The sequence below is a fragment of the Monodelphis domestica genome, chromosome 4, assembly GCF_027887165.1.
Source record: "Monodelphis domestica isolate mMonDom1 chromosome 4, mMonDom1.pri, whole genome shotgun sequence".
Taxonomy (NCBI): Eukaryota; Metazoa; Chordata; class Mammalia; order Didelphimorphia; family Didelphidae; genus Monodelphis; species Monodelphis domestica.
Window position 1 is genome coordinate 360,855,744 of NC_077230.1, and position 122,616 is coordinate 360,978,359.

Genomic DNA, 122,616 nt, shown 5'->3' on the forward strand with positions numbered 1-122,616 from the left:
CATCCTACCCTGATGAAATAACTCACAAGGTCGATGCAAGGATGACATGAGATAACGCACACAACTCTGAAAGCCTTCATTCCTCATAACAACAATAGCCTGTGGCTCAGCTTGTTGGAGCTCCCTGGAGTCTGAATCCTGGATTGAGCTAGCCCAGGTAGAGGAGAAATGAAACAAACAATACAAAATCAATAGGCAATCCAAAAATCTAAATATTTCAGGAACATATTGTCATTAGTTGCAATCAAATGAGATAACATGTAAAGTGCTTTGCAAGCCTTAAAGGGTTTTATAAATGCTAGATATTGTGATGTATCTGCATCCACTTTCTGCAGCATGCTTTCCAGGTTACTTACAATAGGAGGGGAGAGAACCCTCTGTCTTTTGCTTTGCTGCTGGGAGCATCCCTGCTGCAGATGCTTCATATTCACCAATGATTCTTCTTTCACAGAATCTCCTCTGATTTCTGAGGAAGAGTTGGATGTTTTCTTGCCATGATGGATCACTTTTTACCTGTGCTTTCCACCCCATCCCTTCTTGTCTTTTTCATGAACCTACCCCACAGAGCATCCCTTCTCTCTCATCTTCAATATCTATCTCTTACTTAGCTGTTCAGGTCTACCCCATTCACAAAAACCTTCATATGACCCTGCCATATGTTTCTATTCCTTGATTTGGCTAGAAAGAATTATCTGTGCTGATGCCTCAGTTTCCTCACTGTCCATTCCTCAACCCTTTGCAATCTGGCTCCAGGTTTCAGTTCAAAACTACTCTCTCCAACGTTACCAAGGATCATTCAGGTGTTCAATTCCATATACATATATGCAAATTCATGTATGTATATTGTAAGAGAGGAATCTATCCAATGTGTGCAAGGAGAAATCTCTGGCAGAAGTCAGCTGCAGAGAGAGAGCCGGGGAGATGCAAGAAGAAAAAAACTCCGGATTCCAGTCAGAGAACCAGAAGTTGGAGAACTCATACTGGTAATCACTCCTGCACTTCTTCCAACTAGGAGCCAGGAAAAAGAGGCAGTTCTCTAAGGCTAGAAAGAATCTTGGGTCTCCCTGGAGATCAATTATTTCCCTGTGAACCCCTGGATATATCTCAATAAGCTCTCAGCAACAGCTCAGAGTCATCAGTGAATATTGTGGACAGGGACTTGAAAAAGCCATCCACTGAGATCCCCTTTCTCAAGGATCTCATTTTCCATCTCTCTCCCTAACTTGTTCCTGGACTCCAATACTCAAGCTAGTTACCTTAAGAATAGGGACCAAGCCAGCAGCTGGCTGGAAGAGAGATCAAGGTCGAGAGCCTGAACCCTGAGACCTTGGCAGGGGAGGGGGTGTCAGTCTGCCAGAGGGAAAAAGTCAATAGGGCTTGCTGCTCACCCACTTCCCTTACCTGACATCCTTATCTCTCCTTCCCTGTGTGAACCCAAATAAAGTGTCTACTACTTTAGAATTAGGTCTGGCTAGTTTCTGATACTAGGAAAGGGGGTTGAAGAATTGGGGAGAACCATACCTCTCCCCCAAAGAAGAGGGTTAGCTTAAGATCCCAGGGATCCAAAACAACCAGATCCAAGGACCAACCCTCTCTCCTGGGCTGAGGAGTAACCCAAGGTCTTGGGGGGGGGAAGTGGCAATTGGTGTACCTAAGGGATCCAGAGGCAGAAGAGTCCATTCTGCCTCTCAACAATAACTGGGACCAAAGGGGAGGCAGTGTGTCATCTTACCAAAGCTTATCTCTCTAGTTATTATCCTCCATCTCCCAGAACCATTCTCTGAGGAGATATACTCACTCTCTCTCCGGGAAACAAGACCTGGTTACCTTTCCCCAAAGGAAAGAGAGGGAAAGAACAATCTCTTCACCTATCCACCCTCTCAACTCTTCCCCTCTCTCTCCCTCCATTTCCCCTGTGTGTATTCCCTTCCAGCCATATATTACAATATGTGTGTGTCTATATACATATGACTATTACCAAGGGTCACGTAAGTTTTCAATTCCATGTCTATAGAAAGAGATCCTCCACAATCAATGGCCAAGTCTTGTTGGTTCTATTTCTACACTATCTCTTGCACCTGCCCCATTCTCTCCCTTAGTTCTGGTCTTCTATACCACTTAACTTTTGTAAAAATTGGCTTCCTGACTGATCTCTATGCTTCCTCTCTCTATTATCTCTACTCCATCCTCCATGCAACTGCCAAAATTATCTCCTGAAGGCACAATTCTGATTGTTTCTCTCCTTCTTGAAAACCTTCAGTGGTCAACAGGATAAAATACAATCCATCTTTTCAATATTTTCATTTCTCTAGGTTTCCATGACATTACTCTATCCTGGTTCTCTTCCTACCTGTCTGGCCACTCTTTCTCTGTCTCCTTTGTGATTTTTCATCCACATCATGTCTGCTAAATGCAGTTCTCTTCCAGGATCTTTCCTTAACCTTCTCTATTATTTCACTTTAATCTCCCATAGATTCAATGATCATGTCCATGCTGATGATTCTCAGATCTACTTAGCCAGTCCCAAACCTCCCTCCTAACCTTCAGACTCACACCTCCAATTGCCTGGTGAGCCATCTTAAGATGGATGTCCCATGGACATCTTAAACTCAGTGTGACAAAAACTGAACTCATTCATCTTCCCACTAACCTTCTACTCTTCTAAAGTTCCCTATTACTCTTGAGGGTATCACTAATATCTCAGTCGCTCAGGCTGGAAACTAGTTGTCATCCTCCACTCCTTGATATCTCTCACTCCACCCCCACATCCAATCTATTGCCAAGTTCTTTCAATTTTACCTTCTCTAAATTCAGATCCCCAGACTTACATATAGAACTCCAGATGACCAGGATAGAGAAAGGCAGGAACTATTTCTGTACACTACATGTCTTTATTAATGCAACCTAAGATCCAAAGAATATTTTTGGCTGCCACCTCATAATGCTGACTCATATTTGCCATAGGAGAGGGAAGCCCTTTCTAACTAAAACATTTAACCGGGCCATTAATTCAAGGAAGACTGCAGAGCCGGCTCTGCTTAGACTGGTACCAATAGAAAGAAAAGAGAGAGAAACCTAGAATGGAGATGACCAGATGGGGCATCTAGGCAGGGAGGCTGGGAGTAAACCCTAGACATAGATATCATACCCATTGAATTAATTACCTGCCATGGATAATTGAGATGACCCTTTCAGTTCCATTTGGAAATGTGGCTGAAACAAGGATATCTCCCAACCCTCCCCCTCTGAGAAATCCAGGGTCCTAGGGGAAGGGGCCCTTTTATGGAACTGAGGTCCATTGTGTAGTCAGAAATAACAACCATTGAGTACAACCACTGGGCGCCTGTTCTTCTCCCAGCAAGCTGCCAGCCCAGCACAATGACACATTGGGTCCAACAGCCATCACCCACCTCAGAGCCCCTCCTCCCCAGCTGGTCAGTCAGCTCCCAGTCTGCTCAAAACAATGGCCAGACCCCTAAGACCTGATAGCAGCCGTGGACAAAATTGTGTGAGTGTCCATTCACAGGAAGTAGCCTTCAATAGCCTGATAACTTCCTGTATCCTGACATTGTGAAGGCCTACTTCCTGACCACAGTCTCCTAAAATACAGCAAGGCAGAGTTGGGGCAAGATGACAAATAGGGCTTCTCCCCACTACTCCAGCTCCAGCCTTTAAGTCTTTAACTTGATGACCTGGATCCCTGTCCTACTCTATCCCCATTCTTAATCAGAAGCCTTCTCCTCACCAGTCATACATGTCAAAGGACTTTCCTAGAATCAGAGGTTATTTGGTTCATCCTCTGACTCCTGGCCAAGCTTCCACAAACCAGACCCAAATTGGTTCTGCTTCATCCAAGGAAGAGATTCTATAGCAGTCACTCTATTCTAGTTCTTTCATGTGTCTCTGTTAGAAATATCTTCTTTAGATCTAACTTAAATCCTTCCTGCTATACTTTAAGCACGATTCTCTTTGGTTCCTCCTCATCTAAAAGACGGGAAATGATCATGTTCTTCTATATAATATCCTTTCACAGACAAAAAAAAATTGTTGTCATCCACTGACCTTCTCCTCTCCGGGCACTGTCCAGTTCCCTCAACTTTCCTTGGTCTTATAAATATTAGAGAAAAGGAACCTATAAAAGGTCCTATAAATATCAGAGAATAGAAACCAAGTAGGCAAGGTCTCTGGGAAACAAAGCCATACTTCTTTGTACCCTCACATACCCCCTTTATCCATATCTCAACCACTTTGATATCCCTTCCCGTATTTTCAGTGTGGTTAAACAAACAGAACCTCAAAGAGGAGGAAGTTTCTCAAAGGTCACTCAATAAATCAGTAGAGAGTAGAGTTATAACTAGGAATATTTGTACATAGGATGTCAGGGAACCTGAGGATATGCCATCTGCTAACTTTGTTTCCTAAATATCTTGCTAAGTTCAGTTCAGTTGTTTCTATGGAATTATGGGAATGCAAATATGATCATCACCATGTAAATTTCAATACCTAGGGTAAAGTTCTAATAACTCTACCCCAGGCATAGTTCTAGAGGAAAATTTACAACATGAACCCAGGACCCTTGATTTGTAGAGTTACATCTCTACTATTTCCCCTACCCCTACCTACTAGTTCTTCATTCAAGGCTGAACCAAGTAGTCAAAGCCACCCACAACCACTCTAGTTCAGGCCCTTCTCTCCTAGATTATTACAACAGCCTTCTAATTGTTTTCTCTGCCTCAAGTATCTCCCCACTCAACTGCCAAAGAAATTTGCCTAAAGAGTGGGTCTGAGCATATCACCATCACTTCCAACGCAAAAAATTCTAGTGGTTTCTCTAGGATCAAATAGAAAATCTTCTGTTTGGTATTTAAAACTCTTGATAATCTGGCTCCTTACCTTTCCAGTCTTCTTATATCACATGTGTTCTAAAATTTAGCTCCACTACACTACTTACTATTCCTCAAACACAAAATACTCTATATCTCCAGGCTCCTTGACTTTGCTTGGCTGCCCCTCACACCTAGTAGGTTCTCTATCACCCCCTACCTCTGAGACGATGTTTCATCTTCTCTGAAAATGTCTTGGGTATATCTAATGGTTTACTTCTTGTCTCCTCCTAGATTGTGAGGTCCTTGAGGACAGAGCCAAGTTTCTGCTTGTCTTTGAATCCCCAAAACTAAGCCCAGTGTCTGGCACACTGCAGTCCCTTAGTTAATTCTTGTTGCAAACCTTGGGCCAGGTCATAGGATAAACTATTGGAAGAGAGGAAGAGAAGGAGGGAGAAAGAGAGCCCTGATTAACTTCACCTGCCCATCCATCTCTCCCATCTCAGATAAAGCTCAGGGCCTCCCCTCTCTTTCTGGAGTACCACTGACCATATCTAACATCTTAGACTTTAGACTTTCTGTTGCCCCTGGCTTCCCATCATCCTTCCATCTCAGACTTCCAGCCCTGAAACAAACTTTTTTTGTAGACAGAGTGAAAATAAGAGAGAGGAAGAAGAGAAGAGAAAGGGAAAAAAGAAGAATGATGAAAGGAAAGGAAGAGAAAGAAGATGCAAATAGAAAGGTACAATGAGAGAGAAAGAAAGAGAAGAGGTTGAAGGGAGAAGATAAAGAAAAATGAGCATAAAAGGAAGAGAGGAAAAGAAAAAGAAAAAGATAAGGGGAGGGAGGAAATGAAGATGGAAAGAGGGAAGGAAAAGAGAGAGAAAAGGAAGAAAGAGTGAAAAGCTGAGGGAAAGGAGCCAGGAGGGCCTCTGCCTCTGCCAGATATTGTTTTCTCTTTTCTATGCCCCTGGCACTGAGCCACAGGAGATCCATTGTACAGACTAAGGGAGGGAAGCCCTCAGTGGGCAGGGGCCCATTTATCCCCCTCCCAGCCTACTCCTTGGCCAGACTGGAGCCTGAGGAGAAGAATGTCTGGAAACGACGTTAGAAAGGGGGCAGAGGAAGTCTCAGGGGAGAGAGCCCAGTCACTTTCCCACCCTCCACCCAGGGCAGAGCACAAAGCTAGAGGGGGTACAAGGAGCCTGCAGCGCAGCTAGGGATAGAGCTTGGGGCTTAAAGGTGTTGTAGAAAGAGCAGTGGACTGAAAGCCAAGGGAGATCAAGGTTCACTCACCCCCTACTTTTGACCTATATTAACTGTTTGACAGGAAAGAGGCATCTGACTTCCTTTGCAGCACTATCCTTGCAGGGAGGTGATGAGCATCAAATGAAGCTATAGAAGACTTTGAACACCTTAAAGCTTACATAAATGTTCACTTTCAAATCTGGCCTCAGACACTTCCCAGGTGTGTGACCCTGGGCAAGTCACTTGACCCCCATTGCCTAGCCCTGACCACTCTTCTGCCTTGGAGCCAATACACAGTATTGACTCCAAGACGGAAGGTGAGGGTTTTAAAAATAAAAAAATAATAAATGTTCATTTTCATTCCTATCATCATTCCAGTGACTAACTTTGGGGTCTATTGAATTTAACCTAATCCAGAATACCTAAGGAATGGGGCTGACACCCCCAAGAATGAGGGGCTTGGGAGAGACACTGATCTGTCAGTCCATCTTCAGAAATAAATAGTAAAAACCTGAGCTCTTGGGTTCAACACCTCCTCTCTGGGCTTGCCACTCTAGGTCTCAGTTTCTCCTTCTGTAAGGGATAGAAGGAAATAGTCTCTCAAGTCCTTTCCTGCTCTGATGTGGATTCTGTGGGGATCTTTGGTTGGGTGCTAATTATAGAGGGCAGACATCCCAGCCTGGAAGGTATCTCTTCTCTTCCTGCTTCTCCCACAGCCTAAGGTCAGAGAGTCCCTGAGGGGATCAAGAAAACAGTGAAGACTCTCCCCTGCCCAGTCTAACTCAAAGTGTTGCCTATGGGCAGGAGTTCCTAACCATTTTTGAAGCAGCAAGGTAATAGAATGGTAAGAGTTCTGGATCCTGAGTCAAGACAGGCCTTAATTCACATTCTGCCTCATACTTATCCATGAGACCAAGAGCAGATCATATAACCTCTCATCCTCAGTTTCTTCTCTAAAACGGGGTGATCATACCTACCAACCAACCAACCAACCAACCAACCAAGAGTTGTGAGGATCAGATGAGATAGTATATTGAAAGCATTTTGCAAACTTGAAAGGGCTATAGAAATGTTAGTTATTAATGTATCATGGAATCCTTGGAGAAGCCCATGGATCCCTTCTCAGAATAATGTTTTTAAATTAACAAAATAAAATACAAAAGATTATAAGGGAAACCAACTATATTGAAATAGTCCTCAATTTTTTTAATGAGACCCAGGATTGAAAAACCCCTGTTTTAGGGGAGGAGGGGATATGACTGAGGAGAGACTCTAAATGAACACTCTAATGCAAATACCAACAACATGGAAATGGGTTTGAATCAAGAACACATGTGATACCCAGTGGAATCACACGTCAGCTATGGGAGAGGTGGTGGGAGGGAGGGGAGGGAAGAAAAGAAAATGATCTTTGTTTCCAATGAATAATGTTTGGAAATGACCAAATAAAAATTTTTTTAAAAAGGGCCATCAAAAAAAAAAAAGAAAAGAAAACCCCCTATTTTAAGGACTCTTCCTTTCTTAAAAAAGAGCAAGATCCCAGGCCCATCATCCCTTGGGAAGTTGCTCCCCAAAACAGGTAACAGAGACCCAAAAGAGGCCAGTAAGTCAGGAGTGCAACCAGGAACAAAGATCACCTTCCCAAAGATCCCATTCCCCCATGGACTCCCATGTCGAAAGAGACAATAGACTGGAAAGCTGGGTTTCTGGGTTTAAAGAACCCCCTAAGAGAAGGAGTTAGTGATGTGTCTCTCACTCTAAGAACAAACCGGGTTCTGGTCCTGCAGTGAGTCTCAGGTGGCTCTGCAGAAAGCCTCAGGAACTCAAGAGGCTGAAGGAGAGAATGGAGACAGCTCAACTGTTTTAGCCCCCTCTAGGACCCAGTGTGGGATGTGCATGGGGCTTCTCTGTGATGGGTTCTGGATTCTGTCAGGTGCCATGAGCTCAGGGATTGGAGACTAAGCCAACTATAATTAAGAAGGTAAATTTGCTGGCATCCACTGTTTCCTCCTCAACTGTAGAGATCCTCAAGAGGCTAAAACATAATAACCTACTGTTGCTGACTTTAAAGGCCAGAAGGCAGCTAGGGGGGGAAAGGGAAAAAAATAAATTTTTTAATTAAAAAAAAAACCAGCTGGAAGAAAGGAAGAAGCCTGGTCCTGATAAGGCAGGAGGGGAAAGAGGGAAGGACGGAGGTAGTGACAGGGCCCTTTGACTGTTCCTTCACCCTAGAGACCACAGCCCTAATCAACCTAGACTGACTTTCCGCCTAGGGCAGCCTTTCCTAGCTGGGTAGAGCTAGAGGTAGAGAGCCCCTCAGGGTCCACGTCTCCAAGACCAAGCAGACAGGTCCTCAGAGGGGCTTTCTCCCAAGGATTCCCCAGGGAAGGGCCCACCGGCATCCCTCTTCCCCCATGGCTCTCCCCATTGCACTGGGGAAAAGTGCCAAGGGCCCCCTTTTCCAGATGTTTCAGCTAAGAAGTCTAAAGTAATCCTCTTCTCTCTTGTCCCGGGATGCCAGGAATTCCCAGAATGGCTCCTGAGTGTGAGCCAAATGTGACTTCCTTCCAGTGCTCCCCTCCTCAAGCCAGGCCCTGGACACAATGGGAGAGCACCCTAGCACAGTGATAAGGCTGGGAGGAGCTCGCTGTGACCCTTGTGACCTGATATGGTTCTGTAGGTTTCTAAGTCTCCCCAGCGCTCCCCACAGACTTCTTTGGTCAGGGCCAATCTCCTGATCCCCACAAACCCAGGGGCCTCCCTCAAGGTCAATTAGAAACCTCCAAAGGGGGCTGAGAGGAGAAGGGGTGAGAAAGAAATGGGGGGAAGCAGCAGGGCAGAGCAAAATAGGGTTCAGGGTAGAAGAGATTTTGGAGTAATTTATTCAAGTATCTCATTTGACAGACAAGGAAACTGAGGCTAAGGCAGCAAAGGTATATAAGGAGTAAGTTGCAAAAGGGAAATTCAAGCACAGATTCTCCAGAGGAAGGTGGCCTAGAACCCAAGGAATTCCAGGGGTCACATCACACTCTTCCTCTCCCTCATCCCCCCCAAGGATCCTGGTCATGATCTTACTTTGTAAATCTGCTCTCCATCTACACAGCTATTTCCCATCAATACCAAGGAAATGTTTATGTCAAACTTCATCTTATGCTTGGGAGGACCCTCAACCCCTCTACCCCTAGCCCTATAGCCTTTCCATTCCCTACACTTCCCATTGGCTCAGCTTTTTTGTTCTTTTTTGTCTCTCATTAGGACTTTAAGAGTCTTACAACTGTGTGACTTGGGTAAGTCATTTCCACCCACAGCATACACACACACACACACACACACACACACACACACACACACACACACACACACACACCCCTTTCATTTTCCCCATTAGTAAAATGAGGGAGTTGGACTAGATGGCCTCTAAGGTCCATTCCTGCTTCAAATCTATGATTCTCTAAGCCATATTCCCAAGCCCAGGCAGAGCCCCCAACATGGTATCATGAAGAGAAAGGCTGGCCAAAGCCAGGCTGGGGGCTGAAGGACTAAGAGACAACATTAGGGGCCAAACAATCCCACCTTGTCATCATTGAGCTGAAATCAAAACACACAGGACTCATGCCTGTGGGAAACACGGTGACCTCCTGCCCTCTGGCATTCAGGGAAACCAGCCCAGAGGAACAAAGCTGAGGAGCTGCCAGGAGAGCTCATCCGTCTTTGGCCTGAAACAATAAAACTTCAGCCTTTGGGGGGCGGGGGAGGTCCTAGACAGTAGTTGTGGGGCATGCTACAGAGGACCTGGGTGGGGGATAGACAACAAGAACCTTACAAGGCAGCTGGGAGAGAGCTCTCAAGGCTCCTAGTCAGGGCTCTGGCATGGCTGTGGCCACCCACATATTTGTGGGTGGCATCACTGAGCACAGCACAGGGAGAGCTCAATGAGGCTTCTTCTGATGGCTGCTAGGCCAGCCAAGAGAGGAGATCAGGAGGCAGGAATTCTAGTCTGGCCTGGAGGCCTAACTCAGAGCCATAACTGGGAACTGATGTACCTGCAGCAATCGGAGCAGGACAAGTGCTATGGGATTGGGGGGAAGGCGGGGAGGAAACCCTGGGACATAAAGAAAGGGCTCTACAATGCTAATGCTTGGTGGTTGCCGTGGAGAGCAGGAAAGCAAGGGACAAGGGTTCCTACTGACGGAGAGAAGGTATGTGCTCTAGGATGGTGCTTAGGGACACCCCCAAAGGCCAAATCAGCTCACCCTAGTTACAGTTCTGTACTGTACTGTGTGTCCTTGGGCAAGTTGTTTCTCTTTGGAAGGCCCAAGTTTCCCCCACCATAAATTAAAAGGAATCAGCATTGTCCTCTCTGGAGAGAATGAATCTTTGAGCTCTTTGAGGGTAATGGTAAGCCAAGTTGTAAATATAAAGGAGTCAATCCCAGATTTCCTGAGGAAATGGGGAAACTAGAGGAAACAGGACCTGACCAAAAAACAAGGGTCTCAGATCTTTTCTTAGATTTTCTTTCCTATCGTAACATAGGGTGGATGGGTTAGGGGTTCCATACCAAGTCATTATATCTCCCCTACCCAGGAAAAGCTGATAATAAAAACACTGAGGCACAGAGATACAACAGAGACTGTTGACCAGCAATTTTCCAACCTCCCCACCCCTAGATCCCAGAACCAAAAGATTCTTAGCTTTGGGGAGTTTGAAAAGACCAAAAAAGGGCATCTAGGCCAAACCCTATCAGAAGAATCCCCATCCTCATAGAGTTTGCATAGCCCTTATTTGAATGCCTCCAGTGATGGGGAACTCACTACCTCCTGAGGCAGCAAACTGTATTCTTAGACATCTTTCATTTTAAGAAAGTCTACCTTACTTAACTATAATATGATTCCCTAAGATTTCCACCATGACTCAGACATTTACCACCTGGTAAATGCATTAGAAGTCCTCTTGGGCTCAGGCCCAGCTCCTTGCTGGACTCCTCGGTGTTTCCTACAACCCAGACCCCGCTGAGCTGCTACAGAAAGAGCTTTGATCAGTGCTACACGAAGGGTTTCCTGAATGTTTTCCTGAGGACATTGTTCCCCTCCACAGAGTCATCAAGGTCAAATTCATCATGGGCTTCACTGGCCCTGGTCTTACCAGCACCCCCCCAATTCCTCATCTTCAGGGAATCCACCCTCCATCCCCTGTGGAAACTATAATAACCTGGCTCTCACCACTGGGCAGCCCTGGAGGTCAGAGCCAGGAGCAAACTAAGCAGTCAACCAGCAGGCTGGCCTTCTAGACTCCATCCACAACCAACAGATTCAATTCAATGAGCATTTATCTAGTGTCTGCTGCATACCAAACCAGGCCAGGGGTTGGGGACCACTGACCTTCCTCAGCCAAAACACCCAGCAGTGGGCTCCTTCTGCCTGTCTTGAGGTTGAAATAATAGGAATATTTAAAAAACAAAAAATAAAAACCTCATTGTTTTGGAATATGCTCCATCAAGAGTTTGTGATGACTTGGAGACTTTAGTTTAGATTTTGCATTATCCTTAGAAAAAGAAAAACATTGTGTTAAGCAGACTGGAAATGTAAATCATAATGAAGTCCCAGGGACAAAGTTAACCTAAAATCCATTGTTTTGTTTAAAAAAACACTACTTCCATCACAATGACAAATCACACTATTCATTAAGGTAGGCTCTTGAAGGACTTAGCAACATTTTGTACTTACAAGTAGCCAAATTTCATTTCTTTCAAACTGTTTGATGATAAATATCTTGTCTTCTTAAACTTACATTCTTATTGTTCTTTTCAGATGATTTGATTTTACTGTTGATTTCATGTGAGTTAGAATCCACTTTATGCCTGGTGATTAAAGATTATTAAATCTTTTTTAAAATTGTTTGATGGACATCTAGATGGCTCAATGAATTGAGAGTCAGGCCTGGAGTCCAGAGGACATGGGTTCAAATCTGGCCTCAGATCCTTCCTAGCTGTATGACTCTGGGCAAATCACATCATCCCAATTACCTAGACCTTAACTCTCTTCTACCCTGGAACCGACACTTAGTACCAACTCTAAAACAGAAGGTAAGGGTTTTTTAAAAACAGAAAATAAAGAAAAAGAAAATATCAATAAAATAATTTTTAAAAATGCCAGAAATTTGCATCACTTTCCAAAATGCTTTCACAACCATTACTTCATTTGACACAAAAAAAAATGTAATTTCTTTGAGAGCAGGGGCTTTCATTTTTGCTTTTGTATCCCCAGCATATAGCACAGTGATTATGAGTCACCATTTTGGTGCATTGAGTTGGCAAACCACTACCCATTTATCTTATCTGACCCTGATGACAAATGTGAAGTTCCTGCTGTTATCACCCTCACTTTAATGATGAAGAAACTAAGGTTGTGGAGCTAAATGATCTGTTTGGAGTCCGAGTGTCCGAGGCTTCATTTGAACACAGGACTGTCTTCTTCCTCTTTTTGTATCCCTCGTGCTTAGCATAGTGCCCATCTAGCACATAGTGGGTGCTTAATAACTGTTTATTGATTTGCTAAGTCTAAGACTTATTCACAACACTCCCTTGCCACTGAATGAATGTCTGACACATAGGAGGCATCTGACAAATGTTTGTTGGGTCAAATTGGATTGGGTTGGAAGAACCCAAGATTGCCTCCACATCAGGAAAATGCATCAGTCAGGCTTTGGTGGAGTTTTCTAACTCCTAGTCTTAAAAAAAATTTTTAAATGACACACCAGAAAGAATTTGAAGGGTTCACTGATGATCATCATGCCGATAAAAGCTATGCAACCAATTGCTCAAGTCCAAGGTAGAGAGGACTCTTGTTCGGGTATATACTGGACCAAATGGCTCTTAGATTCTATGAGTGATTTTCTAAGTTATCCAGCCAACCCCATTTTCTAGAAGAAGACTTCTAAGATCTCAGAAACCAAAAAGAGGCAGATTTAAATCCAGGCTTCTGACTCTGAACCCAAAGCTTGAGACAAGTAAAGAAGAGGCTATTCCTTCAGGAGCCCTGCTATCAGTACACCTCTGCCCAGAACCCAGTCCAGGAAAGACCACTGCCAAAGGCTAAAGGGTTCAGAAACCAGCAGGGAGGTTTTGATTTCTGTGGCAGATCTGGGATGGCCACTGCCCAGTTCAGGTTCTCTCTTGCTACCACAGCAACCGGCACAGGAAAGAGGCCAGGGACGGTGGAAAAGCACCAGACACAAAGCTGCTGAGAGCGTGCAGAAGTAATTCCTGAACGCTTCAACAGGATAACCCCATCTGGAGCACCAGCTGGGACAACTGATGTACAGAGGGAGGGTGGGAGGAGGAGGAGGAGAAAGGAAAAAATCCAATAAACCAACCCTGATGTTTATCCAGTGAATGTGGCCAGACCTGTAAGAAAAAGAACAAGGGCACCTAGAGAAATCAACAGGCAAGAGAAAGCACATTCAGATCCTAGCTCATTCTCACGCAAACTTGGCACAGTGGCAATTTCAGCAGACATGGATAAACCTCTCCCAAATACTCCCTAGGTCTTTGGCCAAACTATTCAGCTACCATGGACCTCAATTTCCTCATCTATAAAATGAAGGGATCAGTGTAGATAGATGGCCTTTACTAAAAGCCCTTCTGGTCCTAGATTTCTGAGCCTGTGACTACTTTGTTCTCTCATGCTGCTTCTCACATAAATGCTACTTTACCCATCAGAACTTCGGGAAGGCTGTAACGGCAGCAGAGGATTCCAGCCAGTTCATGGGCCTGGGAAATCTTATTAAAGGATGTTATTAGTGGGGCAGTTAGGTAGCAAAGGGGATTGAATGTCAGGCCTGGAGTGCAGAGGACCTGGATTCAAATGTAGCCTCAGACACGTATATGTGTCTTATATATACACTTATATATATTCTATATGACCCTGGGCAAGTTGCTCATCCCCAATTGTCTAGCCCTTAACTCTTTTTGGGAAAAAATGTAATTAATGCAGGAGAGGTTTATAATAATTTGTATTTTTTACACAGCTTCTCTGGGCTTCAGTTTACCACTGTTAGAATAGAAAGAACCCTGGACTTGGGTAAAAGGTTCTATGTTTAAATACTGCCTTCACCACTAAGATGTATAATCTTTAGTTAGTTTGTTTGTTACATTAAAGTTCTCAAGTATTTCCCTCCTTCTCCTCCCCAAATCAGAGAAGTATCATTTGACAAAAAGATACATTTATTTATATATATGCATATATATATAAATTATGTCAGCCTTGTTTCTGTTTATCAGATCTTTTTCTGGAGGTGGCCATATACAAAAGTTCTTCTTTAAATAATACTTCTGTTGCCATATATAATGTTCTTTTGGTTCTCTCAGTTCACTCTTCATAATTTCATGTAGATCTTCCATGTTTTTGTTTAATTAACATGCTCTTCATTTCTTATAGAGTTGTCTTCCATCACAATCATATATGCCGCAACTCACTCCCCATCTCTAAGTCCCAGTTTTCCTCACCTGTAAAGTACAGACTTTCTATCATCTTTGCATAACCCCTCAGAATGGAAGGAGTAGCTGGGCAGATGTATGCTAGTTACAAAGGCATGGGGACCTAGCACTGTACTTTCACTGGAATAGGGAACTTCTGATGAGGAAACTCCCCCTCCCAGAGCTTCTCTGCAACTAATAGTTTGAGTTCCTTCAAGCACAGAAAGGCGATTGTCCTAGGGTCACACAGAAAATACATGATCCAGAGCTAAGATTCAGAGGTGGGACTCAATCCTGGCCTTCCTGGATCCAAGGCCAGCTCTCTACCCACTACATTGAACTGTTTTATATCTATGATCTCATTTGATCCTGTAGTACCCTGTACCCAATACAAGCATCCCCATTCTGTAAATAAGGGAAATTGTGGCTTTAAGAGGATTAAGAGACACTCAGTTATATGTGAGCAGTTGAGCAGGGACAAAAGGATATCTATAAAGAGAGTAGCAGTTTCTAGGAAATAAGATTCTAAAGGAACAGAATCTGAAGAAAAGAGAGAAGGCAAAATTCCAGTCCAGTAGGTCAGGATGGCACAGACCCATCTTTCATCAAGCAGTTAATCTAATGATTAAATCCAATGATTAAATAGATCATCTCTCTGTGTCTGTCACCTGGTGTTTTTTGCAGGTTCTCTTGATCACAGTGCTTCACTTAGGCTGGTATGCAGATGAAGTCAGTCATCCCTGAGCTCATACTCAAGGGGGAAGAGGCTGCCGGGATGTAGACATCTCAACTAATCCAAAACATGCCTTATAGAGATCTGGGAATTATAGCCTCTTTTAAGAACTAATGTGATTTAAAAGACATGGAATGAACCTCAGAACCAGAAAACTCTAGTCCCACCTCCAATAGGATTGGCTGTGTGACCTGAAGCAAGTCACTTAACCCCTCAGTGCTCTAGGACAGTGGGGTCAAACTCACAGAGAATCAGGGACCACTAAACCCTTCAGAAGGATCACTGCAGTCCCTCCAGTCAGGCACTGACTTAGAGGACCACATAATGACATTATCTATGTTTTGTTGTTTTTGTTTAATTAAATATTTCCCATTTATGTCTTCATTTCATTTGGCAGGCACTTGGGAGCATAGTGGGCCACATTAAACACCTCTGTTCTTATCACAAATTGCAAAGGTGAGAACTTGTATTGTTTAATAAGAGTTCCTTATATCAGGACTGCTAGGTGGCACAGTGGGTTGAGTCCCAAGCCTAGAAGTCCTGGGTTCAAATATGACCTCAGATACTTCCTCGATACATGACCCTGGGTAAATCACTTAAGCCCAAATGCTTAAGTACCACTCTTACTAGCTCTTACCACTCTTCTGCCTTGGAATCAATGCTTGGTATTGACTCTAAGACAGTATGTAAGGGTTGTTTTTTTTTAAAGAGAGTTCTCTATATAAACTAAATTACAGTCAAGCATTTAAACTGAACAGGCCCTAGAGAATGTCAGATTTTGCTCAATGTCCAGATCTGCTGCCTGATGAGATATAGTGGGGTGACTAAAAGAAAACTGAATTTTGAGTCAGAGGATTTGGTTTGGGTGAAGTTGGTCATGTCCCATCACCTCTAAGGGGCGCTGGAGCTAGGATCTATTATCTATCCTATGTGCTTCAGGGGGTCCATTTAAACAAATGAATGGTAAGCCTTCTGGTGCTCACTAACACCACCAGGGGGCAGCACCGACCCACTGCACGAACAGCCAAGGGTGAGGGATGTGGGTGGCTGGTACCAGAGAAGCTGTTCCTCTGCCCCCCCCCCCCAGATTTGCCCCTGGCCCTGGGGGCTCGAAAGAAGTTTCCTCAGCTCCCATCCCACTGCCCGAGGCCTCATCCAACTCTATTATCCCTGTGGAGCCCAAGGCCAGAGAACCTAAGGAAGTGGAAAGCTCTCCAGGACACATAACTCCCTAAAACTGTGATGAGAAGACTCCAACAACTGGGCCCCCATGCATCCTGTTTGAGCCTAGCTTTTTGCCCCCTAACGAGGCCAGCTTCCTCGGGGCAGACAGTGGCTCTGCCTCTTTTCAGGCACTTCCGAAGCCTGGCACAGAGTGAGGGCTTAATAAATGTTTGACAACCTAATGCTGGCCTCCTTCCTGGCCTCTCACCAGCTATTTTAAACTTTCACCCAAGTGGCAACAGCAGCATTTTCCCTTCCGAAGCCCACATCTCTAGGACAAGTGCTAATTCAGGAACAAGACAAAACTTTTAACCACCATGAAAAGCACAGTTGCCTTCCCCTGATTTCAACCCACCTCCCTTTCTTTCCAAATCTTTGCCATATGTATGAAGTGGCATCACTTGCTGAGTGGTCCCTCCACCCAAATAACTAATTCAGTCTCTGGAATGGTGAATACTGAAGAGCTAACATTAAATAGACGAGTGTTTATTTTATAAAGTCTGCTATCAAGTACAGCAATTTTTCAGTGAGAAACAACGCCTTCTATTGCCCCCAAATCTCTCTGACCCTTTCTGGTCCCTCCAGGCCCTGGTGGTGACCAAAACTGATCACAAGCACCAGAGTTGTGTCATCAGAGTAGTGTGGGAAAATCTGCCCTAGGGACATGCTAAGAGATCCCTGGGGAAACCGTGGCTGCTCATCCAGCAACTGAGAAACCTAAGCGATGGCTCAGGCTGTAGACCTTCTCAGTCATTGACAGTCTTCTCCCCGGAGCTTACCCCACCACCACACCAGCAGGGAGAATGGAGGCAGCATGGTTCTCAGGCTCCAGTTTAATTAGATTTGTACTCTACAGCAAAGGGGGTGTTTTTAAGCAAATTCAGCAGATAGATGCTCCCCCTCCCCGAAGCAGGAACAGTCTCCTTTTAACAGTCAACAGCAATCCTTCCCATGGGAATCCAATCCCCTTCCAGAGGACATAGGGAGGGATTCCAGGAAAAACAAGAACAGGGAATGGGATGGGATGGGAGAAAAACAGACAAGGCTTGTTTTAGAATTCACTCAAAAGCACTGCGGGCCCAAGAATGGCAACAACATCCCACTAGCCTAAGCAGCCTCTGAGAGGAGACAAAAAGGCTGATCCCAAATTCTGGCTGTGCTTACATGAAGCCAAACTCCAGACTTCCCCCAGGGACCAAGAACTGATGTTTCACTGGTCATCAAACAGTCCCAGGGCCAACTCCAACTTCTTACGGGAGGCATGGTGAGTAACCTGGCTCACCCCAGCAGCACAGTCTCAAGCTTGAAAGGCCTAAGCAGTTGTAGCCACCATGAGATAAAGGGATCCTCCTGGGAACCTGAGTTCTCTTTGATAGTCTCTCCACAGGCTGGACAGCAGCATAATCATAGGGTGGTAGCAGCAAAGTGCCCATGGAGATTGATGGAAACAACCTGGCAATCAAGGGGAGGAAGAGTGGAAACAGGGGCAGAGAAAATGAAGAGAAAGGGTCAGAACAAGGTGCAAAGCAAATCAGATGGAGGTTCTAGGAAGGGTAGGAAAAAGATGGTGGCCATGGACTGCCACTCAGACAGGTCCTTGGAAGGAACCATGGGGCCAGGGCCTTCCATTAACTCTTCTCAGGACGGTTTCTATTCAATACAGCTTTGGGAGCAAATTCAAGCTTGTCCTTAAGGCTCACCACCTGCGTGAGGTCCTTGCCTAATAGCTCTTCCAACTTTCGGTCTTCTCGACGCTCTAAGATGCTCTTCTCTTCCTCCACAGGCTGGGGCGACTTCCCCCTGATGAACCACTCCAGGTGGTAGCCCACAGCCCCCACCACAAAGGCCACAGGGAATGTGACATAGGGGGCATAGACACGAATCGCTGTCCAAAACACAGGCCACATGGCATCTGCAAGATGGTATGAAACAATGTTAGAGACAAACTGTCATCTGCTGAGGATGAAATAATGGATGTAAAGTACTTTGTAAAGCCTTAAAGGACTACATGTCAGCTGTGATAACTATTAATACTAGGGCTCCCAATTCACTGGACGGGCTCACTAGAAAGAAAACCATTACCCTCTAATTTAGCTGTCCTATATCTTCACATTTTCCAAATACTTGTTGATGACAAATTCCCATTTATAAGAAAATTCAAATCACAAGAAACTGGGTTAACCTTTTACACTGACTTTTTTAGACAGATAAATGAGAAGTAAACAGCTAAGGTTTATTCCAAAAATGCAATTTCCGAGGCATATCATATGGTCAGTAGCAATTCAATCTGATCCCAATTCCTACTTTCACAATACTGTCCAGTTAGGCTTGAATAGATCAGGGTTGGAGCCACTCAACTACTTTTACCAGGCATTTTACCAACCCCATTTTCCGTTTTCCCCAAGGAACTTCATCAATACATCATTCTCACTACTCCCTCCCTTGAGAAGTTCAAAACTATAGGAAAACAAAGAGTAGCTACTAATATATAATAGAGCCCTAGAACATGTGATCACTTTCCATTAATCAGAAGGTACCCTAACCTATCACTTAACCACTGTGAATATATTAATTTTTGCTAAATTTTTAAAAAGCAGAACAGAAGTATATTCAGTTGTATGCAGCACTTAAGCAACCACTCTCATACACCTAAATTAACTCATACTACATTAAACACTTGTTGGCCACCAAGGGACTTGAGACCCACTAATCAGTGCTAGAAGAAAGAGAAAAAAGAAGGAGGGAGATCTCAGGCTTTCCTAAAAAGAGACAGCCAGCCTCTATTCCAAAATAGGTCATACCATTAGTCCATCCAGACCACTATTTGTTTTCTGAGAAGAGGGTCTTGAGATGATTTGTTTGCCATGTCAATTACCTCAAAAAGTAAAAGGCAGTTTCCGAGCAACCCCAAAATTCATCATAGAGCCACCATCCGCTTACCTAAATCCTTCCTAAACATACATTTTTTAAATTTATATTGCTTGCTAAGGTAAAGATACCCCTATGTCTATCTCGTGTTTAGAAAATATTTTCTTCTGCCCTACCATCTGCTTAACCTAATGTTCCCTAGTTCTACTTTTCAGAACTTGGTGAACAAGTCTCATTTAATCCTGAAGAGCCTTCAATCGCATCCCCTTCTCCATCTTCCTCTTTTCAAGGCTTTTAATTTATCCTCTACAGATGCTCCTCTCCTTCCATAATCATTTTAGCTGCTTTTCCTACATCTTTTGCCAACCATGTTATATCTTTATTTAGGTGCAGCAAACAAAGCCATGCCCAATATTAAAACAAAATAATGTTATTTTGTTTCCAAGCTCTTTCCTGGGAATCTACAGCATTTTGCTAGCCTTCCTGAACCTCTCTGGCTATGCTATAGTCAGAAGAAAAATCAATAATGACTCCAAGATCTCCTTTCTAGGGCACATCAGCAGCAGGGTTTAAGGTTCCTTTCTCCCAACCCCACAAAGGTCACCCACCACTTCTCTGCTTCTCACAACCCTGGGAGACTTTCCTGTAATTTACCCCCCATTGGCTTGTATCCTGTAAAGGATCCTTCCCTAAAGGACAGAACATACTGAGGTCAGCTTCATGAACTCTCAGAAACCATCAGAGGGATTCCTACCTTTAGCTTCAAGATTTTCTCTTCAACTAGTACATAATTCTGTGATCTCTATCCCTGGGTCAAGACACCAAATCCTTGAGATCAAATCTCAATCCCTATCCTGTTTTTGCCTTTGTATCCCTGGTTCTTGGGCAGTGCCTGACAGAGTAAGTGCTTAAAAGATAACCACTGACTGGCTCCTTACTTGAGCTCTGCTACACAATGCCTGTGGAAATATTTTCATTTTTTTCTTTGTATTCACAGTATATAGCAAAAGGCCTGGCACCTAGTTTAAACAATGCTTGCTGAATTCAATTAAGTTGGTGCCAGATTCTAACACCCTCCCTCCCCACCCCCTTACTCTAGTCACTGCATGTCAGAGCACAAGAATAACCATGGAATTGGGGAACCATATTTTGTCATGGGTCAAGGATTAACAGATCTTTTTCGAGGTAAAGAAGTATAGATGGCAGGGTTTCCCAGACACCATCTTATTCAACATTTCTATAAATAACCTGGAAGGAGGACAAATGAAATCTCAAAATCTGGAGGGGATACTTAAACCCTTTCAGATCTGGATCCAACAAAGGTCTTTTTCACACAGGCAGTACTTTCCTCCTGGCTTCCTACCATCATTTTAAGGGGAAGGGAAGGAAGGAAAGGGGAGGAAAGGGAAAGAAAGAAGTATTTATATGGAGACCACTGCATGCCAAGCACTGGGCACCCCATGCCCAAAAGGGTCAGGTTTCCCCAGCTTCCTAAAGGAATGTGAAAGAAGGCACAGTTGAATAGGAAATGTGGACCCCTGGGATCTCTGTTGTCCTTCCCCCAATTCATCTCATGTTTATGGACACTCTGCCCCTAATCCTGGCTGCCCTAACCCAAGGACACCAACACAGTTTGCACAGCTGGGCCCGCCCACATTTATTAAACTGGGACTCCTGGAGAAGCATCACCAGCAGAAAGCTTGCAGGATTCAAAAGGCCCGGTGCCCACTTCTAAAATCCAGGACACTCAAAATCTGATTTAGAAATGGTCTCATTAGTCCTCTTGTCCAATCCCTATCCCGAGCAAGAATCTCTTCTATAAGATCCCCAGCAAAGGATAGTCCAAACTCCAGTTGCATACTTCCAGCGATGGGGAGCTCACTATCTCATGAGATCTCCCATTCCACTTGGAGGGAATTTTCTCCCCACAAGATCGTTAAGGACGATCCCCCAGACTTCTGGCTTCAATGTGTCCCTTTGCCAAATCTTGTCCCTTCCCAATCCCCCACTCCCCGACACGAACCTCCCACTGCTCCAGGCTCTAATCTCTGTCAACAAACATTTATTAAATGCCTAGGGTGCAACTCCACCAGGGAAGGGGGAGGGGGCTACGCTGAGGACCCGCAATGGTTCCACTAGGCAGCGACAAGGGCGGTCCCTGTCCCCAAACTAGCCCCAAGCCTTGTCTTCCTCAGAACTAACAAGCCCGACTCCCTCATGAGCCCCCCTAGAAGGAGTGGCTTGGGGGTGGGGTCACCCAGATCGCGCTCCGACCACCCCCGTCCAAGGGACTCGCACAAGCCACACCGTGATAAATCGAGGAGCGCGAGACATCCGGAATTTGCCCCGCCCCCGATGGTTGCCACGGTAACTGGGGCGGCCGGGTGAAAGGGCAAAGGTCACAGAGTGGTGGGAGAGGGAGGAGCAGCACCGGGGACCCTGGAGCCGGAGCTCCCTCATTCCCCAGAACCACTATCCCTGAGACGGAATCAGCACCTTCCATGGTTGCTATGGTAACCGAGTTGGGCAAAGGTTATGAGGCGTTGGGGGGTCGAAAGGAGGCAGTGTGGCTGCCGCTGGAGCATTCCCCCGAAACACACTCTCTACGTCCCTGGAAGCCCCCGCTCTCACCTGTAACTCCAGACCCCGCTTTGGGCCCCGCTGTGCACCCCCTCCAACCGCCACCAGGCCTTGCGCAAGTTTCCCCCCTAACCAGGCTCCCAGCGGCCCGCGGGGCGGGACCCACCCGCCGAGCCCGGATAGGTCGGGTTCCGGGAAGCTGCGGGGAAAGAGCGGGGCGCCTGCGCCTGCGCCGACACCGCTCTGAGGGAGGACGACAGCGCCACCTGGTGGTGTGGCGTCCGGGAGGACGAACCTTAGGAGCTCCAGGGATTTGTGAATGGATGGGCACGTGGTACATCCCTGGTAGCGGGGCACCCTGAACCTGAGAACCCTGGGCTGGAATGGGATTCCCCTGGGAGAGTGGAATCCCTGGCGCCTACCTAGTAAGCGCTTAATAAATGCTTGGTGCCTGTCTACTTACTAGCCGGGCAGGGAGTTCCCTCCGACTACCTTGTAACTGAATCGTGGTTACCCCGAGCCGCCGTAAGGGTTACCAGAGGTCATCAGAGGCAACTCCCTTGCTGCCTGGGCAAGGTTTGGCAGGGGCTGGTTTTTTCTGCGATCCTCTGCCCCATAGGAAAAGCACCAAACCCAGAACTACCTGCTTTAGCGAAAGAGTGTAGATCCAAGCCCAAAAAAAACCGAAATGGCCAGGTGTGCCCCAGGAACTTCCGACCTTGTGGAGAGCCCAGAATAAGAATGAGCATCTAAGCCATCTGTCACCTGGACAACCCAGCCCTCAGGATTCTGAAAGCATGTGACTGGCGATGTCAATCTGCACCCCTTTTCTCCCCCTGACAGCCAGGGTCTAACCCGGGTAGCTGCTGATCGGAGGCACAACCTGACTTCCTAAGGTGTCTTTGGTTTCTCTCCCTATTCTACTATCCCTTTCCTCAGGACTCCCCACCTGAACCCCATGCCTCTGTGTGTGTGTGTGTGTGTGTGTGTGTGTGTGTGTGTGTGTGTGTGTGTGTGTGTGTGCAGGCACATGCTCGCTGGCACACAGTCCCTGTTTTTCCCCATCCTTGTCTCTGCCTCCCAGCTTTCCCCTTGGGTCTCCCTGCTGTCTTCTTATTAGCTAAGCTCCATAGAATTCGATGCATCACGAGTTTCCCAAGGGCAGAGGACTCAAGGGCAGAGGCCTGAGTCTTTTCCATCTCTTCTAGCCCCATCCCCCAAAGGCAGCTGTGCATTCAGGAGACCTCAGCAAAGGTTTAGGTAATAGGAGAAATGTATTTAAAATGAAACCTTGTTCTCTTTAAACTCCTCCTTCCTGCTCTTGTTTGGTTTGGTTCTTATAAAAAAGAATCTATGAATGTTGGAGATGGAATACTCTGATTGTTAAGATGTGGAAAATCATAGTGGATAAGGGACTTACCAAAGTCACACAGCAAAGGGATATTAGCCAAGCCTCAAACCTAGGTCTCCTGAACTAGACCTGGGCAAGACCTTTTCCCACTGCACAAGCTGTCCCTGGCTTTGTCTGAACTGACAGATAAGGGATTTCATTCTCCCTGAGAGAGAGAGAATTGAATGGCAGCAGCAAGTTAGCAAGATCAGAGACTTGGGAAGAGGGAGGGGAATGTTTTGAGTGTCAAACTGGCTGAGGATGTGAGCCCTTTCCTACCTAGGCCACACTGGGCTCACTGTGACAGGAGATGGCAGTGTCCTTGTGGAAATGTGCAAGCTATAGGCCTTGGAGGGGAAGGGGTGATTTTTGGTAAAGGGACTTCTCGACTAGGGGTCTCAGAAACCAGCCTGGAGCTTAGAATGAGTAGGAGATCCAGACTTTAGCCTGAAGCAGGGATAGCCCTGTCCAGAGATCACTAGGATTGGAGAGGATGGAGGGAAGGGAAGAAAGGACATAGGTGGATTCCCATCAGGGAAAACATCTGGTACCCCAGCCCTTGCTATACCCCCTACAAACCCAATTCATACACACACACACATACACACACACACACACACACACACACACACACACACAGCAGATGCCCTCTGCCCAGATTCCCCAGGGCCCTGGAAAGTGGATATAGGCTTCTCAGTGAGGGAGGGAGGATAAGGAAGGGTCCCTGCTGAAAGACAGAGCATAAGAGCATGGCTCCTGTGCTGGGCGATGCTTCCACCGCCACTTTATTCCTCCTGGTATAGTCAAGGTGGGTCCAGGGAATGGGAGTTGAGGGGGAGGGGAAGCCTCCCACCTCTCCCAGCACCCTCCCATCCCTGCAGCAGGTGGAGAATAGAACATGGCATCTCCTGGGTTGGTCCAGCCACTGTGGTCCCCAGCAGGCCTTGGCAAGGGAGGGGGAGGATTGCTATCCCCGGCCCATTAGGGTGGATGGCTGGGTTTGGGGATTCCCCTCTGCTGGGGGGAGGTTCAGAAATCTTCATAAAAAGGGGGTGTTAAAAGCCACAAAGCTCGGTCCCCACGAAGCCCAGCCCCGCGGGGAGGGGGGGACACGGAGCCTGAAGGGCAGGGGGGCCTGGCCCGGCCCGGCCCAGCAGGGAAGGGGACAGGATGGCAGAGATAGTGCCTGAGGCAGCCAGTGGAGGAGAAAGCAGAGAAGGGGACCCTGGCCCAAAGGGGAAAGGAAGCAAGGGCAGGGGAATAGTTCTAGGTGAGGAGGTGGGAGGGAGGGTGACTCCCCTCCTCCCCTGAAGGAGTCTTAGCTTGGGACCCAGAAGGTAAAAAAACCAAACCCAGAAACTGTGATGGGGCCAGACCAGGCCAGGGTCTGGGAAGGCAAGGGGCCATGGGGCTTCCTGGGGGGGACACAGAGGGCTGGGCCCACCTCTGCCCTGGGGGGCCCCGATATCACAGTGACCTCTACGCTGTGTATGTACAGTACAGATAGAAAACGAGGGGCCGCAGGTGGCAGGCGGGCAGGGCCTTGGGCAGGGTCTGGCAGGTCACAGTCTGGTCTGGGCCTCGGGGATATAGATCTCTATGCTGTCCGCACTTTCTGTGGCTGAGCTGTGGCGGAAAGAGGCTGCCCGCTTGGCTGCTAGGAGCCTCTTCCGAGCTTCCTGCCGCTGCCGGTCCACAGAGTCCAGGGATCGATCCTTCACTGGGACCCCCCGCCCCCGAGAGGGCTTCTTTGGTATCGGGGGAGGGACCTTCTTCTCCTCCTGTGTGGGAAAGAAAACATGTCTTGAGAGGCAGGGATTGGAATTAGAGATTCTTGAGAGAAAAGATCTGAAAGGTGGTGGAGATCTGAGGGGCAGGGACGACAGAGTCTAGGAAGACCCAAAGGAGAAAAGGAGAGCAATACCCAAGAGGCAGAAGTGGACAGAAAGCAAGAAGATCCAAGGGGCAAGGAGGAAGAAAGAGCTTAAAGGCCCAAGGGGAAAGGAAGGGAGAAAATGAATAGGAAAATGTGAGAGCAAGAATTGAATGGGAGAGAGAGCAGAAAGTCCCACCAAGGGACAGAGACAGTGAAAGATTGAGACCTGAGATATAGGGATAGCATAGAACCAAGAGTCAAAGAAGGTAGAAACTAGAAGCTAGGATGGAGAAAGAAAGCATATACATGCAAACCAGGAGGGGGGTGGGGGAGAACAAGGAGAAATGAAGAGAAAAGAGGGAGAATTGGAAGGTCAGAGGGACAGGGAGGAGGGTAGACCACAGGAAAACCTAATGTGAAAAGAAAAGAAGACAGCAATATGGGAAAGGTAGGGGCAAAAAGATCTGAGGGGCAAGGACAGCAAAAATCCAAGGGACAAGGAGGGAGAAAAGAGACCACATAAACACCTGAGTGACAGAGATAAGATGAAAGCAAGGAAGCCTATGAATCAGGGATGGGAGAATAGAAAGAGCTAAGGAGCACACATTAGAGGGAGAAGACCTGAGATATAAGGAAATGGTGTGTTTGGGGGGCACAGGGTGCAGATATGAGGGGTAGGAATGGTAGAATTCAAGGGGGATGGACATTGCAGACATACAAAGAGAGGAAAGTAGCATGAAAGACATAACCCAGCACAGAAAAATATAACAGATGTTATAAAATGAGAGCAATAATAGACATATTGATCAAGGGTCTCTCAAAACTATAATAATCCCATGAATGAAGCAAGCCTCAGATAGTGGCAGGAACTATCCTCATTTTGCTACCAAAGGAATCCCTTCTCCTATGTCTAGAGTGTGACCCAGAGTGAAGGATGACTCTAAAAAAATGAACTTGAGACACCCCCAAATGAGTAGCTGTCAGTGGAAACCTTAGACCCTAAGACAGGAAGGGTATCTCTACAACCTTCCAGTCAAGTGCAGGAGTTACATGTATTCCTATTATTAGTATCCCATTAGATAGCTCCAATTTTTAATAAGTGGGAATTTACCTACCTATAACTTCTACTATATAACTTCCCTTTGGAGCTACACAAAATAAGTCTGATCCCTTCATCTGTCCTTCCCTACCCCCACCCCAATACCTTCACTCTACCATTACCTTTCATTTATTTACACTACATATATCTCGTATATTTGGTCAATTGAATGTTGTCTCCCCCATTAGAATGTGAGTTCCATGAAGGTAAGCACTATATTTTTGCCTTTCTTTGTACTCCCAGAGTTATCACATAGTAGGCCTTGAGAAATGTCTGTTGAAGGGCAGTTAGGTAGCATAGTGGACAGAGAGCCAGGCCTGGAGTCAGGAAGACCTAGGTTCAAATCTGGCCTCAGACACTTCCTAGCTGTGTGACCCTGGGCAAGTCACTTAACCTCAATTGTCTAGCCCTTGCTACTCATCTCTCTTAGAACTGATACTAAAACAGAAGGAAAGGGCTAAAAAAAAAAAGAAATGCTCATTTTTGACAACAGATCTTTGACTTTTTTTTTCTCTATCAATTGATGTAGACTGTAGGAAAAATCTGGCGCTACCAGGAAACAGACCTCCTTCACCCAAGAATCCTAGGGACCAATGGGAATTGACTTAGTTGAGGGCTGGAGACCAAGACAAGGAAGAGCAATGTCAAAGAAGGACTAATAATCAGATCTTTCGCAACTAAGAACTAAAAGTTGGCCATAGTCAAGAAAGGGGTGTCCAGTGAACACCAGGATATGATTGCCTTTTGTGACCAAGGGCAGGTCCATTTGTGACCATTGGGCAGGTGGTGACAATCTATTTCTCATCTCTGTACCACTTTAAGACTCATGAAGCTCTCTCCTCGCCACCTCTCTATGAGGTCAAAAGTATACAGATCATTATCTCCATTGTACAGATGAGGAAAACTGACTCTCGGGAATTCAGCTACAGTCACACAGCTGGGAAAGATCGGAATTAGAATTTTACTCCAGGTCTCCCGACTCCAAATCCAGCACCCTCTCCCATCACACTATCCCATTAGAGAGACAAGAGCAGGTGGATGTCCAGCCCTAAAGAGCTTCCAGGAGCTGCCCCCTTTAAGTCCTACAATGAACTTTACTGGGGTTAGTTTTTAGACAAACACAATCCTACAAATCAGTCTCAAAATAATGGGACACTAGGGCTGTCCTCTCCTTGGATGCCTCTTATCTCTGTAACTCTGCATGTTTCCTCTATGTTAACATTATAGGTAAAGCAGGGCTCTGTTCTGGACCCACCTCTGAGCCATTCTTAGCCATGACCTGAATAAAGGCATGGGAGCTCCTAGATTCTAAACTAGAAGGAATCTTGGAGGTTGGACTAGATGACAGTTAGAGGTTGTCTATTCCAAACTCCTCATCTTATAGAAGAAGAAACTAAGACCCAGAGATGTTAAGTGACTTGTACAAGGTCACACAGGTGGCAAGTAGCAGAGCCAAGTATTTGAATTCAGGCCTTCTTGGCTTCAAATCTAGTAGTCTTCAAACTGTACCATATATAGATGCCAAGTTGATCAAAATTAGGATGACAGGATCAGGTGTGGGGATGGGGGGAGGGAACCCCATTAGGCTGAAATCTTGAACTAAATTTAATAAACATACATGTGTGACTTTACTCCAATAGTTCAAAGACTCATAATTTATCAAGGGTGGCTGCTTCCCCCTCCTCCACCTTTAAGCACAGATCTTTACCATTGTATGCTTTCATAGACAGTTTTCTGGTTGGTCCTCCCTGGACCTGGACCTAAGTCTTTCCACCTTGGTAGGACCTATCAGAGTTTTCAACCGTCTAGGTTCTCCTCACCCATCAAAACAGGATATAGAAGGAATTGGGATTTAATAAGGATACATGTAACTCCTGCACTTGGCTTCGAAAGAAATAACTGTGCCAGCAAAGAGTGAGGCTGATTTAACTGGATAACAGTTCATGTGAAAAAGATCTCAAGCTCCTGTTGGATCTAAGGTACAGTGTGACTCTACTGAATGGTGTGGGAGTCAGAGGAGCTTCATTATGTCCAAAAGGAAGGGACTATTTAACTTAAAGGTAAGATGACTAGAGAAGTGAGGATAGGGCGGGGGAAGTTACCAGAAAAGCCTAGGCCATGTCCTTATTATCTTGTCCTCTCCCTCTGGGTAGACCCAAGACAGCACCTGCAGAACAGAAAACTCAACTCCCTCTTCATATGAGGATCAGGTGCATGAGGAGAGCTTCCAAATAACACCCATACCCATGGCTAAAAACAGCCAGGGATCAACCTTTGCCGAAGAGACACAGGAAGAAGTTTCTACTAACAGAGAGACTAATCAGAAGGAAACAAAATAAGAAAAGGTCTCAAGCGAAACTGGATCCAGATGAGATGCATTAAGGTCAAAAACAGTAATGGGATCCAAAGGCATAGATCACTGTGTTCTAAGCAAAGAGCACTGGTCTTAGAGCCAAGAGAACTGATTCTAGGTCCTGGATTCAACACTTAGCAGTATGACTCTGGACAAGCCATCTATCTGAATCTTATGCTCTTCATCTCTAAAATGGAGGTGGAATGGTATGGTGCCAGGACTAATCATCTCAGAGGGTGAAGTGTATGGAAATATCCTAAAGCCATAAAGGGTTGTCATCACCTGCATGAGCCCAGAAGGACATACCCTTTGGAAGTAGTAAGAACAATCTTTCCACTGGGCTCCATGACCTGCTGCTCCTATTGCAGATGGCCATTAATTTAGCTTTTCTATCTCTCCAGAACCTAGCACAGTATTTGGTATACAGTCAGTGAAATGGTTATTGAGTTAATTAATTAAATGATCACTGTCCTCAGGTTGTCATAGAAAATGATTGGGGTGGAGGGCAGCAATGTGGCACAGTGAGTTGAGAATTGAGTAGAGACAAGAGGTCTTGAAACCAAATCTGGCCTCAGGCATTTCCTAACTGTGTGACCCTGAGTAAGTCACTTAACTCCCATTAACTAACCCTTGGAATCAATACACAGTATTGATTCCAAGATAGGAGGTAAAGAATTAAAAAAAGTGATTATGTTTGTTATTTTTGGGTCCAGAGTTGAGAAATAAGAAGATCAAATCCCATCTTTGTCACTTACCACCCATATGACACTGAGTAAGTGACTTATTCTTCCCAGGCCTCAGTTTCCAAAATGAAGGAAGATTGTGGCTAGATCTCTAAGGTCCCTTCCAGCTCTAAATGTATGCATCTAAATTGCAGAAAGATCTCAACTCAGTATAAGAAGGAACTACCTTACAATGAAAGTTATAATAGCTAGCATTTCTATATTTTAAGGTTTGCAAAAAAAAATTAGTTGATCCTCAAAGCAACACTACAAAGTAGGTGTTATTATCATTTTATAGTTGAAGAAATTGATCCTAAGAGAGATTACATGACTTGTTCAAGAAATATGTAGCTACTACGTATCTCAGAAAGATCTTGAATTCTGGGACTTTCTGACAACAGATACATCACTCTATCTATTATGCTATTTAGCTGTTCTTTGTTGTTACCCAACAAAAGAAAAGGCTAGCTCAAGGTAAGATCTTTGAAAGTAGAGACCTTTTAAGGAGCAACTAGGTAGCTCAATGGACTGAGAGGCAGGCCTAGTGATGTGAGGTCCTGGGTTCAAATATAGCCTCAGATACTTACTAGCTTTGTAACCTTGGACAAATTACTTAACCCCCTTTGTCTAGTCTTTATCACTCTTTTGCTTTGGAAACAATACACAGAGTTGATTCTAAGACAGAAGATAAGGTTTTAAAACAGAAAGAAAGTAGAGACCCTTTCCTCTAAGTCTTTAGCCTTAGAATAAGTGCCTGGCACATAGTAGACAATGCTTTGTTGATAGAAAAATCACCAGAAGTATTTGAACACAGAAATAGCATTTGGGAGCTGTCGGTGGTACTGAAAGGCACTATGTTATGAAAGACAGAAACAGGACTAATGTATAATAGCCGCAGCACCATGTGCCCCAAGGAATACATGTTAAGCTTGTAAACAAATTGCCTTTGCCAGGTACCATTCTGATTACCTGGACTAGCTGCTCCTGAACTCAAATGAGAAATTTCATCAGAGCAGGACTTTTTTAAAAAGCTCTTGTGACGGAGCCCCTCTTCTTAGAATAGCCTGTGCTTGTACTGTTATAAAAGATTTGACTAAGTAGATTTTGTTCCCAGACAGAGTCCTGGGCACTGGTTCTGGGGAGCCATGATTTTTGTCTCTTCTATCCCTGGAAAAGGATTCTTCTGTAGAGATTTATTCATCTGGGCATATCAGTGTGGGGCTGCAAAGATGCAGAGGCTAGCCCTTGAGCTGATCAGGATACCAGGGTTCAGACACCAGTGATAAGAACTGGCCTTAGACCTCATGATTCTGGGATCTTAAACCTCTTAAGTGCTCTGGAGAGCAACAGAGGAGAAATAGAACTAGCAGAAGTGTCTGGATGACCCCTGCCAAGGAGCCTGCAGAGAGAATTTCAGCACTGGTAGGAAAGTTGGACCAGTCCTTTTCCCATCATTCTCCCAGGTTCTATATAGCTCTGGGAAGCCTCTTTATAAAAGCTCCCTGGTATGTGTATGTGTATATATGGCAGGGAAAAAAGTAAGGCTGTTTTCAGGCCACAGGAGATGAGAGAGAAGAAAGCCTCCCAGGGAAGTCCCTGATAGTAGAAGGTCAGCAGGGGAGGAAATAGCCTCTCCAGGGCATCTGAGAGAGAAGAACCAGGGCCTAGTACTTCAGGGAATCTCAGAGGGCTCAGATTGTCTGAAACCACCCACCTCAGGCTCCAGGGGTTTCCAGCTGTTGGCCTTAAGCTGCTGCAGCTCCAAAAATTTGAGGCTCACATCCTCGATGGCAAGTTGCAGGAGGTCCCAGAAGCCAGCCAGGTCCTGGGAAGTGGGCACAGGAAATGAGGCTGGGTCCTACAAGGGTAAAAGGAAAGAGAAATGATCCAGGCCCAAGCATAGGGCAAAACTGGAGAAGCCCTCCTCCGCCCTCACCCATCAGGAAAAAAAGGAAAAATTAGAATGGAACACAACCACTCATTGGCAAGTTGGGTCAACCTTGAGAAACTCCTCCAACTCCATCAAGAACTCCTCCCCAGAGGCTTTTACATTACTATGGGGCCACTTTCCAAACCCCAACTCCTCAGATAGATGTCTCACCTCTCCCCTGGCAAGGCACAAGCCTCCTCTGGTAGAAATACCATATTCTGGCCCTGGAGGAGAAGGAGGGCACTCACCATGCTTTGCTGGCACAGCCGGAAAAACTGCTGCACCTTCTGTGACATAAGAAGCTGGGCGCTGCCTACTGCACTCCGAATCTTCTCCAAGACTGAAAAGAACAGAAATATCATCAGTTTCTCTTGAAGAAGACACCTCTAGACCCAGCCTGATAGGCAGCTTTCCTTGCCTGTGATCTTCACCCTCTCCAGAAAATCAAGCTTAATTAATATCTGCTGTTTGTCCCTATAGCCTTGTCAGCCACAAAACCTTGATTCTTCACATGTACCCATTTTTCAGTTAAAAGACCTTGTCTTTTTCACTAAAAAGAGCAAGGCCATCAAGATAAGCTCTCCTGTCCACCCTGATCTTTATTTTTACTTCTCTGCCCCTGCCTTTCTTCTCCTCCATCCCTTCTAGTCTCAGAAGATGAGATAAAGCCACTTTTCTCTTTGCTAAGGCTAACCCTATAGCTGCAGCTGTTGTCCCATCCCTTGCTGCCTTCTACAAGACCTTCATCTATTCATCATTCCCTATCTCCTGCATCCCCAATCTCTCCCTCTTTATTGGCCCCTTCTCTTGGTCTACAAACATTCAGATGTTCTTATCTTGGAAAGGTGGCAGAAAAAAGAACACTTATCTCAGCTCTTACCACCCAGTTCTTTTTCCCTTTATAATGATACGTTTAAAGTATTATTCTGACTTCCCCCTTCCCCAAACCTGCTTCCATATCTTCAACACCAATTCCCTCTTCAACCTCCTGAATCTGGCTTCCATAACTATCACTCTCTCTGAGGTCATTCATGACTTCCTAATCACCAAAATCCATGACTTTCCTTAGTCCTTATCCTCCTTGACCCCTCTGTTACATATGACTTATAAATGTACTTTCTTAACACTGGTCTTTCCTGATTCTCTTCTCCCCTCTTTAACCATGATTTTTCTATTGCTTTTGCTAGATTCTCTTTTCCTTCTTGGTTTCCCTAACTTTTTCTCAAAGCCCTTACTTTTTGTCTCAGTAACAACTTTAAGACAGAAGAGCAAGGACTAGGCAAGTGAGATTAAGTGACTTACCCAGGGTCACACAGCTAAGAAGTATCTGAAACCAAATTTGAACCCAGGTCCTCCCAACTCCAGCCTTGGTGCTCTATTCACTATGTCATCTCCCTGCCCCTCCCTAACTTTATGACTCAGTTCAAGTCCTACTTTCTACAGGAAGCTTTTACTGGTCCTTCAGATAATTATACCTTCTCCTTTCTGGTCACCTTCCATCTGCTCTGCATACATGTTGTTTCTAATGTACTTATTTAGATGTTGTCTCCCCAATAGAATGTAAACTCCTTGAAGACAAGGATGATTTTTGCCCTTTTTTCCTCAGTGCTTAGCAGAGTGCCTGGTACACAGTAAGTGATTGTTGACTGGCTAACTCCTCTCATCCCCTAAATGGCAACATTCTTTAGTTCCAGTTCTCAGCCACAATCTGCTCATCTCTCAGAGAGAAAGTTGAACTCCCTCAGAGAGAAAGAATATTTTTGAACATGTATCCACAGTGGCAGAAGTGAGGATTTGGAGCAAAGTCCTGGATTTGGAGTTTGGAGACAAAAGATTTGAGTCCCAGCCCTGTTACTAACTTATTGTGTAATTTCAGATTAAGTCTCTTCCTCTGTCTCTCTGGGCTTTGGCTTTCTCCTCAGTAAAATGAGGAGGTGGGAGTAGATGGTCTCTAAGGACTCTCCCAGTTCTGAAATGGTATGATGATTTTAAAAGCCATTCCATGTGTGAAAATCTTGTCTCCTAAATGGACTGTAAGATCCTTGAATGCAGAGACCATATGGTTTTCCTTTGTGTTCACATGGGAACCTGCAGAGGACCAGGCAGGGGGAATTATATAAACATTGGCTTCAGGGAATAGGAATCCTCTGTTTTATGCTTAGCCTGACCCTATGAGGGTTGTTTCATCATTCCACGTCTAAGACCTGTATCTCCCCTGAAATAGGGAAAGGAGGTTTTAAGAATAGGAGTCTATAAAGAAAAGAGCTTCTTTCTTTGATCTTTGAGGCTTAGACTCACAACTGGATGGAAAACACTAACAAGATTTTGAACAAAATCTCTCCCTTTGAAAAAAAGGGGGGGGTCAAAAAGACGGCAGGTTCTCAGTGTTGTTTCAAATGCTCCATTGGCCAGAAGGCTTCCTGATTAGCTAAGAATAATGATTATGAAACTGGAAAATGAATTTGGTCCAAAATAACTGGCTAAAGACTAGTGTTCAATAAATCACAAAACTCAAACTCCTGAGAAAAGGACACTGTATTCATAAGAACCTAGACTGCCTGACCTAGTCCTCAATCAATCAATAAATATCTATAAAGCACCTATCATATAACAGGATAAGTGCTAAGCACTAGTCACGTCAAATCACTAGAAATAGTCGATGGAAAGAAAAGGTATTTTCATTTGAGTCCATGTTGAAGGAAATAACATGGTTCTGAGTTCCAAGTCTGGGAAAATCCAAGCAGGACAATTTGGCAGAAGGACTATAGCTAAATAAAGTGGGAGCTACTGAGTCACAGATAGGTAGAGCCTGTCACATGCGTTTCTGATTACCTTACCCTTCTGAGTTTATATTCTCTTTTTTACAAGCCCTTAAAAGTACACGCTTGGTATAGACTATGTGGTAGCCAGAGGGAAAGCATAGAGGTGAGAGAGAAAAACCTTGAACCAAGACACCCAAAGGGAAGAGGCATTGACAGAAGAGAGAGGGATGTGATTAGAGATTAGGTATGGCAGGAACTCAGGAACTAAGAGGCTTGCAGCCTCTGTCACTACATGAAGGAAACGAGAATAGTTGAGTCACAAGGGTGGGAGGGCAGCAGCCATGGCCAATATTAGATTGCTTCACCCTCTCTCATCCTAGTATTTCCAGTGCAATAAATAAGCAAGAAAAAGCGCAACTTCTGAGTTGAAGTTATCAGTTGGACTCTTTCAGAAAAAAATTATTTTCACCCTAAGGAAAAAGAAAAAAGAAAGAGCCAGGGAAAAATTCTGCAGCGGAACAGTAGGCTCCAGGACTCTCCATAAGTCTCATCTTTTATGTGGTATATGTATGTAAGAAAGTCATGTGTGTCAGGCTGTGCTGTAAACTTCTTGGTTTCTTGGGTACAGAGAATATGGAAAGATGTGGCAATGATGACTGTATCCTAAAGACAATGAGAGCAACATATGGGACAACACCTTCTAAACCCTTCTCCTATTCTCTCTCTTTTTTAAACCCTTGTCTTCCATATTAGAATCAATGCTATATATTGGTTCTAAGGCAGAAGAATGGTAAGAGCTAAGCAATGGGAATTAAATGCCTTGCCCAAGGTCACACAAGTATCTGAGGCCAAATTTGAACCCATCTCCAAGTGTGGCTCTCTATCCACTGAGACACCTAGCTGCCCCACTCCCTATTCTTGAGTGCACCTATCTCAGAGATGATGGGACTAGAATAACCAGAAATCACCATATCCCAATACCCTCAAACCAGATTTAGACATCTTGGAAGATTTAGATAATGGATGGTAAACTTCTCAAGGGCAGAAGCTGTAATTTGCTTCCTCACTCTTACCGTCTCCTGTGCCAAGCGCTGTTCCTATGCTTAATAAGTATTTGTTGAATTCAGCAGAGTTTGTTGAATTGAAAGGATTCTAGCATAAAGGAATTTGTGGGCCAAAGGAATAGTCCTAGATGTGATTTTCTCCAAGTTGAAGCCATCCTCTGCGCTGTGGCCCCCACAACTCTTTACACCCCCGCCCAGAGAAAGCCTTCATAAAAGTGTGACTTTTTACTCTGCCTCACAAGCCCAAGCCAAAGGAATACAAAGTGATGTCATATGGGCCACATATAAAAAAAAGGATAACCCTCTGGACAGAGATGGAGCCATACCTCCCCAAACCCAGCCAATGGAACTGTGGCTAATCCATGCAGCCACGTGTCTTCATTCAAAGATTAACTGAGAGTGGGCTATAATATCATTAAAATAATAGCAGCTGGCATTTATATAATGCTTTACAAATAGTATCTCATTTGATCTTCACAATGAACTGGGAGATGGGTGCTATTATTCCTATATTACAGATGGGGAAACTAAGGGAGACAAGGGCTAAGTGACTTGTCCAGGGTCACACAGCTAGGTTGGATTTGAACCTAAGTCTTCCTGACTCCAAGTCCAGAATTCTATCCACCATCCACCCTGCCACCTCACTGCCTAATGAGATCCCAATAAGACCCTCCCTCCAACCCTACTGCAGCCATCCCCTCAGCCCACTTACTCTCCTCAGGGAGGTCATAGTCCTCTGCTTCCCGCTCCATCTGCTGGCACCAGTGCTCCATCTTCTCCACTTCTGCCTGAAGCATCTTGATGAACCACTCTCCATCCCTGGGGCAGGGGGAGGCACGGCCAGAGTCGGGGAGGCTACGGGAGCCACGCTCCATCCACGAGTCTCGGCGGCCATGAGTTGGAGCCGGAGTTGGGGCAGGGGCTGGGCCAGAGCCAGGAGGCCCATCTGGGGCAGGTGGCTCATATGGCAATGGGTAGCCCTCACGGTAAGCCCACTGGCCCTGTGTGTGGACGGTGCGGAAGACAGAGTAGGCAGGGCCTCGAGGCCCTGGCTGGGGTTCAGATGCATGCCGCTGGAAGGAGCGGCCGAACTGCAGGGCCTTGTCCTCTGTGGCCACTGTTGCCAAGCCAGCCAGGCCTTCCAGCTCCAGGTCTGCCTGTACTCCGGCAGTCACGCTGTTGGAACGCTTGAACCGGGCTCGCCTGGCCAGGGAGATGCAGGTCAGTCATCTCTCAGCTCTCTTGTCAGCTAAAATCTCCTCTCCCAAATCTGCAGAGCTGCCCCTCTCCCTCCTGGCCACCTAGTCTGGGTCTCCCAGGCCTTGCCCCTTTCTTCCTTCCCATGACTGCTTCTCAGTCTGACCATTCTCATCTTATGCCCCACTCAGGTCCTGCCCTACTTCATCTCCTCATGTTTACCTGGGCATGCCCCCTTCCCATATCCCTCCTGTGCACTCCCCAAAGCCCTTCCCTCTCCTTTCTCAGCTCTGCACCCCAGTGTCTTTCAGGCCCTGCCACATCCCTCTTCAGCCTTGCCCTTTGATTTCCCATCTCCTAAACCCAATTTCATACACCCTCATGACGTCCTTCTCCCTTTTCCCAGGATTTATTTTCTCCAGTCAAAGGGAACAAGGAAAGGTTGAAGGAAATGTGGACTTTCTATGGGAAGAAAGCCAGATGGAGTCTGCCTGAAAAAGATGTAGGAGTTCTGTAGTTTTAAAAATAAGGGTTCTGAGACCCAAAGAGTTTCAGCAACTTGTCCCAAGTCATCCAAGCTGTAAATCTCAGTGGGAATTCGAACCCAGATCTTCTGACTCTAAATCTAGGGCTCTTTCCACTACAATTCATGAATCTTAGCTACCCAAGTTGAACTCTCTTCTTAGAGCACCTCGAGAAGGTCCCCAGACTAAGAGCTGGAGCCTGGTTCTTGTCTAGGCTCTCCTACCAACTAACCATAAGCATGAGCAAGCATAGAAACTGTCTGAGCTCCTTTTCTTATCTGAAAAATGGGGTGAGGTGGTGCATATTCTTTAAAGTCTCTTCCAGTAGTGATAGTCTGTGGCTCACGTAGCCCTAGCAGCACCTAGCATTGGGCTAGGTACACCCTCAGTGTTTTATCATATGAAATCCAATTACTGGAAGGGCTGAAAAAGAACCTGGGAAGGACTTTTCCTAACAAAATAAATTTGAATGACTGCTCTTCCACTTGCTAACAGGGTTGTGACCTTGGGCAAGTCACCGCTTCTCTGGGCCTCAGTTTCTTCATCTGTAAAATGAAGGTATTGGGCTAGATTATCTCTAAGGGTCTTTCCAGTCATAAATTCTGTTATCTTGTGAACTAGGCATAAAGTCAAAGACTCAAGCAAGTGTGGAATGGGGGTCAAAGCAGGGACAGAAGGCTCCTCTGAGTCTCCTCCACTCCCCAGCCCCATCTGGACTGCCTTGTAGAAGAGAATGGTTTGGGAGGCAGACTCTGGGGCTCCCTTCTGCTCCCCACCCAGTTGTTCCTTCCCTCCTTCCCTCCCTTCCTCCCTTGCAGCTGCCTGGGAGCCTGTCGCCATGGCGACCAGCCCTGGATGGAGGCCACAGAACCTAAGGAGAGATGTGCTGCTGGCATTCAGTCTCCAATCCCTGCCTCGTAGCATCCCAACTCTCTCCCACACCCCAAAACCGGAAGAGATGAAGGGAACCAACCTCTAGATCCTAAAATGGAAATGGAATTGGGAGCCGGGGGAGGGCTGGGGTTGAGAGGCCAAGGGGAAGGGTCAAGCCACGGGAGGACACACACAAGCCAGCCTGTGAGTGGGACAGTAGCTGATCTCATGGCACTACTGTCCTCGCCATCACCTCCGCATCATCTCTGACCCCTCCTTCTCCCTCACCCTATGTGCCCAAGCTGTTGCCAAGAGTCTTTCTTCTAAATAAACTCTCCTGTTCAACTCATCCACACCCACAGCTACCATTCTAGGATGGGGCTTCATCACTTCACGCCTGGACTAGGGTAAGAGCCAGGTCCTAATTGGTCTCCCTGATTCATCCCATTCCTCTCCTCTCCATTCCATCCTTCATGCAGTTTCCCAAATAATCTTTGTCTGACTATGTCCCTCCTCCACACAAAGTAGCTCCTTACGACGTACAGGATAGAATTCGAATTTCTTAGCCTGACATTCAAGGTCCCAAATACACTGTCCCCATTTTTGCAGCTCTCTCACCTTCAAACCCCTCAACTCCAACCTAAATAATCCCCACATAGTTTTTTTTTAATGTGCCATTGTCCTTCCATGGCAATGTGATATAGAAGGCAGAACCTGAACTAAGGGTCAGGAGACCTAGTTTGAAATCCTGTATGCTTGCTAGATGTATGATACTGGGTAAGTCACTTCATTATCCCACCTCCAAGAATCTCAATTTCCTCATCTGGGGATCACATTTGAATTCATACTATTTCACCTACTTCCCTACATATATGTGCATCCTTCAAAGCCCAGTTCAAAGGTCGCCTCTTCCTTGAAACCTTCCTGGACTCTCTAGCCCAAAGTCATCTCTCCCTTTTCAGGAACTGAAGGGCCCTTAGGATCAGAACAACAGTTTATTGCTTGGTTGTACTTCCCAGGTTCAGTCCCAATTCCTGCCAGTAAATTGTGAGCTCTGGACAATGACCATATCTAAATTTTCTTTGTCTCTTGACATGCATACATAAGAAACATTCAGAGAAAGCTGTTGATTCATTTTTAAAACTGTTAAAAATACAGTTTCTGGTGTCATATATATTTGCTGATGGTTACTAAGTTTAGAATAAATAAATAAATGAATAAACAAATAAATAAATGAAATTTAATAAATAAAAATTAAAATTAAATCTGTTGATTTATTAAATGACCTGCCCACTGGTGCCATTGGCATCTTACTTCACACTGCCATATAGGGTCTAATTTCCCTTAAAACAGGAAAGGATGAAAAGTGAGACTCTTCATGGGTCAGAAAGAAACCTTTCTTTCTCCAGGCTCAGGAGCCAAAGACCTTTGCCCCAACCTTACATCTCTCACACTTTCCCTCTGCAAAAGCTGAGAAGATCTCCCAGGAATAGAAAACAAAAAAAGAAATGTAACTAAAATCAGAAGGGAAACAACAAACTGGGAAAAAATCTTCATAGAAACCTCTGACAAAGGTTTAATTACTCAAATTTATAAAGAGCTAAATCAACTGTACAAAAAATCAAGCCATTCTCCAATTGATAAATGGGCAAGGGACATGGATAGGCAGTTCTCAGATAAAGAAATCAAAACTATTAACAAGCACATGAAGAAGTGTTCTACATCTCTTATAATCAGAGAGATGCAAATCAAAACAACTCTGAGGTATCACCTCACACCTAGCAGATTGGCTAACATAACAGCAAAGAAAAGTAATGAATGCTGGAGGGGATGCGGCAAAGTAGGGACACTAATTCATTGCTAGTGGAGTTGTGAACTGATCCAACCATTCTGGAGGGCAATTTGGAACTATGCCCAAAGGGCGACAAAAGAATGTCTACCCTTTGATCCAGCCATAGCACTGCTGGGTCCGTACCCCAAAGAGATAATGGACAAAAAGACTTGTACAAAAATATTCATAGCTGCGCTCTTTGTGGTGGCCAAAAATTGGAAAATGAGGGGATGCCCCTCAATTGGGGAATGGCTGAACAAATTGTGGTATATGTTGGTGATGGAATACTATTGTGCTAAAAGGAATAATAAAGTGGAGAAGTTCCATGGAGACTGGAACAACCTCCAGGAAGTAATGCAGAGCGAGAGGAGCAGAACCAGGAGAACATTGTACACAGAGACTAATACACTGTGGTATAATCGAACGTAATGGACTTCTCCATTAATGGCGGTGTAATGTCCCTGAACAATTTGCAGGGATCTAGGAGAAAAAACACTATTCATAAGCAAAGGATAAACTATGGGAGTAGAAAAGCAACTGCCTGAATACAGCGGTTGAGGGGACATGACAGAGGAGAGACTCTAAATGAACACTCTAATGCAAATACTATCAACAAAGCAATGGGTTCAAATCAAGAACACATGTAATGCCCAGTGGATCTACGCGTCAGCTATGGGGGGTGGGGGGGAGGAAAAGAAAATGATCTATGTCTTTAATGAATAATGCTTGGAAATGATCAAATAAAATATTTTTTAAAAAAAGAAAAAAAAAGAAAACAAAAAAGAGAAAGTGTAAGGAGACTCTCACAATCACTCACCTCTTATCCTCCTCAACCTGTACCCCAATGGAGTGGAATTCTCTCCGGCTCCTTGTCTCTGTGTCAGAATCTGAGATGGTCTCTACCTGAGAAGGAAAAGAAACAGAGTAATAATTCTGCCCTGTTCAATAGGCCCTTTCCTTGGGGATGTAAGCTGCTAGAGTTTCCTAGGGAACAGTCAACTAGCTGGGGGCTGGTCCCCCAGAATCTCTCTGGCTAAATAGAATATTAGTAGAAGAGAATATGTGACAAAATCTCATAATAGCTTTATGGATGAGATGGAGAGATGTGAGCTAATGGATCTTACAGTGTGGCAGATTTGAAATGGATTAAATGATATTAAATGGTAATGTCTCCCTGGACACAGGTTTCTAATGGAGTACCCTAAGTTTCTGTTCTTGGGTCCATTATTTGTTTTTATAAATTACCAGCACAGATGATATGTTTTTTTAAACTAATACTAAATACTAAGTATTGGTTCCAAGGCAGTAGAGTGGTTAGGGCTAGGCAATTGTGGTTAAGTGATTTGCCCAGGATCACACAGCTAGGAAGTGTCTAAGGCCATATTTGAACCTAGAACCTCCCATCTCTAGGACTGGCTCTCAAACCATTGAGCCACCCAGATGCCCTAGATGAAACATGTATTAAATTTGAAAACAAGAGACATGAAACTGGGAGGGATAGCTAAACAGAATTGAAACCCAAATGGTCCAAAGGCAAATCTAAAAAAATAAAAAGATTTAACAGGAGAAAAAAATGTAAGGTTTCACACAGGTTCAAATAATCAATTTCACAGACAAAATATGGGAAAGGTGTGGTCAGGTAGCAATTCTTCTGAAAAAAAATTAAGATTTGGGGGCATGTAACCTCAAAATAAATCAATAGTAAGACATAGTGGCCAAAAAAGCTGAGAGCATTAAAAGAGGCCCAACGTAGAGATCAAGGATGGTGACAATCTCTCTATACTCTTCTTTAGTCAGACCATACCTAGAATACTGTGTTGAGTTCTGAGCACTGTTATTTTGTGTGGTTGGAGGGTTATAGCCAAGAATGTACTAGAACCAAGCTCTAAAAACAGATTAGGGGACACAATTGTTGCATTTCCAGTGTAAGCATTTCTGTCTCAGAAATCAACAACTGCTACAAATCAGAGCTTGATTTTTCATTCTGTTGATTAACTAGATTTAAGAAAGTATTAATATTACAAATTAAACTTAAACATGTGGGTTCATGTAATTTTTTTTCCAGAAAACTGGATTGTTAAACATTTACCAGCACACTCCTATACTGCTCTATAAATATTTTGCAAGCCCAACAGGAGGGCAGGAGAAGGCCCAGGGAATGAAATCAACACCAGATTACAGGCCTGATGACTGCAGGCTAAGAAGAAGAATATTTGTCATTTATATAATGCTTTAAGGTTTGCAAAGTGCTTAACATCCATTATCTCATTTGAATCTTGCAATACCCTTGTTGGTTATAACCAGCTCACTGGCGGTCAACCACAAATAACTGACTATCTTCAATGATCTGAATGGTTATCACAAGGAAGAGGGATTAGACTTGCTCTGCTGGCTATAGGAGCCAAACTAGAAGCAATAGCTGAAAGTTGCTTAGAGGCAGCTTTTGGCTTTGAGATATAGAAAAAACTTCCTAACGATTAGAGCTATCCCAATGTGAAATTTATTGTTGGTGTCGTTCCATTGTTTCAATTGTGTCTGACTCTCTTCATAACCCTATTTGGGTTTTTCTTGGCAAAGATACTGGAGTGGTTTTCCATTTTACAGATGAGTAAACTGAGGCAGACAGTGTGAAGTGAGTTGCCCAGGATCACACAGATAGTGTCTGAGGCTTGATCTGAACTCAAGCCTGGTACTCTATCCACTGGGCTGCCAATGTGAAATGAGACACTTCAAAAGATACTCTCTGTTCCCCATTATGGCTCGTATTCAAACAGAAGCTGGAAAACCACTCCTTAGTTACAGTATAGAGGAAATTCCTGCTCAGAGAATGGTTAGACTACATACCCTCCCAGAGAGCTTTTCTGACTCTGAAATTCAGTTATGGAGACCAAAAGTCCCAGCTCTAGAATCCAGTGGGAGAGGAAGAGGCCAAGGTTCCGGCTTTGGAACCCATCTCAAGCTGAGGAAGGTACTTTCCGGTTGAGACAGGATGAATTTGCTCTCAAGGCAAGATGATGGTGTCATGGATCAGCTGGCCTGAGACCACAGCCAGTCCCATTTCTAGAGCATTATAAGGTTGGGGGAATAATTCCATTTTACATACAAGAAAACTGAGGTTTGCAAAGATGAAATGACTTGTTCAAGGTCACACTTGTAGAACATTTTAAAGCCATAATTTGAATATAGGTTATCTGTCAACAAATTTAATATTCTTCCTACTACATCAGGTAAGATATAAGTTCAGTAAGAGAGATATTTAGCCCGGAAGTTATGTTGGCCATTAATGGTCCAATATCCCAAGATAGAATTTTAGGACTCTGAATTTAAGTCAGTTCAGTTCAGAAAGAATTTATTACAGTCCTACTATGTACAAAGCCTGAGCTAGGATATGAAAACTGAAAAAAAAAACAGTCTTAGCCCTTAAAAAAACTCTCACATTCTGCTGGGAGTTAGAATATGTAAATAGATAAGAAAATACAAAAATTATGACACTATTTTTGAAGGCTATGAAAAATTGCTTCAGTCTGAGAATTATGTAACTAAGAGACAATCTTTAAAGTTGCTACATTTAAGGACTTATTAACAAGACACAAAGTGTTGATGGCAGAATTCTTAGAACAAAATTAAGAAAATACAAGACAAATTATTGAGGGGGAAATCACTCACGAGGGAGATCAAGAAAGGCCTCCCATGGGTGTAATACCTAAGCTAAGCCCTGAAGGAAGCTAAGGATTCTGAGAAGTGAAGAAGAGGGAGTGAATTCCAGATATGAGGACGAGTCTATATTCATAGGCCTAGTGGTAGGAGATTGAATGTCAACTTTGAAGAAGAGAAAGTTGGTTCATTTGGCTCAAACATAGAGTGCATGAAGAAAAATAATGTCAAGTCATGGAAGGGTAGCCAAGCCAAACTGAAAAGGGCTTTAAACACCAGAGAACTCTTTGTATTGTACCCTGAAAGAGAAAGAATCCAAAATAAAATGAATTCAGTTGGCCCTCCCATCTTATATTCATTCCCTCCTACCTGTACCCCAATGGAAGGCCTCCACTTGCGCTGCCTGGCCAAGCTACGAAGCTCTTCCCTCCCAGGGATGGTCTTGATGATGAGGGTAGGGGGTTTGGGACTAGCCCGAGCTGGGACTGGTGCCAGCTCAAGGGTCCGGGTCCCTGTGGTGGGGCCGTCCAAGCCATCAGCCGAGCTGCAGCGCCGAGTGGGCTCAGGAGCCCAGGCGGGGCCCTCGGGGGGTGGGTAGCTCTCATGGGCAGAATCGGTACTGCTCTGGGCTGTGATGGAAATGCGTGGTGGAGTCTGTCGTCCTGGAGGGATGGGTGGTGGAGCTTTTCTGAAATTAAAGGCTGTGGCAAGAAAAATGAGGGAAACGTGAGATTATGGACACACCGTTGTTACTTGGCCAAAGCACACATCCAACCCCATGTAAAAACACTCATGGTGGATGATGAAACACAAGGCAAATGGCCACCGAAGTGCAGACACCACTGGGCAGCGTGGTAATAACTGTGGTCCCCATTCCATGGTGATGTTTTCTACCCATTCTCTCACTCAGTCTTCACAACTGCCTGACAGGAGAGGGGGAAGGAGAAGTGGGCAGGACAGTCTATTATCTTCATTGGGCCAATGGGAAAATCCTTCTCAAAGAAGGGAAGAGCACTGCCCACGGTCACACTACTGAGGAAGTAACGGAGACGGGACTGGCAGCTCTGACTCCAGCAGGTACAGGTGGCAGGGGAGGGGGCTGTATTCCAAGAAGTCTACAGCCTCCACAGGCAGAAAACAAGAGCTGGCCAGCCCTACAGATGAGTAATCGCCACCCTGGCTCAATAGCTTGTGTCCAAGACACAGATACGTGTTCATACATGGTCTTGAACTCCAGAGTCCTCCTGGGAAGCAAGAGGAACACTGATGCTATTTTCCATGTTGCACCTGTTGAAACCAAGGCCCAGAGAGAAATGACTTGTCCATGACTACCCAGTCTATGGGGGACAAGAGCTAAGTCTAGATTCCAGGTGTCCTGGCTTCCAGCCCAGGGTTTCTCCCCGAGGTCAGCCAAGTAGGGGAGGCAGTACTTACAGGTGCTGGTCTTCAGGACACTGCTTGGCCCTGCTCCCATGGGGGCAGTGAGGAGGGGCAAGCAGTCATCATCCTGTGAGCAACCGGCCTGGATGGCCCGGAGGTAGCTGTGGCTCCTCATACGGAAGCAGCCGGGTAGGTCCAGGGCATCCACTGCCTGGGACTCTGGCTCCCCAAACACTGACCCACACACGGCCTCAAACTGCTGGCTTAGCTCCTCACTGAGCTGTGGAGGGAGAGGAGAGGGGCATGGTTCAGGGAGGAGCGTCCTGAGCAGCCCTTACCCCAACAGTCCTAAGGACGGCAACAGGAAATCCTAAACATGTTCACATTCACGGGCTGCACAAGTTGTATATCCATCTGTACCCCTCTCCTCCAGTCAGGTTAGAGGAAATCATTGGGGGTTTCCATTAAGAGGATGAGTTTCTCCCCATCCCTGTACCCAAGGCTGGCCCACGTCAAGCCTCCAACCCCTCAGCCTTCCCTTGAAGAGTGTCTTTGCCTCAACCAGACAATCAATATCATCACACTTCTCCTTCCACATACCTCCCAGGACCCCAATGTCCCCTCTAAACTCCTGCCCTGAAGTAGAAACACAGAAGAAAAACAACTGCTTGATCACATGGGTCAATGGGTATATGACTGGGGATGTAGACTCTAAACCATCACCCTAGTGCAAACATCAACAACATGGAAATAGGTCTTGATCAATGACATGTAAAACCCAGTGGAATTGCATGTCAGCTACAGAAGGGGAGAGAGAAGAGAAGGGAAAGAACATGAATCATGTAACCATGGGAAAATATCCTAAATTAATTAATTAAATTAAAAAGTTTTAATCAATATATAAATTCCTGCCCTGTTCTAAGCTTGCTGATCATCAGAACAAAAATTCACACTGGATTCTGAATAGCTGATGCCGTTCCTTGACATGATATCCTTCAGAGGGGACTTTAAAGATGAACCTTATTCTTAAAACACAAAGAAATGAATCTCTAATCATGAAAAAAACAAGACTAATTTGACAGGGAGAGATAATAGGGGCAGGTCTTAGCACTCCCTTCAGAATGATTTTCTGGCTGTTTTGGTGGGGGACTAGAAGGTCCCTAGGATGGGGCTTCCTTGCCCCTTATCCAGACTATCTCAACAGTTTCCTAATGGGTCCCCTCATCTCTACTGATTTCCCAATCCAATCCATCCTTCATACTGATATTAAAAATCTTCCTTATTCAATGATCTGATTGCCCCCACCATGAACAATCTGTGGTTCCCTTTTGCCTGATAACTGAAATATAAACTGCTCACTGATATCCAAAGCTCTCCAAAACCTGGCCCCATCTTTCCTTTAAAGTCTCATTTCCAAGACTTGTACAAAAATATTCATAGCTGCACTCTTTGTGGTGGCAAAAAAATTGGAAAATGAGGGGATGCCCTTCAATTGGGGAATGGCTGAACAAATTATGGTATCTGTTGGTGATGGAATACTATTGTGCTCAAAGGAATAATGAACTGGAGGGATTCCATGTGAACTGGAACAACCTCCAGGAATTTATGCAGAGTGAGAGGAGCAGAACCAGGAGAACATTATACACAGATACTGATACACTGTGGTACAATCAAATGTAATGGATTTCTCTACTAGCAGCAATGCAATGATCCAGAACAATTCTGAGGGACTTATGAGAAAGAACTGTGGGAATAGAAACAGAAGAAAAACAACTGCTTGATCACATGGGTCGATGGGGATATGATTGGGTAGGTAGACTTTAAATGATCACCCTAGTGCAATTATCAATAATACAGAAATAGGTCTTGATCAATGACACATGTAAAAAAAACCCAGTGGAATTACACACCAGCTATTGGGAGGGGGGGCAGGGGAAGAAGGAGAGGGAAAGAACATGAATCATGTACCCATGAAAAAATTCTAAATTAATTAATTAAATAAAAATTTTCAATTTAAAAAAATAAAGTCTTATTTCCCTCCCCATACCATGTGCCTCAGTCAATGTGGACTACTTTCTATCCCTCCCTGAAAATATACAATGGGATCTCTCATCTCCATGCCCATGCTCCTGCTGTTCCCTAAGCCCAGAGTGCCTTCTCTTCTACTCCTCATCTACATTGAATTCCTGCTAATCCTTGAAAATCCATCTCAAATGCTGTTTCCTCCATGAAGCCTTCTTGATTTCCTCTCAGTAAGAACCTTCCCATCCATTCCCCATGGATCTTTTTTTCTCATTAAACTTTCACCTTCTATTTTAGAATCAATACTGTGTATTGGTTCCAAGGCAGAAGAGTGGTAAGGGCTAGGCAATGGGGGTTAAGTGACTTGCCCAGGGTCACACAGCTGGGAAATTTCTGGGGCCAGATTTTAACCCAAGACCTCTCATTTCTAGTCCTGGCTCTCAGTCCACCGAGCCATCTAGATGCCCTGCTGATACATCTTACATAGCATTTTGTTTGTCCCTCCATAATTAAATTGCCATGTTATATGATGTCTGTCTGTCTTATTTTCCTGGCAGACTTTAAGTTGCCTGAGAGCAGGATCCATATCCTATTTCAATCACTCTATTGTGTCACCCCCAGCCCCTTAGCTCAGTGACTTGCAAACAATAGATGCTTCATAAATGCTAGCTGTTTTCCAAATATAACCCTGTAATATTTTTAGAGGGATAAAGAGGAAGGAGCAGAAGAATCATAGGGAGCCGATGCCAGGAACAAGGGGGCAGCAGGTGGACCTGGATGAATGTGGCTCAATCCTGGCCTGGGGAGCTCAGCCTCAGATGGTGATGGGCCCAAAGCTTCTCGGGAACAAATAGAGGCATTTGTCATTTGGCCTGGGCACGGCTCCCAGATAGGAGATAACAGGTGTCGTTTGTACACTGGGGCCGGTCTGGCGGTCAGATGGGAGCACGTCCCAACATTCAGGAACAAACATTCAGCTTTGGGGAGGAGGGCACCTTTTGATCAGATTCTCAGGACCCTTGGCAAGGGAAGTCTGTACCCCTCAAGAATTCCACAGGCCTTTGTAGACATTCAGTTTGACTGTCCTTTAATGGCCAGGGAACAATCTTAAATTCTGTTTCTGTTTGCAAGGGATGAATCCAAAAAGGGAGCAGCAGGGTGAAATGGCAAGGACCCCAGGAGAAGCCTGGTTTTCCCCCAGCGCCAACCTGACTCTTACTGCCTACCAAGATGGAAGCTGCTTCTCCCTCCTTCCCTCGTCTATTGCAGGAGAGTCCCGATAACTCACCTGTCCTGTGGTGAGGGAGCGGCCATAGCCAGGGGCCCCAGTCCGGGGGTGAATCCGGGGTGGCACACAGCAGCTGGGATGGGTATAGACACAGGAGTCAGAATGGGGTTGGAAGGAGGGTCCCAAAAGAGACTCTACAAAGGGAAACTTGATCTAGAGATCCTAGAGAGGCAACCCCAGGGTAAAGCCCACAGTAAAGAACCAGAGAGAGACCCTACATACAGACCACTGGACTGAGAGTCCCCAGAGGGGCCTGGGCTGTCTCCTTGCCAACCCCCAATCCCTTGTTGGCCACCTCCTTACTTGATTCGAGCCTGATCCACACTGGAGGAACGGCGATAGGCATAGCGGCGGGCAGCTCCCTTTGGAGACATCTTGGGGCTGCCATCTGAGTCACCGCTGTCCTCATCACCCATGGCCTTGATGTAGCTACCACTTCGCATCCTTCGACACGGGATTTCCCCATCCTTACCCCCCGTTGGATAACCCCCCCATTCATCATGGGGTACCTGCAAAAATCAAAGGAGTAGTATCAGCTGCACCTAGGGAAAAAACTCCAAGGAAGTGTGGCCATCTCTCCATCGATACCTGAGCCCCACTCCCACCCTTCTGAGTTTCCCCCTTACTCTCATCACCCCACTTTCCCTGATCATTCCCTCAGACTGCTCTTATCCCAACAACCCCTTAACCTGCCCCCTTTTTAATGTTCCCTTGTCCTTTCCCAGGACTCCTCAGTGGTCAGTTTGTCTTCTCCTTACCCTGCCTCCTCTCTTCTCGGTTCCTTCCTAAGCCTGTCTAACCGCCCCCGCCACGTCTCCTCACTGACCAGAATCTCCTCAGTGCTCCCTGACTCTGCCTAGTCTCAGGGTCAGGGATCAAGTTCCTGACCTTCGACTCATCCTTCATCCCTCCTGCATCATCTCCATTATACTCATATGACAAACCCTGTTGATTCTTCCTTTAATCCTCCTAAGGTAGAAGTCTGACCATATCACCCCAACACTTCTGGCTTCCTATTGCTTGAGATAAAGTCATGTTATCATTCAGTCATTTCTGACAATTCATGACCCCATTTAGGGTTTTGTTGGCAAAAATACTGGGTGGTCTGCCATTTCTTTCTCCGACTTATTTTACAAATGAGGAAACTGAGGCAGCCAAGATTGCATGATGTACCCAGGGGCACACCGCTATTAAATGTCTGAAGTCAGATTTGAATTCAAGAAGATGAGTCTTCCTAACTCCAAGCCCGCTTCTCTATCTGATGTGTCACCTAGCTGCCCCTCAACAATAAAATACAAACTCCTTATCCTGGCATTCGAGGCCTTCCACCATAAGGCTCCAACCTTATTTCACCCCCTGTGCTCTGTGTTCCAGCCAAATTGGATGACTCACTAATCCCTAGACATATCTGGTGTTTTTCTGCCTTTAACACTGCTCATTACGAACCTCCCTTTATCCATTCACCTGCTGAAATGCCCAACCAAGCCCTGTATGATTATCCATAGCCTACCATCCTTCAGATCTCAACTCAAGGCTTTCCTAATTACATTAGCCTTCTGCGATGTCTCCCTCCACAGACTCCCACTGTCTGGATTGTCTGTGTCACACAGCTGGAGCCTTCCCTTTTACTGAGCTCTGTCTTGCTGATTCGTGTCACCCCACGTGGCTTTGAGTTCCATGAAGGCAGGGTCTGGATTTTATACTTCTTTGTCCCCCATAGAATGGCCCAGGCTAGGCCTGAGGACCTTCTGGGCCTTAGTAAAGACTTCTTAAAAGGATGGATGGACTCCTAGTTGGATAGATGAATGGATGGATGAATGGGAGGATGGAGGAGGGAAAGAACGTGCCACTCACAGTGAAGTCTGCATAGCTGATGATTGCTATGCAGCTTTGGTTCAGAGAAGTCCCAATGGTCCCAAAGTGAAAATCCAGTCAGCCATAAACAATCACTCATAGGGCCCAGCTGTAGCTATGGTTATAGTTAGTCATCACCCTCTTCTAAGAACAGAAATCCTGACACTGTAAGCTAGCACTGAGAACTTTTATGGCGCTGGTGAGTGGATTGGCTGTTCCCTCAGCCTTCCTGGGAGAATTAATGCAACGTGGTCACCCTACATGTGGAGAGATTAAGGAGATTCATGTAGGACCCATACCATGAAGTACTCTGGCTCTGCAGTATTTTACAATTGGCCCTGTTTCCCCCTTTTTTTACCAGTATGTGTTTCTCTTGGGGTCAGTGACTCAGATCTTTCCAGCCAAAGGAGGGCAGAACTTGGTTCCCCTGACCCTAAGAGAATGGAAAATGCAGATGGCAGCCTCACTGATTTATGTGGGACAGTAGGAGGGCATTAGGCTTGGTCTGGGTCAATTCAAGGCAGCATGATAAGTATTGAATATAGACAAGTTCAAATCCCCATATGATCATGATCATTTCTACACTTGTTTGCTCATCTGCTAAATGGAAATAATAATGCCTGTATTACCTAATTCATAGGTTTGTTTAAGCTTCAAATTCTGTACATTATTGTATGTAATATGATTTGGAAACTTTAAGCCCTTTTAGAATGTCAGTAATTGTTTGTATTATTGTGTTTGCAAAAGTCACAGTTCTGATAAGAACCTGCCCCAGACTGGTCTCGTTGGGCCAGTATGTCTGAATGCTTGGTTCTAAAGCCTCAGCTGTTTCTAATTGAGAATGAGGGCAAGGGAGAAAGAGGAAGCAGCTTCACAGAATGAATCAATGAGGATCTGAGAGGAATTGAACTGAAAAATATTCCTAGGGACTCTCTTTCTCCCCAGGCTTTGTAAAGGAAGGGAGCACAAGCAATTGGGAGAAAGGGGAGAATAGGACCCTTAATTATCCTAGGAAGCTAAGGCCAAAAATCACTGGCAGAAAGAAGGGATGATAACTTTGTTGAGTTGGAATTCTCCCAGAAGTATCCAAACCAAAAGAAGGGGGTTTCTAGGTCTCACTGAGTCCCATCCCTACCTACAACTGCATGGCTCCCTTCATCTTCTAAAAGAGAGTTTGTCCAAGAAAGTAACTAAGGAAGTTGAGCACTTAAACAGTGGAACTCAGCCCAGAGAGGGTGTCTCCTGCTTCTCTACTGCTCCCCACCAACTCACACCCATCTGGACTATGGCTTAATATACAGGAATGATGGGCTCTTGGCCACAGATGGAGTACAGCTAATGAGGATTGGGAGGGATATATTTGCCTGGATATTTGCTGATCTAGTCAAGAAAGCTTTAAACTGAAAATTGAGGAGGAGGAGGAAAAAGAAGCTGCCCACATTCAACTGCTAATCTAGACACTATAGAGAAAGTAGGCATAATTCAAGAAGAACAGCAGTAGAGGTGTCCCTTAATTCCCAGGAAATAGAGGACCTCAGTTACGACAATATCTGGTAAATTAGGGATCTTCATGCAAGAAGGAAAATAGGACTAACATAGTTTATCACTGAGATTTGATAAAATGCAACTCATTGAATGTGGCAATGAAGAGTAAATTTTGTTCAAAAAGGGGAGGAAATGGAGGAATTTGTGGTAAAATAGCACGATATTTCAGATAAATTGCTCCTATGTGGGAATTTACAAACCAAAATCAAGAGACTGGAGAGCATTCAGGTAAGACTCAAAGGAAGGAAAACAGAAGCAATATTGTGGGATCATTCACCCAGCCAGATAGAGGAAATGGATGATCACAAATCTATGAGAGACACAGAGAGGTAGGATATAATGGTGATGGGAAACTTCAAATGGAAATCTACAATTAATAGCAAAGCAGCCATTGCTCTTTTGAGCCACTCTTGTCTACTGTGTCTAAAAGGTGAAGATCACAGTTCACTCAGAGCACGGACACCATGAACTGAACTGGTGAGAGGGGAAGCTCTTCCTTCCCCTGCTCTTGCTCTTTTTTTTAAGCCTTTACTTTCCATCTTATAATCAATAGTGAGCAATTGGGATTAAGTGACTTGCCTAGGATCATATAGTAAGAAAGAGTCTTAAACCAGATTTGAACCCAGATGTTCCCAGCTCCAGATCTAGCATTCTATCCACTAGCTGCCCCTTTGCTCTCTCTCTTTTACCCCATCTCCAAGAAATTAGTGGGGGGGTAGGGGGTAGGTATATGTTTCTATTCTGTCATTCATCCTTCCCAGTTTCAGGCATCAGAGATGATCCCCACCAGACCTGTAAGTTGTAGCCATAGTGACCTTGGAGCCAGAACTCTAAGAAGGATGAGATAGCCAGCCAGCCCACAATGGAAGCCCTAAGAAGCCAGAATGCTTGGGTCTCAAGTAGCAGAAGGATTTAGTTCTTAAAAATGAGTATAAACGCAAAAGGAAATGAGCTAAACTATGAACCTAATCTTCTTCCCCTGAGGTGGTACAAAGATGGGGTGGGAGGTGAAAGATTATGCCTCCCACATGTTGAGGAAGGAGGCAGTGAAGTTTATGTTTGTGATTATATCTTCCAAAGTAAATATATCCATGTAAAAGAACAAAATCAGAGCATCTAATAAATCATTTTATTAATGTGATAATAATTTGATCCTTCAGAAGACAGGAGAGATGATAAAGGAACCATGACCAAAAAAGACACATGGGTTATAGAAGAGAAAACAAATGCAATTTTGGGATAAAGTGGCCACTCCATCTTAGAGATCATGAAAAATAAGGGGAACAAAGTCCAATGGCCACACTAGACTTTAGGAGAAAAGATATTTTATGAGTTCAATCTCATCAAATCAGAAATGGCTAAAAAATTATGGTATATGATGGTGATGGAAGGTATAAGGAATGATGGAACATGATTTCATAAAGAGCTAGAAAGACCTACATGAACTGATACAGACTGAAATGGGCAGAACCAGGAAAACATTGAACATAGTAACAGCAATATTGTGGAATGATCAGCAACAATAGACTTGGCTATTATTGGCAATACAATGATCCAGGATAATTCTAAGGGGCTTATTACAAAGAATTCTATCCACCTCCAGAGAAAGAACTGTTGGAGTCAGAATGCAGAGGAAAGCCTATGTCTTTTCAATTGTTTATATTTGGGAATTTTGGTTTTATAAGATTACTCACTTACAAAAATGAACAATATGGAATTTTTTTAAGAGTTCAGCCTCAGTCTCTAAAAAGGAAGATCAATCATGAAGAAAGGGAAAATCTCAAAAACAGAATTCTGATGATGAAAACACAAGTCACACCAGACTAAGCTTGTTTCCTTTTTTTGATAGTGAAGTATATCAAGGGAATTATATTTAATATGGTATAAAGTACAGCTGGATGTCTCTAAGACATTTTACTATCTTTGTAGGTGAAATGTGGGCCAGATCACTGTAGAGCTGGATGAATTCAGAACTCATTGAATGACTAGTTCTAAAGAATATCAATTAATGAATCTATTTTAATTACTAATAAGAGTGCCACAAGGCTTTCTACTTGGACTTATTCAATGTAGAGGAAGTATTACACTTGTTAGGTTTAGCTCTAGAAGGCACAACTAAGACCAGTGCTAAGAAGAAGCCTACAGCTCATTATAAGGAGGAATCTGCTTATATTTCATTGTACATCAATGAATAAACTGCCTTGGGAAGTAGTGAGTTCCTTCATCAATGGATATCTTCAAGCAGAAGCCAAATGACCATTTTCCAAAAAGTCGTGGATCTTTACATGAGAAAGAAATTGGAGTAGATGACCCCTGAGATCTCTTCTAACTCTGGGATTCTATTATCTTTATACCAATTATCAGTTTAGAATTAGCATTATATATATATAACAATGTCATAGACATATACCTGTCATATCGTCTTGTCTGATAATATTAATAGTAAGCATTTACATAGCACTTTAAGATGTGCAAACACTTTTACATACACTCTTTCATTTGATGTTCACAGCAACCCTTTGAGATAAGTGCTATTATTAGCTCCACTTTACAAAAGAGGGTATTGAGGCTCAAACAGAAGGGAAGTGATTTTCCTAGGATCACACAGCTAGTAAATGTCTAAGACGGGATTTAAATGCAGGTCTTCCTGACTCCAAGTCTAGCACCACCCAATTGCCAATTTTAAGTACCTAACGTATATTTCATTTTGTTTAATGAGTTGGATTTCTTTCTAAATACAGTAAGTAAGGTCCTATTTTCTATATTTCTCATCTAGTTGTGTGATCATAAAGATATGTTCTGTTGGAGAAAACAACTGAACATAACTCTCCATTTCTCATGTTTTAATCAAAGGTTATGTTTTCATATAGACATAAACTAATCTCATAAAAATCGTGTAGATTGATAGGATCCATAAGATCACACCTCTAAGAATCTCATGGCAATAAGGAAAGCACAATGTAGGTCAATAGTGGTTGTCATCTCAGTTGTCTTTTTAAAAAATGGTATCCTCAGTGATTATTCCCATCCTTTTGGAATAGTCCCTTCTTTGAGAAATCTAAAGAATGGCTCTCCAACTACCTTTAAAATTGTCCCTTCAAGCATGAGTTTCTCCTTTCTAAGTATTTGTTCAGATCCACTCTTCTTGTCTTCATAGAGTCATACATTCTCAGAGTTTGAAGGGACCTTCAGGCTATCTTGTCCAACTCAGACCTTAATAGGAATATTAGCTACAACATCCCGAACAAATGGCCATCTAACTTCTGCTCAAAAAAAATGGCCATCTAGCTTCTGCTCAATGCTTTCCTGGTGATAGTAAATTTACTACCCCCCAAGGTCCCTCTGATTGTTAAAAACTTCATCTCCTTATTGATCCAAAATTTACCTTCCCCCTACTTGTCCTTATTATATACCCTCTACGGCTAAGCAAAATGAGTCTATTCCCTCTTTCATGTAACAACTCTTAAATACTGAATAGTACACCCATTCAAAATGAACTTTCATTTAATTATCTAAGAAAATTCAAAGGATTCAAGATGGAAGAATATCTACTTCCAGAAGAGAACTGATGAACTCTGAGTGTAAATCAAAGTATGTTTTTCTCTACTTTTCTCAGTTTTTTTTAATGAGGCTAATATGGAAATTTGTTTTACATGGTTCCAAATGTGTAATTGGCGTTGCTTTCTTTGCAGTGGGGAGAGGAGGGATGGGGAAAGGAAGATAATTTGGAACTCAAAATTTTAAAATAAAAGAATGTTTAAAATAAATATACATATATAATATATATATATTATAATATTGGTCTTTCTTTTATTCTAGTGACATTCCAGTCCCTTACATCCCTTACTAGAGACAGAAGAATCTAAAAGCGGTAGTTCCACTATGAAAATAGATGTCCACAAAAAAAAAAAAAAAACAGATCCATCATACTTTGTGTCTTTCTGTTGTTCTCCTGGTTTCATCTAAAAATGTACTCTAGATAACCTAACTCAGTTCCCTCAGCTTTTCACTTTCCTCTTATGAGGAATGTTATTCATAACTTTCCATTTTCCTCCTCTGTGAAGTTTTGAAAATGAGTTTAAATTCTAAATTGGTGTTTTCTTGGCTGCTATGTCACTCTTCCTAGAAAGGAAAACAGGTACTTGTTGGCAGAGACAATTTCTGGATTCTTCTAACCCCTTCATCAGTATTTCTTTAGTGATAAAATTTCTCTTTAAAATAGTGATAGTCAATGTCTTTTCTTTTATCTCTTTCCCATTTTTTTGGAATCAATAACTTGTTTAAACAAGTCTATTAGAGGTCAAGCTCCTATGACCCTTTCAATGTCCTTTGGTCTTTAGCTTCTAATTTTGTGTTTACTTTAACCTCAGTTCTAACCACTGAGAAAGGATGCCTGCAGTTAGTCATTTTTTACAGGACTTAACCATTTCCACTTTTTTGTGTTGTCTAGTGCTCAATATATCCAGTAACTTCCAATTCCCTTCTTAAAAAAAAGTATAATATGACTGCTATTCCTGCTCAAAGTACAGGCTGATTGCTCTCCTGAAAGATAAAGGAGCTGGGAATTATTTTCCATTCTCCATATTATTAAAGAGAAAATCAAAAGAGAATGTAATGTCCCTTTAGAAAAGTAAAAGAAGAAATTCAAGTCAAAAAGTGAAAAAGAGAAAGTGTTTGAAGAAACCGTTATCTTTTTTAGGAGGCTGGTGTATGGAAGAATATGACACAGAGGAAAAGGAGAAAGGGATAAGGATTGCCAGATGCTTGAGGTTAATTAATAAATAGATACTTCCTATGTAGGAAGATATGACCTTATGATAAAGTAGTAACTATTTATACTTCAAAGGATAATGATGTGCATCTATAGGTACTATCAAGAAAGAACATACCCAGTAACAATTAGGGGAAGAGACAAATAGTGGTGATTGATTAGTGATTCCCAGATAAAGAAAAATGTTTAACTGACATGAACAGTAGCAATGTCTGCTGTCCTCCTGAAACATGAACTCAGGACACAACAAAGAAATTCCCAACACTGATGAGAGCAGATGACTATGATGCACTTCTGGTGACTGATGTGGACACAGATGATACTGCCAGAAGGAACCGAAAAAGAATTTCTGAGGATTATTAAGTCCTGGGCAAAAAAATAAATAAATAAACTAAAGACCTTAGAGGCACAGGTGTTGTATTCTCATCACTGCTGCTGATCAAAGGCAAGAACTTCAGAAGAAAAAGACAGATTTGGAAAATGAACAGTTGGTTAAGAAGATAGTGTCTGGGAAAGGGATTTAGATTTCTGGACTACAGCTTAAAATACAGGCTTTTGGCCAGGGATTTGGATTTCTGAATTCCAACTTAAAATGCAGGCTTTTGGCACCTAACAATGACTGGTAAAAATGTTTTTGCTTGGAGCCTTGCAAATTTGATCAAAAGGGAAAGAGTGATGGGGGAGAGGGAGGAGTGATAGTGATGCCAAAAAAGAGAGAAGAAAGAAAAGAGCATCAATGAATCATTTTTAAAATACACTGAAGAGTACAGAAGGAAGTTCAGAAGGGGACACAGACAATCAGGGCAGTGTTGTTGCTACCATGTTAAATTAAATGTATACTTTTAAAAAATGAATTCTAGATGACAAAGATTCATGGTTTCATATAGAATCCTCTTTTTTGTTCTTCTTTGAATATAGAAATATTCATATCTGTTGATGCTTGCTAAGTTTGTAAACATATTTATTTTTATATATTTATATATAATATAATAAATAATTTATGAAAAATAAATTTTAGAATATAAATTTTGACCAAATTTTCCTTCTGAAAAAGGAAAAAATTTCCTGTAAATATCTACCAAGCTAGATGCTATGGAGATTAACTACAACGTAGGAAGAAAACTAACAAGAGGGATGTTCCAACATTCACAAGAGACAAAATTCAAAAAAAGAACAAGTTATGAAACAGTCTCAGATGGACAGATGGACAAAATATGAGTAACAAATAAGATGCACTTGAAATTCTAATGTAAAAGGATAACTCTGACTTCATAATTGCTACCCACTTCCTACAGAGAGGTGATGGACTCAGAAGACAAACTGATTCATAATTTTTGGACATGGTTAATGAGGGAATCTGTTTTCCTTGGCTGTACATGTGTATAATATGGGTTTAGCTTTTCTTAACTGGGGCATGAGAGAATGGGAAGTAGAGACTTGGTAGGATAAAATCTATGACTGTAATATGGTTCCAGAAAAGGACACCTCATTAAAAAAAAAAAACAGAAGAGGTAACCTTTGGAGAGAGCAGAGTAGCATTATGTATTAAAAAGGAATATTCATGTGAAAAAAATGAGGGCTCAGAGGGAACTGACATAATAGAAAGCATGCAAAGAAAAATAAAAGTTATATTTTCACTGGTGTATACTGCAGTCCACCTGTATAGAAAAAGAAAATATATGATAGAGAACCATCAAAGACCCCCAAACTTCAAGATATCAGAGATATCAGAGGATATTACCATCAGGCATCCCTCCTCTCAGAGTGCCAAAGACCCTAGAGTGTCTTGGAAACTAGAAACTGAGTATTTTTTTCCACCTCCTGGATACCTTCTGAATAGGCCTCATCCCCCCAACTGTTTAGGGGTGAAGCTGCTCCAGCTTGTGTGTTTCTGAGTGATGCTGTCAGAGAATGTCATACAACAATGCTAACAGGATCCACTAGAGATATCTTAGATGATCTCAATTGGACTCTCACGACTACAAATGTGCCCAGGTCTCCCTTGTTTTTGAAAAAAAAAAAACTCTTAATTTTAGCCTTAAGCCATATTCTAGATCTCTTCTCCCATTCATAGTCAAACTCCTAAAAAAATTTTGTGCCCCATCTCCTCTTCATTTCCTTACCTTTCAACTTCATGGAGTCTAGCTTCCAACCCTAGCATCAATCAAAACTGCTCCCTCCCAGGTTGCCAATCTTAAACTACTAAATCTGAAGACATTTTAAAAATCCTTATCCTACTTGATCTGTCATCCACTTCCTCTAACTGGATACTCTCTGCTCCCTTGGCTTCTGTGACATTGCTCTCTCCTACTTCTCCTCCTCTCCATCTGACTAGTCCTTTACAGTATCATCCTGTGTATCCTTCCCTCTAATTATGAGTGTTCCTCTCTGCTAACCTGGGACCAATGATCATTTCTATGACTCCTAATCCCATAGGATTCAACACTAATCATTCTCCTGAATTCCTGCCTGCTGAAAATTTCTACCTATCTATCCCATTAACATCTTGGAGTCAACATTTCTAAAACAAAACTCATTACTTTCCCCCTTGTGTTTCACTCCTCCAAACTTGCTTATTGCTGTCAAAGATACCACCATTCTTCCCTATCACATAGATTCAAATCCTCAGAGTCATCCTGGACTCTTCCCTCCACTTCATCCTCCATATCAAGCCAGTTGCTAAGTCTTCTCTCTCCTGTCCCCACTGTATCTCTCAGATCCCCCCTCTTCTCCTCCTCAAATGACCACTACTTAATTCATGCCCTCCTAAGTTATTGTAATAACTTCCTGATTGGTCTCTCCCTCCCCTCAAAGAGGTCAACTTCACATTCAGAGAACAAGGTCTAGCCATTTCACTCCCTTGCTGAAAATCTATAGTGTTTTCCTAATACCTCTAAACTAAAATCCAAAAGTCTCCATAATCTGATTCTCATCTCCCTTTCCAGATGTATTTCGCATTACTCTTTTTTCCCATACTCCCTGTTTCAGACAAACTAGTCTACTAGGTGGAATCATAAGTAGAAATACTTGTGCCCAAGACAAGTACCATAAACTATGTCCAGGATAAGGAGCATGGAGCACACCTTCAGTTGAGGTTGGATAGTCAAGAGGTAGTATAGGGCAAGATCAAGCACTGCAGAGGGGAGAGAGAATATAAGGCAAAGAAAAGCTCACTCTAGTCTATCCATCTATTTCCTAATTTAATTAGTACTATTAACTAGGTTCTAAGTTCTGTTATTTCTATGCTGCTAAAGGAATGAATGTACATGTGCTGTCAGTGCCCTTTAAATTTGCCACCTTTGGGCAAAATCCTAGTCACTCCACCCTAATTGTGCTTATATTACTAGCTATTTCCTGAACTCAACATTCCATTTCCCTTCTCTGTAGTCTCAAGCATCCTATCCTGGGTTCTCAGGTGTTCTCCCCTCACCTCCACATTTTAGAATAATCCCTGGATTCCTTTAAAACTCAGCTGAAGTGCCACCTTCCATACAAAACCTTTCCCAATCCCCCTAGTACATTGTACTCTCTTCTCAAATTATATTTACTTATCTGTGTGCATGGTGTTTCTCTCCAGGAGAATATAAGCTCCTTGAAGGCAGGGACTATATTTTTGTTTTCATCTTTGCCTCCCCAGTACCCAAAAACATGCTTTGCATGAACAAGATATTTAACATATGTTCACTGGCTTGAATTATGAGTTCAGGGAATGTATCTCAACCCTGGCCCAAGAGCGAGTAGTGAGAAAGAACTTCAATTATTCAGACAGCTGCAAGAGCTCTCTATCTTTGCCCAAAGCAGAAGAGCTAATAATAATTCTTTGGCTTGCCTTGATGATAATTTCATCTTACAGAAAGAGGAAGTGCTGCAATGATAACTGCTATTCTGGACCTAATTCTGACCAACAAAGAGGAATTGGGTGCTGAAGAGAAATGATGGATGGAGATTTGGGGGGAAGTGAGGATTCTAACTTGGAATTTCTGATAGAGAGGAGGAGAACTGGGCACAGTAGATGTAGGGAAAGCAGCATTTTCAAAGGGTTCAGATATAGAACAGGTAGGATTCCTAGGAAGGGATAGGAAACTCTCAAGAATTAAATTCTGAAGACACAATAAGAAACAATTCTGATGAAAGAAGAAAATAAGGAGTTGTCCAAAGTGGCCAATGTGGATGCACAGGCTTCAATTTTTAAGAAACATACAATAAATGAAATGAAATACTGATTTGCCAAACAATATGGAGCATAGAATGATTTAAAGAAGCATGTAAAGATTTATATGAACTAATGTAGAATAAAGCAAGCAAGACTAGGAAAATACTATAAACAATAATGAAAAGGGAAAAAAACTGAATAGCATGTAATTAATTATATGATTAAGCTTGGCTCCAAAAAAAAGAGATAAGAAAATGCACCCTCCTTCCCTTACTTAAATAGGTAGAAAACTATAGGTCTGGAATAACTTTGTTGAACTGCTTTTTTCCTATTGTTTTTATTATTTGTTACAAGGAATATACACTGGATATAGGAAAGGGAAAGGATATATTTGGAAAAGAAGGCAATATAAAAATGATAACATCAATAATAATTTATAAGGTAAGATAAAAGAATAAACACATTGTGCAGTCTAAAGAAAGTCAAGTACAAAAGATTGAAGCAAGGGCAGGAAACAGAATAAATAACAAAGCATGGCAGCATCTTGTAAAAATAGTGTCAAGAATTATTTTTTATAAAATTAAAAGAGAAAGAAATAAGTTACTGGTCAGATCTATGGGAGAAGAATTTTCCCATAGATCTATAGGAGAAGAATTCACAACCAAAATTCATAAATCTAGAGAATTTGTGGCTGAAAAGGAGATAGAAAGGATTACAGAAGGTTAAATAAGCAAGTTTGATTATGTAAAATTAAGTTTTTTGAACAGAAAAAACTAATGCAGCCAAAATTAGGAGCTGTTTAGTCTTTTCAGTTCTGTCTTCATGACCCCATTTGGGTATTCTTGGCAAAGATAGAGGAGTTGTTTGCCATTTCTTTCTCCACTTATTTTACAGAGGAGACTGAGGCAAATAGGATTTAATGATTTGCCCATAGTCACACAGCTAATAAGTGTCTGAGACTGGATTTGAACTGAGGTCTTCCTGAATCCAGATCTGCTTCACTATTCTTTGTGCCACCTAACAGTTCTAATAGGAGAGAAGCAAGTAAATGTGTATGTGCATGTGTGTGTGTGTGCGTGTGCACATGTGCATGGGGGGGCAGAAATGGATCTTGCAGCAAGTCTTTCTGATAAAAGATCTCATTTTTAAGCCATATTAAAATTTATTATAAGAAGAAGAGCCACCTGTGTAACAGTCATTAACTGCCCAGCCTTTACTACTCTTCCACCTTGGAACTGATACCTAGTATCAATTCTAAGGCAGAAGGTAAGGGTATAAAAGAAAAAGAAAAAGAAAAGCTATTCCCCAATTGACAAATGGTCAACATCTTTGAATAGGTAGTTTTCAGAGAAAAAAATCCAATTCATAAATAGCCTTGTGGGGAAAAATGCTCTGAATCACCAGTAATTAGAGAAATGAAAATTAGAATTATTCAGGTTCTACCTAACACCCATCATATTGGCAATGGTGACCAAAAAATAAAGTGACAAATGTTAGAGGAACTGCAGCAAAATAGGTACATTAATTCACCATTGGTAGAGCTATGAATTGGTCTGACCATTCTGAAAGTAATTTGGAACTATTCCCAAAAAGCTATTAAACCTATGCATACTCTTCGAGTCAGTGATTTCACTACTAGGTCTGTATCCTAAAAAGGTCAGAGAAAGGGGAAAAAAGGACCCATCTGTACAAAAATATTTATAGCAGCTCTTTTTGTGGTGACAAAGAATTAGAAATTGAGGAGATGCCCTCCATTGGAAAATAGTCAAATTATTGCATATATATGTAATAGAATTCTATTGTGCCATAAGAAATTATGAAGGGAATGGTTCCAGAGAAATATGGGAAGACTTTTATGAACTGATGCCAAAAGAAGTGAGCAGAATCAAGAGAACAATTTATACAGTTGCACAGCAACATTGTAAAGACAAACAATTTTGAAGTCCTTGTGAACTCTGATCAACACAATAACAAATCACAATTCCAGAAGAATAAAGCTTTAAAATGGCTATTCACCTTTTTATAGTGAGGAGGTGGACTCAGAGGACAGTTTGATACATATCTGGGGGTGGGGGGCATGGTCAATGACAGAATCTATTTACCTACACCATACTTGTGAGTAACAAGGATTTCATTTCTTGGGGTTTTTTATTGAGGTGAGAGGGGGGAGTAGAAAATGTAGAACTGAAAATTTTGAAATTTTTCATTTAAAAAAGGATAGCATCAGGAGCACTAAAACTCAAAATAAAATGAGATTAGCAAAGAATAGTAAAGATACTAAAAAAGTTTTTAAAAGCTTTATTGGGGGGGAAGAGAATGAAAGAAGTGATAGGGCCACTTCTTGGAGAAAATGGGATGATGCTAATGGATGATGGAAAGAAGATTGACTATTATTTTCCTTCTATTTTCTCTACTAAAGGCAATAATCTTTTGACTGGAAAAGACAGAATAAAAATGAATCAGAGTTAAAAACCTAAGTAGAGAAACAGTGAGTGCCTATATTTCCCTGAACTCACCATCAGGTCTAAGATGAACTACATCCCAGGGCTCTAAGAGAACTGGCCCAGGCAACTACACAGACTCTAATAATCATCTTTGAAAAACTGTAGAGAACAAGAGATGTGCTACATAAGAGAAGCAAAACTATGCTGATTTAAAAAAAGGAAGAAAATTAAGTCTGCAAACTATAGTCCAATGAGCTTGACTTTGGCTCATGGCAAAACTCCAAGATGTATTATTAAAGGAATGATTAATGAGCACTGGAAAAAAAGCAGTGATTGCAAAGAGACAGTACAGTTTCATCACAAAGTCATGGGCAGCTTGGTGGTACAATGGCTAGAGCATTAGGACTGGAGTCCAGAAGATCTGAGTTCAAGTTTGACCTCAAACATTTGCTGTGACTCTGGGCAAGTCTGTCCGCCTCAATTTCCTCAACTATAAAATGGAATAATAGTATCACTAATCTCTCAGGGATGATGCGAAAATAAAATGAGATGATAGTTGTAAAATACCTAACAGTGCCTAGCACATGGTAATTATTAACTATTATTATCAAGAGCAATTCACATTAGACTAATTTCATTCCCCATTTTTACAATCACTAGACTGATAAACAAAACTATTGCTTACCAAGATTTTAGGAAGATGGAAGAGAGGAGAGGAGAGGAAAGGAGAGGAAAGGAGAGGACAGGACAGGACAGGACAGGACAGAGAAGGGAAGGGAAGGGAAGGGAAGGGAAGGGAAGGGAAGGGAAGGGAAGGGAAGGGAAGGGAAGGGAAGGGAAGGGAAGGGAAGGGAAGGGAAGGGAAGGGGAAGGGAAGGGGAAGGGAAGGGGAAGGGAAGGGGAAGTGAAGGGGAAGGGAAGGGGAAGGGAAGAGAGAATGAGGGTGAAGGGAAAGAAGGGGGGTAGAAAAGGAGGGGAACGGGGAGGAAAGAAGGGAGAGAGGGAGAAAGAAAAGAAAGGAAGAAGAGGAGAAATATTATCTCATTTGATCCTGACAAAAATCCTAGAAGGAAGATATTATTATTATTCCCATTTCACACTTGAGGAAATAGATTAAGTGACTTCCCTAAGAGAGAACTTATAAGTAACTGAAGTCAAATTTGAACTCAGGGCTTTCTGATTCTGAGCACAGGGATCTATCCATTGTACCACCTTCCTACCTGAATAAAAAGAAAAGATTTGGGCTCAATAAAAGGAAAATTTCCCAGAGTTGAAGCTATACATATATGGCATGGGTCTCCTGAAGAGCAGTTGATTCTTCCTCACTTGAAGCTTCAAGCAAAAAGATCAGTTGACCACCTGTCTGGGCTATCATAAGAAGGCATTTCTGCCCAGTTAGACATTGAACTAAGTGGATTCTAAGGTCCCCTGCAATTCTGTCAGTCTGCCCTAAGCTGGTGACTTCATCCCTTTACATTAAAGTGTGTTTCTCAATATATTTTTCATAATCCATCCTCCCCTTCCCCCACCCACATTTGGACTAACATCACCAAACTGCATTTAATTGGCTGAATTGGGAACATTTGATGAAGTTCTTTACAGAACTTGTCCACCAGTTCATCCTCTGCAACAGATGTTAGCATATGAGCCATAATTATCTTCAGGGAGGCTATTGGTTTCCCTTCCCCAAGAGTACTGCCAATCAAGATGACCCAGAATCCCATTAAGTAATTACCATTAGGGCAAAGATTGAAGCCAACTTTGTCAATTCTTTCAATGGCTCTCCAAGGAGAACTTAAGCTCCATACTTCTCTTGAACTGTAACTTCATCCTTTTAGTTTCATTTGTAGAGATAATGCCAATGCAAGTGGGTATGAGTCAGTCAGTTGATCATCATAGAAAAATCGCACATGAAGAATCTCAACAATTAAATTAATGTAGGTAGATGTTTTTTTTCAAAAATGGTGCCTCTTAACACCCTCCACCTCCCTTTTCTGATATGCCTTGGAGGATTTGACCTTTCATTTTAGGAACTACCACTCTGAAGTCCTGCTGTCCTCAATGATGTCACACATGACTTCATATACCCAATTGTAGGCTTCAGCCATAATGTATTCCCTAGGCATCTTCTCTCTGCCACAAGCACATGTAGCCCTCCAGGCACCCCGCACCCACCTTTGCTAGTTCTGGAACACTAATTGAATCAATATTGCCATTGCTTTTCCAAAGGATGTGTTAATTCCCCAAGGCTCCTCCACTCACCATTCCTGTAACTTTCCAAATCATTGCCTTGTTGCTCTCAGCAAAGGTTGGTAAAAAGGAAGTGCTTAATAAATGTGGGGTTTTCTTATTATTATTATTCATTCATCTCACCACTATCACCATAGAGACAGAAGAGGGACACACAGGACTGGGGGCCATTTTAAATTTGTATCTAGGTGACCTTGGCCAAAGAATTCATTCCCAAGTGAACAAATTTCTGATAATGAGTCCCACTGTACTTAATCTGACTTGTCCTCAAGTGACAGACCCATAATCCATTACTAGTACTGTCCTTAAAACCTTTCCAGCTTGGTCAGGTCACCAAATTTTGGAGTCCAGGGTCACCTTTACTTTATGAAAAAGCATCAGTAGATTTTTAGTTTTCCAACTATGCTTCCATTATTTTACAACACCCCAGAGAGAGGATTTTCTTTCTGCTCTATGGGACTATGTTATCCAAGAAGGTGGTAGCTGATCCTGCCATTCTTTCCAAAGCAGATACTGGGTGGGCCTGAAGCTGGGTAGTTGGGCATAGAGCTGGGAATGAGTTCAAAGAACATTTTTTCAAATATTCAGATTTCCATTCAATCACCTCGTCAATTATCTGCTATTGAAGAATAAGAAAAAACTGGAGAGAAGGAAGAAAAAAATGGGGAGAAAACTAGAGATGGAAAGGGATAAGAACAGGAGGATAAGGATTGGAAGAAAAAGGAAGGAAGGAAAAGAAGATGAAGAGGAAGATAACTAGGAGGAAAGGGAAGAATAAAGGAGGGAAAGAAAAAAGGGGAAGAATGTGAAGAGGGAGAGGAAATAATATGGAAGGAGAGAAGGTGAGAAGGGAAAAGAAAGAAGAGATTAGAATAAGGAGGAAGAAAGAAGTCATAAAGGGGGAGGAGGAAGAAGAAAATAGATACAGGAAGAAGAAAATGAAAAGAAGAAAGAAGAGACAGAGAAGGGAAGAAGGGTCTCTTGGTTTCCTGCTCTCTTCTTGTCCAAGTAATCCCCCCTACCCACACACATGGGGGGAAGGGCACACGCACACATGTGCACACACATCCCCCTTTCTTTCTTCCCCAAGTCCCAGCATCCCCTATTTCTGGAGCTTTCTTCCCATTGTCCATCTCTGTCCTCTATCAAACACAGAAAAATAGTAATGGAATTGGGTAGCAAGGAGAACTGAGTTTAGAAATGACTGAGAGCATGAAAAGAGACCAAAGAAACATGCTAACACCTCTTCTCCAGAGATCTTTGGCATCGAGAGCAACAGTCTGGGAGGAGGAGGGGGGGGATGGAGAAAGAAAATGATGACTTCAAAGGTCTTTCTCTGCCTGGGGACTGGGCATGTGTATCAGACCCAGGCCAGGGAGCAGGAGGAAGGCTGACAAGGTCATTAGGTAGGCTGAACATTTGCATATTTCCAATTTGTGTGAACTGGTTTGAGACAAATAGGGGGTGGGGGATGGGGATAATTCACAGCCCTAGTGAGGCAAGAGGCCAAGACAGCTCAGTGAAGGAATGGGCACTAAGCAAGAAGACGTGGGCTGAGTCATGAGATAAGGGTCCCAGAGAAGGGCTGGCAGCTGAGCAAGGAGATGGGAGTATCCTTCCTGATATCTAAGGAAGGAGGTTTTTGGCAGGGAGGGGTGGCCCAGTGAGCAGAAGCCTACTGAAGGAGATGGAAGCTCAGACAGGATAAAGACTCAGTAGGGAGACAAGAAGTACAGTAGGAAGATGGAGTTTCAGTGAGAGAAATGGGGACTTGGCCAAAGAAACTGGGGGCTCAGTGAAGGGAACAGGGATCCATTAAGGGGGATGGGGCTCAGCATAGGGGTGGAAATTCAGTAAGAAAAATGGAAGCTCGATGAAGGGATGGAGACTTGGAATTCTATTTGGACTGCACGTTTTGGTGTTTGTCTCTCCCCCACCCACCCTCCTTTGGGCAGAGAGGTTGTAAGTACCTGAGGAGTTGAGGGCAGTCAAGAATCCCCAAGGAATACAGAAAGCCCCACCCTAATGGCCCTGCAGTGCACCCCACAGCAAGCTTGGGTGTCTCCCTCCAAAGGAATCACACCTCAACTAAGCCTACCTCCTGCCCCATCCTTTTCCAAAAATGAAAATTTCATGGGGAAGGGGAGTGAGGAGGAGGGAAATATGGGGAACAGAGACAGGCCAGGCTGAGGGAGATAAGTGAAATTCAGGAAGAGAGCCTAAGCAGCAAGTATGCCCCCACTCCTTCCCACTGCTGCTTGGATCACAGGCAGCTGCATCCTTCGCTCCCCTCTGCAGGATCCTGTGAGGTGCATGTTAAGAAGGAGGGCCCAGGGGAGGCCAGGAGTCTGTCCATCCCCCTTCAGTCTGCAAAAGGCTCTAGAGAGAATCAGGAAGAGACCCCTCTCCTCTTCCCATCTCTGTTCCCTTTTCCCCATTTCTGATTCTAAGGAATTCCCTACATAGCCCAGACCATTCTTCTAGGTGAAAATCAAGGAAACAATTATGAAGGGAAAGAATTGAGTATGGGGAGGGAGGAAAGGATAAGGGAAAGGGAACCAATCAAGGAGGCAGCCCCCAAACAAACTCAGAAATCCTGCATCCTGGCCCATAATATGAGCCCCAGGGATCAGAGATGCCTCTGGTTCCATATTTAGGACCTCACTTCCTCCCATCTCTCCATCTTCCCTCCCCACCAGTGATCACCAAATCTCTTGCTAAGTTGAACACAAGTCTGGCACAACTCAAAATGCATACACTTCCATCCTTCCATTCACAAACTCCTTTCTTTCAATGCTCAGTTAGCTCTGCCCTTTAAATGAGGTAGGAGAAGCCCTAGACTCCTCACCCTATGGTTCTCTCCCACCCTCTTCTAAAGAAGCTCATGACCCTCCTTCTGGTCTTTCTGCTGGCACAAGCAGCAGCAAGGTGGGAAGTATCTACCAGGTACATTCCTTGTGGCCCACAAAGAGGGTTACTCCAGGCATGTCCAATCAACTTGGGCCTTTTATTGGATTAAAACATAAAACCCAAGTCCCCTCATATTCAGTCTGCTAATCTCTTGGCAAGACTGCCAATATTGGCCTTAACGTGATGATCCAAGACAGAGAAAGGGGCCTCAGAAGATCCTTGGGCTGCCATCACTCACTTAAATGGCCTGATCCATTGAGGAGGGAAGTGTTTGAGATGAAGGGACCATTCCCAGACAGTCGGTAGACATCTGTCCTTGCTCCATCTTTGTTACCTAACTGCCCCTAATTGCCAGGTTATTATTTTTATGAATTACAAGAGGAGAAAGAGCACCAAATTTGGAATAAAAAGATCTGATTTCAAATTCTGGCCCCATTCCTCAATTTCCCATGTGACTTCAGGCCTGTGACTCTACCTGGCTAGTGGGTAAAATGAGGAGTCCACAGGCTTCACCAGTTTTCCATGGCAAATAGCAAAGAAGGTTAAGAACCCTCAAACAAGATGATCTCTCTGAGGTCCCTTCCAACTCTAAAGCCAACTCAAACAGGAGAGAGCCAGTTATTAAATTTTCAGACAAGTTGGTCTCTCTGAGGTCCATTCCAGCTCTAAACAAATGTACTGAAGCCAATTCAAACAAGAGAGCCAATTGTTAAATTTTCAGTGAGAGGGGCAGTTAGGTAACACAGGGTAGAGAGTACCAACCCTGGAGTCAGGAGGACCTGGGTTCAAATATGACTTTGGACATTTCCTAGTTTTGTGACCCTGGGCAAGTCACTTCATCCCAATTGCCTAGAGCTTGCTGCTCTTCTGTTCTGGAACTGATGCTGACAGAAGATAAGGGTTTTAAATAAAATTTTTAAAAATATTTTCAATGTGAGCATTTATGCTTGAGAAATAAGTGAATACTACAAATCAGGAATGAAGGGTAGTAGAGGGAAAGAAGGCACTGCACTTTGGAAGGGAGAGAAGAGGGTAAAGAAATTATAGTTAATCATCTGGCTATTTCCTAGTTTGTTTATTATTATTCTATTTGTTTATTTATTATTAACTAGATTCTAAGCTCTGTGGTTTCTATGATGATGAAGGATTGTAAATGCTATTGATGTCCTTTAAATTTAGCACCATGGGGCAAAATTCTAGTCACTCCACCCTCGTTGTGCTTCTGCTACTAACTCTTTCCTGAACTTTGTATTCTATTTCACTTCTCTGTGGCTTCAAGCAGCCCATCCTGGATTCTCAGGTGTTCTCCCCTCCAATTCTACATCAAAATCCTGCAATCTTGCCCTGGAACCTCTAAATGAAAATACAAGGGTCTCACTCTGACCTCTAAAGCCCTTCATAAATGGACTTCCCTCTACCTTACCAGATGTATTTCCTATTTTTTTACTCCCGTGTTTCAGACTAACTGGACTACGAGGTGGCGTCATCACTGGGAATCTTTGTGGCCAAGACCACTATGGCCGAGGCAAGGAGCATGGCACACATCATCAGTTGGGGTTGGATGAGTTGGGAGTTGGTTGTTAAATATCTAACAGATTCTAAATCATGTGAAATTATAATCCTTTAATTCTAGGATTCCTGCCACTCACCTAAGGAAAAAATGGACCACAGTATGTGTGTGTCAGATAGGACACAATGTGTGTCTGTATGTGTCCGTGTGTGTGTCTTTCTGTGTGTGTATCTGTCTGTCTGTCTGTCTGTCTGTGTGTATCTGTGTGTCTATGTGAACATCAGTCCTCAAACTAGGGAGGGACATGGTAGGAGAGAATCTCTCTGAAACAAGACCAGAGAGATTCAAGGAGCAAAAAGGTGTGCCATGTCTTCTGGCTGAAGCTGTCTGTTGGCCCATCAGTGTTAGAGGGGATACGGACTGACCAGCAGAGAATCTATGATGAGCTGTAGGGGGAAACCAAGGACATCCTAGGACAGGATATGAGGCTGTGTGACTCGAGCCTTCTGAGGTCTCTGGGTCATTCTAGGAAAGCCATGTAGTATATTAAAAATGGTTGGATTTGAAATCAGAGGGGCTGAACTCAAATGCCAACACAGCCGCATCTATGACCTTCAGTGGAGCCGTTCCCCTCTTGGGGCCTCAGTTTCCTCATCTGTAAAATGGTGGGAAGGGGCAGACTAGGTGGTCTCTCAGACTCCTTCTACCTCTAGCTAATCCAAATCTTTAGAAACTAGTAAAACTCCATCTGTACTGTGGAGGGCCAAGACAAAGGAAAGATATTTCCCAGCTAGGGGCGAAGGAGTCAGGCTCCATGATGACCCAGTTGGGACTAATGGGGCTGAAGCCAGAATTTGGGTGTGAAAGCTCATTCCAGGATATCACTAGAGTAAAGGGGAACAAGAACTGGATTTGGAATGGGACCTGGGTTCAAATCCCAGCCCTGCTATGATCTTGGTGGGCCTCAGTTTCCACCTCTGTACAATTTGGAAGTTAGACAAAATGACCTCTAAGAGTCCTTCCAGCTCTAAGTCTGTGATCCCATGCTTCTCTCCGCCTTAAATTTCTTTCATGTCCTAGGATGAATGGGCCCAGGGTGACAAACCCTAGCCTCGCACAGCCCTGGCCTCTCAGCAGAAGTCCTGTCCCAGCCAGGGATGACCAGAATGGGAGCCCAAAGGCAGGCTCTTCCCTAGTTCCCAGCGGAGTTCTATTGACCTTCCCCTCAGAAAAGGACTCAGTGGGTCGCCTCAACACAAACTAATTTGGATTACAGCCCCCCCCTTCCTGGCTGGGAGCCCACTAGCAAAGGCAGTAAGTGGGATGGAAGCGAAGACTTCCGGGAAAGGAAGGTCGCCTCACTCTAAGGATTGCCCTACTCGAAGCTCTTCTAATCCAGTCGGAGGCTCGACGTTTTTACCTCCCCTCCACCCTGGGGATCCGGAAGGCCAAAGAAGCCATAACCGGAAGGAGCTGACCAGTAGCCCCTGCCCACTCCCAAATCCCTCAGCCAGGTGGGAAGCGTCTCCCAGGAAGTCCCTCAAGGCCACAAAGTGGGTTACTCAGGGTGTTTCCAATCAACTTTGTTAGGCCTTTATTTGAGTCCCCTCAGCCTTCAGTCTGCTAATCCCTCAGCAAGGCTGCCAGGACTGGCCTTAAAGTGATGAAAGGTGACTCAAGGCAGAGAAAAACATCCACCCGCACCCCACGCAGGTCCCCCCACTCCATTCTCTCTCCATATCACACATAGTCCCGCTATAAAAATAATAAATAAAGGAGGTCCTGGGTTCAAATATGGCCTCAGACACTTCCCAGCTGTGTGACCCTGGGCAAGTCACTTAACCCCCATTGCCTAGCCCTCACCACTCAGAGTATTGACTCCAAGATGGAAGGTAAGGGTTTAAAAAATAAAAATAAATAATGGCGAGCTACATAAAATAAATGGGAAAACTCGCCAATACGGGTTCAAAACTGTTCAGCACTTATTTTCTAATATTATCCTTACACAGCAAACGCAAAGGACTCTGTTATTTTCATGGAACGAGGCGGGGAGCCCAGGCCAGAGGAGAGTCCAGCTGTGCCACGTGGTTAATGGAGAGATGACTAGAGTGGGCACGGGCAGGAAGGGTGAGGGGGGGGAGGGGAGGGGAAGGGGGGGCATGGGGACCCAGGGCGCCTCCCCCAAGCAGGCCACTCCCCCTACTAGCACCTCACCTGAAGGTAGTGGTAACTCCTATCCTTGGCCTTGGTCTCAGGCCCCAGGAGCCCCTTGCTTGGCCCAGACCCCTGGAACCCATCCCGGCCCTGGCTGACCATCATGGTGTGCCAGGCACTACGCTTCACCGTCTGCCCGTCCAGGGACATGGACATGCCAGTACAGGCCAGGCACCGGCCCTCGGGCCCTCCTGGGAGCCCCTTGAAGCTCAGGTCCCGGAAGGTCCCGTCGGGCGCTTCGAGGCAGAAGGGGGCGCCGGCGTCTCCCGGGGGCCTCCCGCCCGCCAGGAAGCCGCTGTCGCTGTCCAGGTTGTCGTCGGAGCTCCACCAGCCCATGGACTTGGGGGTGTGCCGCCCGTTGGCCTTGCGGTCCTTGCTCTTGCTCCTCTTGCCGTGGCGGGACTGGTGGTGGTGGTGGTGGTGGTGGTGGTGGTGGTGGTGGTGGTGCGGGGGCCCGTGGGGGGAATGGTGGCCGGCGTATCCCTCGCTCCCCGATCCCGCGCCAGGCCGGCTCTCTGCCTTGGGCCCGTTGTAGTCCCGCTTCCCCGGAGCTTCCAGGGAATGGGACTTGGCAAAGAGCTTCTGGACAGAGTGGACCAGGTGGCGGATGCGACTGGGGCTCTCGCTTCGGGGCTCCGGGGCGGCCCCGCCGGCGCCAGGGCCGGGCCCGGGGCCGCCGCTGCCCCCGGCCACTCCCCGCGGATAGGGCAGGGTGTGGAAGCCGTCCTGCTGCAGAGGCAGCTGCTTCTCAAACTGGTCCAGGAGCGTCGGGGGCAGGCGGGCAGCCACCTTCCCTGGAGGGTGGCCCACGCAGTCTTCGCAGCCATCAAAGGGAGCCTGCCCAGGGAACATCCTGGGGAAGGTGCTGCTGCCTGCCCCGCCAGGCCCAGGCCCGGGTCCCAGCCCCCCGTCAGGACCTGCAGAAGGAGGCTCGCTCAGACTCAGGGGGCCGTCGGGGGACAGGTGGCCTGGACCGGCCCGGGAAGGGCAATAGCGGGGGTCCGTGGGGTAAGGGTCGCCTGGGCCCAGGAGGTATGGGGGTCGGGAGCCCGGGGCCGAGGGGCCGTAGTCCATGGGCGAGTCGGGCAGGCGGGCAGGGCGGGGCTGGCTGCCGCGGTCGCCATGGTAGCCCCTCATGGCCTCAGCAAAGATGATTCAGACTCTCCATGGGGCTGCGGGCCGGGCCCTGGGGGCCACCTGAGCACGGAGGAAGAGAGCGGAGATTAGGGCAGCCTGAAAATCTATTTCCCCACGAACACCCCCCAGCGCCGCCCACACACACATTCAGCCCCCGTGACCCCGCCAGGGCCAGACTCATAATGGCTCTCCGGAACATTCACCTAAAGCATCCTCCTCGGCACAGAGAGTGACGACTCCACGATGCACGTCACCGAGGAGGAGAGCGACACAAACGATCCAGGCTTGAGCCCGGGCTAGATTCCCAGAGTTCTTGAAGGTTCACAAAGTGCCTTCCACAAAGTAGTGAATAGACTTTTATGTGAACTTCACAGATGGAGAAACTGGGGTCAGAGAGATAAAGTACCATGTCCAGGACTGAGGCCGGAGCTCAGACCTCCTGACTCCATTGCACAGCACTGCCATATCAAGTCATGGCACACAGAGCTCAGAATGAGTGGAGGAAAACCACATTTAAAGCCTCAGATCCATCCAAGCCCTTCCAAAGGCACCAGGCTAGGAACTGGAACAAATGTTCCTGCTTGGGTCCCCATTTTGCCATGACTAGCCAAGTGATTCAGGAAAAGGACTGTGAAGGAGGAGGTCATGCCCAACAGCCAACGCTAAAGAGGACCAGCTGGAGGGCACCTGGGGGCTCAGTGGATTGAGAGTCAGGCCCAGAGATGGGAGGTCCTAGGTTCAAATCTGGCCTCAGACACGTCCTAGCTAGGTGGCCCTTACCATTTTTCTGCCTTGGAACCAATATATAGTATTGATTCCAAGACAGAAGGTACGAATTTAAAAAAAATAAAGAGGTCTAGCTGCTCATTTTCACAGGACCAGCCCATGATACCCCTTCTGTGCCCTTCCCCAGGGCCATTACAAAGCTTCTCACTAAGCCACCTTCTATCCTAAAGTCACCAAGCTAGCCTCTGAGCCTGGATTTGAATTCCAGTCTTGGCAGGTGGAACCAAGATGGCGGCTCAGTAGCAGTGAAAGTCTAAACCACTCTGACATTCCTTCCAAACGAATCTTTAAAAACTGCCTCAGAATGACAGGACTTAAAAGTGAACAGTGAGAAGGTGTGAGGGGGCTCTCCCACTGAACTGCAGTCTTCCTGACTCTAGCCCAGCTGGTGCTCCTCTTTTCTACCCTCTTTTCCTCTTCAAATCATGCCCTTAAGATGGCCCCAAACCATGGTCCTCCAAGTCCTCACAGCCAACAGGTCTCACTAGAGACCTACCACTCACTGCCTGAGGTCTATACAGGTGAATAGTATAGGTAAGGGTGAACGGGAGCCAGATCTAACTGGGTTGAGAGAGCCAATTTTTAAGTTTTCAGGGTAAGCATTTATATGCCAACAATTGCTACAAACCAGGGCTTGATTTATTATTTTGCTGATTGTTTAGACTCAAGAAAGTGTTTCTAATGCAGATTAAACTTAAGAGTTGTGGGGGAACCAGGTGGGACAGTGGATAGCAAGCCAGGCCTAGAGTCACAAAGATTCCTTTTACCAAGTTCAAATCCAGCCTCAGTGTGACCCTGGGCGAGTCATTAATCTTGTTTTCCTCAGTTTCCTCCTCTATAAAATGATCTGGAGAAGGAAATGGCAAACCACTCTAGTATCTGTGCCAAGAAAACCCCAAATGAGGCCAGGAAGAATCAGACATGACTGAAAACTACTAAACAACATTCTTTGTCTCATTTCAAATACAACCTTCATAGAGCTGAAATGGAGAAAGTATTTTGTAATCTTTCAGTGCGAGGTGGAGAGCCAGGCTTAGAGATGGGGGGTGGGAGGATCCTGAGTTCACATCTGGCCTCAGACACTGCCTAGTTATGTGATCCTGAGCAAGTCACTTAACTCCATTTCAGTCTATACCACTCTTTTGCTTTAGAACTAAAATTCAGTGATAATACATGTATAACCCAGTAAAATTGCTTATCAACTCAGGAGAGAGGAGGGAAGAGAGGAGGGAGACAACATGAATCATGTAACCATGAGGGAAAACATTAAAAATAAAATAAAAACAAAAATAAATTAAAATACATAAATAAATGGTTTTTGTAAAGAACATACTTGGTATTGATTCTAAGACAGAAGGTAACAATTTTTTTTAAGTACCATAGAAGGCTCAGGGAATGAAATCATCACCAGCCGGGAAGCCTGCTGACTAATAACAATAATAATAATAACTGGTATTTATATAGCATTGTAAGGTTTGCAAAGTGTTTTACCTCCATAATCTCTTTTGAGCCTCACAGCCCTTCTGAGTCAGAACCAGGATTCTCACCCATACACTGGAAGAAGAGATGCTACCCTAAGGTGTGCCGGCCTGAGATTCTTCACCAAAAATTCCCTTTCCTGGCCACAACTCCTCTTTATGTCCTGTCACTCCCCCCCTTAGAATGTCAGCTCTTTGAGGGATGTTCCTGCTTTGCTTCTGGATTTCTACTGGTTTGAAGAACAAAGGACAGCGCCCAGAACATAGCAGACATTGAATAAATCGTTATTCATTCATTCATTCATTCATTCATTCATTCATTCTTCCCCAAGCAACCTTCAGCCTCACATCCTTTTAGTCCCAGGATGGGGGCTTGTAGAGGGGATTTGAAAATCTTACAGTCCAAGCCAGATAGACCTAGGTTCAAATCCTATTTCTAACTCTTGTTATTGTTGTTCAGTCTCTTTAAACGTCTCTGACTCTCCATGACCCCACTTGGGGTTTGCTTGGCAGAGATACTAGAGTGGTTTGCTACTGCCTTCTCTGGCTCATTTACAGATGAGGAAACTGAGGCAAGCAGGATTAAGGGATTTGCCCAGGTTCACACAGCTAATTAAGTGTCCGAGCCCAGATTGGGACTCGGGAAGATGCTTGTGGGCTTCCAGCTCTTCCTAGCTGTGTATTCCAGGGCAAGTCACTGACTCTGAATTTACTCATCCATAAAATGGGGATAACAATACCTATAGAGCCAATTTCACAGGATTATTGTGGGACTCTTAAGAAGATTGTAAAACAGTTTGCAGACTTTGAAAGCACTTTGCAAGTTTTAAAGGGCTATGTAAATGTCAGTTATTACGATTATCCTCAAGATCATGGGGCCTCTAAACCTTCCACATGAATCTTCTCCTCTCCTCCCACCATCCCTGGGAGACGTGATTCCCCACTGTACGGAGGAGTGTGCAGAATCCCATAGAACAGGTGAGCAGCTGAGCACGTTTCCAGGAAGCCCCCAGAGCAGCTCAGCAGGGAAACTTGGAATGGGATCCAGGCATCCTAGCCCCCGGGCTGCCACTCACAGGATCCTACAGTTCCAAGACCAGAAAAAAGAATGAAGCCTAACCCCTGACTTTGTTGAAAAAACTCAGTCTTAAAGAAGAGAGGTGGCATCCTTGAGGTCATGTAACAAGTTAGTAACAGTCAGAACTTGAACTCAGCTCTCATGACTCCCAGTCGGGGGGGGGGGGGGGAACAAAGCAATAAACTTTTACTCTGCTATATAGTTCCTGTCTACTCTCATCTTCCTTTCATAGTTGAACTTTTCATCAGCCCCATACCTCTCCTTCCTATTCATTTGTTCCCTCTTTAGCATCCTGGGCTTGGAGTCAGAAGGACTCATCTTCCTGAGTTCTAAACTGACCTCAGACACTTACTGGCTGTGGGACCCTGAGCCAGTCACTTAAACCTGTTTATCTCAACTTCCTCGTCTGTAAAATGAAACCTGACAAGCCACCCTGGGAGCTTCGCCAAGAAAACCTCAATGGAGTCACAAAGAGACAAACAGGACTAAAAACCAGGGACCAAACAGCCTCTGAAAACCTAGTCAATCATTTACCAAATAGCAGAGACCAGACAAGGTTCTGCAGATACAAAGATAACGATGAGAGAGGGTCTACCTGGGAGACTTGCCTTCTCTAGGAAAAGACTAGATTTACATGGAGGACAGTAGAGAAAAGAAATACAAGGTAAATTTCTTGAGGCTTGAGGAGCACTAAGGGGGGGGGGACAGCAGGAAATTCTGTGAATTGTGAAGGTAATAAGAGATTCTAAGAGCAGAAGGAAGAAAGGGGGACATGAGCTGTTGTGGCTGGTTTGACACACCAGAGAGGGCAGGAAGGAGAGTGCTGTTTAATGGGATTGGAAAGGTAGATTGGGTTCAGGTTGTGAAAGGCTAAGCAAAAGGCCTTAATAGAGGCAACTAGAGTTGATTTGGGGGTCAAGGGGAAGGTAAAGAGTTGTCTTGGCCATACTTACCCAGGAAAATCACTTTGGCAACTATATGGATGATGGCTTGGAATGGGAAGGAGATAACTGATGAGACCCAAGCCAGTGGCATGGCCAAGTCCATAGAAAAAAGGGAATGGAGAGGTTCAAATCCTGCCTCCCACATTTACTATTCTGGTGACTGAGCAAATCCCTTAAATTCAATCTGTCTCAGTTTTCCCAACTGTAAAATGGTGACAATCACAGCACCTATCTCCTAGTTTTGTTGATAACATTTGTAAAAACACTTAATAAGTATTTATGTCCTCCCTTCTTTTCTCCCTTCCTCCTTCCCTCCCTTCCTCTTTCCCTCCTTTCTTCCTTCTTTCTTTTCTCCCTTCCTCCCTCCCTCCCTCCTTTCCACCTTTCTTTCCTTTTTTCTTCCTTCTTCCTTCTTTTGCTACCTCCCTCCTTCCTTTTTTCCTCCCTCCCTTCCTCTTTCCCTCCTTCCTTCCTTTCCTTTTTTCCTTTCTTCTTTCCTTCCTTCCTTCCTTCCTTCTTGACTCCAGTTACCTTGGTTGAGCCATGCCAGTTTTCTGGGTCTTCAACTTTAAAAGGGATGTGAATTCAATCATAAAAACAATTTGCAATACAGGGCAGTGGCAGATAGTGTTGACTCACTGAGGACAGTTGTTCTATCCAATGCACCACCATCTAGCTATCTAGAACATACATAACCTTGTTTGATCCTGTGAAATCAGTATAAAAGTCTCCATTTCACAGATGAGGAAAGTGAGAGACATTAAATGATTTGCCCATAGTCCTACTACTATCAAGTATCTGACCCCATGTCTCCTTGACACCAAGGCCAGCACTCTCCCATTGATAATTCATTGATTTTTTCCATTATCAATCAATTTTCCAATTATCAATTCATTGATAATTCAATGGCATCCATACCTTGATGTTCCCTCTCTAAAGGTTTTGCCAGCTCTAAATTCTATGATCCAATGAAGTGACCTGTCTAAGGTCACTCTGGTCAAACAGATCAACATAGGATCAGAGATACAGAACTTAAAAGAGTTCAATTTATCCAACCTCCTCATTTTGCAAATCAGGAAACTAAGGTCCAAAGTTTCAGTGACTTCCCCAAGGTCACACAGGCAGTCAGTAGCAGAGTCAGTATCCAAAACCATGCCCCATGTCTACAACTACAGTGTCTCCAAATAGGACATCTATGGCTCAATGTTGAGCCTTCTGGCTCCAAATCCAGTGCTCTTTCCACTGCATCATTCCGTCTACCCCGTGTTCACCTAGTATGTGACCTTAGGCAAGTCAATTATCCTCTTTAGCTTCAGTTTTCCCATCTGTAAAATAAAAGGGAAGGACTAAATTCTCTAAGGTCCCTTCCAGCTTTCATAGTCTAAGATTCTGGCAATCAGCTTCCTGCTGATCCAATTTTCTCGCTTTGGGGTGATGGTATCACCTTCCTGGTCCTTTGTATTCAAAACCTCAGAGTTATCTTTGGTTCTTGTCAGTTCTACCCCTTGATGGCATCTCTTGGTATCATCTCTCCACTGGCAAAACCAATCTCTTAGTATAGACAAATTCTCAGTCTTTTCCTCCTGGAATATGGAAGTTGTCTCCCAATTGGCTTATCTCCAGCCTCCTAATTGGTCTGTCTCCAGCTTCCTAACTCTTGCTCCTCTCTTCTCTTAAAACCCAAATAACATCCCTAAAACACAGTTTTCACAGAGTTTCCCCTCCCTGCTACATTAAGTCTATCCTTTGAGGAACTATCTGACCTGACCCCACCGACTTGAGGATTATGGGATCGTTGATTTGGAGCAGGGAGGGAGCTCAGAGGTCATCTAGTTTGACGTTGGCCAAAGTCACAGAATTAATGATACGAGAACAAATATTCAAACAGGTCTTTCCACTGTAAATCCATCATCCTTTTCACTGTTCCATGCTGCCTTATCTCCCATTCCTCCCACTCCCACCTCTGACTCAGTTTCCATCTTTCAAGGATCAGCTAGTGTGTGGTGGAGCTAGAAGTCTGGGAGTGGGAAGAAAAGGGGTACCCAAGACCTTCCCTGGGCCCATGATGTCCCTATTCTGCCCAAGACTTAAAGGACAAATGAGGGCATCCAATTCCATAGGAGGGAACCACAGCAACAGGGCTGCAAGCCCAGGGGATTTGTCAGAGGTGGGGAGGGTGCCCTTTGGGGTGTAGGGGGAGGGGCTGAGGAAATGGCATAATTGTTTCCCCTCATTAAGATGAGTATGAGGCCTGGTTTAGAAGCAATTTCATTATTCTCTCATGAAGCTTGGTTAATTAACAGACTCATTAGCATACCCAAAGAGGGCCCAGGACAGCTCAGCTAGAGCTATTCCCCAGTGAGATGAGGTCTCTGTGATCATCAGAAATGAGGAGAAAAGCTGAAGATTCTCACCCTCCCCACAGCCAAATGTGAGTTGGCTTTCCCACTCCTAGCCCTGGTCCCCATCGCAGCCCGGGGACAGCTTATGCTAGGCCAGTTCCTTTGCCCTCTCCCCTCTCCCAGTGGTCTTCTTCCTCAGGAAACCTTCTCTAATGAACCCTAGACACTTCAGCGCTGTTCCCCTGCCTCCTGTGATACACTGGAAAGGACACTTCCTGACATATATTTAGAACCACTGCCTCCCACTCTCCACCCAACCAGGGCCCCACCTTCCTCAGCGCTCTCTCTCTATTACTAAGCCTGGCAAGTTTCCCCAAAATGTCTTTCTGTGGTGCTCCATATGGTCTAAACCTCTGCACCTGCCTCGACCTCCTCCTCCTCCTCCTCTTCTCTTGGCCTCATCTGCTCTCTAGCCTGACTGGCCAGCTCCACCTGCTTAGCAGAGAGCCGGGCACAAGCAAGAGGACTCAGGCGACACAGCCAATAAGGGGCAGAGCTGGGGTTCAAGCCTCAGCCCCTCTCACTCCAAATCCTGCGGTCTTTCCACAGCACCACACTTCCTCCCAAATTCCAACTCAGAGAGGACATGTGATAAGACGACTTATCATCTAAGCTTGCCAATCACATCACTTTCTGTTCACAACTCCTCTATTGACACACACACACACAGAACTATAACTGAGACAGAACATGTTTACCCAGAGTACCTCAATCTCAGTTTATCCCAAACAAAATTCATCTCCAGCTCCCCATCCCAAAACCCATCCTTCCTCCGGATTCCCCTATCAGGCAATGGCCGTCCCACCTCCCAGTCAACCAGACAGGAGCCCCAGAGTCTTCCACTCTCTATTCCATAAATGTATCCTCCACATTCCCATTTTTGTGCTTTGTTCGGGCAATCTCTCCTGCCTGAAACACCCTGACTCCCCATGGCCACATCCTCCCTTTCCATCGGGACCAGATCACTGGCTCCTCCAGAGAGAAGCCCCCTCTTCTCTGAGATTGTACAGCATGAATCTGGACCCTCAAACCGCTGGCCTTGTGCTACTCTCCCTCTTCCTTGGGTTAAGGCAGGTCTCTGCATCTGTACAGAACATTGTCTCTCTTGGCTCAGAGACCATGTTTTTTCTTGCTCCCATCTACCCCTCAACAGAGCCCACTGGCACTGGGCTTTGTGGTATTGCATGTTCTCCTTTTCCTCTCTGACATCTTCTCCCATCAGGTCTCCTTTTCCTTTCTTCCTACCTACATCTAGATCTTCACAGTTCATAGTAGACTTTAGGGGTTATCTAGTCTAATCCCCTCATTTTACAAATCATAGGATCATGTATTGTGGAACTGGAAGGGACCTCAGAAGTTGCCTAATCTGACTCCCCCAATTTATAGATGAAAATGAGTTAAGTGAGTTAAGTGGCTTGCCCAGGGTCACACAGATAGCATCTGAGGTAGGATTTGAACCCAGGTCCCCTGCCTCCAGAAACAGATGTTCTTTACACTGCCCATTCACTTCTCCCTTATTCCCCTTAAGCCCACTCTACTCCTTCACCGCGTACCATCCACAGCCCCTTACCATTCAGGGTGTCCCATCCTCGGCCACAGGGTCCTCACAGCTTGGTCACCAAAAAGCCTTCCTCGGTAGCCCTTGGTTCCTGAGGAGCTAAATACATGGGGGCGAGAAAGACAAGGGTTATGAAGTTAAGATGTGGCCTTCCCAGAGAGCAACCTCTAGACCCCTGGCAAAGGCAAGATTACCCAAACAGCTCTGCTCCGTGCCCAGAACATGTAGGACAGGCACAATAGACAGTCCACCTCCCCTCAACTCAGCTCTGTGCCCATCCTGCCTGTGCTCCTGATACTCAGCATCTCTGGTCCCAAACATCTAGATTAGAGAGATACCAAAAGCCTCCATCTCAGCATTTTCCCATCTGTTCTTCAATTTGAGCCTCACATATACACAGTCCCTACCAGTGAGGTCTAAAGGGTCCACCCTAGGCAGTTGTCCTCACCAACTACTGGGTTCGGGGAACCCTGGCCTTCACTCCAGGCTAGCTCTGTAACGGCTTTCTAAACTCCCCCATTTCTAACCCTGGAGTCTAACTATGGAGTGTGGAGCCACCCTGAACCTCCCAGCTCCTGAGCCTGCTTAGCTCCTCAAGCATTATTACCCTGTTCTCTCAGGCACCCAGCCACCCACCACCCAGCCACCCACCACAACGAATGCCTTCCCTCTTTCTTCCCCTTCTCCCTTTCTAACTGCCACTCCATCTTAGCGTTTGAGTCTATGCATCCTTTCTTCCATCTTTCCCTTCCTTCTCCTGTGGTGGCCAAGAACTCTGGGCCAAAAGAAATGTATTCTCAAGAGTTTACTCACATAAAAAAAAGAGGAACTGGGCATAGGAAATAGAATACACAGTTTGAAATGAGGAAGACCTGAGTTCAAGCCCTCTTTTCAACATCTACTACCGTATGAGCATGAGCAAGTCACTTAACTCTAGTTAGTAAGTGTCTAAGGCAAGATTTGAACTCAAGAAGATAAGTCTAACTCCAGGCCCAGGATTCTCTTCACTGAGCCACCTAGCTACTCATATTCCTACTTAATCACTAGCTATCTCCCTTCTCTGGGCACAGTGGAAAGAAAAGGGGATAGACTGAGCCATCACAGTGCATACACACAAAAAAAGTTTTCGCCATCACCAAAAAGAATTCAATACATTTGGTTTTCCCCTAAAATGTCTTCACAAAAGACAAATGCTTTCATTGGAGCTTATCTCCACTTTATAGAGGAGAAAACTGGCTCCCCAAGGTTTAAATTGTCTGTTCATAGTCATACAGTGGAAGAACCAATACTTGAACCAACTTAATAGCAACATATAATTTCAAACTAGGAGGGCTCTCAATGAGCATCTAAGCCAATTTTTATTACTAAGCCTGGCAAGTTTCCCCAAAATGTCTTTCTGTGGTGCTCCATATGTTCTAAACCATTTTACAAATAAGTAAACTGAGGCTCAGAGGAGGAAGTGATTTGCCTATCGTTACAAAGGCTCTGAAATGTTTGGAGTAGAACCTGAACCTCCCAATTCTAAGTCTAGCATTCTTTGTATCATGTAATTCAGCCACTGGGAAGATCTTCCTGGCCCTCCAAGATAACCCTTTGAAGGAAAGGCAGAACTCCTCAATTCTTACTAGGTTTCTAATTTTATCCATCAAGGATGATGCATTTCCTACTAGAAGTACAGCACAAAAATCATTACAAGATTGAAATCCAAGATTAGAGATGAGGGAAAAAAATTTTATAAACCCTTAGCTTCTGTCTTAGCGTCAATACTATGTATTGGTTCCAAGGCAGAAGAGTGTTGTGGGCTAGGCAATGGGGGTTCAGGGACTTGCCCAGGGTCAGGAAATTTTTTCAAGTATCTGGGTGCCCTCAATGAGTTTAAGTCACCAGGTTCAGACAATTTATATCCTGGGATAATGAAAGATTTGAAGACATAACTACTGAGTGACTATGTGATACATGGAAGGAAACTATGGCATCTACTTGGGGAAAGTTCATGAAAATGATTCCCAAGCCTTTGGATTGAAGAAAGGGGTTAGAAATTCTCTTGACCAGAAGCAAAGAGCATGACTTAATATTAGGTGATCCTAGCAGCCTAACCATCAGACTCTGAGCTTCTTAAGAGAAAGAACTGTCTCCCCAATACTTAACACAGCAGTAGATCATAATACACAGTAGGCTCAAGCCCAGAGAAGGTTCATAATAAATATTTATTGACTAACTCTGAGAGCCTTCAATATTATGCCCTGCAATGCATTCCCCAAATTCTACAACCTGCAAATCTACTAAGTATACTATCTATCCCTTCATCTAAATTATCGGTAAGAATATTGAACAGAAACAAAACCAAAAGCACAGAGTAAAACTGGGGCATACCACTAGTGAGCTCTCTCCACACCAATAGTACCATCACTCTTTGGTCTAATCATATAACCAGTTCATCCATCCCAAAAGGATGTCTTGAGGGATGTGGACAAATCTTGTGTGGAAGTCAACAAGGCTTACTATGTCTATAGTATTTCCCTGATCTACTAGTCTAATCAATCTATCAGAAAAGGAAATGACTTTAACTTTGCATGATTTGTTCTGGATGAACAAAAGATGCCTATTTGTAGCAATTGTCCCTTTCCTCCCTAAATGCTCATAAACCATCCCTTTAATAATATGTTCCAGAATTTTGCCAAGAATCCAACTTAAGCTCATCATCCTACAGTTTATAGAGTCTACCCTCTCCTACGCCTTCACTTCCTTTGAAAATCTGGACAACTATCTGTTTCCTATTCTATGGCACTTTCTTCATTCTCCCTGATTTTCCAGAGATCTCCACCAACTCAGCAATTATATCAGCAAATCTTTCAGTACCCTGGGGTGTAGTGGATCTGGACCCGATGACTTAAACTTGTTGAATGTAACCAGCTGCTCTCTTACCATTTCCTCTTGTAAATTGGTTTTCATCTCTCTGCTAACCATTTTTATCTTGCACTTCCTAAATGGAATATAATTATCCTTGAGCAAAAACAAGAAACATCATGGAGCTCAGTAGTTTTGCCATTTTTTCCATCATCCAATATCATCATAGGCTTGATAGGTTCTGCCCAGCCCAAGCAGTAGTCTGATCTCTTCTTTGATCTTCTTCTTGCCCCAATATAGTTGGTTTTGAGTTAAAAAATCCTTCTGGGGAGTTGAGGGAGATTTTAAGCTGAATTTTGAAGGGGAAAGGAAGCTGGAGGAAAAGAGCAATTAGAAACAAAAGGAGATTGGGGGAAGAGCATACTAAAGGAGAACAAGAGACTGGAGAAAAGGAGGATGCAGAGGGGCAGGGAGAGGTTGGAAGAAAGGAGGAGCCTGAGGACCAGACAGCAGGCCATGGGGATAAACTCTTGTGACTGGAGCAGTAACCAGTACAGGCTAAAAGGACAGAGAAGGGGAGGGGAAGAGGAGCCAGTCTGAAGACTTTGAATCAAGCACAACAGACAATAGAAAACTTGTACAGGAGATGATGTGATGAAAAAAAAAGATATTTGAGGATGATTTCTCAGGCCAGGCCAGGGCCATGAGCCCAGCAGGGCCGCCATTCTCTAGTCTCAACAGCTAGGCCAGGCGGCTCAAAATAGAACAGCTTTGATATGGCAACCACTGAGAGGAGAATCAGCTGAAGAAATACAGAGTCTGGGCAACCATCTCCTCCCTTCCCTCCCTGCCTCCTTCCAGGGAGACCCAGACTGAGAAGAGTCTCCTTTCTGCCAGGGGATGGGATTCCCTCCCATACCCCATCCCATATCCCTTTCTGTTGGTTGCTGAAGATTCACCTCCATAGAATCAGAGGCAGTCCCTCTTCTTATCTAAGCTAAATTCCTTTAATGCATGGATTCAAACCACAATGCCAGGGGACTAAAGATGAGCCATCTCCTTCCAGAGAAAGATGGATTTTAAAATGCTGAATGAGACACATATTTTTGGTTTTGGCCAATAAAGGAATTCATTTTTCTCAACTATGCATATTTGTGATGATGGTCTTATTTTTACATTTTTTTATTCTTCAGTTGGGGAAGAAGAATAAATTATTTTTTTAAATACTGTACAGATTGGGAAGCTAGGTGGCTCAATGAATAGAGTTCGTGGGTTCAAATCTGACCTCAGATGAATTTCCTAGCTGTGTGACCCTGGGCAAGTCACTTATCCTCAACTGCCCTCACTGTCCTCACCAATAATTAGTATGGATTCTAAAACAGAAGGTTAAGGAGTTTTTAAATAAATAAATACCTAGATTTATCGTCATAAATCTGGAAACACCTTTAGAGATTAGCTAGTCCAATTCTCTCATTTTACAGATGAAGAATATGAGGTCCATAAATGTGAAGGAATTTTGCCCAGTGTCAATCAAGATTCAAATTCAGGTCCTAATTCCTAGACAGCCCAGTACCCTTCCTATTGAAGCACAATATCCATCTCCCCAAGAGCCAGTCCTAGGATATGTGGAGAGTGGTTTCTGATTCTTATATTGGAAATACAAAGGCAGCCCTCAGCCTTCTCTTCTTCAGAACTGTCATCACCACCACCCAACTTCTGCATCTAGAAGGTTTTCCTCTGGAGCGTTGGCCAAGCCAAAACAGAATATTCTTAAACTTTAGCCATCTACCTATTAATTACCCCACCTCTGGGGAATGGATTATAGAGACTATAGAGAATCACGGGCTATCAGAGATCCTCAGAACTCTGGAAGGCATGGACTTCATCCTCTACCTTAGCAGGAAATGGAGCAGTAGAAAGAGTGCTGGATGTGGAGTGGGAGGACCTGCTTTGGAATCCCAAGCTCTGCCACGTGCTGTCTGTATAACTTTGGATGGTCCCTTTCTGCCTTAGTTTCCCCACCTGTAAAATGTTGGACTTGATCATTTCTAAGGTTCCTTCCATGGAAGACTCCATGATTTTTTCTATATTAGCATCATCCTCAGCAAGGAATCATCCACCCTCTGCTTGAAGACCTCCAAGGACTCACACAGGGACTCACAACTTCACAAAGCAGCCCATTCTACCTCTAAACAGTTCTGAATGTTTTTTATTTTTGCTGAGCCAAAATCTTAGAGATTCCCCCACCCCCTATTGCTCCTACTTCTGCCCTTGGGCCAAGTAAAACAGGTCTAATATTTCTTCTACTGAATAGCTTTTCAATCACTTATAAATAGGGTAGCCAGTGGATAGAGCTCTAGACCTGAAGTCAGGAAGGTCTGAAATCAAATCTAGCTTCTGACACAGTAACTATGTGACTCTGGACAAATCACTTACTCTCTGTGCCTCAGTTTCCCTATGTGTCTCTAGAGATAATACCAGAACCTACCTCTCAGGATAAAATCAAGCACTTGCAAAACTGAAAGTTCTATATAAATGCTATTTATTAAAACAGCTACCATTTTCTCTCTAAGACTTTTCTTCAGGTTTCACACACTCAGTTCTTCCAGTTTATCCTCACATGATGTAATCTTTTTTTAACCATTACTTTTTGTCTTAGTAACAACTCTGAGACAGAAGGGCAAATGGGGTTAAATGACTTGCTCAGAGTCACACAACTAGTGTCTCGGGCCATATTTGAACCCAAGTCCTCCTGACTCTGGACTGACATTTTATCCACTGACCCATGTAGCTACCCCCCATACGATATAGACTTCAAACCACTCACCATCCCAACCTCCCCCCTCTGGTCCGATTTGCCTGTATCTTTCCTGGAAGGTGACACCCAGAACTGAATACAATATTCCAGTTGTTTATTTTTAATAATACAATATTTTTCCCAATTACATGTAATAACGGTTTTTAACATGCATTTCCAAAAATGATGAGATCCAAATTGTCTGCCTCCCTCCCTTTCCTCCCCCTCCCTGAGATGATAAGCAATTTCATCTAGGTTACACGTGTTATCATGCAAAACATATTTCCATATTGGTCATGTTGTGAGAAAATACTCATATAAAACTAAACTCCAAAACAGACACACAAAGAAACTAAAGTGAAAAATCGTATGCTTAGCTCTGCATTCAGCCTCCATCAGTTCTTTCTCTGGAGGCAAATAGCATTTTTCATCCTAACTCCTTGATCCCAATATTCCAGATTTGTTCAGATCAGGACAGAGTAAAGGGGCACCATCACATCCTTCTTTAGACACTACACCTCAAATAATACTGCCCCAAACCACAGCTTTCATGGCTGCATCATCCCAATCTAATAATCTTAATTGAATCAAGACTTTTTTTTAAACCCTTACCTTCTGTCTTAGAATCAAAACTGAGTATCAGTTCCAAGGCAGAAGAGTGATAGGGCTAGGCAATGAGGGTTAAGTGACTTGCCCAGGGTCACACATCTAGGAAGTGTCTGAGGCCAGATTAGAACCCAGGACCTCCCATCTCCAGGTTTGGCACTCCATCCACTGTGTTTATGTAGCTGCCCCAAGTCCAGGGCTTTTGACCAGACCTGGTATCTGACCCTATTGTCTTACACTCAATTAGTTGATCTTTTTTTTAACCAAAGTACAAGACTTTTCATTTACTTTAAGATTTCAGAATTTCCAAAGATCCACGATGTCACCCCTGTGTGCCTTTTCTGTTTCCATATCGTAGACCATAAATCTTCCTCAACATAGTAGATGAATTGTTATGGCCAAAAGGACTTGGCATTTATCCCTGACAATCCGGGGTCATGTACTGCCTCTGATACCTACTAGTTGTGTGACTCCAGACAAAGCCCCTAACTTTTCAGAAGTCCTTTCACTGGATGAAAATCATAGATTTGAGTAAAATTTTTTTCCAGCTTTTTAGATTCTAATATTTTTCTGGCCCAGGGGTTCTTAACCAGGAAAGAGAAGAGGGAAGAGTCCATAAACCCTCAAAGGGTCCACTGATAAACTTCAAGAAATTCATAAACTTGGATGGGAAAAAATAGCATACTTATTTTTTTATTTATTTAAAAATTTTTTTCCTTCTGTCTTAGTAACAACTCTAAGACAAAAGAGTAGGGATTAAGCAAACAGGGTTAATTACTTACTTACAGTCACATAGGTAGGAAGTATCTGAGGCCAAATTCGAGCCCAGGTCCTCCCAACACCTGACCTGGCACTCTTATCTGCTTTACTACCTAGGTGCCTCCATACTTATTTCAACTTAATTGCTTTCCTTTGGAATCCTACATATTTTACTTTAAGTATACTAGAGTGTAGCTACAGAGCTCAGTAGAGTGAGAGACAGGCTCAGAGACAGAATGCTGTGGGTTCAAATCTGGACCAGATACTTCCTAACTGTGTGATCCTGGGCAAGTCACTTAATCCTCATTGCCTAGCACTAACACTCTTCTGCCTTAGGACCAATACACAGTATTGATTCTAAGATGGAAGATGAGGGCTTTTTAAGAATTAAAAAATAAAAATAGTATATTAGATAGAAAGGAATCCATAGGTTTCACCAGACTGCCTAAGGGATCAATAACAAAAAAGGTTAAAGACCCTCTGCTCTTGCTTGTCAAAATCTTTCTGTATCATGACACAATTTTCTGACATATTAGTGATTCCTTCCAGTTTTGTCACCCACAAATTTGGTAATCATGTCATCACCTATGCCTTCAGCAAGTCATCAATAAAAATGATGACCAGCATAGAAAATAGAACAGATCCTGGAGGCTCTTCAGCGAAGAACTCTTTCCAGATTGATAGTGATCCATTAATCACTATGGGTCCAGCCATTCAACCAGCTCCCAATCTGCCTAGCCATAGCATCATCCAGCTCTCATCTTTCCGTCCTGTCCACAAGGACAAGATAGAGACTGCAGTTAGAAACTGCATCAACGAAACACCTTGCTTAAACCCTAGGATACTCTGTCTATGTCATTTGAGGAGCTCACCAACCATCATTTTAAAAATCTAATCCAAGGGCTCCTCACCTGGAATCTATCAACTTGATGGGTTTTTTTATTTTGATACCTAGCTTGATATCATTGGTTTCCTTTGTAATCCTCTGTGTTTTATTTTACACATTTAATAACATTCCAATAAATCTATAGACTTCTACAGACTGCCAAAGGGAGAGAAGAAAGGAAGGAAGGAAGGAAGGAAGGAAGGAAGGAAGGAAGGAAGGAAGGAAGGAAGGAAGGAAGGAAGGAAGGAAGGAAGGAAGGAAGGAAGGAAGGAAGGAAGGAAGGAGGGAGGGAGGGAGGGAGGGAGGGAAGGAAGGAAGGAAAGAAGGAAAGAAGGAAGGAAGGAAGGAAGGAAGGAAGGAAGGAAGGAAGGAAGGAAGGAAGGAAGGAAGGAAGGAAGGAAGGAAGGAAGGAAAGAAGGAAGGAAGGAAGGAAGGAAGGAAGGAAGGAAGGAGGGAGGGAGGGAGGGAAAGAAGGAAGGAAGGAATTATTAAGGGCCTACTATGTGCCAGAGATGGTATTAAGAACTTTAGAAATACTATCTCAGTTAATAGGTCCATGGACCTGATTTAAAGAAGTTCATGACATAAAAAAAAAAAGCTAAGAATTTCAACCAATTCTACAGTTATTTAACACCATCTGGCCCCTCTTGCCCTATGTATATTCTCCAGTACAGTAGCCCCACCTTTTCTCTAGGTCCTCTAGGAACAGAGCTAAAAGGGGCATCAGAGACCACCTAGTTATCCACTCACTATATCAGTGAAGAAGCTAGGACCCAAAGAGGTATCCAAAGTTACAGAGAGAATAAATGACAGAGGGCTGGATTTGAACCCAACACCCATAACTCAAAATACCAAGTTCTTTTCCCACTGCACTTTACTGCTTTCTAATAGGAAGGGAGTTCTCCACCACTGGGGATCTTTAAGTAAAGGCCAATTCCTGTAGTTCAAGGGTTCTCAACCTGAAGCCTGGACCTTTTGTTTTTTAATATTTTGATAACTATATTCCAATAGAATTCATTTCCTTTGACATTCCATACATTTTATTTATACATTTCAAAACACAATTCTGAAAGGGGTTCAAAACACACAAAAAAGGTTAAGAACTCTTGCTTTAGTTGTTATTGATCTATTCATCTACAAATTATCTTCCATTTCCTTATCTGTTTACAAATTTCATTTCCCATCCCACTCCCTAGAAGAATGTCAGCTCAATGAGGTTGCCCAGTATGTAGAACATTGGCCTTGGAGTCAGAAAGACCTGAATTCAAATCCATGTTCAGGCCCTTATGAAATGTGTGGCCTTGGGCAAGTCACTTGGCCTCTGTCTGCCTCAGTTTCTTCATCTCTAAAATGATGACAAGAAGAATAACACCTACTTCCCAGGGCTGTTGGAGCATAAAATGAGATATCTATAAAGCATTTTATAAATCTTAAAATGCAATATAAGTGCTACTATTATTATTGTGGTTCATTTTCATTATTATCATTGTGGTATCGTATTATAATAGATGATGATGATGATGATGATGATGATGATGATGATGATGATGGTGGTGGTGGTGGTGGTGGTGGTGGTGGTGGTGGTGGTGATGGTTCCTTTTGTCTTAAGATCCCCAGGAACCAGTACTATACCTTGGGACCCAGAATACTTTTAGCGAATGTTCATTGGTTTGTGTTGGATAGAATGATGCCTCTTGAGGCAGAGGGGCCAGACTAGATGCCCTCCGAAGTATCCTCTAGTGTTTGAGATTCTCTGACTCCTGGACACCAAAGAAGGCTGCCCACCCTATGCATTCCAAAGACAGAGAAGCATCGCCTGGATTACCTCCTCTTTAAGGTTTCCAGTCCCACCTATGGCAACTCGGTCACGAATAACTGAAGGGTGACTCCATTATTACTAGCCAGGTCTGGAGGCAGCAGAAGAAGGAAGGTGATGGGGCTTGAGACAATTTGGGTGTGAACAGCCTGTGCCCAATTACTGGATATTTTGTTCAGATGTATTAATCAAACCGACTAAGGAATGGGTGGGGAGGAAGGGGAGAGAAATGCTTACTCAGGAATTACCTGATTTAGGACACACTGCAGGATCCAGCCATGATTTTCTCAAAGCTCCAGCTTGCTTAAAGCCTGGCCAGCCGCCCTTTCTGCTAATTGCACTGGGCAAAATGGCCGCATCGTTAGCCAGGAATCTGTCATCACCCTGAGCAATAACTCTCATTGGAAAAAGAGAGAGAGAAAGAAAATGGCTCAGGGTGCAGATAGGGAGGTGATGGGTTCAGGAAGGAGAAATCTGGGTACTTTCTCTGAACCGTGAGACCCTCTTTCCTGCCCCATTGCCACCCCTCCTCAGCGTCCTGGGTCCTCTTCGTCCCAAGTGACTCCGAAACTTCACAAATTTTTTACTCTAATTCCTTCTCACCCTGATGGGGTGACGTAGACTCTTGATTTCTGGGTCCCCACAGCTGTAAAATGAAGAACATTCAGCATCCCCAGGCACTAATGCTGCGAGGAGAAACAACTGAATACATAGATCTCACCTGGGATGGACCAGCCTTAACACCTGCCAAAGCCACATCTGAGCCCAAAGTCCCTGCTGTGCCCAGCTGGGTTTGGCCAGATAAGTCATCCTCGGCTAACTAGCTTATGAGACAAGAACCCAGATTGCTTGTGGTGGCTCGCCCTTCCCCCATGAAGCTGCCTGAGCTCGCTCTATACTGAGCATAGGGGGGATACTGACAGCGGCAAGTTTATCCTGTACTGTTGCCAAGGAAACCCATCCTGCAGGATGTTTGGTTCCTAAGTCTAAGGATCTTTCCCTTTTTCCATGCCTCATAGGACCTCACAGCTGGAAGGGACCTTCCGGGTCAAGTTAGGAGGTGGGCATGAAGAGAGAAGGGTAGAGCAGAGAAGGGATAATAGTGACCAGCATTTCCACAACACTTAAAAATTTGCCAAGTATTTTATATATGTTAACTCATTATTAATTCTGATTTTTTATAGGGTAGGAAATTGAGGCTGACACAGATTAAGAGACTTTCCCAGGGTCACATAAGTAGCAAGTATCTGAAACAGGATTTGAACACAGGTCTTCCTGACTCTAAGCACATCACTCTATCCGATGTGTCTGTCATCTAGCTCCCATTTGGGGAAGCTAAGGGGGAAATTAAAATACGAAGAATGTAACGATATGCTTAAGTACCCAAAATACATTAGAGGCAAAAGCAGCAACAAACCAAGAGCCCTGAGTCCCAGCCAGGCGTCCTATCTCTACCCATAACTTGCCCTCTCCCACATCCTGGAGACCCAAGAGGACCAGATAAAAGGAAGGAGAAAGGAAGAAAGGAAAAGGACAGATTTGTTATCCCATCTCTCCAAATGGCTATAAGAAATTTTCTAAGAAAAGACAAAAAATTATCAACATCCCCCTGACTAAGCAATAAGACCAAAGGCACAACCAGCCCCTCTCCTTGGGGGAGGCTTAAAAAATATATTGAAGCTGGCTTCAGAAAACTTGAATTCAAATTCTATACCTGCTTACTGCCTCTGTGACCTTGGGCAAGTCACTTCCTTTGAACACCAGTTACCTCATCCATAAAATAAGAGGGTTGGACTAGATGGTCTCTGAGGTCCCTTCCAGCATTAAATCTACAATCTTACAAGGGAAAGGTACAATTCTAGGACTGAGAGAGGCTATGGAATTTAATTAATCTACCTGTTTCTATATTTGTATGAGCTTCCTAACAATTGCAGCTGTCTAGAAATTGAAGAGGCTATCTCAGATCTCGGAAAGTAGCAAGCTTCCTATCATTGGAGGAATTCAAGCACAAGCTGGATACTACTTAACAGGGATGCTGCAGAAAGAAAGGATCCTTTTATGGTGACAAAGAATTAGAAATTGAGCGGGTTGCCATTCATTGGGAAATATCTAAACAAGTAGTATATGAATGAGATGGAATATCTTTGTGCTACAAGAAATGAGGAACAGGATGGTTTCAGAAAAACCTGAGAAGACTTATATGAACTGATGTGAAGCGAAGTAAGCAGAACCAGAAGAACAATGTATATACAGTAATAAAAATGTTTTAAGGGTGATCAACTGTTAAAGATTTAGCTACTCTGATCAAGACAATGAACCAAGACAATTCCAAAGGATCTATGATGAAAAATGCTATTCACCTCTAGAGAGAGAACTGATGATCTCTGAGGGCAGACTGAAGTATGTTTTTTCACTTAGTTTATCTTTCTTGCTTTGGAGGGGTGGGATTCTGCAATATGGCTAATATGAGATTATACTTTGCATGACTCCACATGTACAATTGATATCATAATGCTTACTTTCTCAATAAGGAGGGATGAGAGAGGAGAGAATTTGGTACTCAAAAAAAATTTAATGGATATTTTAAACTTTTTAATGTAATTAGGAAATATTTAATAAGATAAAATATAATTTAAAATTAGAAAGAATCTCTGCCTAAACAGTCATGATAACCTCTGAGGTCCCATCTATTTTAGTCATCAGATGATTTACAGAACAGAATAAAGCCCCCCAGCCTGGGAAGTTCTAATTCTGGTCCTAAATTGTTATGTGACCTTGAGCAAATCTCTTCTTCCTTGGCCACAGTCTCTTCCTCAGAAAAGTGAGGGGGATGGATTCCACAGTATCTCTCCCAGTTCTGTTATTCAACGTTCTGTGCTCAACTATTTCATGCTTCCTTTATTTTTTAATTTTAAAAAACTTCTTTGGCAAAACTCTATCCTTATCTTGGATGACACTAAGACAAATAGGTGTGTGTGGGGGGGGGGGGGGGGGGGTCATTCCCAAATCAGAATAGTGGAAGGAAAGGGAGCTGTCCCTCTCTCCAGTATCAGCAAAGAAACTGCATTCAGGCCATAGTCAGGTTGACTAGAAATGGAGACACTAGGGTCTCACATCACCCAGTATGGGTCCTGGCACCCAGCTTCCTGCATGGAGAATTAGAAAAGGTTACCGGTGGGATGGGAGAGGTTACCTTCCCAGACAGATACTAATTTTCCCTACCCCCATCCCCCATCTTCTCAGCTGCCTCTCCTTCCTGCTCCCCACAGCACTGGTACAGAATCCTGCAGGACAGCTACAGAACCCACGAGGCAATGAAGGGCATTACAATTCTATAAGGAGGAGAGGAGAGAAGAGAAGGCTAGGAGAGGACAAGTCAAGCCCCTACTTGACTCAGAGACCATGAGCATTTCTTGAGAGAGGTTGGCACAAATGGGGTAGATGAATGAAGAGTGAGCAATAGCCATCATCCCATTTCTTCAATGAAAAGATCTGGCCCCTACTTCCCATACCAGCCCCCTAAGAGTCAGAAGAGGGCAATGAAGGAGAGGAACCTCTAGGACCAAAGCTCAAGAGAAAGTTCTTCTTCCCCTACTAAATATATTCCCTTGTCTCTCCCCCACCACCATCAATAAAAGAGGAGCCCAGTTATTTTTCCTCATTGGGATCACCCTGACCCAGCAGGACCTGGAAGGGGGGAGAGGGTTTGAAACAAGCAAATGCAGAAATGTGCGGGGGAGGGGGATGGGGGAGTCTGTGTATTTTTACATCAAATGAAATGCAAATGAGATGCAAATAACATTCAGATCACCTTTTTAAAATGTCAACAGCTCAGGCACTTTTGTAACGGGGCGGCCAAGCTGGGAAAAGACTCCTTCCAAGCCCCCAGTTGATGTCACTGGCCTTGACAGCCTCCTGTCCCTCAACTCAGAAGTTGGGGGGTCAACTCCTCCTCTTGCCCCGACCCTTCATGGGCCCATTGAAGAACCACAGAGGCCTTTGGCTTTAGTGATGGAAGGGGCTGGTGATGGATATTTGATTGTAGTATTGGAGGAGTCTAGTGCTAGAGAGGTCTGAGGACAGGAATATTTAATCTTGGTGTAATCCCCTGGCCCTGCTGGTGCCTATTCTTCCCTCCACAAAGGAGGGGCAAGAGAATAGGCCAAGGAATAGAATACCAAAGACCCACAGACGTTAAGAGCTTCTTTCCAGATTGACTTAGAGACAGGAGAAAGAGGTGATAATGACCACAAATTTTCAACTATCAGGGGGAAAATTCAGGGAAATAGGAGTCATGGAGAGCCAGCCATAATCCATAAGGCTTTTGGTAAGAGGATCACCTATTCCAAGAATTCACAGGATCAAAGAACCAGAAGAGACTTCCCTAATTAACTGGCCCATCCCGACCAAAGCTCAGAGAAAGGAAAAAGGTGACCTATGATAAGTAGCACAAACCAGTATTTAAATCCAAATCAACCACTGTGGAGAGCAACTTGGAACTATGCCCAAAGGGCTATAAAACAATGTATATCCTTTGAGCCAGTAATACCACTATTAAGTTTGTATCCCAAAGAGATTTTCTTAAAAAGGGAGGAAAGGACCAGTTTGTACAAAAAATATTTATAACTGCTCTTTTTGTGGTGACAGTGAATTGGAAATTGAAGGGATGCCCATCAATTGGGGAATGGCTGAACAAATTGTGGTACATGATGGTGATGGAATACTATTGTGCTGTAAGGAGTTATGAACAGGATGATTTCAGAAAGAGCTGGAAAGACCTTCATAACTGATGCAGAATGAAATACGCAGAACCAGGAGAACAGCGTACACAATAACTGCAATATTGTGGAATGATCAAATGTGATAGGCCTAGCTACTCTCAGCAATACAATAATTTTGGACAATTCTGAAGGAATTATGACAAAGAATGCTATCCCCCTCCAGAGAAAGAACTGCTGAAGTAGGAATGCAGATCAAAGCATAAGGTTGTTCAATTGTTTATTTGGGTTTTTGTTTGGGGGGTTTGCTTTTATATGATTATTCACTTAGAGAAATGAACAATATGGAAATATGTTTTGCATGATAATATGTGTATAACCTAGATCGAATTGCTTGCCAGCTCTTGGATCAGGGAGGGATTGGAGGAAGGGAGACAATTTGGATTATATAACTTTGGAAAGCATATGTGGAAATGTGTTATTATGTGTAATTGATAAATAAATAAATCCAAATCATCTGACCCCAAATCCAGGGTTCTTTCCATGACATGATGACTTATGTGGCTCCTGAAATTTCTCTTGATACCCTATAGATAAAGAGGCAACAAGGCAAAGTGGCAGAGACCTAGCCTCAGAATGAGGAAGACCTGAGTTCAAGTGGGGCCTCTAACACTCTAGCAGGCAGAGAAAGAGACTTAACCTCTCAGTGTCCCCAGTTATTTATGCAGTAACCCCAATAACCTTGAGGCAGAGATGCACTGACATTCCTCTATACCATTGAAACTACAGGTACCAATCCACTTCTCTCCTCCATGACACCCAAAAAATCTCTGTAAATAAACTCTTAAATAGCAATGCTAGCTTCCATTTTGATAGTGCTTTCAAATTTACAAAAAAAAATTTTTTTCAAAGCAACCCTCTAAGTTAGACAGGAAAAATATTGTCTCCATTTTACAGATAAGGAAACTGAGATTCAGAGAGGAAATTACTTCATATAAGATTATCAGTGCATTATAAATATCAGAATAATCAGAACAAAAATAAATATAAATATCAGAACAATAAGAACTTAAACCCCAGTCTTCTGATTTATAGACTGGAGCTCTGTCCACTGATCCTTTGAACCATCCAACCTCTGAAATCTCTCACACACACTCCTCTGATCTGTAGCCACAGGCAAAGCAGCCCTAGAAACATTACTCTAAGCCTATTCACAATCTCCTCTCCATCCTCCAGACTTTAAGTGCCCATCTTTCTACAAAGCCCCTTTCACCTTTGCTTTCTTCTAGAATATTATTAGAGCCTCCTAACCAGATTCCCAGACTCTTGCCTCTGACTTATCCAGCACAGACCATCAAATTAACCTTTCTGATGCCCAGATCACATCATGCCATTACTCTTATCTCAAAGACCTTGAGTGGTTTCCTATTATGGACAGGATTAAACTGCAACCTCCTCTGCCTGGCATTCAAGGCTTTCTACAATCTGGCACCCACATTATCTTCCATAAATAAACCCTCCAGAAGCCAGAAAGTCCTCTCCTCAGAGTTCCTTGCTTATTCATAGGATCAGAGCTTTGGAAAGAAAGAGGCCCTGAGAAGCCATTTTGGTCCCCCCATTTCATTTATTTTCATTTATTTTCATTCATTTATTTAGGAAACTGAGGTCCATGGAGGATAATTAACTTGCCCTAAACCTCACAGATAAGTGTAGGATCCCCCATCCAGAATTTGAACCCAAATCTGACTCCAGAGGAGGCACTACTTTTCTACTATACTATACTTCAAACCACTATACTATAATATTCAAACTTGACATCTATCCATATTCTACCCACCTTTCAAGGCCTAAATCAAGTACCTTTACCTCCAACTACTCTAGCCCACACTGATTTCTCCCTTCTCTGAAATTCTACAGTGCTTAGAATTTGTAACACATACAAACACAAACACCATCTAGCAATTAGATTCTGTCCTGTTTTCTCCTTAATTGTTTTCTCCTTAATTGTTTCCTGTGTGTGAATCTCATCTCCCCAACCAGAGTGGGAACTCCCAGTGGGCAGAAGGGGGAGAGAGGAAAAAAGGAAAAGTAAGAAAAAAAAAGAAAGGAGATAGGAGAAGAGAAAGAGAAGTGGGAGGAAGGAGGTGGGGAGAAGAATGAAGAAAAGAGGAAAAGAAAGAGAAGATGGAAGAAAGAAGAAAGAGTTGGAGGCAGGTCATGGTTTAGTTAGTCTCCCTCACAGCACCTAGCATAAGGCTGGGCATCCTGTTGGGGAGGAGGGGGTCACTTACTGATTGGCAGATTAATTTATTCCTCCTTTTTCCTGATCCCAGCTGAAAAAAAATAGCAATGGCCTCCATCTCTGGAGTCAAATTCAGAGTCAGTCCCAATTCCCCTTCCCACCCACCCCCCAGCTTCTGCTCCCACCTGCTGAGGCTTTAGCAACCACTGAAGGGAAAGCAATAATTGTTGAGATAGAGGAGGAAACCACTCAGCAGGGCCAGAGTCAGATTGATCTCTGGGGAAAAGAACCCAGCAAACCAGCCAACAACAGAGAGCTTTCTGATCAGAGCCAAAGAGAAAAGGCAGCCCAGGGTAAGCTACAGACGAAGAAGAAAAGAGAAAAAGGAGGAAAGGAGAGGAAGGGATAAGAGAGAAGAAAGGAGGAAATGGCATGGAGAGAGGAAAGAGAAAGAAGAGAAGAAAGGTATAATAAGAGAAGAGAGAAATGAGAAAAGACAAGGGAAGAGAAAAGAGGAGAGAAGGGAGGAGGGGAGAGAGAAAAGAAAGGAGGAAGGGAGAAAAAAAGAAGGGAGAAGGGAGAAATGAAGAAGGAAAAAGAGGGGGAAGGGACAAGTTGGGGGAATCAGAAAAGATAAAGATGGGAAAAGGGAATAAGAAAAGAAGAGAGAAGTGAGAAAAGAAAGGGGAAGAGAAGAGAGATGGGGAGAATGAAGAAAGGAAAAGACTGGGAAGGGACAAGAGGGTGGGGAATTAAATAAAGAAGGGAAAGGGGAGAGAAGGAAGAAGAGAGAAGACAAAAGGAGGGAGTATTAGAGAGGTAGTGTCCAGTAATACATCAGAAACAGTGAGAAAAAGATAGAGAAGCAGACAAGCAGGAGGGAAAGGAATGGGGGAATACAAAAAGAAGCAGGAATATAGGAGGGGAAAAGGGAGAGGCATGGGTGGTAGACCAAGTAAGAAGGGATACAGAGAGAATAAAAAAGATAAGAAAGCATCCAGATGAGATGGAGGAAGAATAAAGGGAGAGGAAAAAAAGATAAGAAGGGGGGAAGTGGACTTGGAAAGGAAGAAGACTCCTGAGCTCTCTTTGATTCCCTCAGTCCCTTCCCACTTCCCTCTCCCTAAAATATCTGAAAACCTAAGCTCTAGGCAAGACTCAAAGAGTCAATATGGCAGAGACTGAACACTCCAGAGGTCCTCACATCCATCCCTCTACTTCTGAGCAGACCTAAGCTCAGCTCTGCCTTCTGTTCCACTTCCCCATCCCCTCCCAACATACCTTAAAGCTGACACCAGAACAAGCACCCTGAAAGCGTCGGTAGAGCTAGGAAGACATCCCCATCACCAATAGGTGGAAGACCTCCCTGTGTCTTCCCTCTACAAACCATCAGAGCCTATAGCTTGATGAAGTACCCCATGGGGGATAGAAGAGGGTTCTGTTGGGAAAGAGCCTAAAAATCAGTTCTGGCACATCTGAGGCCCATAGACCCCTCCCAAGGGAATGGAATGGAGAAAAGATAGAAACTCACCTTCTTACCCACTTTAAGAGCTACCCCTATATTATTAACAATTCAATGATATGTAAATAGGAATGTGCATATCTGCAGCACTGCTTCCATTCTGGGAGAGCAGAGGACAGGCCAGCATTAGAAGCTGGCTTCTAGATTGCAGCAGTTTCTCATGGAAAAGTCACCACCAGGGATGCCTCTCTTCCCTAGCTCCCTCTTCCCTTTGTCTCCAGGGCCCTCACTCAGCCACAGTCCTGCCCCAAGGTCGCCAGGGACAGGCCACACTCCTCTGGTCCAGCCCCTACCCTACCCCATCCCACATGGATAAGAGGCAGCATGTGCAAGAGGCAGGATCAGAGGAGGGGAGGGGACGCTTCCCTGGCCACAGTGCTGCATACATGCATGTGTAGATGCAGAATCATATATAGAATAAGATACCATGAGGCCTAAAGCAAAAAGGCAGACGGTGATGCCTACATGCAGGCACACCTCGTGTGCACACAGACAGACACTCATACCCAGCTGAACCCAGTCACAGTCACCCACACAGGCCACACACACACATGCATGGTCCCCACACACGACATACGCTCAGATACCCTGCAGAACCACCCCAAACCAGGGCTGAGGCCTGAGCCCTTCCTCCTTCCTTCTCCCCAACCCCCATTTTTCCTACTAGCCCAGAATGAGGCCCAGGTGAGGGTAGTCAGGTCCCTGAGGCTGTCCCAAGAAGGCTCTGCCTGTCACTGGTCTTTGATGGATGGAATTAATCTGGAGCTGAGGAAAAGAGAAATAATTAAATCCTGCCAGGCCTGAGCTAATGAGAGGGGGGGTGGGAAAGAGGAAGGGAGCCCTGAGGCTCAGACCAATATCCCAGAGACAAACAGGGAGAACCCAGAACCTTGGCCCTCCTGGGAGGGAGGGAAGGGAGAAGCAATGAGAAGGTGCAGAGGTTTTGCCCAGGAGAAGGATTGAGGGTTTGAGGAACATGAGTCTTTTCATCTCCCCAAAAATCTTCAAATACCCACTTCAATGGACAGGGAAGGGGCGGGGCCCCAGTTCCTCTGGGCTCTACATCCCAGGGATGAAGGGCTGAGGAGGCAGGGTCGGGGGAGTCAGTGGGGACCAGGCCGCTGCCAGATTGGCTGGAAAGTGGGTCACTTTCCTTTTGGAAAAAGAAAGAAAAGGAAGAAGTAGGTCGCTCTTGGGCCCCCTCAGCCCTGGCACCACCCAGAAGCTTAGCTTTCTCTCTCTCCCTGATACAGGGTGGGACAAGGAGAATGGGCCACTACCAGAGCCCCCTGCCTCTGGTCCCAATGCTCTCCAGAGGTGTCTATAAGCCCCAAAGAAGGAGGTAGGAGAAAGAGGACTCGATTCCAGAAACATGGGGTCGAGGTTGTCAGGGGAGATGTTCCTCTTCCCCCATGGGTGTCCCTAAAAGGCCAACTTCAAACAGTGTCACAGATCAGGGTCCTGCTGATTCCTAAGAAAGGGAAGGGTTCACTAGGAAGGCTCTTCTCTCTAACCCCAGACCTGAGAAACTAGGGCAAAAAGAAGCAGGACCATGCACACACGGGGATACTTTCTTTCTCTCACCCCCTCTAAGGCCTGATTTGCTACTGTTTAGTCTCCTCATCCTCACTACATACTGCCCAGCCCCCTCACCCACTCTTCTGCCACCCAGGCCCCTCGCCCACACTACCCACCCACCCTCAGAGAGCTGCCTCCTCTCTCTTCCCCATCTCAGTTGGCAGAGGCGCTGTTGCTATGTTACCATGGATAGGACGGACAGACAGCAGCTCCAGCTGCTTCTTCCCCTGAGCTCCTCATCTGAGTCCAGGGGGTGTGAGGAGCAACAAAAAAAAAAGACACCCCCCCAACAGTGACCAAGTGATTGATCATTAACACAAGGAAGACACTAGGGACTCCCCAGGGGAATTTTCCTGTGGAAAAATGAGACAGCCTTCTGGACCACAGTCTCTGAAAGCTAAGTGCCACGGTTCAGCCACCTAGGGCAAGCCCAATGGGTTCTGAGGGTGTCCAGAAGGCCATAGGAAAGGAAGGGTGGTATCTAGTGACCTTACCTGTGATGGTCCTCTCCCACCTTATGCCAGAGGAAGATGGCTAATCCCCCACAGGAATGCACAGAAAGATCTGGGAAAATAGGCTAGGTCTTGGCTCCCAGCTCCCTGTCCCTTTTATCTCTCTCACCCTACTGAAGAGCCAGCTTTTTCACTACTATGAGTTATGGGGCAGGTTGGGGGAGTGGGAAGGGCAGTGGCAGGGGAGACAGAAAAACATAGATAGGAGTGACAGAGAGATGGAGACAGGAGAGAGAGAGAGAGAGAGAGAGAGAGAGAGAGAGAGAGAGAGAGACAGAGAGAGAGACAGAGAGACAGAGACAGAGACAGAGAATGAGAGAGAGAGAGAGAGAGAGAGAGAGAGAGAGAGAGAGAGAGAATATGAGAGAGAGAGAGAGAGAGAGAAAGAGAGAGAGAGACAGAGACAGAGACAGAGACAGAGAATGAGAGAGAGAGAGAGAGAGAGAGAATATGAGAGAGAGAGAGAGAGAATATGAGAGAGAGAGAGAGAGAGAGAGAGAGAGAGAGAGAGAGAGAAGCTAGGCCTAGTGTGATTATTTTATCCAGGTAGGTAGGAGCATGTATTGGCATGTCTGTTTTTATAAGTGGATACAGATGGCTATAAATCTGCATGCAGGCTTATTTGAATGTACATTGTTATAACACACAACTGTTTGTTGTGTTACAATGTACACATGCCTATAGCATGTCTTGCGTTACCATATGCATGAATGTTGGTTTTCCTACATCTGAATTATAGTCTATGAAAACTGGAATATCTATGTCTATGATAGCATTGCATGGGGCATCAACAGGGATAATCATGTTAAATGTATAGTATTGGTAGGCAAGTACAAGTTGTATATTAGCATGTCCAGCACTTACCCACTTCAAAAGGCTTTAGAACCCTCAGTGTCCTATGTCAGTGTCATATGCTAAAATCGCAACCTCACCACTACTACTCACCTTTCCCAGTTATCGCCACACAATCATACCCATACCACCCCTCTTCCTCCCCAGGTTTTCCTCTGCAGGAGGAGAGACGTGGGGCTCCAGTAGCAATGAAAGGCTAATGGAAACAGAAAAGACCCAAGAACTCTGCCTCCTATACCTGATGAAGATAGTACTCCAGACAAATATGAATATATCACAAATGCACACATAGAATAGTGAGTTCACATGCATGGAAAGATATATTTACATTCACATACACAAAGATATGCCAACTGGAATCATAGGACCTTTTAGGAGTCATTTAACCCAGCTTCTGTTTGGGGTTCCACTTGGATAGTTGAAAGTCTCTTCTATATTCAAAAAAGAAACTGAGGGACAACTAGATGGCTCAGTGGACAGAAAGAATGGCCTGGAGATGAGAGGTCCTGGGTTCAAATATGCCCCCTCAGACAGTTCTTTACTGTGTGAACACAACCCCAATTGCCTAGTCCTATTCTTCCGCCTTGGAACCAATATTTCTATCAATTCTGAGACAGAAAGTAAGGAATGGAGGGATAGAAAGAGAGGGAGAGGGAGAGAAAGAAAGTGAGTCTGCCTCTGCTTTTCCCACTCCTATTTATCCCACCCCTCCCTTCAGGAAATGCTTTCTTACCTTAATTCATCCTGCTTGAGAAATACCTAACCATAGTCTCCCTCAATAATACCCAACTCCCACAAAAGGAGAGGGACCAACATTGAGGCCTGCCTGGGGAACTTCAACACTTGAATGCCTGCTCTGCTGAAAACTATCCCTACTCTCACATCTTTTTTTTTAATTTAGTTAATAATGGGGGAATTGAAACATAGGAGCAAGAAGTTCAAGGTTAGCCTCTCCTATTATCCTCTCTGGCACTTAGAAAACGGGATGGGAGAGAAGAGCAATGATTTGATTTTTCCTCCCATCTTTGTTCATTTTGAGACCCCCTCTCCACTAGCTCTGATAGGCCCTGGGGAAGGAAAATGAGGCTTTTCCCACTCTCCCCAAAGCCAATGGACACCAAGCCAGGTGCTCGGGGATTCTAGGCTCAAAGATCAGAAACAAGTGAGTAGAATCATTAGGGTCTGGGTCCTGCACAGATAGGAATAGATACAGGGGAATCAGATTGAGGCAAAGGCCATCATATGGCCCTAAGGGACTCAGTCAGAGGTCAAGCTCCGGCCAGCAGAGTAGGAGGAGCAGTCAATAAGGACCATCTCAGATCAAAGGTGCAGACATTGAGCACAAGAGCAGCTGTAGTGAGGAGAAAGAAGGAAGAAGTTCAAAGATCAGCAAAGAAAAGGCCTGAGAACCAGAGGGAAGAGTAAAGGGCATCAGGACCCCAATCCTGGGTTTGTGAAGGTCTTTTCCAGGCAGGGGTTGCTCCAATCTGAAGGTTCATCAAAGCCATTACATAACCAAGAGATAGAGGAGCAAAGCTGAGCTGATCACACATATCCTGCTCCATACCACCCCCCCAATACACACATACGTATGTGCACACACAGTTATGAATATGCACAAGTACACACCACTTCCCCAGTACCCATAGGACTGCAAACACTCAGTCCCTTGCAAAAGCACATAAAAAGAGAGTCATTTTAGTGGGTTATACCAAAAACAGAGTGGGCAAAGATGCTAGGAAGCTCAGGACTATAACACTCAGGATTCAAATAGTCTCTAGGGAAGGATGGGTCCATGAATGGTTGTATAAGGCTGGGGAAGTCTGGAAGCTGCTATCCATCAGAGGAATAAGAAAGACAGGGATTAAGTTCATCATTTGCCCTTCTTGAGAGGTATGAGCATCTGTCCATCTAGGGTAACCCTCTACCCTCTCCCTGAGATTACTCTCTAGCTCATTCAACAAACCAAAGGTCAGAGTTCAGCCCAGCCCAAAACCAATAATCCATAAACTAGGACTCAGAGTCCAGTCCAATCCTGAGTCCCAGAGCCTTCCAGCCCCACTGAGAGAAAAAAGGATTCATTTGAATATCTGATTGCTCTCTTGGGGAAGGAGGCTGAGCTTGCAATCACTGCTCCTACCAACTGTTCCCCCACAGACTGTTTTACATGTTCTGAACCTCTATCACCCAAGGACAAAAACAAGACACTAAGAAAGCCTCAGGGAGAGGGCTCAGCTAGGGAGTTTGTTTCCTAGGCTAGTAGGAGAGGCTAGAGAGGGATATGCAGAGTTGCTTTGGACTTAAAAGATGGACCCAGGCTTCTGTCTCTCCCATGCCTCCAACAACTACTTCCTATGGGCCTCTATAGAATTCTAATTTCCCATCTCTAGCCCTTCCCTTTATCCTTCACCCATATCTGAACATCCGCAATCCATTCTAACCTCCTGTCCCCTTCCCGCCTCCAGTTGCCCCCAACTTCCTCCTCCATGACTCTGAACAACTTACCACCCTCAAACTCTCTGCTTAGAAATTCTACCTCAATAAGCTCACCTCCTATAGGAAGCCACCCCTCCAAGTGTACAGACTTGGTCAAGCTCTCCTGGGTGCCTGGGTCTCAACCAATCCAAACCTAACTTCTGAATTACTACCTCAGAACCCTAAAGCTGACCTGATCCACCCCCAACACGGAGAGTCACTAGATGGAAACACCCTGGGTTGAGTGCTAATCAGTGCTACTTATCACTGCCCTCCCCCAGCATCCTCAGTGCATGAAACATGAGGCTGAAGCTGAGGGAATAGTTCCCATCACATCCATGATCCTCAGGATCTTTCCTGGGATAGAGGTGAAAACTAAGGGATCAATTGTCCTTCAGGGAATGATAGAGCCTGGTGTTAGAAAAGGGACGCCCCCAGCCCCCGCCAGCGTCAGAGAAGAGTCCCCACGGCCCTGCCTCCCCATCACAGCAAGTGGGTTAGGCAGATCTCCCGGATCTCACTCGAGCTTTCAATTAGTAAAGGGAATAACGGCCAGTTCAGCACCGTGGACAGCTTCCAGTCTGAAGCAAGGGACATCTTTCAGAGCTGCTTAGGCCTGGGGAACTAACTCGGGGAAAGAGAGCTAGGTTCCCTCCACCATTCAACGCAGGAATCCGTCTTAGTCAGGGTCCTTCCCACAGCCACTAGCCCCTTCCTGCTCAGTGCCCTCTCAGTCATCCACATTCCTTTAACAGCCCAGTTCGGCTGTCAACCCACAGGAGACCAAAAGGTATAGACGGAGGGGCTGGAAATCCGAATGCCTAGATGCCCCTGCACGCGTTCCCACTGCCTTCAGGAACAACTCACCCCCGCTCTTCACTCCTCAGTCCCAAGGGAAAGACAGAAATACTCACCCGGTGACAGGTGTGGGCCTGGGGTATCCTGCCTTGGCTGCCCACACCCAGCTCGGTGGCCCCCTCCGGGAGGGAGCCTTCTCCAGTCTGGGGTGGGGCGGGCAGGGCGGGGCAGGATGGGGCGGGGCGGGGTAGGGGGGCGAGCCATGTGGCAGAGCCGAGAGCTCATGGAGCCTGCGGAGCGAGCCTAGAGGAGCAGCGGCAGGCGGGCGGGAGGGAGAGAGAGGGCGGAGAGAACCTGGGAGCTTGTTGGGGGGGGGGGGGTGAGGGATGGCAAGCGGGGGTGAGGGAATCCTCTCTCATTTCACTCCAGCCTCCAGCCCAGGCTCCTTCATGTTTGAGTACTGCAGGGAGTTAGAAGGGGATGAGAAGACTCAAGACAACAAGGGCTGTGGGACACACACACACACACACACACACACACACACACACACACACACACACACACACACGGGCTTAAGGTCCTTGGGGACAGAAAAGTAAGTAGCCCAGGATCAAACTCCCCCTACCACCACCACCATTTTTGCCCCTTGGTTAACCAGGTAGTCTGACAGTGATTCCAAAAAGAAAGACTCTCACCAAAAAAACCCTCTGGCACAAACACATACATTTTTTTGCACACAGTTGCTGCACACAAGGCACATTCTCTGACATACATGTGCACCATAGTTGGAATGACAGACAGACATTTACATAGGTGTGCACTCTCACAAACACATGCCTACTCTCTGTCACACAGACATTAATGTAAGGCCTCACATACACACATGAACACTTCCACAAACCCAGAGTGTCCCAATTGCAGAGAAGGTATAGGCATATGTAAGCATGTTCTGCAGTACACAAAATATGTTCAGATATGGACCAACATGTGAGAAGCTGTGTGTATCATGGCTGGAGTACCACACACATGCATGTTTTAGCCATTAACATGGGATATATGTGTAGTCATACACACACTGAGCCTTCTCAACTTGCTTTTCCACTGTGTCCCTGAGGGCTAGCCTTCCACACTAGAATGGAGAGAAGCCAGAGACCTCAGCCATGATACCCCTCCATATGCTTTACTGTGCTTGCTTGGAACCTAGGATGGGGTGAGGGCCCCTACTAGGTTATCACAACAGATAAGCAAGTGCCTATGCCCACCCAGAAGCTAGCAGCCTGTTACCATAACGATGGAGCGGCTGCCTCGCCTGCTCAGAATCACCAGCCACAGCCCAGGCTCTCCAGGAAGCAAAGCTGCCTCCCTCCTAACAGGGGAGGGGGATGGGGAAGGAGAAGGGAAGGCAGGGTGGGGACAGCCAAAGACACATCAGTTATTCTCCACCCCCATTGAGAGATTGAGCCCCTCTGGTTGCAGCATGAGGGATTGAGGTTAGACTTCAGAGTGGATCTTAGGATCCAAAGCTGGGAGAGATCTTAGACATCATCTGGCTCAACCCTCCCATTTTAAAGAGGAAAACACTGAAACCACAAAAGGGAAATAATTTGCCTAAGATCATAGAGGAAGTCAGTGGCAAATCCAAGACTAGAATCCAACCCTTCTGATTCAAGTCCACGGCTCTTTCCCCTACAATAGAATGACTTTTAATATTGTACAGAGCAGTATAACTGAGCAAAGGTGCCCAGAGAAGGGACTGTGTCTGTCAGTGATGGGGAGATTTCTCTCATCCAGGAATATTTGGCCCAGCCAGGCTTGACTTCTAGATAGATACAATTCCTCCTCAACCCTCTATATGCTCACACACACACACACACACACACACACACACACACACACACACACACACACACAAGATTGAGAACATTTACCTAAGTTTTTAGAAAGCAAGGCAATAATGGGCATGCTGCTTCTGCCTGGGCACTTGCAATTTGCCTACTTCTGGACAGTGGGCATTCTGTAAACCAGAATGGGGATTAGAGACAGGTTGGATTCCTAGCTTCTAATTTGCTCTAAACAATGCCCTTCCTCCCTCCATCTATCTTTCCTTCCCTAAGCTCTTGACCTTGCACTTCTCCCCTAGCCCCAGCTCTTTCCAGTGCTCCTCCCAGGGGGTACTTGATGTTATAAGGGCCTGGACTGGTTTAGCTCCTTTATCCCTGATCCAATCCCATTTCTATTGGATTTTGCCAGAAGCTGGGCTGCCCGTTTAGTGTCTCATTAGGCTTAGGCTGAAGGGAGAGGCTGCTGCTCTGTTTGGGCCTGGGCCAGGCTGAACTTGAAGGAAGGGTGGTACAGGGAGAGAGAGGGATTATTGGTACCATTAAGATCATAATCCCAAAGCCCTTATGCTTACTCCAAGCCCCATTCTAACAGAATTTCCCCATAGCCACAGATGCCAAAGTGATATTCCTAAAGCACAGGTCTGACAATGTTGCTACCCTGCTCAATAAACTCCCTCAGCTCCCTAGTACTTCTAGGATCAAATCCTCTGTTTGACACTAAAAGTTTATAACAACCTGGAACCAATATTTCTACCTTTATTATGGCTTAATCCCCCTCAAGAACTCTACAGCTCAGTCACACTGGTCTTCTCCCTGTTCCTCATATAAAACATTTCATCTTCCATGGCCATCTGCCCCAATGGCTGGAATGCACTGACTCATGACATCACATCTTAGAATTTTTATTTCCTTCAAAATTCAGTTAATTTCCACCTCCTATGGGAAATTTTCCTGATTCCTTCCAGCTGTTAGTTCTTCTACTCCAAAATAACTTGTATTCATCTTTTAAATTTTCATATTGCATATACTCATATGCGTCCATGTTGTCTTTCTCTACAGAATATAAGCTCCTTGAGAACAAGAACTATTTCAGTTTCTGATTTTTGTATTCCCAGGGCTAACATATAGTAAGTGCTTAATAGAAATGTCAAGCAATCATTTGATTTGATAGCCTGGGAAGGACTAAAAACATAACAATAGAGGGATTCCCAGTTGATCAGTAACACTCTCCATCTCTGATTTAATTTTATCATTTGCTCCACTAGAGATGGAGAGATTGGTTTATAGGAGACAATATTGCCCAGTGCAAAGGAATCTGTTCATAGAGAACCTAGATTTGATTCCTCTCTCTGCTACTTACCTGCCACATGACCTTAGACAAGTCAATTAACTTCCCTGGATCTCATTTTCCTCCTCTGTAAAATCAAAGATTTGAACTTGATGGCCTCTCAGGTCCCTTCCAATTCTACATCTAAGATCTCATAAGTCAGAAATAGCCCTGGGATTCAGGTGTGTTCAAGAGGACCCCAAAATCACCCCTTCCAGTGGCTAAAAACCCTTCTGATTAGGAAGTTTTTGAAAGAGGCAGGTCCCTTCCTTCCTCTTCAAGAAATCGAGTCAGAGAACCTGAGTTCAAATTCTTGCTCCATTAATTGTGAGCAAATCGTAACCTTCTCTAGGCTGGCTCCTTTCCATATCTACCTCCTATGGTCTGCTATGATGTCTAACTTCATTCCCTTATGCTTCATCTAGCACTCTCAATGGGAGTGGAGAACAGCTATTCAGTTTTTGGCTATCCTGGCCTTCCCTCCCCTCCCTTTCCCTCCCTTTTTGACTGCTAACAATTCTTCCTAATATTCTCTATCTGTATGTGCCAGCCTCTGGGCATCAGCAAGCATGCAAGGGTTCATGTAGATGGCTGTATATGTATAATTAACAGAGAGAAAAAGTATGCATGTGTAATGTGAACAAAACAGATGAAAGGCCTGTTTCTAGGAGTGTGATTGCCCTGTACACATTACATTCATGTGTGTACATGCATAATTATATTATACATGTATGTCATATGTGTATGCATTATGGCCTGGGCAGGGGCTTTGTCTGTGTCTCTCCCACCTGTGCTAATGTTCCTTTTAGAAACACCTGCCCAGCCAGCCCCTCCCTGTTCCCATTTTTAACACTGATTCACAGCCAACTCATGAGCCCTCCCCTCCTCCTTTCCCTTCTTCTTCTGTTCCCCTTCCCCCCCCCCACTTTCTTAGGACTCATTATGGACCTATTCCTAGGGTCTCCTGGCTTTAACTAAGTATGGGGAGATAGGAAGGAAACACACACACACACACACACACACACACACACACACACACACACACACACGCCATGGGTATGAATTTCCCAGAATAGAGAACGAGACTCAGATGCTTTCTTCTATTCCCTGTCAATTCAGAGTCAGGTGGGAGTCTTAAGTCTTGACCTTCCAAGAGTATCAGAATGCAGGATCATATTCCCTGCCTTCCTTCACCTATCCTAATCCTAATTATGGTCAAGAAATAACTAACAGCAAGGAAGGATAATCTAGGCCAATACTCTCATTTTACAAAGAAAGAAACTGAGGACTTGCCCAACATCACATAGTGAGTCAGTGGACAGAATCATAGTCCCATCTGAGGAATCTTCTTGAGACTCTCTTGATTGGGCATATGAAGTTTTAAAAAAAACACTATCCAACTCCTTTTATTCAGAGGAAATAGATTAGCCTATTGGAAACAGGAGACTGTACAAAATGACTCCCCTTGCCTGAAGAGGGGAAATTGAAGAGGTTAGGTAAGAAGCCTCAGATCTGTCAGTCTAAACAGGGCAGATCAGCCTCAGTGGAACCACTGATATCAAAGAGATTCCAACCCATTCACCCACGGTGGGAGCCACCTGCTCTCATATAGCCCCTTCAGGCCTCTCTTGTCCACACACACATATATCAGTGCTCTGCTTCAGATGACTAGGACCCCCAGGCCCAGTTTCTGGTCTTATACTCATTGCTCAAAGCCAGGGAAAAGAGAGAATTCAATGCCTCACCCTGGCCCCCATTTCCACCAACCAGCCAGGAAACCCAGGCCTAGAACCTAAGACTCTGAGCTTCTGATTCACCAGAGGAAAAGGGCCAAAGTGAGCTTTCACCAACATCTTGACAAGTAAGAGAGACCCTAAAGTGGCAAGGATCCCGGGGAGCAAAGGTCCCGCCTCCAAATGGCTCCCAGGGACCAGAGGAGGCTGTAGGAATGACCTGAAAAATCTATCCCTTCTCCTCTCCCTCCTTCTGCCCCTCGCCCTTCCGAAATCCCCCTGGGAAAACATTTCTGAGTGAACCTCGTTCACATTCACAAGCACACAGAATCACATTCACACAGACATAGCCTCACAGACAAAATCACACACAGATCGAGAAAACTTCTCTCCAGGGGCCCCTCCCCCGCTGCTCCTTCATCCTCTCAGTAGGGGAGGGGTATCCCCCAGACTGGCCCCTGTAGCCAGGGCTCCCTCCGCCCCCGAAGTGCTGAGATCCAAGTCCCCCTCCCTCTCTCCCTTCCTTGTGCGGAGGCGGGAGGAGGCGGGAGCTTAGTCTCCCCTGGAAACCGGGTCTCCGCCTGGCCCCTGGCGCCGCCGCCACACCACCGCCACGGCCACGGCCACAGCGGCCACTACCACCACGCCGCTCATTGCCCTCCTAGGGCTTTTGGAACAAGTGGTAATCTCGGAACCCAGAGCTGGGACAGCCAGAATCCTCCTCCCGGCCTGGGCCTGGGGTCGCTCCCTCGCCCCCAGCCCCAGCCCAAGACACCGCTCCAGGGCTGCAACCCTGGGCAAAGGGAGGGAACGAAAAAAGAGGACCCTCCCCTTTACCCCCTCCCCAGGCAAGCGAGGCCGCTAGCGGGGGAGGGGACAGGGGCTGCAGCTGCAGCTGTCCGAGCCGGACGAGGGAGGGCACTGCAGAGGGGGTGGCAGGCGCGGCTCTGGGACCCCCCTCCCCCAGTGTCGCCTTACCTGGCCCCGGCCGGGCTGGGGTTGAAGTCCGTCAGTCTGTCCGGTCACACGGCGGCCCGAAGGCTGCCCGGAGGCGGAGGGCTGGAAAGGTTGGAAGAATTGGGGGGGGGGGGGCAGGCAGAGCCAAGGGGCTCAATTTGGTGACACTGAGGCCCGGAATCTGCCCGAAGGCAGCAAGCTGGGAGGGCCGGGGCCTCGGGGAGAAAGGGTGGGGGGATTCCGGGCACTGCGGAGCCCCCAGCAAAGGGGCCGCGCCGGCTGCGGAGCCGGAGCCTCAGAGACTGGGAGGGAGCCCGGCAAGCTGCGGAGGGTGGATTTCCCGGGAACCCGGACGGGAGGCGGGGGGGATCCCGCCCGCTCCGCCCCCGCGCAGGGCGAGCCGGGGAAGGGGGGGAGGGCGGGGCCGGAGCATCCAGGGTAGGGCGGGAGCTGGAACCCAGGAGGGCTCGGGCTCCAGCTCCTGCTCCAGCCTCCGGTCTGGCGGGGGCGAGTGGAGATCTCTGCCTGATCGGAATGAGCTATCCAATGTCCAAGGCTCTGGGGGCTGAGACCACCCTGGGGAGCGCCCCCCAGTGCCCAGGGCTGAGCTAGGCGGAGGCGAGGGATTTCCCTGGGTAGCCTTCAGGGATGCGAATAAGACTTCGCTCCACCTCCTAGCAGCGGGGAGGGGGAAATAGGTGGGGAAGAAGGACCTCATCCTTGCATCCAGATACAGTCACAGGCATACATAGAGAAACACTCACGACCACACACAGGGTTGTGCAAGCTCCTGGTGTGTAGACACACGTATTCACACTGGTCTCCCAAGCATACAGTGGCACAGGGTCTAGTCTCAGGGTTACAGTCCTTATCACATCTCTCTCTCTCTCTCTCTCTCTCTCTCTCTCTCTCTCTCTCTCTCTCTCTCTCTCTCTCTCTCTCTCTCTCTCTCTGTCTCTGTGTGTGTGTGTGTGTGTGTGTGTGTCTATCTCCTCTTTCTTTTCTCTCTGTCTGTCTCTGTCTCTGTCTCTGTCTGTCTCTCTGTCTGTCTCTCTCTCTCTCTCTCTCTCTCTCTCTCTCACACACACACACACACACACACACACACACACACACACACACACACACACCCACAACCTGAATAGTTTCAGAGATACAGTTTCTTCCAATCTTACTTCATCAGTCATTCACACACATATGCCAAACAGCTGCAAAAACTGTGACACAGGACACAAGCATCCTGAGGGATACGGTTTCTCACAAAAGGTCACACACAAACCCCTATATAGAACCTGTCACACATGGAGAAACAGACTGGGATATATGCACATTCGGTCCCCCTACTGTCACACATCTTCACATCCATAACAGATTTACAAACATACCTTCTATTTTCCAAACCTGTCCAGACTTTCCCCTAACTTCCATAGCTCCTCCTATCAAACTCTAAATATCCATCCCCTGGAAGCCCTGCTCTTTCTCCATCTCTCCTTTGTCCCAACAGTTACCATGATAAGAATGCAGTACAGTGAGCCCTCCCACATCTTATCCCACCCCCTCCCACTCCCACCCAAAATCCTCTGCAGTGAAAGGAATTAAAGCTCTACCTAATTGGAATCCTGGATCAGCCTGTAAAGAGAGAGACCTCACCCCATTCCTGTCCAGACCTATACCCTTCATTCAGGGGCAGGATGTGATGAAGGGGGATGCTAGTCCCAAGATGACTAGGGAAGCCACAGAGTCAGAGAGTGAAGAAAAGCTGGGACTGGCAGGAGGCAGGAAGCAGACAATCTGTAGGAGAGCCAACTGCAGGAGCCCCAGAGTGATCCTGGGAGTGGGGAGGGGCAAGTAGGAGAGCCCACATGGGCCCAACAGTCTGAGGGCAATGAAGGAGAGGAGTTACCCAAGCCTTTACTGTAAGGCAGCCTTCTTCCCCCTGAAGAATAGAACTGGAGGTAAGAATCTAAAGCAACCTTGTCATTGCTAAAATAAGGCTCTTTTCTCCCCTTCCCCTACTCTGAGCACAGAAAACTGGGATCCCACATCCTGACTGAGACGTGACCCTTCCCTAACACACACACACACACACACACACACACACACACACACACAAACACACACACACAACCATTTCTTTGTATCTCCCTGGGTCAGGGACCACTGGCTTGTTCCCTTTGCATGAAGGAAGAAACTAAGGCCTAGAAAGATGAAACAATGGACACAGACAGTGAGACTTGAGCTAAGACTAGCCCCCTGAAACCTCCTTTTTCTTCCTTCCTACCCCTCATCCACCTTCTGTTGGTTACAGAGTGGTTCAGTGGGGAAAGTATTGAATTTTATAGTCAATACACCAAGATTCCAGTCCCATTTCTGCCACTTACTACCTGTGTGACCATAAGCAAGTCATTCAAACTTTCTGGGCCTCAGTTTCCTCAAACCGTAAAATAAAGGACTTGAAAAAATAAAAGAGGATCTTTAAGATTCCTTACTGCTCTAAATCCTGGACTCTCTGTGGGGCAATCAAGCTCTTGATACAGAAGCATCCTGGCCAGATAAGAGTCTCAGGTTTCTAAAAAGGTCTTGCTATGTGATCTTCAATAGGGTGCTTCCCTTCTCTGAGCCATATGTATCTTCACCATTAAAGTGAAGAGAACAGCACCCCAAGTAGAGAGTACAACCTAGACAAGAAATGGAGCTTGGAAGGACCTGGAGGAACAGGAAGGAGAGTCAGTCTTCTGGTGGTAGAGAGTTTGGAAGGAGCCTTAAACAAGGATTCTCGGGACACAAACCATCAACATTGACCTAGAATAGGTTAACCAGACCCAGTTCCCCCAAGAGGTAAAACCAGACTGAAGAGCTGCCTAATGAGCATGAATCAGACAGACACTCCCCATCCTCCAGGTCAGGATGACAGTGAGGCAGGAGAGAGGGTACCAAGCTTGTACTCAGGCCAGGAAGGACTACCAGTGCAATGAGATGAAGAAAGAAGACCTGGAGAATATGCCAACAAAGAGAAAAGGAGGTAGCTCAAAGGTCAGGATAGGGTTTGGGATGCAGGCATGGAATTATCTTTTTCTTCCAAAACCCAAGACTCAGGATGGGCACCAAAATGAAAGAGTAAACAGGATTGGAATACAGGTTCTTTAACTCTTAGAGTCTAAGTTCAGTGATGTTTCTACCATAGCTCAGCCTAAAGGCTATCTAGGGAAACTGAGGACAGAACCTCACTAAAAAGGTCAAGGGATGAGTAAAAGTCAGGTCAGCAGAGGCCATACCAGGACAGAGCAAGATCAAAGAAGAGGCCATTGGTGGGAACTGGACCTAACTTAAAACCCATTTTTTGGTTGTTCAGTTGTGTCCAACTCTTCATGACCCCAAGGGTCTTCTTGGCAAGGATATTGGTGGGTTTGCCATTTCCTTTTCCAGTGGATCCCCTTGTCAGGCATTCAGAGGTTAAGTCATTTCCGAAGTGATAGGAAATATCTGAATCTGGACTTGCACTCAGATCTTTCTGCCTCCAGATCCAGTGCTCTTAACCACTGAGCCACAGCTACCTCATAAAATCCAACTTAGACATATTGAAAAAGACAAGATATTTGTAGTCAGATGACCTAGGTTTGAATTTTAACCCTACTACTTATTAGCCCTTCCACTTAACATCTCTTGATGTTGGTTGTCTCATCTAAAAAATAAAACTGCTAGGGGGTGCAGGGGGTAGGGTGAAGGAGCTAGTCAAGAGGACCCTACATTCAAATCCAGCCTCAGACACTTTACAGGCTGGGGGAACCTGAGCAAGTTATGTAAACTCCCTAAGTGGCCTCCATTTCCTCATCTGTAAAATGGATATAATAGTAGCACTTACCTCACAGGGTTGTAGAAAAGATCAAATGAGATTAATCTCTGCTAATCATTTTGCAAACCTTAAAAGTGTTATATAAATGTTAACTAATATTATTAAAATGGAGATAATAATACATTACCTACTTCATAGGGTGGTTATGAGGAAGGTGCTTTATAATCTTCAAAATGCTCTAGAGATGGGAGCAATTATGAGTGAAATGTGAATTATTTAGGCTGCCAGGGGGTAGGGGTGAGCTGTGGGGATAGGCTCCCACGCACAGCAGACAGCCCCTGGAGCCCTGCGCTGGTCTCTCCCCACCCTCATGCAGTTACTTGGCACCACTTGAAGGTCAGACACAGTTCAGTTCAGGGGTGAAATCAAGAGAGGAGGTCACTTTTGACAACTGGCACCAGACCCCCTTGGGGTCCCCCATTTTACCGTCCCCCTGTCCCACTCCCACCATTTTAATTCTGTGCAATGTAACTTGATGTCACCTATATAAAAATGCTGAGGTTTAGGTGATAGTTGTAGGTCTAGCATCTGGTAGTAAAGTACTGGACCTGGAGACGGATGACTTGAGTTCAAATGTAGCCTTAGATACTTTCTAGCTGGGTGATCCTGGGCAAGGCACTTAAATTCTATTTATTTCAGAGTCCTCAACTGAGGAAATGGGAATAACAATAGCACTTACTTCTCAGAGCTCTTATGAGGATCAAATGAAATATTTGTTAAAAAATATATAAAACGAAAACCACTTAGCCCAGTGCCCAACACATAGTAGGCACTTTTAAAATGTTTATTCCCTGCCCTTCCCTATAGGCACCTGACATTTGACCAGCTGCATCCCTAGCAGTGGTCTGCCCCTCTGTAACATACTTACAGTCTTTAAAAAATCCTCATTAATCTCAGCTACAGCCCTTCCTTCCCCTACCCCAACCAGTGCAATAAAGATGTTGACACTTTGGGGTAGAATTTTTACTTCTCAGAACCTCAAAGCACAGGAATTGTTCTCCTGGACCCTATCTTGGTCTGGAACCCAAGACAAGGACCCCAGATTGAAATGGGTAAAAAAAAGAAAATACGGCCAAATCCCTGTTTCCTATGAACTCTGGGCACAGTCCCATTCACGTCTCACCACCCTCATCTTCACCCTATTCACTGGCCCTAGGAAAGAGGGGCAGCCCTGGGCGGGGTTGGGCATCCCCTACGAGGAAGAACAAGAAGCGGCTGGGGTCCTGGTCCCTCTGGACCCGGGGCAGCAGCTGAGCCCCCGGCAGTCCTGGCGGAACCGGCGTAAAGAAAAGCAGTAGACGAGGGGGTCGAGGCAACTGTTGAGACTGAGAAGGGCCAGACTGAGGGTATGGAGGACATCCAGCGTGGAAGGCACCCGACACTCACTATCTCCATTGTCACCATCGTTCCCCTCCTGCCCCGCTACCCAGGGTGCCAGGATGAGGTGGTAGGGCGCCAGGCAGACAGCAAACACCAGCAGCAGCCCCAGCACCATCGTCCGTGCCATTCGTCGGTGGGAGCCGCTGGCTAAAGGGCCCAGAGAGGCCCCTCTCGGTGCAGGAGGCACCACCAGCACCCGAGCCAGTGATATGTAGGCCCCGAGGACCAACAGGAAGGCGACGACGAAGAAGCCCACCGTGATGTAGGCCATGTCTTGCCAGGCCCAGCCATGCTCGAAGCAGCGGGTAGTGCCCCCCGGGCCAGGGCGCAGAGCCCGGGCAGAGACCAGGGATGGAGCGGCGCAGGCCAAGCAGAGCATCCATGTAGCAGTACAGGCAGCCTGGGCCACTCGAAGCTGGTTGAGGGGCAGGCGGGCACCGAACCCAGGCTTGGGCCCCTGCACGGTGCAATACCGGCTGACGCTGATAAGAACCATGAAGGAGATGGCAGCATAAGTGGCAGCATAGTACGTGGCTCCGGTGACGTGGCAGACGGAGGCAGGGAAGGGCCAGTGGGCATGGCCCAAGTAGTAGGTGAGCCAGAAGGGCAGCGTGAGGGTGAAGAGGATATCGGCCACAGCCAGGTTGAGCAGATAGAGGCGCAAGGCCTGGCCTAGCCTCCCCCCGCCACTCCCAAAGACGGCCAAGGCAGCCAGGTTGGCAGGCAGACCCAGACTCAGGGCCACCGCATAGGCTGCTGGCACCACAATGAAGCGGGCAGGATCATCCCAAGGCCCACATCGTCCAAGACCTGCACCTGATTCTGTGTTGTTCATTGTGTCTCAGGGAAAGATGGGTGGCCTGTAGGAAGAAGAGAGAGAAAAGACCATGAAGGAAGATGGAGAGGGAAAGAAAACAAAGGAAAATGGCAGGATCCCTTCCCCATCTCCCAAGGAAACCACCCTTCCTAAACTACTCAGCTACCTCAATTGTCCCCCCAAAACTCTCCCAATCTTTCCTTTTCTCCTCCCCATCTCTCAAGGAAAACAAACTTCCTAAACCACTCAGCCACCTCAATTGCCCCCCAAAAACTCTCCCAATCTTTCCTTTTCTCCTCCCCATATCCCAAGGAAACCAACCTTCCTAAACCACTCAGCCACCTCAATTGCCCCCAAAAAACTCTCCCAGTCATTCCTTTTCTCTTAATCCTTCCCCCCAAGATGCCCTCTCTCACCTCCACAGATGGCTCTTCACTCTCAGCCCTTCCTGAAGAATACCAGTGAATCTGGCACCAAAAAATAGGTTTGGGGGATTGGGGGATGAGAATCAGCCCCGAGCCCCACCCTAACTCCCAGCCAGTGCCTGCAGGACAGGGAAAGTAGAGATTGGAAAACTGAGGGTCCACATACCAAGAAATACAGTGTCAGTCCCTCCCTATGCCAGTGAGAGTTCAGAGCGAGTAGTAAAAATGGCTCCTCCATTCCCCACATAGAGATACACCCTACTGCCATTTCTGGAGTCTCAAGTCTGACACAGAGGGATTGGGCAAACCCAAGGGTGATGCCTCCCTCCTCCAAAGCCTCACCCCAAGGAAGAACTTATTCTTAATTCTAGTCTGTGTACCCCACCGCCACACCACACACTTCCATGTATCCATCTCAGCACACACTGAGAGATGCTCACAATATATGAACTTAATACACGTTGACACTCATGCGTAAATATCTGTTTCTAAACACAAAGATCTCTAGAAGGGTGTTATCCAGATGCACGGACACAACTGCGAGGCAATGCACAAATATAAAGACATCCATTTTGAAATACACCCAAACAGGGGATAGTGACCAGATACACACAGAGGCTGGAACAAATTCGGGAAGATGTATGGTAAGAGTTACCAAGTATGGAAATAGAGTCTTCCTCAGAGAGAAGTCCCACAAATGAATTTTCTGGTCTCAGAAAAGAAGGAGGTGTGTAGGAGAGTGCTAGGGTCTAAATGGAGGCCAGCTGGACCTGTCTCTATGGAAGACCTCAAACTCTACCACCAATATGATTCGATTGAATTCAAATCAATTCATCTCAAAAATCATGTATTGAACACCTACTATGTGCTATGTCCTGAGGATTCAGAGACAAAGGAAAAACAGTCCCTCCTCTGAAGCTCACAGGTTTAGACTGAGAAGGGACCTTGGAGATCCAACTCTCTCATTTTACAGATGAGCAAACTGAGGGCTACAGAAATTAAGTGACTTGCCCCAGGTTACAATAGTAGTAAATAGATGTACCAGAAATCAAACCCCTTAACTCTGAATCTGTTCTACCCACTGCTCAGTGATACCTTCTTAAGTAACTTACATTCTACTAGACTTCCTAGGCTTCCAGAAAAGTAAATGAACCAACAAGCATCTATTAAGCTCTTACTATTTGCCAGTAACTATGCCAAGCACTCAAGGTAGGTAGCTGGCACAGAGGGTAGAGTGCCAGACCTGGAGTCAGAATGACTCATCTTCCTGAGTTCAAATCTAGACTCAGACACTTACTAGCTGTGTGACCCTGGCTAAATAACCCTGTTTGCTTCAGTTTCCTCATCTGTAAAGTGAGCCGGAGAAAGAAATAGCAAACTATTCCAGTATCTTTGCCAAGAAAAGCCCAAATGGGTCACAAAGTGGCTGAAAAATGCCTGAACCATAATGTGCCAAGCACTGGGGATTCTTTCCCTCCTTAACTCTTCTTCCTGGCTTCCTCAAGTCACAGTTAAAATTCCACCTCCTGAAAAAAGCCTTTTCCAATCCCGCTTAATGCTAGCGCCTTCCCCTCTTTTGTTAATTATTTCCAACTTATCCTGAATATAGCAGTTTGCATGAAGTTGTTTGCATATTGTCTTCCCCACTAGGAAGTGAACTCTTGGAGAGTAGAGGCTGTCTTTTGCCTTTCTTTAATCAATCCAAGGCTTAGCACAATGCCTACTTCATGAAAGGTACTTAACAATAGCTAACTTTTATATAGTACTTACTATATTTTGGACACTGTGCTAAGTGCTGTACAATGAATAATAACCAACACTTATATGGCATCTACTATAGGCTAAGCACCTTACAATTATTATCTCATCACATCAACCTAGGGAGGTAGATGCTATTATTATTTCCATTTTACAGACAAGAAAACTGAGGTAAACAAGATTAAGTGACTCACCCAGGATCACACAGTTAGTAAGTATCTGAGGCTTGACTGGAACTCAGGTCTTCCTGATTCCAAACTTTCCACTACACCACCTGTTTATTGGAATTTGAAGAAAGGCAAAAACACAATCCCTTCCCTTAGTAAGCTCACATTCTTATGAGGGGAACATATCCATAACTACATGCCAAAAAGTCATATACAAAGGAGATGGGGCATGATCTTAAAATGTTAGTATAAGGGAGGTTGAGGAAAGTTTTTCTACTTTCCTGCAGAAAGTAGAAACTGAGTCTTGAAGGAAGCCAGGGGCGTTAAAAGGCAGAAGTGAAGAGGGAGAGCATTCCAGGCATAAGGGTCAGCACCCCCCAAAGCCAGGAGAGGGGGGTCAGCTGTGAAGTACCAGAAGCCTGGAAGGGTAGCCAGATCATAGGCAGGGTGTGCAGAGAAGAGTTGAGTAAGAGCTAACAATGATAGGAAGGTGCCAAACTGGCATGTGCCTGTGGGTACAGACTGTGTAAATCTGTGAATGTGCTGCACCTTTGACCATACTCCTACATGTGCACACACATTTGTGCAACAAGGCTTTCGGAATCAAACTCTCCCCCACCAGCTTTTGGCAATAAATGGGTACAAATTTTCCATCATGTGCCCAGGCAAGTGGAATCCATGGGTTTTGTGTACATGTCTTTAAAGGCATCAGTTCACATTAAATCCATTTGGGAATATTCATACACGTGCCGGGTCAGAGACACCACCATCAAAGGCAGTATGGACACACTTTTGTTCAGAGGCCTTGACTGAAAGGCCTGTTTTATTGCTCCCCTGTCTTTCGTCCAGTGGGCCTGGGAAGGGCCAGAAGGAGAAAAGAGGGCAGAAAGACAAGGGAGGAAATGGATCCTCGAGGTGCCAAGTTCACCCCAAGGCAGTATCTGGGGCGCAGTTTAGGAGGTGGGAGACACAGCTAGAGTGTCATAACTTCATTCCAGGCTACAGTTTGGGGTTAAGGGGGGACCTTGGCTCTGGGGTCTGATGGGAAAGCAACCTCTACTCTCTGGTCCCCTCCAGCTTTATCCAGGGACCCTGCGGACAGAAGCCAAAGCCGGGCTACTTGGATAAAGGAGTGAAACCATCCCAAACCCTAACTCGGGAGAAGGTGGTTCTAGAGGTTCCCCAACACCGAAATGTCCCTCCCCACCACCACTCCCTCCTGTACCCTTTGCTGCCGGGTCCCCTCCCTTACCTGGCGCTAGAATTGCTGCAGCAAGAGTTCTCGCGTGTGGACCTGGGAGGTGTTCAGGGACCGGAGTCAGGGTGGGACAGCCCACTCTCTCTACTTCGGTTAGGGGCGAATCTGTCATTGTAGCCCGGAAATGGGTACAACAGCTGGAGGGGGGAAGGGATGCACCTGTGGTCCTGGGGAGAAGGGGCTAGAGAGGAACGTCCAGGCGTTCACTCCAGAAGAGGGATCTGGAGGCGGGGGTGATAACAAGGGGGAGAAAGAAGGAGAGGAGGGAGAATGCTGGGATAAGGAGAGCTGACTGTCCCAACTCTGGGACCAAGGGAAAACACTTCGGAGGAAGAGACTGTAAGGTAGGAGTTCTCCCATTCGGGTGGAGGGAGACCAGGAGGCTGGAAGGAAACTTCCAGACCAGCTCTCCCTTCCCCCCTCCCCTTCCCCAGGAAACTTGGGACTACCGTGCCCCTCCCCGCTCTGCAAAAGCCCCCTGACCCACTCCGCCCGCCCGGCGCCCCCACATGACAATCTCAGACAACTGCTCCCCCGGCACCAGCTGGCTCTGGCGCCCCCTCCTCCCTTTGGGTTTACCACCCGCCTCCCTACCGCCCACCGCCCACTACATCTCCCGCAGCCTCCGCAGCAGCTGAGATAGCTCTGACCACCAGACTGGGGAGGTGGGAACAGCCAGCCCCTCCTCTAGCGCGCGCACACACACGCACACAGACATCCAGCTCTAATCCCTGGCAGGCCCAGAGGTTTTATTTTAGGGTCTGGGGAAGGAGACACAGTGACTGCAGCCTCCTCTGATCCTCAGGGAGCCTAGGAGTTGCCCCTCGAGAATCCGAGGGGCTAATCTTTCTGCCCAATACCTGTCTCACCATCTCCCTCCCACTCACCCACACACATAGAGGAAAAGACAGAAGACTAATAAACGTTTTTATTGAACACTGAACAGGGCCTTAGGAGCTAGCACTCTGCCTGCAAGGTAATCCCCCCAAAAACAAAAACTGAGGGACCTCCCCAGGACTGCCTTAGCCAAACCAGTATATAGGGAGCAAAGGGTTCAAAACTACTAAGAACTGGCCCAATTTCCCATCCTTTCCTCTCAAAAACACCAGCATACAGACAATAGAGATTGGCACTGATATTTATTGCTTTGGCTGAAAGAAATTCCATCAATGAACTTTATACTTCCTTAATGCACTTATCAAAAGTTATAGTTCTCTGCGTGCAGTCCCTGACATCCTGCTCCTAGGCAGAGCTGACTTTGAGATCCAGAAGGTTCAGCCAGCATAGCCCAAGGACATGCAGGTCCAGCTGGCCCAAGCTTCAAAGGCTTCTAATAGAGGCCAACAGGAACTGTGTCTCATTACTGAAGGGCTGCTACCAAAGGATGACTACATTTGGAGTACTGTATTATGTTCTATTCTGGAGAGGAGTGGAGAAGGGGTCATATTTAGGAAGAACCCTGAAAATCTGGAGTGTGCTCAAAAGAGGGTGACCAAGATGCTGAGGGGTCTTGAAGACCATGCCATGAGCAAACTGGAGATGTTTGGCCGGGAGAGGGGAAGATACAGGAAGGCATGACAACTGTCTTCAAGAATTTGAAAAGCTATCCCACAGGAGGATCAATGGGTAAAAGTTGTGGTGAGGTAAATTTAGCCTGAAAAACTGCTCAATGATAAGGTCCCTCCCAAAATGGAAGGAGCTAAGTCTGTCAGCATGTAGTGGGTTTTCCATCACGTAAGCATGT

At 45.1% G+C, this 122,616-nt stretch overlaps 3 protein-coding genes across 5 annotated transcripts; all 3 read right to left on the minus strand.

Moving 5' to 3' along the window:
• Positions 1-17,316: 17,316 nt before the first annotated feature.
• Positions 17,317-22,134, minus strand: SMIM12 (small integral membrane protein 12). 2 transcript variants are annotated; one of them, XM_016422485.2, is made up of 2 exons: positions 22,001-22,134; positions 17,317-18,413 (listed from the first exon to the last, which is right to left on the minus strand). In XM_016422485.2, the coding sequence occupies exon 2, from the start codon at positions 18,406-18,408 to the stop codon at positions 18,130-18,132; it is 279 nt and encodes a 92-aa protein (XP_016277971.1). In that variant the 5' UTR covers positions 18,409-18,413; positions 22,001-22,134; the 3' UTR covers positions 17,317-18,129. The 2 variants fall into 2 exon arrangements, with proteins under 2 accessions (XP_016277971.1, XP_007492829.1); XM_007492767.3 differs by lacking the exon at positions 22,001-22,134 and adding an exon at positions 20,124-20,148.
• Positions 22,135-24,093: 1,959 nt separating this feature from the next.
• Positions 24,094-111,766, minus strand: DLGAP3 (DLG associated protein 3). 2 transcript variants are annotated; one of them, XM_007492768.3, is made up of 12 exons: positions 111,236-111,766; positions 80,961-81,047; positions 71,566-72,762; positions 48,218-48,423; positions 47,915-47,987; positions 44,659-44,884; positions 43,594-43,925; positions 40,388-40,473; positions 35,858-36,348; positions 31,568-31,659; positions 31,104-31,247; positions 24,094-25,120 (listed from the first exon to the last, which is right to left on the minus strand). In XM_007492768.3, exons 3-12 carry the CDS (start codon positions 72,700-72,702, stop codon positions 24,902-24,904), a joined length of 3,006 nt encoding a protein of 1,001 aa, XP_007492830.2. In that variant the 5' UTR covers positions 72,703-72,762; positions 80,961-81,047; positions 111,236-111,766; the 3' UTR covers positions 24,094-24,901. The 2 variants fall into 2 exon arrangements, with proteins under 2 accessions (XP_007492830.2, XP_007492831.2); XM_007492769.2 differs by lacking the exon at positions 111,236-111,766 and adding an exon at positions 105,473-105,556.
• A 4,249-nt stretch (positions 111,767-116,015) lies between these two features.
• LOC103099570 (platelet-activating factor receptor-like) lies at positions 116,016-117,803 on the minus strand. Its single transcript, XM_007492771.2, has 2 exons — positions 117,681-117,803; positions 116,016-117,307 (listed from the first exon to the last, which is right to left on the minus strand). The coding sequence occupies exon 2, from the start codon at positions 117,280-117,282 to the stop codon at positions 116,260-116,262; it is 1,023 nt and encodes a 340-aa protein (XP_007492833.2). The 5' UTR covers positions 117,283-117,307; positions 117,681-117,803; the 3' UTR covers positions 116,016-116,259.
• Positions 117,804-122,616: the final 4,813 nt, after the last annotated feature.

Bases quoted from the DNA above. Each gene is read 5' to 3' on its own strand.
- SMIM12 (XM_016422485.2), bottom strand. From the start codon at position 18,408: ATGTGGCCTGTGTTTTGGACAGCGATTCGTGTCTATGCCCCCTATGTC.
- DLGAP3 (XM_007492768.3), bottom strand. From the start codon at position 72,702: ATGAGGGGCTACCATGGCGACCGCGGCAGCCAGCCCCGCCCTGCCCGC. The intron at 48,424-71,565 runs GTGAGGTGCTAG...TGATTTTTGCAG, and splicing joins GGAGTTACCACTACCTTCAG to GTACCCCATGATGAATGGGG. The intron at 40,474-43,593 runs GTAGGAGGGAAT...TTTCCTTCTCAG, and splicing joins GGCCTTCCATTGGGGTACAG to GTAGAGACCATCTCAGATTC.
- LOC103099570 (XM_007492771.2), bottom strand. From the start codon at position 117,282: ATGAACAACACAGAATCAGGTGCAGGTCTTGGACGATGTGGGCCTTGG.